The 144,179-nt window shown below is 37.0% G+C and overlaps 2 protein-coding genes and 1 pseudogene across 2 annotated transcripts; 2 read left to right on the top strand and 1 right to left on the bottom strand.

Moving 5' to 3' along the window:
* Nucleotides 1-8,049: 8,049 nt before the first annotated feature.
* Nucleotides 8,050-8,918, top strand: LOC141418059 (probable G-protein coupled receptor 141; annotated as a pseudogene).
* A 45,671-nt stretch (nt 8,919-54,589) lies between these two features.
* On the top strand, nt 54,590-112,776 carry Nme8 (NME/NM23 family member 8). The gene is made up of 15 exons (XM_020177945.2): nt 54,590-54,622; nt 54,701-54,758; nt 54,943-55,049; nt 62,948-63,019; nt 67,055-67,171; nt 67,822-67,888; nt 68,749-68,822; nt 84,494-84,586; nt 86,045-86,238; nt 91,321-91,496; nt 105,799-105,943; nt 106,637-106,744; nt 109,535-109,686; nt 110,717-110,861; nt 112,530-112,776. The coding sequence occupies exons 1-15, from the start codon at nt 54,590-54,592 to the stop codon at nt 112,774-112,776; spliced, it is 1,788 nt and encodes a 595-aa protein (XP_020033534.2).
* Nucleotides 112,777-128,231: 15,455 nt separating this feature from the next.
* On the bottom strand, nt 128,232-141,027 carry Sfrp4 (secreted frizzled related protein 4). The gene is made up of 6 exons (XM_020177948.2): nt 140,433-141,027; nt 138,988-139,068; nt 138,831-138,896; nt 136,841-137,039; nt 134,100-134,163; nt 128,232-130,674 (listed from the first exon to the last, which is right to left on the bottom strand). Exons 1-6 carry the CDS (start codon nt 140,875-140,877, stop codon nt 130,489-130,491), a joined length of 1,041 nt encoding a protein of 346 aa, XP_020033537.1. The 5' UTR covers nt 140,878-141,027; the 3' UTR covers nt 128,232-130,488.
* Nucleotides 141,028-144,179: the final 3,152 nt, after the last annotated feature.

Raw genomic sequence — 144,179 nt, 5'->3', positions numbered from 1 at the left:
TTTGGATTCCTTAATAATTCTTTCTGGCTCTCTTTCGTCCTGTTTCTCCCAGTTCCAAACAAGCATATGTATCCAGACAATGCGTGCTAGTCTCCCAATTTATGCTGTCAGCCCACTGTTAGAAGCAAGATTAGGAACTATTTAATAAATTGTGTTTTCTTTAGCAGATTCATTCAATAGAACCTTCTGATGGAAAACTTGAAGTGTGGTTAATGTGACTGAGGAGGAAAAAGTCAAATGTGACAAATGACTACCATACTCACAGTGCAGAGCATTGTAGCATGAAACACGCCCCTTGTACAAGCCCTGGCTGTGAGTTAGAAATGCAAAATCACAAATCCAACCCCAGAACTGCTGAGTCAAAATCTGCTTCTTAACAAGATCCAAGATGATTCACCAGCACAATAATTTTGGGAGAATATTGCTGTAGAAGGTTTTTTTTTTTTTTTTTTCTTTTGAGACATTGTTTTGCTATGCAGCCCAGGCTGGGCTCAAACTTGATCCTTTTGCCTCAACCTCCTAAGCACTGGGATTACAGGCATACTCTACCACATTTGGCAGGAAAGTTTGTTTTCTTAAAACACTATAATGAGACACATGTTTGCGTGCTAGCACATTTCTGGATGGTATTATGACCTGGAGAAAGCTCTTTCTGTGAATTTTTACATCCTCGTCACGTTAATCAGATATATCGTGATTCATGTCTTGATTGAATTCTTGTGGATGTCAAAATTCAAAGATAATTATCATTTCAGAAAACAGTTGGGTTTAATCTACTGATCTAAGCTACATCTCATTCTTTGGTCTAGCATGTATCATGAGTTAGTAAAATTGTCATGTCTTTTCCTGTGTTCTGAAGAAATAGTATCTTCCTTTCATAAAGGAGTAAAATAAAGAAGAGGAAAACTCCTAAACCACCATGTACAGCAACTTTTTGGTTTTTTATGCTGAAGTCACACTGGAACCCTAAGGCAGAAAAAATGACCGTACACAATATTTAGAGATCTGAAAGTCTACAGATGATCATAGGAGAAATCATCCATGAAAAAAGTTTTCTTATTCTTGATTGACTGTGTCTGTGCTGTAGGATGCTTCTAGTATCCTCAAAGAACAGACAAGAGTTTTTGGAATGTGGGGAAACCTCCAGCTATGGTGTCTTTGAGTTTGTTACCTTGAGCAGGTCAAGAAAGGAGGATGGACAGAGAATCTCAGAGCCAAGTCCTCTGTGTGCCCTCTCTTCAGGCTGCCTCTTTGGGCTCTGTTCCTTCCCTGATGCACTTGGATTTGACAGTCTCTTTTAGATCACTGACAGTTCTCACATTCACCTCTGGCACCAGAAAACTTGTAAGACTAAAGTTAAAAAATGATTAAATAGTTATCTCCAAAACAAAGATTATTCTACAGCCACTCTTAAAAGACATGTATAGTTATAAAGTCATCTAAATTATCAAATTATTTCAAAAATATATGCTAGCATTTTTCTGACCACTTGGAAATAACAATAAATAGCACAGTTAGGGTCCTGTGAAATGTATCTTTAGGAAAATGGTAAACAAATCACCAATTGCTAATTCTCAAATTTTTGACACTGACCAAGACTCTGAAATTTTGGAGGGTAAGAAACGAGGCAGATATTTCAGTAGAAGAGAAGCCAGAAAATAAAGTCACAACAAAAGATTGATAATAAAAACATCTGGTGGAAAATCATACACAAGAATTGAAAAAGCAATGTGATTATACCTGAGTAGTTTCCTAACACAGTAGGAGTCAGAGGAGGTTTCCGGAGGAGGTGACATCAATATTGAGAATTGAATGACAAGGGACAGGCTGACATGCAGATGTGAGAAGAGGACTCCAGGCAGAGAGTCCCACAAGTACAAAGGACAATATGCAGAAAGACCAGGTGTATTCTAGGAGCATTGAGAAATCTAAGGGATGGAGCATGGCCTGGTGTGAGTTAAGCTCATCCTTTTTCTGACTTTAATAGAGCATTTTCCTAAAGGTCTAATTACAATCTCTCTTGCTCTGTTTGCAATACTTATTCTTTTTTCAGGTGTACAGAACATACTTCCAGGACTAGGTATGCATTCAACCTTTAGTGTCCATGGGAGATCGGTTTGGGGACAAATCCTTAGATATCAAAATTCATGGATGCTTAGTATTTAACGCTGTTATATAAAATAGGGCAATATTTGCATATAACCTCACACTTCCTCCTGTACACTTTAAATCAATTTTAATGTCTAGTGCAGTGTAAATGCTGTGTAAACAGTTGTATTGTTTAGGGAATAACGACAAGAAAAAATGTCTACAGACAAATTTTTTTCCAAATATTTTCCATCTGATGCTAAATCTGCCCATGTGGACCCCCAGATATGGATAGCAGGCTGTACATTTACACACATTTAAACATTAATATCTGTGACTCTCAGCTATCCAAGATTTTTGTGCATCAACTATGGCTTTATTATTTGAGACCATATATACTAAAAAAACCAATGCCAGAAAGTATGTTTGCTTATTTTTTTAAAAAAATGTTAACTTCTGATGCTCAGATATGGTATACTGGCCACCTTCCTCTGCTGGAAGAATGAGAGGGACAAAGTAGTCTTCCTGGGCTGCATCTTTCATTGAAAAGTAGAGAGGAGAGAGAGGATAATCTGTTTGGATTCTTCTCATTCCAAATCTGACATCTCCATGGAAGAAAATCCTGTTGTATGTATGAGAGAGTGAGACAGAGTGAGACACACATATACCCCACTGAGAGCAATGAGCCACTAAAGAGACTAAAAATGCAGGTTCCAGTCAGAGGAGAGGTCAAAGTCATATGTTCTGTATTCAGTATCTAAGTTGGCTTAGCCTCTGAGAATTTTAGGTCAAACAGGGAACCAAGCTTAGAATTTCAAAGGTCTTGTTTTATGACTTCTGGAGTACAAATAAGTTTGAAAATTAGCAGTTGCTAGTTTCATTACTACTTTTCTTTCTTTTTTTTTTTTTTTTTTTTTGGTAGGACTGGTGTTTGAAATCAAGGCTGCACACTTGGATTATAGGAGCTCTATTACCTGAGCCACACTTCCAGTCCATTTTACTCTGGTTATTTTGGAGATAGAGTCACTCAAGTTATTTGCCCACACTGATTCAAATTGTGATCCTCCCAATCTCAGCATTCTAAATAGCTAGGATTACAGGCATGAGCCACTGGTTCTCAGCTTGTTACCACTTTTCTGATATTTCACAGTAAGCAACTGAACAACTTTAAAGAAGATAAGCAACTTCCATCCTATTCTTTCAGGGCAGAGATGGCTCACCAATGGTACTCTCAAAAAGCACATTTCATAGAAGAGAACTGGGCAACATACATCTCTATCAGTGTTTGCTTCTAACCTGCCCCTGCCAAGGTCAAATTGCCTTTGTCTTCTGAAAACTGACTTGGGTTAACCATCATTGGGGAACTATATTTAAAGAATAATATTAGCCAGGTGCCCGTAGCTCATGCATTTATGTAATCCTAGCCAGTTGGGAAGCTGAGATGGTGAAGGAGCATAGTTAAAGGCTAGCCTGGGACAATAGTTCATGAGACCCTAGCTCCAAAATAACCAGAGCAAAATGGGCTGGAAGTGAGGCTCAAGTAGTAGATTGCCTGCTTTGCAAGCCTTAAGCCCTGAGTTCAAACCTCAGTGCCAACAAAAAGAAAAAGGAAAAGAATAATCTTGATTCTGCAGGATTTTAAAAATACTTGTATTGAAAAGTTTGGTTCCATTCCAAAGAGAAGAGTCCAGAGAAGGTGGAAACTTAAGCCATAGACCACTGACATGTCTATCAGAAGATATCTCAAGTTCCTCACAAAAAGTGCATCATGGTGTAATGGGAATGAAAATTTGGAAGTGGTACCAAGCTTTTCATCCTTATCTGTTCTCTAACTGGTTCAATGGCTATGTGATAATTCCCTATGCTCTCTGAATGGTAGTGGTTTCATCTGTTAAATAACATTTTACTCTGCTGGAGTAAATTATTTCTAAGCAATTATATTAAGGATTTGCTATTTTTGAAAGGATTGGCCTTCCTCCAAGGAGGAAAAGCTTAACTTTGACAATAGTTGGAAAAAGTATGGAATATATGCATTCTCCTAACCATGTTGCAAATATGACTAGCACACATTTTAGTAGAGATCTTTGTCATCAGTGTGAATAATTAATAAATGTGTTGTTCATGTCTTAGAATTACAGTTAAGTTTTATTTTTATGATCCAGTGTTGGTCACATCTAACTTATTTCTCTATTTGTCCTTCATCAGACAAGCAACCCCTAAATATAGCATGGTTTCTATGGGAACGTACTTTATCCTGCAGATTCCGGGAACACATTTTATCTGAAAAATAAGGACTGTCAGATAATATGTCCAAATCTGAGCCTATAACCCAGATTTTGTATTTTTGAATTAATTTGATTTAAGGAGAGATGTTTAAAATTGGTTGAAAAATTGTTTCCATATGAATTTTTTCCAGTTGAGTTGAGTTGGTACAAATGTGACTTTCATATTAAGAGTTGAAATTTTATCTTTCACCAAGAGTTTTTCTTGAAATGATTAAGCATATGGTTCCTTTACATTTAGATTCTGTTGTTTTATATCTTTGTGTCCATAAGCACTGTTGGACAGTCATGCAGCAGATGGCACAAGTGGGGAAGATCCTCACTCCCTTCCCAAGCAAATGAGAATTTTATCAGTTTGTACTTAAATGTAGATCAAAGTGAGCTTACATTACAGGCAATAAAGTTCTAATCATTTTTAATTTCTATAGCTGAACAATAAGATGATTCTGACTGGGTTTGCCTACAACTGTTGAAGGTGTGTTGGTCCCTTGCATCTTTGTGTTGTACTAAGTCCAATCCTTCCTTAAAAATTATGCTTCTCCAGAACCCTCTCTTGGGACCCCTCCCAAGGTCTGGGAGCTCTACTCTTTGCTACTTTTCTATCTCAATAAACTTTCCCACTTTACGCAAAAAAAATTCTGCTTCGATGTCTTAAGCCAGTTAAACATGACTGAAATTAGGACAGAATGTAAGACACTTCATGTAATAAAATAAAAGATTTTGGGGGGCTGGTGGAGTGACTCAAGTGGTAAAGCTCCTGGCTAGCAAGCATGAAGCCCTGAGTTCAAATCCCAATACCACTGGAAAAAAAATAAGAATGAAAGACTTTTGAGAAAAATAAACCTTTTATGGAGGCTACATAACCAGAAGGTCAAGCTACAAAAGAACCACATCTCCAAATGACAGATACGATGAGAGAAGGGAACCTTTAGCAATCAAAAGTGAGAGACATAATTATTTTGAGCTCACACTGAGAATATGAGTTAAACAGAAAGTACTTCCCCACACCATTCTTATTCTAAATGAGGAACATTTGGGGCAATACATAAATACTTGAGAAACAATACTGGAAAAAGACCTTTAAGCTTGTCATTTCAATAAGAAAAACTTCTGCAAATCAGTCATCAATAGTGAAAATGAAAGTCTTCCCTCATAGGAACAATTCTGAATATGTTTCACCAATAGCCATTGAAATAGACATCTGTGTTGTGGTGCAGATGACTTATCTGGGATCTCCATTTTGGCTGTCTAACTTTGTGAGCCTTCAGTATAAAGTTCTAGCAATTTCCTCAGTTTATCACTCATTCCTTAGGTTGGTTCAACTGTAATGGCTTGAAGTCTTGTTTCTAGCAAATTGCTCTTACAGCCTATCTTAATGTAGATCAACAAATGACCATGGTGCTTTTTGTTTTCCACCAGAAGCAAATCATATGAGGAAAAGAGCAAGTAAGTACTCTTTGGTAGTCATTTGTTTTTCTAGGTAGTATACACAACTAGAAATACCAGTAATGGGTTTCAATGAGCAAGAAATTCCTAGAATCACAGACTTTTAGAGAGTAATGTTAGAAATGTTAGTATTGTGGTTGCCATGTAAGGTCTTGATGAAAAAAAAAGTAATTATCTAATTTCTCCCTTCCCCATGAACATATCCTTATGAATGTAAATATTTGTAGGATGATTCTGAGAGGCAGCTGGAAGAACAGGATCTTGTGTGTTATGTTTGTGAGATATCTTTGTGTATTTTATTAAGGGATAAATGACATTGACACTTTGATGACATATAATATGCCAGAGAGTCTGTTAGATTCATTATATATGCAATCTAACTTTTCACAAAAATCTAGATATTATCATTTCATTTTTAATACCTGAAGAGAGAACCATAAATATCTGTCCCATTATTGATCAGATAGTGAGTGGCACTTCTACCTGTCTATTTCCAAATCTCTTCACTCTGCCTTAGGATATGTGTCCAGCTAAACTGTGGGACTCACATAGAACTTAGGCTTTCATGGCTTTAAAATAATTTCAGACTTAAATCTTGTCTGCTTAGACTTGAGGATAATTAAAATTTAAACTAATTCAGTATCATATTTATTGCCCCTAAAATCATATTAGGCTATTGTTTTAATAAGAAAGCTTTAAAACATTATATATTTTATATGTATGTACTTTATTAAAATGCATATTTTAACCAATAAAAGATAGATTGTTATTCAAGTTGTACTTGTGTTTTTATGTTTCAATAAAATCTTATTGAAGATAGTAACTGTGCTAATTTCAACATAACTTTTTGCAGAATTTTAGTTATTCGTTCCAAGAACATTCGAGAGTAGCAGAAAAACTCCAAGATATTTAGATTTGTGATGTGGAATATCTTCTTGCTCAGATGCAAGTGATTAAACTTTGTCTCTAGTCAGAAGGGAAGGATAAATATAAAAATACGACCCAGACCCTTGCAGAGAAAGAAATTTGAACTACTGACACCCAGAACACATACTGTCAGGACAAAGATCTAGTGAATTTGTTGTTTTTTAAATAGTCAGAAACTGATCAAATTATAGCTACAATAACAGTTTTGTGTAACTAACTATGTATCTGCCCCTACTTAGAGTAAAGAACAAGAGGTAAAAATGTCTTCTTGTTGTTTAATCTTAAGAATCATAACATTTTATATGGCTTTTTTCAATTATAAAGCTATCTCAAAACACTAGCTCATTGAATTTTTTAATAACTCTTTAATGCAGGCAATATAACCTTTCTCATTTCACAACCAAAAGCCCATGAAGCCAAAGTCCCTCAGCATCTAAATGGCAGAATTGGCACTTATTTGCAGGATGGCAGATTGCCAGTGCTGTCGTACTGCTTACTACAAAATCACTTCCCCTCAAACTTTCACGCCTGGAAAACTTAAATAACAACTAAGCAGACCCATCTTCAAACGCCATCACTTCTCCGGAATCTAACTGAGCATTGCAGGGGAAGATTCCAGTGTAAGAAGAAAGAGGTAGAAGAAATATATTCATTTTAATCTGCTTCCTGCTCAAAGGCTGCTCATAGAAAAACCTATAAAATGTTCTATATACCTTACAATAATTACACACGATTTCTGTGGTTTTCTGTACACTGTCTCAAATTAATTTGTCTGACAACAGGAAGGGTGACCTTCATAAATCTGAGCTGATTGTGTGGGCTAAGTGTATACTAATCTTGACTTTATTTAAATTTTATGATTTTGCACACCAAGATTTTTGCATCGGTTTTGATTTTAAAAGTATTACATTAAAATATTATTTATTTTGATTGCTGAAATTTTGGCCCTTCCTTAAATTTTGACAGAAGTGAACTTGTCTCCCCCCTCATCCAGATATATGTGTATAAACGTATCTGTTGTAGAATATTAGGATGCACAGTTCTGAACTTTACATTTAAACTTACTTTTTTAAATTTAATGTCGCTTAGTTCTGTCTCTTCAGTATGTTTGAATTATTGGGTAGAATCACCAATAATATTTTTTTGGCATATGGTTTCAGTTTTGTAAATAGTCATCTAGTATTGCAAAATACGATACTTTTAATGCTCTCTGATTATGTAGTTTCAATACAGCCACCATAATTATTTGTAAAACTTTTGATTTAGTGGTTTATGTCTACTAACCTCTTTGGGGCAAAAGGTGGAGATGATCAATACAACCACCCTGTCAAACATCTCAAGCATGGACCACTGTGACGCCTATTGCAGGACGGTTCTGATAATGCTCTATAGTGTTGTCTTCCTTGGGGGCACTGCCGGAATAGTTATGATGTCATGCACGATGTCCTAAAGGAATAGCCACTCAGTGATTGCCATGATCAACCTCAATGTCATTGCACTGCACTCCATCCTCCCGGTCAGCCTTCCATTCCACCTCAGCTACTACCTCTCAGACACCTGGAAGCTTGGATCCTTTACCTGCCGGGTGGTTAGCAGCATCACATATGGTCATATGTACTTCACCTTTATTTTCTATGTGACCATTGTCACTCTCCGATTGCTCATCTATTTTAAGAAACTCCATATGCAACAGTTACAAAAGCATCATGCAGTAGTTTCAAGAATTATTATTTGGATGGTTGGTGGCCTCATTTTTTGGCCAATCTTTTTTTTACAATATGGCACAGATCCAAGTTACTCAAAACAGCAGAGATGCTTTGAGTTCTACAGAGATTCAACCACAAGGAAATCATCACCATGAACTATTCTCTCATTGTCATTATCATAGCAACAGTTGTGAGCCTCTTCCTGACGCAGACGGTTGTCATCTTCAACTGATAAAGGCCCTTCGGCCTGGCATGTGAGGCCATCTAGAGTCTACAGTCTAAATCAAGAGCTTCTTTTTCCTCCTAGTGGTAGTTTTCTGTTTCATAACCCATCATGCATTGCGGATATACTTTATTTAAAATTATTCAGGGAAAAAAATTCTAACTTAGCACTTTATAATGAAATTTGTGTTGCTTTGATGACTGTTGCTTGGATATGCTGTGTTTCATAGGAGGAGTTATCCATTAAGTCTTCTGTTATCACTTACTTTGTAACAGATTTTCCTACTGTCATGACCAAGTCATTTCGGTTTTGAAATTTTTTGAATTCTCTGTTCTTCATCATTAAATCATTAGATTGCATTTAATTACAACTGATTTTCTACAAAAAAACAATGAAGATGGACTGATTGTTCCTCTCTCCTTAGAGAATGATTGACAGTTCAATGTCTGCTTTAGATTACATTCAATCTCAGTCCTGCACCAGTGACCAGGTGTTTCCTTCCTCCTTTTCACTCGTTTTGTTTTTTTTTTTTAGTACAGGAGTTTGAATTTAGAGCTTTGTGCTCAAACACTCTACCACTTGATCCACACACCCAGCCCTTTTTGCTTTAGTTATTTTTCAGAGAAAGTCTTGAACTTTGGACTAGTGCCATCATCAGACTGTGACCCTTCTACCTCTGCCTCCATGTAGCTGAGATTGAAAACATGATCCACCATACCCTGTTCATTTTTTTTAGATAAGTTCTCACTAGCTTTTTTGCCCAGACTGGCCTTGAACCTTGATCTTCCTATATCCACCTCTTGTATAGCTGGGCTTACAGGCTTGCACCACCATGCCTTGCCTTTCCATCTTTTTTTTTCTCATGCAGTACTTACTTGAGCCAAGCAGAGATACTGGTTTTCTCCTAGATTCTCCAGACATTTGCTCTTATTGAGCTCTGATTCTAGAATGTTCTTCCTCTCCATTTTTGTCCTCCAAGATGCAGAAAGCCTATAGATAGTAACTCTATAGATAAAATGGGCTGCAGAAAGGTCTTAATTTATTCAACATGAAATAGACTTACTGATTGCCAGTAAGGCTACAGCTGCTGACATTAGTATTTGGAAGGAAGCATTAGCTTAGACAGAGAGACCAAGAGTTAGAAGAAACTTCTAGGAGAGACTGACCATTGGTGTGGCTCAATCTGATGGAACTCAGGAAACAGAGGTTACTTTCCAGAACCACCTCCCAAACATCGGTTCACTAAGCAGGAAAAGAAACTGGAAAAGGTGACAAGAAACTGGACATAATCCAAGCACACCAACAGATAATTAGAGCCCAAACCTTTGAAAATTTGGGAATGTTTGTATGATTTTTCAAGGCACCCTCTACAGCCAAGTAGTGTTACATAATGAAAATTAATGTTGGTGTCAGCTAAGCTCAATAAAAACAACAAGACAATGAACTTAGATTCTATTTATATGCTGCAGAAATTGACATGTACTTTGACTTTGTAATAATGCTACCTTTGAGACTATATTTAATGAACCATATAACCATGCAATGCCCTAATGGCTAACAAGTGATCATAGTTTGTACAAAGGAGTATGTGCAAAGTTTATACAAAGGAGTATAATCTTGGGGGAACAACCTGGAGATCTGGGATCAAACTGGAGCTCCAGGTCAAATATTTGCAGTTTGATTCACATTCTGTACACTACAGTGTTCTGGTGAGGCAGAACAATATAACAACATGTCTTAAATATTGGTAGAGGGCCTGGCATATGGGATTCAGAATATTACTTTGCTTTCCTAATTCAATGGCATATTTTTTGTAAAACAAATTTAATAAAGGTGAAAATCCCACAAAATGTTGATTTTAGAGATTTGAAATGCTGTTGACTAATGCTGATCACATTACTTTATCTATTACATCTATCATTGGAAGACAGGATGAAGTGCTTACCTTGCCTCCTCCCCTGACAAGCCTGAGCTGCATAATAAATCTCCTTTCTCTGCCCTTCACCACTACTCATCTCCTTATTTGGCATATTAGGGCAAGTGGCTGGCCCTGACATTTTGGAACCCCTGGAGTTGGGCCTCTGGCCTAGAACTCTGGTTACAACTTTCATGAGCCACAGCTAGGCAAAAATATGCCCTGTAGGCATTAGCTACTCACAATTATGTCCCTGCACAGAGAGGAAAGATTGAATTGTCCCACGCAATCACTGGAATCACTTTTATTCCAGAGACTTTTTCTTATCTTTCCACTTGGGTTGGCAGTGGCTGATTTTTATTATCATATGGTGAGCCAGAGAAATGAATATGAGGACTTTACAGGGCCTGAAATCTGACCCTTGGTGAGTTCTCCCTGACAAGTACACCTTAGGCCTTTGCTCTTGCTTTTCCTTGTTGTCCTGAGGCTCTTTCTGAGCATTTGGGTTCATCTGAGCTAATTTGGGCTTTTGCCATTTGCTTGGCAGAGAAATTTAGATCCCTGGTGTTTGGAGGCTCTTCTGAGCATTCGGGATCATTTGTAATAATTTAAGCTTCTGCTATTTGTCAGACAGGAAAATTTGGATTCTGTAGCATTGTATTGGTAACTAGCAGGGAAGAGATGGAAGCTATGCCTAGAAACCAAAGTGAGATATCTGTTCCGATTTGTGTAAGAACAAAAAGCACTAAGTCTGTCTTGTTGCCCACTATGGATGCTTGTAGCTGACTAGTCTATCTACAATTTTAAACCTATGACCAAGAAAAAGACAAAAGGATGGTTTATCTAAGAGTGCACTCTGAATTAACACAATCATTTTTAATGTGTCATTTTATGTGTTAATCTATTGGCCAGCATTTCTGAGGATTAACTTGATGGAGGCTAAAATTCTGATGGTTGCACCATAGTCCTGTTAGAAATTTACTCTTGCTTCAGTCACCAAGACAAGCAGCTAACAAAATGAATCCAAAAAACACATCACAGGCAAAACTTTGTCTGCCTCTGGAATTCCTAGAAATAACTGAGTAGCTACTTGCTGCCACTTAATTTTTGCAGTTTTTGAAACCCATGCACAGTTAAGCTGAAATTCTTGACATGCTTAATTTATTTTTTATTTATTTATTTATTTTTCTTTTATTATTCATATGTGCATACAAGGCTTGGGTCATTTCTCCCCCCTGCCCCCACCCCCTTTAATATAAAGGATTGTTCCAAAATGGAAAAAGGACAGGGACAAAACCCAGAAGGTTTAGGTTGTTGCAAAGCATATGGATAAATCTGTAAATGTACATAAAAAATGGAGGGTATAAAAAGTGCACATATGTGATTAAAGTGGGTATAATTAAAAGTTACCAAAGAATATTCTAAGGTCAAAATTTAATGCACTGATATAAAACCAAAACCTTATTCTCTATGTCTAGAGCAAGAGGCTATCTGAAAAATATTTTTCTCCTCTTAATAACATTTGCCAAATACTGGCTTAAAGGACAATGATTGTGTGTTTTACCAAGGTAATTGCTTGTATTTTCTGCAGATTTTGTCAGGCTTTTGACTACTTAGGTCTTTGAGTCTCAATCAGAGTTCATTTTAGTATCTCTGTGTCAGTCTGTTGAATGACTTTTTTTTAACTGTAGCTAAACAAACTACTCTTATTTTAGTACATTTGACTCTTTATATGCTGTGACTAGAAATTTGTAGAGCTGTGTATCTAAACTTCATCTAAACATTGTGCAAAAGTTTGCAATTAAAGGGTTACTGGGTGCAAAATGACCGGCAAGTGTTTTCTTTTATAGAATATGCATTGCCTCTAAACCTTCAATATATAAAAATAGTCAACGAAACTTTCAGCATTTCTGCTGTTTGTAATCAGTACCATTCAGATGGAAAAAAAACCCCTCTGTCATTTGAGCACTCCTGCTCTTTAAAACCTGGTCTATATCTGTCTTGAATAAGTGAGTCTTATTGTATATACAAGATAGTTTGTTCATCAGGAAATAAGACCATTTGGGGTCATTAAAACTATCTCCTAATCTTGTAAGAGGCCTAAAGCTTTGATTTTTGTCAGTTCTGTATACATATTGTCTAATGAGCCAAAGATTCTAAACCTTGCCTCAAAACTAGAAATTAAATTAATACATGACGACTTCTGTGTAGCTGTGCTAATTGATGATGACTTCTTTGAATGTTAGGTGCATTTATAGTCCTCAAATATATAAGCCTTCTAAGATGTTGTAAAGCTTAATAGAACACTTTACCAAGCTGGTATCCTCTAAACAAAATTGTTAGTGCTGCTAGCCTTTTGCAGGCTTGTGTCCATGTGTTCCTAATTGTAACATGACCATCATATTTAAGCAAAGGTAATTACACATGGCAAACACTGTGCCATTTGAATAATTAAAAGGATCATTGGTCCCCTAAAGAGTACATCTGTAAACTCATGCAGTGTATCTTATTTTTAAATTTTCATTATTTATTTATTTTTGACAGTAATGGGGTTTGAACTCAGGGTCTTGTGCTTGCTAGGCTGGCACTTTACCACTTGAGCCATGCCCCCAGCTCTTTTTTTTTTTGTTTGTTATATTTTGGATTGAATCTAACATTTTTTTCCCCTGGGGTCAGCTTCAGGTCACAATCCTACTGATGTCTCTGGGATCACGGACATGATCCATTATGCACAGCTTCTGTGTTGAGATGGGGTCTCAATAACTTTTTGCTTGGGCTGTTCTTGAACCTTGATTTTCTTAATCTGTTACTCCTGAGTGGCAAGTATTACAGATGTTAGCCACATTACTCTTCTTTTTCTTTTTTTTTTTTGCGAGTACTGGGATTTGAATTCAGGGCCTCACACTTCCTAGGCAGGTGCTCTGCCACTTGTGGCTCACTATATTTAAAAGACAAAATTAAATGGGAATTTATGTATAAATGTAACCTATTATTTATAAGCCATATATGTATAAACTATGTCATTCTTTACACTGATAATTTAAATCTATCGTTAAGAAGATAAGGCGAGCTTGATAGTCCTGATTTAATGTGCCAGTCATAATTATGATCTAAAATGCTATATTAAATGGAAATAATGACTCTTGCCAATTACTAACCTTTTTTCACAATTCTAACCATGATTGTTCTAAATCATTTGTCATGGCTTGGATCCTTCTCTAAAGCATTAAGAGTTGAACTCATGGAAAATGACTCTAGCAAGTGCTTATTTGCTAAACAAATTAGTTTTTCTTTATATATGTGCTTTTATTGGTTTTGTTTTATACTTTCCTTGCAAAACTTTGTAACTGTTGTCTGTTGATATTTTGCAGAAGTACAACTTCTAGCAAAACTACTGAAGCAGTATTTTGAGATGCTAACAACACCCACAAAACAGAGTTAAACTTAACAATCAATTCCAGGTAAAAGCTCACCTGGAATTAAGAAAAGAGCCTCTTAGTGAGCACCTCTTAGCTGCTTAAATTTGGCCAAAGGCCAAAGGCATCTTATAAGCAATGACTCCTAGATGTCTGTCACTTCTCCTGTGATGGGGGATCACATTAGACCAACCGGAACACAGCTCAGCCCATCAGTGTAGGGCAATTAAAACCAAACCACAAGGTGAGTGTGATGGTCCATGCCTGTAATCCCAGCTACTTCTGAGTATCAAGGTTCAAGTCCAGCCCAGGCAAAAAGTTAGCAAGTCCTCATCTTAAATAACAAGTTCAGCATGGTGGTATACACCTCTGATCCCAGCTCCTGGGAGGCATAGGTGGATTATGGTCCAAGGCTAGCACCAGGCAAAAAGAGAAAATACTGTCCAAAACATAACTAAGACCAAAAAGGGCTGGGGGTGTGGCTCACGTGGTAGAGCACCTTCCTAGCAAGCATGAGGCCCAGAGTCCAAAGTTCAGTACTACAAAAACAAAAACAGAGACTTTAATGTTTTCAGTGAGAATTATTTAGTGGGGAAATTGTCAGAATCCAAATGAATCGGGTGTGGCTATCCTATAACCCCAATGCTCTCAGGAGGCTAAAACCTGAGTTCAGGGACAGCCTGAGGTATATAACAAGATTCTGTCTCAAACACCAAAAACCAAACCAAACAAAAAATCAACAAAAATAGAATCATTTGTGCCTTCCCTTCTAAAACTAACTAAAGTTGAGTAGTTATGGAGAAAAGGTTCTTACCCATGGTAAGCACTAAAGTCCTTCCAGACACCTGCAACAGAAAGCAAACTTATTCCTGCCACAAAGGCCTTTTATTTAAGTAGAAACAAAAAGGACTATTTCTGCTGACTCCCAAGGTGTTTTTAGCAGTCCTTATTTGTGGAGTTGTTTGAAAGGAAGATACCTATGCAATTAATTTAATCAGGTATCTTTTGACTTTGATTCCCTCTTTCCTTATACTTTATAATGTGTGGTGCTTCTAGTTTATGGCTTAAATAGCTGAATCTTTTGACTTATACACTTCAGCTATCACAATTTGTTCCTTCTCTTGTATTAGTTTATCCTTGACCAAAAAACTACCAGGCAAGGTTGACAATACCCTAATTTCCTTAAGATTGAGGAATGTTCAAACATAGGCAGTGAATTATAACAGGTATTTAGAAGCTGATTTTGCTAAAAAAAAAAAAAAAAAGCACTTTATTTGAGCCTATAAGTTAACTGGAAGCAGCATAAATAACTTAACGTCCCAGACTCTGTTTTATATCTATCTCTGCTCTGAGCAGTCACCTCACAGCCACCTTGGAATTCAGGAAGACAGGACTGATTAAAAACATCCTAGCAAGCATGGCTAGTCTTCCCTTCCCCTCATCAGTGACTTTCTTATCACGACCAGGCTCTGCCTGACCAATCCTGAGCTGACCAACCAGATCACACCTCTGACCACCTGTGACTGAGTCTGTTTAATAATTATGCATACATCTCTGCTCCTGCCTCAGTTCAACCTGTATTTAAACCTGAAGCTTATGTTTGTACCCCAAAGATGGGTTGAAATGCTGACTTTGCGTCTTCATGTGACATGCCCATGTTGACTAATAAATCTCCTTTCCCTGCTCCTCATTTATTTGGCATACTAGGACAAGAAGCCAGACCTGACATGCTAGAAGCCCGGGAGTTGGACCTCTGGCCTAGAATTCCAATTACAGGCTTCCATGTCACCTAAAAACTTATATTAAGTAACTTAGTATTCTTTAAAAAATCCATTAAATCAATAAGTAAATGAATTTCTTATTCCTACATTTGTCTATAAGAACTTGTCAATATTATTAATGTCATCATTAATCATATCTTAAAATATTATAGAACAATTTTATGATTCTGTTGTTCCAAAACAAGATAAACAGCAGTGTACTTAAATCGCATTTTATCAATCTTTTTAGGGGACTTGGTATATCTTAAGTACTGTTGTTGATTTAGCAGGGACTCAATGTACTAATTCTATATTATGGTCCATGTGTTTGTTTTTGACGAGACAGGCAACCCCTTCTAGAGCCTTGGATTATACTCTTGTCTCCTAATATTCAAATCCTTGTGTAATCTCTTCTTCCCCCACTTATGAATAGAATAGGGCAGAGCAATGTATGCCATTTCCAATGTTTTATTATAAAGTCTGTGACGTTCATCCTGGACATTTTTCTCTCTTTCTTGACCTCTCTTGGATTGTTTCACTCTAGAGGAAGTAATGTCATGAGATAGGCCTGTGTGGAGAAAGTCATATGGCAGAGAACTGAGACCTCTGAGTAGTCATGACAGTGAGCTCACTGGTGAATTCTCTCCTGGGACATGAGTATAGTCCCAGGTGACACCTTGACTACTGTTCAGTCAGTAGTCAATGTGCTATGTTTTGCAGCAATTAAAATCTCTTGGGGTAAATGAACTATTTACATTTATAGAATGCTTCCACATAAAGCACTGTGCCTAATATTTACAACCCACTTATGGGTCTCTCTGCTTGCTCCAATAATAACGAACATATCTCTGCCTGTGCTCAGAGTCAATAAGACCTGTGTCTTTAATTGTATTAGAAGCTTTTCTTCTACCTTTGAGGAGTCAGGGTATGGATACATGATACTACATGGAGACACATTGAAGAGCTTAGGGTATAGGTTGCCAAGGAGACTGGCTGGGAGTGGGTAGGAACTGATAGTCTTGATGATGTACAGACCACTGGATCTGCACGTCTGGTTCTTAAACCATCACTGGCGTCACCTGGGGTATGGAACTTAGTCTGTTTTGTGGTGTTATAATTGAATGCCACAGACTGGGCAACTTAAAAAGAAATTTATTTACCATGCTTCTGGAGGCTAGGGAATGCAATATGAAGGTGCTAGCATCTGGTCAGGGTCTTCGTGCTCCATCATTCCATAGCAAAGGCAAAAGGTCAAGATAAGGCATTAGAGGCAGAGCAAGAGAGAGCCAAACTCACTTTCATAACCCCACACAAGAAAACTAACCCCCCTCATCATAATTGCATTAATGAATTCATGAAGGCAAAGCCCTTATGACCTTATCACCTTTTATTAATTTCCAACGCCCAACTTAATTGCATTAGAAACTAAGTTTCCAACATGTGAAATTTGACACTTTCAAATTCAAGCACCTGTTAAAATGCAAATTCTCAAGGCCTACCTGAGATACACTGATTGAGAAATTCTAGGTGTGGGGCTCCATGATATGTAGTTTAGCAAGTCCTCTTGGTAGATTCTGAAATACTGTAAAAGCTGAGAACCACCACACTAAGTTAGATTGATAGATTGGCCCTGCTTCCAGGGAAAAGCAGAAGCTATTTTTCCCTATTAGTCATTATTGGTAGAATTTGTGACTATTCCAACCAATAGAACACAGGGATAGCAACTATCAATTCCTAGGCACAAGTCTTAAGGGACTGCCAACTTTTGCTTTCTGTCTTGTGATGGATGACCAATGGCTCTTAGAGCCTGAACTATCATGGAAGAAATCTGACTTTCATGCTGGTGGTAAGATGCCAGAGACAACATGGAGAGCAGGGGGAGATGAGCCCAGATTTAAGACCAGTATTCCAGCCAACACACCAGGTATGTGAATAAAGCCAATGAACTGATTGGCCACATGAATATCACCAACTGACCTCAGTCCATATTACATGGTACAGAAAACTTGTTTGAACTATAGATCCATACAATTAGTGGGTATAGCAAAATGGGATATTGTTATATAGCAATTGGTATTTGCTACATTCTGAATTTAAAATTTTCTAGCACCCACAAAAAATAAAAAGAGGTACATTTGATTTTAATACTATAATTTATTTCATTCTATCAAAAACAGTATCATTTAAAGAATAGTGAATATAAAGATTATTAATGGGGCCAGGTACCTGTGCTCATGCCTATAATCCCAGCTACTTGGGAGGCTGAGATCAGGAGGATCATAGTTCAAGGCCAGCCTAGTCAAATAGTTCATGAGACCCCCCCAGCTCCAAAATAGCTAGACCAAATGGATCAGATGTGTGGCTCAAGTGATAGAACACCTGTTTTGTAAGTGTAAAGCCTTGAGTTCAAACCCAAGTAGCACTAACAAAAAATATTGATGAGGTCTTTTACATTCCTTTTTTTCATACTAAGATCTACAAAATCTGGATGTATTTATTACTTAAAGCACATTATAATTCTGAGTAGCCATATTTCAATATAGCTCATGGCTCATATATTGGACAACACAGGTATAAGTCATCCAGAGATCCTGTAGAAACAAGACTCAGGACCCTTTCCTTACGGAATCTTTCTGACATCCCGTTTCTCCCCATGTAGAATGGAAACAGAACCTAGTTCAGAGAGTTGATATGAAAATGACATTGTATTATATAAGGTTCATATAGTAGTGCTCCAGCATGTAGCGTAGACCCCCATTAGTGGGGTGTTTCTGTTTTTGCTGTTTTTGTTGGAGATATTGGGAAGATGACAGCTGGGTAATCACAAGTCTTGTGATGTTTCTGGGGTGGTTTAGCTTGGATTTTTCCAATAGAGCCTAATTCTTTTCTCCTTCCTCCTTGTCTTTGCATTCCACTTACATCCCTGATCTCAGCTGTCAATGACTTAAGTGTTATCCGCAATCATTGGTTCTTCTTTGGAGAAAATACTCAAGTTGCATCTTCTTGAGTAATCATTCCTTTAATCTTTGACACAATCTCTGTTGCTTCCACACCAGGATTCCCCCTCACTTCTGTGTGCATTTGATTCCCAGATATCACATGGCATTCAATTAAAATAAGAGCAAATACTTTAAAATTATGTGAGACAGTTACTCTAATTTTTGGCTAAAGAAAAATGTCATATATGTTTTTATTAGCCAACATGTAATTGCTCCAGACTGCATGGCTAAGAACCAGAAAGTTTTCCTCCTGTGACTCCATACACTGGACTGTCAGTGGTATCCACTACATAGATATGCCTTGCCTTGCCTCTTCTGCTCAAGCTCATAATTGTTAATTTCTTCTTCTGCATAATTGCACAAGATTTCTGATATTTACATCTCTGATTCTAACAATGTTTGTGGTCCTTACAATGCATTTTTGAGTTCTAAGAAGGGACTGAATGAGTGGTCTTCTCCCAAATTCAAGCAGCACTTCCATGACTGAGCCCCAAAGTAGTTCTGCTTGAGCCAAGAGTCTCACTGGCTCTTTCTTTCCCAGTTTTGTAGCATTTGGCCTTCATTCCATGTATAGGAACTTGTCAAATCTCTTGCTAAGCAGTTTTGAATGTTTGATGATTCCATTTCTAACAATATTTGGTCCATTTACCCAATATTTTTACTGCACTCTTCTCTGTGCTGCCGTGCTCTGAGTAGGAGGCTGGTCCTTATGTACTGTCTTATGAGTTTCCTTCCTTGCCTCTTGTTGGATTTTGTCACTGAAGGTACTGTCAGGAGTTGAAATCTAGATGGAGGGATGAGGTGGATGCTTTTATTCTCTCCTTTCCCTCCCTGCTTTGCCATTACAGTTCAGGTGCTGCCTGTATCCTTTCTAGACTACATCTCCTGCTGGTGGCTTTGCTCTCTCTGGATTCTGTTAATATCATGTCCTCCTTTTGTCTCTTCCAACCTATGATAGTCTCTGGATGCATCATATCCTTTGATGACTTTCCCACTGCTGCCCACATTCCTGGAAAGACCACCTTCATTAAGTTCATCAATCTGTATTACATTTTATGCTGCAGTTTATCCATTTTGCCCACATTGTATTTCTAGAAGAGAAACTGAGTGATATTCCATAAAAGCTCAAACCCATTTATCGAGACAGAGGAGGAAGAGAAACAGTCCCATCCTTTCCACTTATCTGGCCTACTGTAATTCATGCTTCCTCTTCCACTTCTCATAAAGGAATGGATACCAATGTATTCAAACAAATAACATGGTGAGCAGAAGAGGCAGAGTTGCCTGTAGTAACATACTCTCCATTGTAGATGAAGGCAAGCACAGCTTTTTATACCTACCCTAAAGTGCACTCACCACCTCTTCCCCGTTCACTCGAGTGCAAGACCATGAGGCTTTACTTTCAACCAAAACAATTTCATGTGAGTGCATTGAAGAATCTAGCAGAGGGCTCTGAGTTGGTTCCACCATCTCCTTACTCACATTTCAGCTTCTTTCTCTTTAATAAACAACAATGTGGTAGCAAGTTTCTCTTTGCCAATATTTGATCAAAAAAATAGCATCCATTCTGAGATCCACTTAAACTTCTCTTTCCTCAAACTCCCAAATCTGTTTTGAACACTGATATTTCCACATAGTTTATTTGGTGGGTGCCATTTACTTCTCTGCACTTTTTTGTAAAAAAAAATGAACATTAAATTACACTCTCATAAAAAATGATTCCAACCCATTTTGGATTTGGGAAGGATTGAAAAAATTCTGCCAATAATTACAAATGTAGATGTGCTTGAAACTGACTTTAGAGTTTCTGTTTCCACATGATTTTCCACTGAATCTATCAGTCTCAGTAATATCACATAGCTTACTTGAAAGGAAGAAAAACTGAAAGAGGAGAAAAGATGGCAGTACCTAAAGTACATAGTGCAATACATCAATACCATGCACCTGTTGCATGGAGAATGGGGATATGCAAAATCATGTTTTGGTATACATAAAGAGTAGTGGTAGAAATTTAATAATGAAATAATGTGATACCCACTGCACTCGAAGACTTCCAGAAATGACAAAATTCCTTCTCAGAAGTTCTGTCTCTTCAGGATAAAACAGCTCTTGCTTTAGGAAATTATCTTGATAAGGAGTTGTGATTTAGAGTGTAGGATGAATACCTCATTGAGTCTAGATGAGGGAGTTTGAAGTAGTAGGAATTTGAGTACTGTCTCTGGTGGTTTCAAAAGGGATTTGAGGACTCAGAGAGAAGAGCTGGAGACATGTGTAGTAGGCACTTCTCTTAAATAGACCTAAGGGAAATGATAACTGTGAGGCAGAAATTATCAGTGACTTGTGGGATGTCAAGTGTTTATTTGATGTCCTGTATTTTATTCATTTTTATTGATAATTTATTTAAAGCAGTTTTAGGTTCACAGAAAAATTGAGATGGTATGGAATGTTTCCATACATAGTACCTCTTATCCCCAACATTCATGCCCTCCCCCTACTATCTACGTTCTCCACAAGAGTGGTACATTTATTAGAATCATTGAACCTACATTGACTCATCTTTGTCGCCCAAAGTCCATAGATTGCATTAGAGTTCAATCTTGGGTTTTAATAATGATATGTATCCACCATTATGGCCTCATATGGAATAATGTCACAGCTCTAAAAATCCTCTGCTTGCTCCAACTATTCATCTTTCCGTCCTCCTAACCATTGTCAATTACTGATTTTTTTTTTAACCATCTCCATAGTTCTGCCTTTTCCAGAATGTCACATAGTTGGAATCATACAGTGTGGAGCCTTTTCAGATAGACTTCTTTCACTTAGTAATATGCACATAAGTTTCCTCCATGTGTTTTCATGGCTTGATATCATATCTTTATACTATTAAATAATATTCTGTTGTCTGAATATTCATGTACCTACTGAAGAACATTTTGGTTGCTTCCAAGTTTTAGGACTCCTGAATTAAGGCATAAACCTCCATACATATGAAAATATAAGTTTTTATCCTAATTTGGGTAAATATCAATGAGGGAGATTACTGAATTGTACAGTAGAACTAGGTTTTATTTTGTAAGAAAGTGCCTTTAACGTGGCTGTATCATTTTGCTTCCCTACCCTGAATAGGAGTTGTCAGGGTTCTGAAGTTAAACCTCAAGGAAGTTCTTGTGGCTCCCTAAGACAAGGTTGTCCTGAGTTTCTAGCTCTTTGACTTGTCAACAATAAATTTCCAGCCATTGGTCACATGGTTTCCTATGGAGATTTCCTATGGAGATTCCTATAAGTTTCTCTGTATCTGTCTGCCTTCTGTTTAATTTTGTGAGTAGTTTGCTCTGTGACATCACTGTTTTATAGGTCTAAAAAGAGTTGCTAATTTTTTTGTTTGGTTTGCTTTTTACTTATTGTTAGGACAGTGTGGTAACTTCCACACTCCTTACCGGGGAACCAGAAAACAGAAGACTTTGTGCATTTTATATTGATAGCTGTCTCTTCTGTGCTGTGTTGTCCTTGCCAGTTCATTAATGTTAAACTTTGCCATAGAACTTTTTGCACAATAGCCATGTCATGGCATGTTGTATGGTTAACATAAGGCAACAATCAAAGCATGATCTCATGAATTGCACAGATTATTGCCATACAATAACCTTTTGGTTTTTTTTTTCTTCACGGTGCAAAAGAGGAGCATATAGTGAGTTCGTTCCAACTTCTTTTAAAGTCCAGTTGTCAAAGTCTAGGTGCTCAATGTGGATGACCAGGCCTCTGTGTGTGTGAAGACCAATTGAAGTTTGAGGAAGAACTTTCTATAGGAGGTTCTTTAAAAAGACAGTTTGACCAATTAGAGGAGACATGCAAAGACAAATACAGCTCTACCTTCTTCAGTGGATGCCTTTGCTCACAGATAGGACTTCTGAGAATAGTTTAAAGACTGGCAGAGAGTAATCTTGCCTCAGTATAAGCTCCCAACATATCTATCAGTAATGGGTTTATGTATTTTGTTGTTCAGTAGTTGAGGTTAATGATTCATATATATGTTTTGATAAGGTAGATGGAATATTTTTGAGAAGAGGAGGATTAGACTCCTTGTTCTTATCACAGCAAAATGTGCTGCTCATATAGCAAATTATATGTCTGGAATCATCTCCAAGTTACATATCACTTGAGTTATTGGTGGTTTGGGTGAATGGATTTGTAATGGCGAAAAGTGGCATGGAGAGATAGCAGGAACCATAGGACACATAATGTGAGTTCTGCTGGTTCTAGAGTTTACAGTAAAAGGCATCCAGGAAATTACTAATTTTAGAGAATTTTTGGAAATATTTGAGAAGATGCAGAATCATCATAGACTATATAGAGAAAATGACGTCATGTTATTTATGTGAAATAAAGTGTGATTTCAGAATGCCAGAGCACTTGGATATCACCAGATTACACATTAAACATGAGATGGCAATGATGAAGAAAATAGTGATGATATACCCCTAAAGGAAAAATATTGGTTGAAAGGTTGTAAGAATTTATTCCATAACTTTTCTTTTTCACTCTAGTTGGAATACATTATAGCAATTCAATCTTTTGTATCTGGGTCACTGTTTTCTTATTTTTATCAAACACTTTCTCACTGCCAAATCCCCTTTTTTCCTCTTACCCCCCTTTCTTTTCCTGTTCAATCTCTAGCTTACAACATGCTGTCACTCTAGCAGCGGTAGTCTGGACTTTAATCTAGCAGCGGTAAAGTCCAGACTCAGGGCAGCTACCATCCCAAGAAGACGGTGGGAAAGCATCCTTTCTTAGCTTATTTGACTAATGTCTTCTTTATGACAGTCTCCATCCCCATTCCCACATACTCTCTGTGGCTTCCTTAAATCTCTGCACAAATCCTCTAAGTTTTTCACTTTGAATTCTTTTCATTCCAAAACCTCAAGCAAATAATGAAATTAAAATAAAATGGTCATTACTCTTACTTCTAGTTCCTTGTGGAAAACATTTGTAGAAAACTCTTATCATTGCCCTGGTCAAACTGTTTTATAATTGTTTGTCTAAGTGCAATTCTTTCTTATACATTCTGACTCCAATGCCACAAATAGTTGAGAATAAGGAGTGAGTCTTATCTAATTGTAAGCATTTAACTCTGTCTAAAAACCAAGCCATTTTTTAAGCAAACAAGAGATGATACCACATGCTACAGGCTTGGTACTATGAAATCTGAAGGTCTGTCTTCAACATCTTTCATGTGTTCATGAGCTCTGTGTCTGGGATGGAACTGAAAGACAACAGAAATAGCCTCATAACTTGGGCCAGTGACAGTTTGTGTCAGTATCCTTCACTCTGGATTGTGATAATTACAACTAATATTTTCCAGTGAATATCAGAGTCTAGCTCGAAGAAGTTGTTTGTAATAGCCATCTTACTAAGTATGAAGAGGTATCTCATTCTGGTTTTTATTGAATTTCCCTAATGAGTAGTGATGTTGAGTATCTTTTCTTAATTGCTGTGGTAAAAAGAAGTATGCTTATCTTGTTCTTGAAACCAAGTGGAAAGCTTTCAGTCTCTCACATTAGATATGGTGCTATCTACAAACTTTATTTGAATGTTCTTTGTCATGTTGAGGGCATTCTCTTCTATTCCTAAAACCTTATTTCAGTGTTTTTTTTTTTAATCATGAAAAGTATTGGGTTTTGTCAAATGACTTCTGTTTCAATTGAGTTTATCATATGGAATTTTTTTCTTCAATGTGGTGTATTTCATTGATTGATTTTCTTATGTTGAACCACCTCTGCATTCCTGGTCATGATGAAATCCCACTTTGGGTTTCAGTGGTAGGGCTGCTTGCCTAGTAAGACAGAGGCCCTGAATTTGATCCTCAGCAATGTCAAAAAGAAACACTAACAACAGAATAATCAAAACAGAAAAGTACTCTCTCATTTTAGAACTGGGTATATGGTGCAAGTGGTAGAGTGTCTGAGGTCATTCTCCAATACTGAAAAAAAAAAAAAAAGAGAGCAAGTCCCTCTTGGTCATGATGAATAGTCACTTCATTATAGTGTTTGGTTTTGCTAGTATTTTGTTGGGGGTTTTTCCATTAATTCACATAGGATATATTGTGCAAAATTTTCTTTTACTGTTGTTATCTGATTTTGGTGTTAAGGAAATCCTTGGCTTAAAGTTAAAGTGTTCCCTCCACTTTTATATTCTAAAATTTTTGAGGGTTTTTTTTTTTTTTTTGGTGGGGCTGGGGTTTGAACTCAGGACTTCACGTTTGTTAGGCAGGAGCTCTACCACTTGAGCCATTCCACCAGCCCCTCACTTTTGTATTCTAAAAAGGCTTGAGAAAGAGTGACATAGACATAAATTCTTCATACTTTCTTTATTTTAGGAGTGTTTGGATTTAGAACTCAGGGCCTCATACTTGTTTGCAGATGCTCTACCACTTGAGCCATCCCTTCTACTCATTTTTGCTTTAGTTAATTTTTAGATACAGTCTTGTGTTTTTGCCAGTGTTATTCTCAGATACTTTCCTCCTACCTATACCTTCTGACCAGCTGATACTATAGGTGTGAACCATCATGACCTGCTTTAATTTTTCCTTAAGTGCTTAATAGAATTCATCACAGACACCATTTAATTACAAACTTTTTATTGCAAGGTTTTTGATTACTGGTTTCACATTTTACTTGCTCTAAGTCTATTAAGATTTTCTTTTTTATTATGAGTCACTGAAAGTAATTTATATATTTCTAGGAATTTGAGAATTTCATTTAGGTTTTCCAATTTATTGGAAACCCATTGATCATAGCATCTGCTTATAATTCTTAATATTCCTGCAATGTCAGCAGTATTTTCCAATTTTATTCTTCTTTTACTGATTTGTGTTTTTCCTCTTATTTTCTTTGTCAGGATAGGTAAAGATTTATCAATTTTTAAAAATGTTTTATTATGACCAGTTTTGGGGTATAGTACTGATAGTATATTTCTGTTATCTAGTTTATGTCCACTGTAATCTTATTGTTTCCTTTATTCTATTAGTGTTGTTTAGTTTGTTCTTCATATATCATTCCTCAAGATCTGAAGTTAGACTATTGACATTAGATCTTTCTAAATGTGCTTTTAGTTGTAAATATCCCTTTGCTCAATGTCTTTGATACATAGATGTAACTTTTCAGTTTTGAAAAGTTAATTTTCCTCTTTGCTACTGATTTTGGATAGTTTCTTTTGTTAAAACTTCATCTGCACTAATCATTATTTTTGCAATATATGATCTATCATTAATCTCAACCTGTGTTTTTCATCTCAGTACTCATCTCTAGAATTTCAATTTGTTTATTTTTTTATATCTTTGATGTTTATTAAGTCTTTGAAAATATGGAAAAATTATGATTACTATTTTAATATCAGTATCAGTTAGCTTTCGACTACTGTAACAAACATCTGATACATGACTAGTTGTCCTCATTGCTTTGGGATTGTGGCGAGGCAATACATCATGGTAGAAACTTGTGTCAAAGCAAAACTGCTCATCTTATGGCCAGGAAATGAGTGATGAAGAAGAGGCTGGGGTCCCACTATCCCTTTCAAGGGCAATTCTCCAATAACCTTCCACTAGCCCCCACCTCTTTAAAGTTCCACCACCTTCCAGTGGCACCACAGGCTGGAGGCCAATCTTTAACAACTTTCCCTGCTTCTTCACATATCTTTTAATTTGCAATTGGATGACATTCATTGGGAGTTTGAGCTGGTTGGATGTTGGACATTCTGTATTTTTATATTATTGTGCTTTCTTCTGGGATGAATTTTGATCTTTTCAAGTACTGTTTTTAAGTTTTGTTAGGTTGGGCCACAGTGGTATTCAATCTAGGATTATTTATTCCTCCTATTCAAGCAAGATCTGTTTGAGCACTATTTCTATTTTTCTATAAATTACACTCTTCAATTTGTCTGGTGGGAACATGAACTATTCCCAAACATTTTTGAGCACTAGGATCAGTTCCTGCCAATCTTCTCACTCATCTTCTTTTGCCAGTACTTAGCAGAATATTTGAGCTTCAGGGAGAAGGACTGGGGCTCTGTAAACTCCTGAAGTTCTCTTTGATTTGCTCTCTTCTTTCTGGATTTCTGTTATTTTGCTCTGCAAACTCTAATATTTCTAGATTTTCATCTTGTCCTCCTCAAGGAAACATTCTTTCTAGTTTTGCCTAGGATTTTTCTCCTTAGATTGCAAACTGGAAAGCTTGACAAGACAGTAAGTTAAGGCAATCCCAGGGTTCACCTCATTCAGTTTTTATCACTCACTGATCACTGTCCTTTGCTTATTTCCATTCACTGTCTTGAAAACCACTGTTGTACTTGGTCATTTTAGTCTTGTTGTTTTGGGTAGGAGAGCAGTCCAATCTTTATTACTACATCTTGGCTAGGACCACAGGAATTTAATATATAACAACATGCCGAAGGTATTCACGACCTTCTTTGACATCCTGTGGACTGAGCAATTTGTCTTAGATGACATAATGATGTTAAGATGACCCCAATATAGATAATGCAATCGAATTTTGTTTGTCTCATTTAGTAATCAATCAATGAATCATTAGTATAAAAGGATATCAGCATCCATCATCTGAAAAAGTTTCAGCCATGTAATTCTTCTCCCTTTACCTTGCCTGTGCTTGTTTTCCCAGCACTCTTTCTTTCCCATCTCAATTCTAGTTTCATTTAGTGGTAATAGAAATTTTGGTGAAGAAATACTTTTGCAAGTTTTAGAAAAACTAAGGAAAATATTTAAAGTTATATCTCTGCATGAAAATAACAGTTTTTGAATATTCAACAAGGTTAGAGATTTTCCTCAGAGTTTTACATAATGTAAATCACTAAACCTTCACAAAATCCATTAAATAAATTTTATTACAATCCTTAGCAAAGATCTTGGAACCCTAGAAGGTAAGGAAACTTTCTCAAGGTCACAAAGACCATCAGTATTGAATATTACCTCATCAGGATTTCATGGAAAACATGTCTGGTGAAGGACCAATTAGCTAGAAAAAGCCGTAAGGTAATGGGGTCTTAAAATCAGTGACAGAGATTGGGCCCAGCTGTAACTTCAACAAGGCCAAGTGGGGATGTATAGCCTAGGAGCACTGCGGAGGGGGGGTGCGGAGAGGGCGTCATCAGATAGAAAATAACTATGAGAAAACATCACAGGTAAGGGGGATTCTTGCCAGACTGACTGACTTATCAGAATGCTTTCTGAAGGCACACCAGGGTGATAAGGCACTTAATGTGGTAAGTGTCAAGGATAGAAGATTTTGACTGAGCAGATTTAGATTCTACAAGGTCACTGGATTCTACAAGGACAGAGAAGGAAGGTCAAGGTTAGTCCTCATTAAGCAGAGGGCTCAGAAGAGCCTGGTTGAAGTTTGGCCAAATGAAGATAACTCTGGTAAAATACATTAGATATGTTATATAAAAACATATATAGCATAATAGAATATATAAATATATAAACATCATATAATAAAAAAGGCAGGAGCATGAAAGGACAAAGTTCTCAATAGCACAGAAATGTGAAGTTTTACTTTCACTGAAGTCTGAAATAATTTTACTTGAACAATGACTGTGAATGAGATGTGTTACTTTTATCCTTGATTGATTATATAAGCATATTCTTCATCTTTTGTCATTTTCTCTTGCATTTTATATATTAGTTTCAAGTATCTGGGAATTTAGAAAGACTGGATTAAAAACACAGCCTGTGGATACAGATCTTTATTTTTTTTTTCAGATCTTTAAATGGTAACATTTTTATACAACAGGGATCTTCTAACATGCCTATAATAGAACTAATCTGCATAAAGATGTTAAAAAAGTCATTGAAAGTGCAAACTACTTAAACAAATAAAATGGAGGAAAACAAGATACAGAAGTACTGGTTTTTGGCTCCTTTGGTGGGAGAGGTCCTTCTTTCATCTGAACTTACTCTCTACCTGTGCCCTCCTATCTGCTATTCTGTTAAACTCTGCTCTCCAGACTGTTAAAATCAGCATTCAAATACAGCATAGACTTCTTCTGCCTCATTAAAAACAGACAAGGCCTTCACCACCCACATCCTTTGGCAATGTTCCCTTTTTTTCCTCCAATCCTTTACCCTTTAGTTTCTGGAAGAGCTGTTGGTTCTCAATGTCACCACTTTCTACCTTTACATACTCTCTCCCGAAGTGAATTTCTGGGAGCACTCCCCCAAAAGCACTGTTGTGATGTCAACTCTGACATCTTTGTTGTTCAGGCCACATGAGGAACATTTTATTTGGTCATAATTTGTTTCCCTTGGCCAGTCTGTAGCACTTGACAGTTACTGACTAGTTCTGCCTTAACATTGCCTTGTTCTTCGATTTCTTACATCACTCTTTCTTGGTTCTTCTTTTGCACATTCTCTATCTGTTGTTAAATGTTGATGTTCCTAGTCTACCCTCTGGATCAATCCTCACTTTCTCAAGCTACATATTTTCTTTTGCTATATCCTCCACTGCTATATGTCCCTTATAGTCTGATTATATGCAAATCTGTATCTCCAGTATAGACGTTTCCTGGATATCTCAGTTTTATAGCCAGTAGTCTCCAATGTGTTATTTGCAAACTAATTTGTGAAGTTAGAGAAAGAAAAAGTTAGATATTTTATTTCCTTGCCTGCAACATGAGAAAGGTATTATTCTTTATTAATTTTTACTATGTACCTCATCAACAAAGTCCTCAATGACTCTTTTTTTATTCTTCCATTTCTGGGATACAGAAAACGTACTTTGTCTACAACTCTTCAGCTACCATGTATACCAAAGTATCAGGAAGTTCTGTTGAGTGTCTCTTCTAGGGAGCTGGTCACACATGCATGCTCCAGCTAGCTGCCAGCCTTGACCATAAAATTCGTTCTTCCTCTTCATCCTTGGTTTTGGCAAAACCAAATGGTACAAATCCTAAGTCCAATTATCATTCCTAAATAATGATAATAGAGTTGTATGTCCTCTCTTAAACTACCCATGAACAAATAGTTGTAGATTATCAATTATTCTCTTTAGTTAGTATATTCCATATTGTTCATCAAGAGTCACTATGATATTCTAGACTGCTTGGGAAATAAATATTCAGATCAGATGATAGGAACTTACTCTATACATATGTCATGATATATGCAAGCTATTAATTTCATTTAAAAATGCATAATGTTAATATAGTCAACGTTTTTTTGCATAGGATAGAATAGTTTATTCCATTTTTAGTTGATACAGCTGAATACCTAAGACCAAGCAATTAATAAAGAATAGAGGTTCATTTAGCTAATGATTCTAGAGGCTGGACAGTCTAAAAGCATGGTGCTGACATCTGGTGAGGGGCTTCTTGCTGGAACAAAATATGGCAAAAGGCATTGTGTTGTGAGATAGAGCAAGTGTTGCAGCTTGAGTTCCTCTTCCTCTTCTTATAAAGCCACTAATGCCATCAGGGGGGTCCCATCCTCAGGACCTCATGTACATTTAAAGATGACGTCTGTCTACATCTATATCTATAGACTTCATCCCCAAATACCATTGGCATATGACTTTGAGAGCTCTAAGCTCAACCTGAGTCTAGAAGGCGATACACACCCTGACCATAGCAGAGCCTGACTACAAAATTATTTCTACACAGAGTTTTATTGTTTGTTTCTGAGCAAGGCTTATTTTTAGTTTGCAAAAAGAAAGAGTTTTAAATTTGAGGACTATATGATTGTCTGTATTTTGCTATCTAAGTGGTATATTTGCAAAAATTACCATTATCATCATTATCTGTCCCTTCAAAATTGTAGTGATGTTGTAAAACACTGAAAAAATTACTGTTTTTTGAAAAAAAAACTCATGGTAAAGAAATATACCTGCACAATGTCTTAGAGATGCTTTCTACAAACACCATGATTTTATTTATCTATGTATTTATTTGTTTATCTTTTATTTTTTACTAGAATATATGGTTTGTACAAAGGAGTTCCCATATATAGATATACAGTGTACCTTGATAAACTTCACCGCTTCTCACCCTCCCCTTTCTTAAAACAATTTCAAAGCTCTATTTTCATATGTGGATATAAAGTGTATTCATCTCCCTTCATCCTCTCCTTTTGCCCTTCCACCTTCTGCTTGTCCCAACCCCCAAACAGGACCCATTTTACATCTTGCTACTCGTTTTTCAAGAGTGGATTCTGCATATGAGAGAGAACATGTGGTATTTATTTTTCTCAGTCTGGCTTATTTCACTTAACAAGGTGATCTCTAGTTCCACATATTTTCTTGCAAATGACATAATTTCACTCTTCTTTATGTTCATTCTTCTTTGTAGCTGAATAATACTCCATCACGTATACGTACCACATTTTCTTTATCCATTCTTTGGTTGACGGGCACCTAGACTGATTCTATGTTTTGGCTATTTGTGAATAGTGGGGCTATAAATATGGGAGTACAGATGTCTTGACCGTATGTTGACTTATATTACTTTGGATATATGCCCAAGAGTGGTATAGTAGGAGATACCATGAATTTTAATAGTGAAAGAGGCATGGCATATGCTATAGTTTGAATGTATCTTCCCAAGTTCAGGTATTGGAAAGTCAGTCCCGAGGCAGTGGTGCTGAGAGGTGGGCCCTTTAAGAGGTGATTAGGTCATGAGGTCTCTGCCCTGGCAGGTGGGTTAACGCTGTTGTCACAGGACTGGTTCCTGGCAAAAGGATGAGTCCGCCCCCTTCCTTCGTAGGCATGTGAGCTTGTGCGTGCACAAGCTGTCTCTCTCTCTTGCTGTCTACCATGCGATGTTGCCACAAGAAAGCCCCTGGTCTCATCCCTTGATATTGGGCTTTCAGCCTTTAGAACTGTAGGAAATAAATGTCTTTTCAATCACTTAGTCTGTGACGTTCTGCTTCAGCAGCACAAATCAGAGTTAAACAACATGTGAACGATCTCAAATTTAAAATATGTAAAAAAAACTTACTATCATAAGTTTTATTGTGTTTAAAATTTTTCAAAAGGAAGAAGGGAATGGTAAAGAGTAAATAATATTGAAATATGTCACATCTTTGTAGGAACAAGACAATGAAATATGTCAAAAACTATTGAACAACTTGGGGCAGGAGAAAAGAGTAAGGAAGAGCATAATAGAGCTGGTTAGACTGATTAAAGAACAACATATTTACAAGTAAAACAAGGCAAAACCCTGCTGAACAATGAACAGACACTGAACAATGAAGGACAGGAATATAAAATAGGTCATGTTAAGGTGAGGGTGATAGCAGGAGGGGAGGGTAAGTGACGAGGGTGAATATGGTTGAGGTACTTTCTATACATGTATGAATATGGAATATTGAAACCTGTTGAAGTCCTTTTAAGAAGAGGATTGGGGGAAGTTGGAGAATAATGGAGGGAAGGAGCTAAACCAGGGAGCAATATATGTATATATAGAAATATCACAATGAAACCTCCTGTATAACTGTCATGTACTAATAAAAAAGTTTACAAATTTTTTCAAAAGAGTTCCATATTTTTACGTCATTTGTTAAGTGCAAACACTCCTGATAATTTTATTGGAAAACCAATTGAAATTTTTCTAGGATGATGAAAAATTACAGAATTTTTGTAACAAATCTTCATATAACTTCTTGACAATACTGGATATCTCAATTATTATGATAGAGTAAGTGTTTTGTTTTGAACAACTTTTTCTCGTGAGGAAATATTTCCAGCATTGAACTGAATTAAAGAAATAAAACTAGACATTTGGTTTGAATGAGTCTATCACACAGATTAGAACAAGACTTCAAAAGTTAAATATATTCCATCACATTTATCACTAACAATTAATAATATTAATATTTTGAAGAATGAATAAAGTTATGGACTAGTAGTTAATAAATAAGATAAAATAAAGTATATTATTTATTTTATCAGATCATAACCTAGTTTACCATTTCTGTTTTTGCTTAAGCTGTATAATGTGGAGAATTTATCAGAAATGGGAAATGCATATAACTTATTAACAGCTAATGTGAGGTGCACGCTTAATCAAATGTACTAATGTACACATACACATCATCTTACCATACTTCACTTTATTGTGCTTCAAGGCATTTTTTACAAACTGAAGGTTTGGAATAACCCTAAACTTAACATCGATGCTATTTTTCTAATAGCTCAGATGATCATTAACATTTTTTAGCAATAAAGTATTTTTAATTAAAGTGTAATATTGTTTTAAAGATATTACACTTAATAAACTAAAATATTGTATAAGCATAACTTTTATATGCTTTGGGAAACAAAAACATTCTTGTAACTTGCTTTATTGCAGTGGTCTGAAGCCTGAAACAGAACCCACAATGTCTCAAAGTATACTGGGAACGTGTTATCAAGTGCTTCCCGGCACCATATGCTTTTTTCTGCTGCTTTTTGCTATTTCAAATCATGCCATCATTCTTATGTAGGTTGCCCCTTGCCTCTGTTTTACCATCCGCTTCCTTCTCCTCCATTCCATTCTCCAGAGTGGGATTTCTAAAGTAACATAGTGATCTGGTCACTTTGCTCTGTGGAATCCTTCAGTGGTTTCCTTTGCTTTCAGGACATATCCCAACTCTTTCGTATGAACTCCCAGTCTCCTACAGACTTCTCCTCTGTTGGCCCTGCCTTATCCTTCCTACCTTGTACTCTGCTGCCATTCCACTGTGCACTTTGCAAATTTCCTATTGTCACCTGGCCTCTCTCACCACAGGGTGTCAACCAACGTTTCCTCTTCAGGGGAACCAGACTCAAGGCCTCCTCACTTTTCAGAAGTCATTTAAACACCAGTTCTTTCAGGAAACCTCCTTTAAGCCTCTGTCTCCCAAGCATTTCTTGTCAACACCAATCTCAGGTCTCACTGTGTCTTATTTGGTTCATATTTTCCTAGATAATTAATCAGTGGTAAAAATCTTTGAGGTCAGACAACCGCCCGGCAGAGGTGTGTTCACTGGGAAGGATTTTGATGGTATTTTGTAGGTGATATATAATTTTTAAAAATTTTTTATTTTATTCATATGTGCATACAATGTTTGGGTCATTACTCCCCCCTTCCCCACACCCCATCCCTTACCCCCCTCCCTGCTCCCTCCCTTATACCCCCATACACCTCAATACCAGGCAGAAACTATTTTGCCCTTATCTCTAATTTTGTTGAAGAGAGAGTATAAGCAATAATAGGAAGGACCAAGGATTTTTCCTAGTTGAGATAAGGATAGCTATACAGGGAGTTGACATGCATTGATTTCCTATACATGTGTGTTATCTTCTAAGTTAATTCTTCTTGAACTAACCTTTTCTCTAGTTCCTGGTCCCCTTCTCCGATTGGCCTTGGTTGCTTTAAAGTATCTGCTTTAGGACTGGAGGTGTGGCTCAAGTGGTAGAGCACCTGCTTTGTAAGTGCAGAGCCCTGAGTTCAAACCCCAGCCTCACCAATCAAAAAAAAAAAAGCAGTCATAAAGTATCTGCTTTAGTTTCTCTGCGTTGAGGGCAACAAATGCTATCTAGTTTTTTGGGTTTCTTACCTATCCTCATACCCTCCTTGTGTGTTCTTGCTTTATCATGTGATCAAAGTCTAATCCTCTTGTTGTGTTTGCCCTTGATCTAATGTCCACATATGAGGGAGAACATACGATTTTTGGTCTTTTGGGCCAGACTAACCTCACTCAGAATGATGTTCTCCAATTCCATCCATTTACTAGGGAATGATAACATTTCGTTCTTCTTCATGGCTGTATAAAATTCCATTATGTATAAATATCACATTTTCTTAATCCATTCGTCAGTGGTGGGGCATCTTGGCTGTTTCCATAACTTGGCTATTGTGAATAGTGCTGCAGTAAACATGTGTGTGCAGGTGCCTCTGGAGTAACCTGTGTCACAGTCTTTTGGGTATATCCCCAAGAGTGGTATTGCTGGATCATATGGTAGATCAAAGTTTAGATTTTTAATAAGTCTCCAAATTTTTTTCCAGAGTGGTTGTACTAGTTTACATTCCCACCAACAGTGTAAGAGGGTTCCTTTTTCCCGCATCCTCACCAACACCTGTTGTTAGTGGTGTTGCTAATGATGGCTATTCTAATAGGGGTGAGGTGGAATCTTGTGTGGTTTTAACTTGCATTTCCTTTATTGCTAGAGATGGTGAGCATTTTTTCATGTGTTTTTTGGTCATTTGAATTTCTTCTTTTGAGAAAGTTCTGTTTAGTTCACTTATCCGTTTCTTTATTGGTACATTAATTTTGAAATAATTTAGTTTTTAAAGTTCTCTATATACTCTGGTTATCAGTCCTTTGTTTGATGTATAGCAGGCAAATATTTTCTCCCACTCTGTGGGTGGTCTCTTTAGTTTAGAGACCATTTCTTTTGTTGAGTAGAAGCTTTTTAGTTTTATGAGGTCCCATTTACCTATGCTATCTCTTAGTTGCTGAGCTGCTGGAGTTCCATTGAGAAAGTTCTTGCCTATACTTATTAATTCCAAAGTATTTCTTACTCTTTCCTGTACCAACTTTAGAGATTGCGGTCTGATATTAGGATCCTTGATCCATTTTGAGTTAATATTTGTATAGGGTGATATACATGGATCTAGTTTCAGTTTTTTGCAGACTGCTAACCAGTTTTCCCAGCAGTTTTTGTTGAAGAGGCTCTTTTCTCCATCGTATATTTTTAGCGCTTTTGTCAAAGACAAGTTGGTTATAGTTGTGTGGCTTCATATCTGGGTCCTCTATTCTGTTCCACTGGTCTTCATGTCTGTTTTTGTGCCAGTACCATGCTGTTTTTATTGTTATTGCTTTGTAATATAGTTTGAAGTCGGGTATCGTGATACCTCCAGCTTTGTTCTTTTGACTGAGTATTGCCTTGGCTATTCGTGGCCTCTTGTATTTTCCTATAAATTTAACGGTAGATTTTTCAATCTCTTTAATGAATGTCATTGGGATTTTGATGGGAATTGCATTAAACATGTAGATTACTTTTGGGAGTATAGACATTTTTACTATGTTGAGTCTACCAATCCATGAGCATGGGAGATCTCTCCACTTTCTATAGTCTTCCTCACTCTCTTTCTTCAGAAGTTTATAGTTTTTCTTGTAGAGGTCATTCACATCCTTTGTTAGGTTTACACCTAGGTATTTCATTTTTTTTGAGGCTATTGTAAATGGAATTGTTCTCATACATTCTTTACCAGTTTGCTTGTTGTTAGTGTATAGAAATGCTAATGATTTTTCTATGTTGATTTTATATCCTGCTACCTTGCTATAGCTATTGATGATGTCTAGAAGCTTCTGAGTAGAGTTTTTTGGGTCTTTAAGGTATAGGATCATGTCGCCTGCAAATAGGGATATTTTGACAGTTTCTTTACCTATTTGTATTCCTTTTATTCCTTCTTCTTGCCTAATTGCTCTGGCTAGGAATTCCAGTACTATGTTGAATAGGAGTGGAGATAGTGGGCATCCTTGTCTCACTCCTGATTTAGAGGGAATGGTTTCAGTTTTTCTCTGTTAACTACAATGCTGGCTGTAGGTTTGTCATATATAGCTTTTATAATGTTGAGGTACTTTCCTTATATGCCTAGCTTTCTTAGAGCTTTTAAAATGAAATGATGTTGGATCTTATCAAAGGCTTTTTCTGCATCTATTGAGATAATCAAGTGGTTTTTGTCTTTGCTTCTGTTAATGTGGTTTATTATGTTTATTGATTTTCATATGTTGAACCACCCCTGCATCCCTGGGATGAAGCCTACTTGGTCGTGGTGAATAATCTTTTTGATGTGTTGCTGAATTCGGTTTGCCATTATTTTGTTGAGGATTTTTGCATCAATGTTCATTAAGGAGATTGGCCTATAGTTCTCCTTTTTGGAGGTGTCTTTGCCTGGTTTTGGGATAAGTGTAATACTGGCTTCATAAAATGTGTTAGGCAGTTTTCCTTCCCTTTCTATTTCGTGGAACAGTTTAAGGAGGGTTGGTGTCAGTTCTTCTTTAAAAATCTGATAGAATTCAGCAGAGAATCCATCAGGTCCTGGACTTTTCTTTTTGGGGAAACTCTTGATTGCTGCTTCAATTTCATTTTATGTTACAGATCTGTTCTGGTGATTATTATGCTCTTGGTTCAGTTTTGGATGATCGTATGTATCTTAGAAATCTGTTCGTTTCTTTAAGATTTTTGAATTTATTTGAATATAGGTTCTCAAAGTAGTCTCTGATGATTTCCTGGACTTCCATGGTGTTTGTTGTTATCTCCCCTTTTGCATTCCTGAGTCCACTAATTTGGGTTTTTTCTCTCCTCATTTTAGTCAGGTTTGCCAGGGGTCTATCGATCTTGTTTATTTTTTCAAAGAACCAACTTTTTTTCATTAATTCTCTGTATGGTTTTTTTGGTTTCTATTTCATTGATTTCAGCTCTTATTTTTATTATTTTTCTCTTTCTATTTGTTTTGGGACTTGCTTGTTCTTGTTTTTCTAGGAGTTTGAGATGTATCATTAGGTCATTGATTTGGGATCTTTCAGTCTTTTTAATATATTCACTCATGGCTATAAACTTTCCTCTAAGGGCTGCCTTTGCTGTGTCCCAGCAAAGGTTATGGTTTCTTTTTAATTGACTTCCGGGAACTTTTTGATTTCCTTTTTTATTTCATAATGACCTATTGTTCATTAAGTAATGAGTTACTCAGTTTCCAGATGTTTGCATGTTTTTTTGTCTTTATTTTTGTTATTGAGTTCTAGTTTGATTCCATTGTGATCAGATAGAATGCATGGTATAATTTCTATTTTCTTATATTTGCTGAGGCATGCTTTGTGCCCTAGGATATGATCTATTTTGGAGAAGGTTCCCTGGGCTGCTGAGAAGAATGTATATTGTATAGAAATTGGATGAAATGTTCTGTAGACATCAACTAGGTCCATTTGATCTATTGTATATTTTAGATCTAGGATTTCTGGAACTTGAGGACAACATACAAACTTAAACTGCCTCATCCCACTGAGGGAGGAGCTGACCAAGCAGCTGCTGCTGAAAGAAGAAAAAAAACATTACCCACAAGCCGATCACTTGGCAAGAATACAACATAGCTTCTGCTTAAATACCAACAACAGGACTGGATGCTGGAGAGTAACACCAGAACTTTAAACTAAGACTGAAATTCTATTGTTCCTAAACCTGGAGTTTTTTTCTTTGTTTGTTTGTTTGTTTGTATGTTTTGTCTCTTGTTTGTTTGTTCATCTCTCCCCATTGATTTCTTTGGTTTTCTTTTTGTTGTTGTTAGTTTTATTACTGTGAATTAGTTAATACTAAATTACACCCAGACCAGGGACAGAAATAGCACACACACACACTTAGCTTAAAACCCAAGACAGCCACAAAACAGGTGACTGAAACCAACTATCCTATCAAGAACATAGTTGCACAGTGCCAAGTGGAGCAAAAGGAAGGACAAAAAAAGGAATGGAAACCATTCTCCCCCAAAAAACAATTTAACACAGGATTCAGAAGAAAATGAAGAGAAAGGATACCTAGTTCCAGACTCCAACTAAACAAAGATAAATGATGCCAAGGAACCCAATTATGTCCACAAGAACAACCTCAAAGAAGAAATCTTGCAAGTAATCACTGAGATTTCATGGAGATGTTACCCAAAATGTACAAGAGGCATTCAAGAAATTTCAGTACACCAAAAATAAAAATACAAGAAGATACAGAAACAAATAAATGAACAAAAGGATCCATAAATAAACACCAAAGTGAAACATAGAACACTATAAATAAATAAATGAATTAAAGATGAAAATAGACAATATTAAAGAGGAAGTGACCCATGACATGGAAAATCTCAGAAAAAAAAATGAAAAAGAAACACAAAACACAATGGAAGGCCACTCCAGAAGGACTAGAACAAGTGGAAGACAGAATCTCAGAACTTTAACATAAAATGGAAATTAAAGGAAACACTGAGGAGCTATTAGTCAAACAACTCAAGATCTGTGAAAGGAATATGCAAGAACTCACTGACTCCAACAAAACACCAAACCTGAGAATCATGGGCATTGAAGAAGGGAAGAGGTGCAAGCAAAAGAGTTCATAACATATTCAATAAAATAATAACAGAAATTATCCCAAATCTAGAAAAAGTTATACCCATTTAGGTACAGGAAGCCTCCAGGACACCAAACAGACTTGCCATATTATCATTAAAACAACAAGCACAGAGAATAGAGAAAGAATATTGAAGGCTGTAAGAAAGAAAAAACAAATAACATACAAAGGTAAACCCATCAAAATCACAACAGATTTCTCAACAGAAACTTTAAAAGCAAGAAGGGCATAGTGTGAGGTATTCCAGGCACTGAATGAAAATAACTTCAACCCTAGGATACTCTACCCAGCAAAACTATCATTCAAAATAGATGGAGCAATAAAAGTCTTCCATGATAAGCAGAAACTAAAACAATATATGACCACCAAGCCACCACTACAAAAGATTCTTCAAGGAATTCTGCACACAGAAAATGAAAGCACACAAAACCATGAGAGGACAGGCAGTACCAAATGACAGGAGAAGAAAAGACAAGAAAGTAGAGAGTAACATTGATTCAGCTACACACAATCAAACCCCTAAACAACAAACACAACTAAATGGCAGGAATCACCACATACTTATCAACATTAACACTGGATGTTAACAGACTTAATCCCCTCATCAAAAGACACCATTTGGCAAACCAGATTAAAAAGGAAGATCCAACAATCTGTTGGTTACAGGAGACCTATCTCATCTATAGAAACAATCACTGGCTTAGGGTGAAAGGTTGGAAGAAGATTTACCAAGCCAATGGCCCCGAAAATAGGAAAGAGTAGCAATACTTATCTCAGACAAAGTAGACTTCAAACTTACAATGATCTAACAAGATAAAGAAGGACACTCCATACTAATAAAAGGAGAAATACACCAAAAGGAAACAACAATTATCAACCTATATGCACCCAACATCAGTGCCCCCAATTTCATCAACCATACTCTGAAAGACCTAAAAGCATATATAGACTCCAACACAGTGGTAGAGGGAGACTTTAATACCCCCCATCACCAACAAATAGGTCATCCAAACAAAAAATCAATAAAGAAATTCTAGAACTAAATCACACCATAGATCAAATGAACCTAACTGATGTCTACAAAATATTTCATTCATCTTCTGCACAATATATATTCTTCTCAGCAGTCCATGGAACTTTCTTCAAAATTGATCATATCTTAGGGCACAAAGCAAGCCTCAGCAAATATAAGAATATAGAAAAATCTCATGCATTCTATCTGATCACAATGCATTAAAACTAGAACTCAACAACAAAAACAAGAGCAGAAAATATGAAAACAACTGGAAGCTGAACAACACATTGGTCAATGATCAGTGGGTCACTGATGAAATAAAAGAGGAAATTAAAAGGCTCCTGGAAGTTAATGAAACTGAAAACATGACCTACCAGAAACCTATGGGACACAGCAAAGGCAGTCCTAAGAGGAAAGTTTATAGCCATGAGTTCATATATTAAAAGGACAGAAAGATCTCAAATAAATGACCTAATGCTACATCTCAAACTCCTAGAAAAACAAGAACAAGCAAAACCCAAAACAAACAGAAGGAGAGAAATAGTAAAAATAAGGGGTAAAATTAATGAAATAGAAACAAACAAAACATACAAAGAATCAATGAAACAAAAAGCTGTTCTTTGAAAAAATAAACAAGATTGACAGACTCCAGGCAAATCTGACTAAAATAAGGAGAGAAAAAACCCAAACCAGTAAAATCAGAAATGGAAAAGGGGTGATAACAACAAACATCATGGAAATCCAGGGAATCATCAGAGACTACTTTGAGAATCTATATTCCAATAAATTTGAAAATCTTGAATAAATGAACAAATTTCTAGATACTTATGACCATCCAGAATTGAACCAAGAGGATATTAATCACCTGAATAGATCTATAACATAAAATTAAATTGAAGCAGCAATAGTCTCCCAAAAAAGAAAAGTCCAGAACCTGATGGACTCTGCTGAATTCTATCAGAACTTTAAAGAACTAATACCAACTCTCCTTAAGCTTTTCCATGAAATAGAAAGGGTGAGAACACTGCATAACTCATTCTATGAAGCCAGTATTATTCTCATCCCAAAACCAGACAAAGACACCCCCAAAAAGGAGAGCTATAGGTCAATCTCCTTAATGAATATTGATGCAAAAATCCTCAATAAAATTATGGCAAACTGAATCCAACAACATATCAGAAAGATCATTCACCATGACCAAGTAGGCTTCATCCCAGGGATGCAGGGGTGGTTCAACATATGCAAATCTAAAAATGTAATACAGCACATTAATAGAAGCAAAGACAAAAACCACTTGATCATCTCAATAGATGCAGAAAAAGCCACTTCATGATAAAAGCTCTAAGAAAACTAGGAACAGAAGGAAAGTACCTCAACATTGTAAAGGCTATATACGACAAACCTATAGTGAACATCACACATAATGGAGAAAAACTGAAACCATTTCCCCTAAAATCAGGAATGAGACAAGGGTGCCCACTATCCCCACTCCTATTCAACATAGTCCTGGAATTCCTAGCCAGAGCCATTAGGCAAGAAGAAGAAATAAAAGGAATACAAATAGGTAAAGAAACTGTCAAAATATCCCTATTTGAAGATGATATCATCCTATACCTTAAAGACCAAAAAAACTACCCCAAAACTCCTAGACACCATAAACACCTACAGCAAGGTGGCAGGATACAAAATCAACTTACAAAAATCAGAACCCTTTCTATACACAAACAACAAACAAATTGAGAAAGAATATATGGAAATAATTCCATTTACAATAGCCTTAAAAAAAATTCAAATACCTGGGAGTAAACTTAACAAAGGATGTGAGTTACCTCTACAAGGAGAACTATAAACTCTTGAAGAAAGAGATTGAAGAAGACTACTACAGAAGGTGGAAAGATCTTCTGTGCTTATGGATTGGTAGAATCAACATAGTAAAAATGGCTATACTACCAAAAGCAATCTACATGTTTAAAGCAATTCCCATCAAAATCCCAAAGACATTCATCACAGAGATTGAAAAATCTACCCTAAAGTTCATTTGGAAACACAAGAGTCTGCAAATAGCCAAGGCAACACTCAGCAAAAAGAGCAATGCTGGAGGTATCACAATACCTGACTTCAAACTATATTGTAAAGCAATAGCAATAAAAACAGCATGGTTCTGGCACAAAAACAGACATGAAGATCAATGGAACAGAATAGAGGACCTGGATATGAACCCACACAGCTATGCCCACCTTATTTTTGACAAAGGTGCCAAAAATATACGATGGAGAAAAGACAGCCTCTTCAACAAATGTTGCTGGGAAAAGTGGTTCCCTGCCTGCAAAAAACTGAAACTAGATCCATGTTTATCACCCTGTACTAGTATCAACTCAAGATGGATCAAGGACCTTAATATCAGACCTGAAACTCTGAAGTTAGTACAGAAAATAGCAGGGAATACTCTGGAAGCAATAGGTATAGGAAAGGAATTCCTCAGAAGAATTCCATCAGCCCAGCAACTAAGAGAAAGCATGGACAAATGGGACTTCATAAAATTAAAAAGCTTCTGCACAACAAAAGAAATGGTCTCTAAACTGAAGAGACCACCCACAGTGTGGGAGAAAATATTTGTCAGCTATACATCAGACAAAGGACTGATAACCAGAATATACAGGAAGCTCAAAAAACTAAACTCCCCCAAAATCAATGAACCAATAAAGAAATGGGCAACTGAACTAAACAGAACTTTTTCAAAAGAAGAAATTCAAATGGCCAAAAAACATATGAAAAAATGCTCACCATCTCTGGCCATAAAGGAAATGCAAATCAAAACCACACTAAGATTCCACCTCACCCCTGTTAGAATAGCCGTCATCAAAAACACCACCAACAGCAGGTGTTGGCAAGGATGTGGGGAAAAAGGAACCCTCATACACTGCTGGTGGGAATGCAAGATAGTGCAATCACTCTGGAAAACAATATGGAGGCTTCTTAAAAAACTAAACATAGATCTGCCATACAATCCAGCAATCCCATTCTTCGGGATATACCCAAAGGAATGCAGCTCAGTTTACTCCAGAGGCACCTGCACACCCATGTTTATTGTAGCACTATTCACAGTAGACAAGTTATGGAAACAGCCCTGATGCCCCAGTACTGATGGATGAATTAAGAAAATGTGGTATTTATACATGATGGAATACTACTCAGCCATGAAGAATGAAATCTTATCATTCTCAAGTAAATGGATAGAACTGGATAATATCCAAGGTTTGCCAGGGTCAGAAGACCAAAAACCATTTGTTCTCCCTCATATGTGCATTTTAGATCCAGGGCAAATGCAGTAGGGTTGTTGGACTTGGGTCACAAGCTAAGGGAAAAGCACATAAAGGAGGATTGGGGATAGGTAGGAAACCCAAAACTTGAAAGTATTTGATGTCCCCACTGTAGAGGAGCTAATACAGTAAACTTAAAACAACATAGGTCAGTATGGAAGGTGACCAGGAAGTAGTGAAGAGGTCAGGTAGAGATGAATCAATTCGGGTTGTAATATACATGTGCATAGAAGCAATGTTAGGACTCTCTCTGTCTAGCTATCCTTATCTCAACTAGCAAAACCACTTTGTTTTTCTTATTATTGTTTATGTTTTCACTTCAACAAAATTGGAGAAGAGGGCAGATCAGGTTCTGCCTGGAAGCGAGGGGGGTGGGGAGAAGAGGGAGGGAGCAGGGGGACAGGGAGGAGAAATGCCCCAAACAATGTATACACATATGTAAAAATGAATAAAGAAAAAAAAATCCGGATGTGAGGGCGATCTGGCTGCGACATCTGTCACCCCATTGATCGCCAGGGTTGATTCGGCTGATCTGGCTGGCTAGGCGGGTGTCCCCTTCCTCCCTCACCGCTCCATGTGCGTCCCTCCCGAAGCTGCGCGCTCGGTCGAAGAGGACGACCATCCCCGATAGAGGAGGACCGTTCTTCGGTCAAGGGTATACGAGTAGCTGCGCTCCCCTGCTAGAACCTCCAAACAAGCTCTCAAGAAAAAAAAATCCTAGCAGCCTGACAGTACAGTGATAAACCTGTGGTGCTCAAGCCAATCCCTACCTCTGACCTCCTCCAGTTTCACAGTAGATGTCACTAATTAAGCATGACAGTTCTCCTCTTCAGCTTCCCATCTTTTTTCGCAGAGCCTCCAAAATTCCAACGCAAGGAATATCCTTTGCTTTTTGCATTGGAAACTCCTGAGATTCCAGCAGGAGTTTGGAAGTATTGTTGCACAAGCACATAAACTATGAGAAGCAGGAACAGCCTCTCCAATACTAGTCCTGCACAAGCATAAAGCCACTCCTTAATCTTACCACCCCTCCACCACGGTCTCCAAGCATCCTAGATTGTATGTTGTGTTTTCACCCAAATTTTCTATTTTGTGATTTTTTTTACCTTAACCAAATTTTCTTCTTTCCTGAATTGCTTTCCAATTGCATCTTAACTTCAATCACATAGTAGTCAACAAGAAAAATTCTCTTGCGCATCAAAATTTTAACTCTCACCCAAAGTGAATGTAGAATTTGATTTGAGTCAGGATCACAAAATAAGAATCAGTTTAGAGGTTCATCTTGACAGATATTTCTAGAAGGATCTGCCAAGCAGAGCAGGGAAATGAGACCAGACAGAATAATGCTAAAAGTAGGAAGGAGGAGAAGGAAGAGAAAAGTGTGATGGTTTTCATATGATCCACGGTAATTAATAACTCAACAAAATCCATTTTTAAATGTGCAACAATTATCATGCTTTCCCTCCAAATGAAAGCTTTTGGTTTTCATTTTACATTTCTAAGTCTAGAATGACACCTAGGTTTAGGATAAACTTCACCAACCAAAGAAACTAATCTGAGAAAAACATTCACAGCCTTGTCCTGGGGTGGAGGTGATAATAACAGCAGTGGCAGCAAAATGCATGAGGTGACAAGGTGGTAGCAGGTCACTGTGGTAGCATCGTTAAGCTACCAGCTCTCTTTAATACGATATACTACTAAGTTGGGCTTTTTTTTTAAACCATTGCATGTTGTCATTCTTGTTTCCTCTGGTATGTTTTTAAAATATCCTTAGTCCTTGCAGCCCTTCTTAACAGCTCAACTGGACTTTTGCAAGAGAATTAAACCCAAATATTTGTTTAGGTTCCCTAAAAAACTTTGTAAAGCTAATATTTAGAAAGTGCCAAAGCTATTAAATTTGGTTCTTGTGATTTCAGCTCTGATGCTTTAAGAATAGGTACACTTAGATCAGGGTCCATAAACATCTTGGAGATAATGAGCCTTATTACTATCCTGATTCAATTTTATTTCTGACTTCTTGTTAGCACAGTGTTTTTGTATCCTTTCTCCCCAGTTCTCAAATTATGCAACTGGACTGCACAACTCAGCATTTAATTACATTGTCAAAAACACTGGTTTGTTTAAAATTGTCTTTGCTCTAGTTGTTTCAATGGCTCATGTCTCATCTTCCTAAGTAGGTTATAAAACTGTAGGATGGAATTGCTAAGCACAGGTTCATTTTGTTGTTTGCCATTTCTAAAAGTTCACACAGTTAAAATAGCCAGTCGTTACCTCTACTGAGCACCCTGAGAAATAATGAGGTCCAACTGTTCCTTGAGCTCAGAGAATGCCTTGTTTGTCATACAACCATGGTTCTTTAAGCATCATGTACATATGCCTCTGGCAAATATTAATTAATAACTTAAAATAATCCATGATGCATTTCAGAATATGCAAATATTATTTCTGAGGCCATACACTGAGGCATACACTGCTTAAGAGTTCTAATGAACAGGAACAGACTTTTGATTTTATAGATGTGGTAATTGATGCCCAGAATTGATAGCCCAAGTAGTAGAGATTTAATGAGAAGACATATGAAAATTAAAGGAAAATATTGCTTTTCCTCAGATTCAGAATTTCAAAAGAAAAAATATAACTTCCACATGTGGTATAAGCTTGGAAACAGACCCTCTCCATTACTCACTGACAAACATACATTAACCTTCCCCACCCCACCTTAGACACACGTGTGCCCTTTCTCCCCTTCTACCTACTTCCATTCCAGTTAGGAAACAAAGAGGCACTTAATGTACAGTGCATCACCTCTCCCAAGAGTACTTACATTTTCTAACTGTAGTTTTTCTATTTTCTTAGAGATGACCAGTGCTCTTCATGTGATGTTCTTCTATCCTTCCTGGTCACACTGGAAAGGAGAAGTGTACACTGGGAAGTGCATAATGCCAGCCCATGCAGGTCATGTCACTTATTCTGGCCCATAGCCCATGACTAGAAGTGACACATTTAGTTTTCATGCCAAGGGTATTTAGTATGCTGGGATTCTCCCTCCACATTTTCTCTTCTTTTCTCCCTTAGAAATCACAAGACAGAAGGAGCCTGGGTTCTTGCATCACTGACTGGATGACAGCCCTACCTAACCTGTACTGGCTTTGTGTGAGGGACAAACCTTCAATGTGCTTCATCATTGAAATATGACATTCTATTTGTTACCTCAACATGTTCTAGTCTATCCTAACTAATGAATTTCTACAGAGAAACACATGATTATCAGAGCAAATACAAATGAGAGGCAAAATCAATATTTTTCTCTTTAATATATCCTCACACACATTTTCTGTAACATACATGTAAAATTCAGAATCTATCATATCTGTCACCATTTCCCTTACTTGCATATAACATGAAACACTAATAATATTGGTTGATAAAGTATAGAGATTTATTTTGCTCAGGTTAAAGGCACTGTGGATATAGGCAGTTTAAGAATTATAGATTGGGATTCCAAGATGGTGACTAGAGAGAGGAAGCAGAAAGCATGCTTCCTAACATCAAATCTTGGAGAGATGATGGAGATACACCTTACAGGAAAAACCACTAAGAAAAGGCAAAACTCTGACTCCTCCACACTCCCAGCCCAGGCATAGCATTCCCACTCCACATTAAATGGAGAAACCAGAGGGCAGGGCTCTTCACTGGCCCACTGTTGGCCTTTGTGCTCTTCCACCCATTTGTTTACTGATCGTTCATGAGGAGATCAGCTTCTTGCCCCTTCCCCCTTCTCTGGTGCATTTTTGGTGTTCCCGCTCCCTCTGCTGTGTGCTAGTTTTCAGCTCATTGCTTATTGTTCAGGTTTTTTTTGTTTGTGTGTGGAGATGGGGGGGGGGTCAGTCTGCCCAGGGGGCTATGCTGGTTTATCCCAGGGTTGGCTGGGGGAATATGTGACATTTGGTGCTCATCTGTTTGGTCTGCCACCAAGCAGATTTGGAGATGGCAGCCCTCCTGTTTTCTCAGTATAATGTGGTGTTGAGAAGTTTTCTATGGGCTAGGGGATCAGGGCGTCAAGGTTTTGATTCTCCTTGGTGTTTTATCCACCAAGTGTGGCTCCAGCATCTCAGCAAAGTTTTTGATTCATGGAGCTCACACTGTCTGCTTCTGCACCCTAGTCACCAGCTTGAATCTTCTAGGATGTTCTTTACACTATGAACTGAGACCCCTCAAGACTCGGAACAACTATGCCTGGCCTGATGTGCTCAGGAGGCTAGGGCAGGAGGATTGCAAGTTTGAGACCAACTTGAACTACATAGTGAGACCCTGTATCAAAACACCAAAACAAACAAAAAACCGTGAGCAACTGGGCTCAGGACGACTTGGGTAGGTGTGAATCCTAGGTGCAACTTCTAAACATGGGTGTGATTTTATTACTGAGGTGTAAGTTGATAAGCAACAAGAAACAAGTGATAGGCTGAGACTGGGATCAGAGTCCAGAGTTTTTGTATCATTAGTGTTCCCCATTGGAACTAATCTCCAAATAAGCAACTGACAGGAAGGAAAGGCTTGATACTATCAGAGATGTGATTTCTTCCTGGGTTGCTTCTAACTGCCACCTCAGCAGTCCGTACTGCCACCTGGTGGATGTCTTGAGAAATTGTACTTAAGCTTTTTTAATTATAAATTTCAAATAGAATACACAATAAGCGTTGTTATGGGCTGCTTTTATAAATATGTGCGAATGAAAAAGTCATATAAAGGCTTCATGAAGAATATGTTAAAAAGAGTTTGGGTTTAGATTTCACTGAGTAAATTAAATATCAATAGCAAGAGAGAAAATCCTCAGAGCTCTTAAGAATTTTAGCATTTTAGGAATTAGGGTCTTTTAAAAAATAGAACCCATGAACTTTTTGCTAGAAAATTAACTTCCATTTTTCATAATAATTGGGAAATGTTTTCTTTTTCTAGTATTTAAGATCGAATTTGATGCAGGCCAGGTCAGAGCTCTGACTCTGAGTTATAACTACCAGTGCAGGGAATTTTATATCTTTAAAAATTCTGAAAAGAAAATTCTGTAGCTATTAAAAGGTTTTGTCTCAGAAGTAAAATAAATGAAGTAGGAGGAAAGAAGTAAATCCATGAGTCTTCCTTTGACACTTTTGGTCTTTATAATATCATTCTTACAAACATGGAACTATTATCCTTACTTGAAGATGTTAACAAAGTTATTTAGAACTTCTTCCAGGTCAGTCTCAGGCAAAAAGCAAAACTGAGGATTAACTCCTAGTCCTTAGACTCCAAAGCCTGTGCCCTTTCCCTTCAAAGTTGGAGGAGAAAATATCTCTAGAAGAACATTGAATTATCTAGTAAGTAAAGGCAGGGTAGTACCACAGTGTTTCTGAAAACTGCCTATTAACTTAGAAAAAGAGGCAATATTGGAAAAAATAAGTGTGATTCCATGTTAAAGTAGAAGGAAACCAGATAAAATGAAAATTAGTCTGCATTTGCAATATAGTTGAGGAATATTTGGAAAAGAACCCAAAGGTAATTAAAGAAAATCAACTGTACAAATATCAAGAAAAGGATTTATTTTTGTAGGTAAGTTTTTTTTTAACTGATTTTTGTAAAATTTCACGTAGCAGAGATTACAGGTATGTCCCACCATGCTTGGTTACATTTTTAACTTACATTTTATCACTCCTGGCATGTGGAAGACACTTAATAAGGACTGAGTGAATAAATGAATGAATAAGTAGATGCATATATTTCTAAAGAAATATTGTAAGGTTTCATAATATATGGCTTTGACTGTTTACAATAGGTATCACATTACTCATACCACTCTCCCACCTGCTTTTTTCATTCAAAAATATTACTTGATGTTGTTTCCATGTCAGTATTATATATTTATGCAGTATGTAACAATATGTTGGTGTAATATACAATAATATGGGTATACATGTTTTAAGGGTTCCTCCTTGTTTTTTTGTTTGCTTGTTTGGTAGTACTCAGTCTTGAACTCAGGGCTTCATGCTTGCTAGGCATGAGCTCCTTCTTGAGCCACTCTGCCAGCCCCAAGGGTTCCTCCAGTTAATGAACATGTAACTGTTTTCCATAGTTATACTTTGATAAACAATGCTGGAATAAACATTTTCTTCCATGCTTCTTTGAGCATACAGGTCAGTGTGATTTTCAAGTAAAAATCAAGAAACAGAATTATTCTTTCTACATATTATCACAGCAGCAGAATATGAAAATCACTTTTGCCATTCAATGCTATGGAATTCCTCAATTTCTATGAATTTAATTACTAAGAATAATATTTTGTGTTGCTTTAATTAGAATTTCTATGATTTCTAGAAAGCCTGAGTGCATTTAGTTAGTTTTCTTAGATATATTAAATTTCTATTTCTGTAAAGATCTTGTGAATTCTGTCTATTGGGTGTTGGTTATTTGTTACTTGGCAGTAAGAAGTCTATGCATATTCTGAACATCAGCTGTTTGTCAGATAACTACTTTTAAATATTTCTCCTAGTCTGCCACTTATCAACAAAAGCAATAAATGCTCAAAACTTGTCATTTCCTCAGTACTTTGCCACACCTACTATTTTCGGTGTTCTTGAGATTTTTTACACACATCTTGTCTATAGTTGAAAATATCCCATAAGGATATGCTAGTGCTCATCCTTTCCATTCAGCAATACCATGCTGTCAACTTGAAATTGACCTTCATGGGAGTACTTACACCAGGGAAATCAACAAATGCTACAGTCAAGGTCTTCACTTACTATTTTATGGATTGTTGTTGCAGATTAAAATTAAGAGCATGTTGCATTTGTTGCTGCTATATTTTAAATAGCGCCCAACAATTGAAAGATATTTTTCCAGTATTTGCAAACTATCCTCTGATTCAGTAGGAAGTCATCACATCATTAATAAATGGGTGAAATTTCGGCATACATATTCATCATTTCACTTTTCCATGCTCACCAACATAAATGAAATAAAATGAAAATGCTAATCAATATTCCTATTGGGACAACACACATTCATAATGACAGAGCAATTTCTTTGCAATCATAAACAAGCATTTATTCGTATCCTAAATCTGGCATGTTTTGAGTGAATTGCAATCATAAATTGACTATGGATACAAGAGTTTGGCAAAAGTCAATGAAAGCATTCTGTAAAAATCAAGAGGCAGTATCAAATTTGTAGCAAGTTACTGTCTATTTTATGTTCGTTTGCCACATCATTTGTATCAATTAAATTAGTAACACTTTATTATATACTTATCTTCCCCAAAGAATTGTTTGTTAACATTTTTCAGCACACCAATGGTTCTGACTCTAAGGATATTTACAAGCTAGTTCTTCCCACACTTACTTTTCTTAGTAAGAATTATGATCTTCAATAAATATATTGATGAGTAGAAAATAATACTCCAATTGCCTTACAAACCAGTGCCTGGACAGGAAAGAAAAAGAATTTTAGGTTTATTGCAAGTCTCTGAGTCTCTGAGCCAGGAAGCAGCCAGGCATGTTCAACCCTTCCTGATTAACTTCAAGCCAGCAGCACTGCTCAGATTTTGACAGTGTACAGAATTATTTGCCAGTCTAAACTGTTAACCTTGTAGTTCTCAATAGGTTGTGGTAGTAATGGGTTGTTCAGTCTGAGTTTTTAATATTATGACTTTCCATTATTCTCAGTGCCTTAACTTTTCATTCAATGGGGAAAGGGAATACACACTTCAGTACTATTTTCTGGGGATTTTAAAGTTGGATTTACAATCAACATTTTATCTCATAGAAATAATTCACAAAGAGTTGAGTACAATTCTTTCAGGTAGAAGGTTAGTATACTTCCATCCCTAGCAGAAATGTCCCTAATTCATTTATTTCTCTCACAATTTTCTCAATTATCTGGACAAGATTGCTTAAATTTAAAAATGGGAGCTTTGTTAAAGAGCTCATTAAAAGGCCAAGAATGTTTTCTATTTCCAAATGCTCTAACTTAATAACTAAGTGCATGTTTATGTACAAATGGTGAATCCAAGTGCCAGAGGACTTCAAGAGGAGCAAAGTAAAGAATTTCTGCAACCCATTTCTTCTCTGGGGCTTTATATATGCTTAGAGGTTCTGGGAATAAACAAATGAAATAATTGGCACTGATAAACCTTTATCTCAAAAAAATTGGACACTATGCAGTGTGTATGCCAGCAAAATAAAATGGCAGGTGGACAGGAGAGACACTTTTAGTGAATTAGAAAAATAATGTCAAACAAACGAGAGCAAATTTTTCATAGGCTATTTTTCATAGGCATGTATAACTCTTACTCTCCTGTAATAAAATGTAAACACATTTTTACAACCGACATTTTCAATGTTCATTTGTCCCTGACATCAGTTCTTGGAAGACCCACATCAAAACTCCTCAGTTTATGTTCCAATGCCTCCACATTCAAGCTTTGTTTGCTATTATATAGCAATGCTGTTTTTTAAAAAAACTAATTTCACATATTGTCCTGTCAATTGGTTATTGGTAAATGTGTTATTCAACTTTCTATCACTGTATTGAAATACCTGAAATAACTAACTTATAAAGACAAATGATTTAATTTGCCTCACAACTTCAGAGGTTCCAGTCCAAGATCGGGTGGACCCATTGCTTTGGGCCACTGCTGGATGGCAATGGGAGGAACCATGTGGTAGAGCAGATTGCTCACCTTGTGGCCAGGAAGCAATAAAGAAAAAAGGACTGGAGGTATGGCTCAAGTGGTAGAGCACCTGCTTTGCAAGTAGGAAGCCCTGAGTTGAAACCCCAGTCCCACCAAAACAATAGATAAATAAACAAATAAATGAATAAAAGGAGAGAGAGAGAGAGAGAGAGAGAGAGAGAGAGAGAGGTGGAATCCCACCAACCTCCAATGACCTAAGGACTTGTCACTAAGATCCACTTCTTAAAGGTTCCATCTCCACCCAATCATGCTATTCTAAGTACCATGGCTTAAACATGTGGATCTTGGAGAGAACATGTGCCATCCAAACAACAGCAGCAAATGCTTGCTTGCATTTAAAAATAGATCAAATCTTCTTTTTGTATCAGTAATGTTTTTCCCTGAAATAGTTCCATGCACATTTGTGGTACCTATTGAGTTCTTCCTGTAGCTACCTACACAATAGAATCTTTTTGCGGGGGGAAAGGAAAATTTCATTAAAAATATTTGCAGATGCTGCGCAGGGATTGAGACACGGGATGCAACTACAGGACAAGGGAACAGAACAAATTCGGAGACCAGACCCTTATCTCTGAAGTGAGTACCATTACCTATAAAAGGATATTTGAAGAGGATTGTATTCTATTAAGACAGGACATCCTAACATTGCCACCTATTGCCTTAAAAGGAACATTACATGTTTCTTACAACTGCTATTTCACCAGAGTAAGGCTGTTAGTATACTGACCCTTGGTAATTATTTGGTTTAACACAATAGTTGATATACAAAAGATTCCTGAAGAGGGAAGTTTGTTAAATGCAGAGGGTAGAATTCTTATGACAAGAACAGGAGAGGATATTTTTTTAAAGTTACTTCACAGAACAGAAAGTCAAATAGTAACTTTCGGGGTCTAGAGATAGGAGAAGTAGGGTGTTGTTAATGAAAGCAGAGTTTGAATTTTGAGAGATGAAAAAATTTTACAGATTGGTTGCACAGCAATGTGAACATACTTAATATTAATGAATGGAATATTTAGAAATGATTAAAATTGTTATTTTTATTATGTTCTTTATAACAATATTTTACTTTAAAAAACATTCTTGGTATAAGTTCTACAAATGATATAATCCATGAAATAAAAAAAGACACTCTTGACAAGATCATAAAAGACAAAGACCATCCAGAAAACTGTCCCAGACTGGAGAAGAAATCACAATTAAATGCAATGAGAAGCTCTCAACTGGATCCTGGACTAGAGCAGAGGACATTGGTGAGGAAACTTTAGATGGTTTAAGGTCCTTAGAGTAGTTAAGTGCTGTATCAATATATCCTGGTTTCCACGATAATTAGGTTATAGCTAGGAAATATGCTAACATTAGGGGAAGCTGAGGGAAGGATGTGTGGGAAATCTTTGTGTCATTTTTGCAATATATTGTAAATCTAAAATTCTAAATAATTAAAAAAGAAGAGGAGGACCAGGACTCCACCTTTTAAGGGGGAGGAAATTAGAGGGACAGAGGAGGGTAGGCAAGGGGAAGGGAGAGAAGGAGGCCAGGAGGAAGAACCACCACCAGGGTAGATGCAAGAGACAGTTGGAGAGTCAGGCTGGAGCTGGAATTCAGAGCACCTTTTGCTTTACTTTGAAGAGTATGCTATATGTTTTGTTTTGTTTTGTTTTGTAAAGTATGACCAGAGTCAAAGTCAAGGAGAGAGATGAGTCAGTCCTCACTTGGGAAGTGCACCCTGCCAGCCAGGGTGAGTCTAGCAGGTAAGAGCCTGCAGGTGAAGGAGGGAGGGGTCTTGTGGAGGTGTAAACCCTTGATTGTTCTTTCCATGTAGCAGCAGAAGAGGTGGAGGACATCAGGAGCCGACTGCTCTTGAACCCACAGCCCCACTTCTCAATGGCTGAGCCTCGAGACTCTGCCCATGGGAGGGGGCCAGGGCTCGCGGCCGCAAAACGTTGGGAGAAGTGGCCCCTCCCCTTGCTTTAGGGGGACCAGCGTGGGAAGGAAGCGCAGCAGGAGGCCAGCCACCCTCCGCCCGACCCTGTCCAGAGCCACAGGTACCTGACCTTCATTGAATGGCCACAGACCTCTGCATTCCTCTCCTGTAAATGCCCCAGTCTGTCTTAGCGGAGGATCCATTTTGTTGGCACATCCAACACCTGTGCTGGGATGTAGTATTGTCTGTAGCCATTCCTTTGTTTTACCTTAGCGTCTGCTAACCTCCCAGACCTTGGTAACCTGATAGGAGGTGTTTGCCCACTGATTTAACATTTATGTTGTGCTCCAGGGAAGACTAGTGATTTTGTTCTAAAATTTAAATATCCTTGGAGAGGGCCCATCTGACGAGGAACCAGTGAACAGATTCATGGACAATTAGTGTGCACATGGAAATGTAGGAACCCCGCCCCCATAGCACTACAGAAAAACACAGTGCTCATGTTCTTACCTTGCTTCAGAATTGTTGAGAGAGTAAGAGTATGGTGGCTGCCTCTCTCAATAGCAAAGGCGAGATTATATAGATCAATATTTAGTAAAGAGAAATTTCTACAGTACATTAAGATACTGTTTGAATGTATAAAGAGAGTATTATTTAAATTTCTTCCTTGCGTTTTGTAGTTTTCTTCCTTTTTTCTGTGAGAGTAGAAAAATGGCCAGCAAAAAGCGAGAAGCCCAGCTGCAGGTGCGTATGACATGTCAACAGGTCTTTTTCTGGTGCAGTGGCATTTGAAGAACTTTTACAGCTCCTTGCTTTTTGCAGACAGTTGTCAACACTCAAGGCCTGTGGGATGAGATGTTGCAGAACAAAGGCTTAACAGGTACTGGGGTTCCCCTGTTGTCTGGTCATCGGGGGTTTGTCCCAGATATCTCATGGCATCCTACAAAATCCAGCTTCCCACTTTGAGCCTGAAATCCTGCCATCTTTGCCATGGCCCCTAATCCAGCCTGAGGATGTACTGATGATATTCTAGATCCTTTGACTCTATTCTTTCATAAATCTAGTGATTGATGTTTACCAAGCCTGGTGTGGACCTTGCAAAGCAATGCAGCCTTTATTTAGAAAATTGAAAAATGAACTGAATGAAGATGAAATTCTGCATTTTGTTGTGGTAAGGATTTCATTTTCATTAAACTATAGTTGTTAAACTTGAAATGTAACTAGACTAACTAAGGAAGTGAATTTTTTATTTTAATTAAAAGTGGATATTCAATTGAATTATTATAAAACTTTCAAAATTTGGGAAAACTTGGCTATGGGAATCTAATTGTTGGTGATAAAGATTAATTATTAGCTGATTAACATTATTAATTAAAGGTCAATAACTAACATATGCTCTAAGTATAAAATGTACACTAAATTTTAAGATATATTATGTAAAAGAATATGACGTATACCGTTAATAATTTTTTTACATGGATTACATATTGAAATGATTATATTTTGGATACTGGGTTAAGGAAAATGTACTATTAAATTCTTTTCACTATTTCTTTTTGTTTTTTAAATGTGGCTACTAAAGAATTTAAAAGTATATATATGGTTCTCATATTTCTGTTAGATAGAAGCATAACTGAAACAGCCAGACCCTGGATGCAGAAGCAGAGGTCTTTACTCTAAAATGCATAGACTGTAAGGGTAATGCACCTTCAACCACTGCTCAATTGTGCTGGGTGAGGCCTTCCCCTCCCCTACCCAATCCAGATCTTGGAATGAGTTTGCTTATTGACCTTAACTTGTCATTGATGGTTCATCTTCTTCTTCAGACACATTCTTTATAGGACTTAATTTCCTTAATTTAAAGCTATGAATAAGTGATAAATCCCACTGAAGTCTATTAAAATTAGCTGTGGAGATTGAGTGAGGAAGTGAAAGAGCAACAGGGGCTTAATTTGGACAAAGTATTTTATCTTCATGTATGAAACATCATGGTGGAAAACCTCTGTACAATTAACATATGCTAATGTGAATAAAACATTGCAGAGGACCAACCAAAAAAACGAAAGTTATGAATAAGCATTCTAAAGCCTTGAAACTCCCTCTTACCATTTGTTTTTTGTTTAGGAGTTAACTATTGATAGTTGTTAAATTATTTTGCCCTGAGTGAAAGGATTGACTACTGTCTTCTGAAATGTTTTGTTTCTTTAATTAAAAATATTTAAATTTATAAAGATGTTATTTTGGAGCACTTTGAGGTTCAAAACAAAATTGGCACAATGAACAGGGAGTTCCTAAATACCCCTTACATCCATACGTCCTACACACCCAGTCTTCCCAATTATTAAAATTTGGCATAAGGGGGACTCATTTGTTACAATCAGTGAACCTGTATTGATAAATCATGATCTCTCAAAGTCCATGATTTGTGTTAGAGCTCACTCTTGATGTACATTGTACTTTTTTTTTTTTTTGGTTGTATTGGGGTTTGAACTCAGGGCTTCATGCTTGCTAGGCAGGTGCTCTACCTGGAGCCACACCTCCAGCCCTTTTTACTCTGGTTATTTTGCAGCTAGGGTCTCACTTTTTTGGCTCGGTCAGACTGGAGCATGATGCTCCTATTTTATGCTTCCTGCTCTAGCTCATAGCCAAGAAGACAGGCTCAGACCACCGTGCCCAGCTATTGGTTGAGATGGGATCTCGCAGACTTTTTGCCCATGCTGGCCTCCAGTGCAATCCTCCAGATGTCAGCCTCCCGCACTCTGTGGGTTTTAGCACATATTTAATGACATGTATCCCACACTATGGCCTCATACAGAATAATTCCATGGCTCTAAAATCCTGTGACTTTACCTATCCATCCCTCCCTCTCTCTAACTCCTGATAATCACACATCCTTTTTACTGTTTCCATAGTTCTACCTTTTCCAGATTATCACATAGTTGGAATCACACAGTTTATAGCCTTTCCAGAATGCCTTCTTCCACTTAGCAATATGCATTTAAATTCCTCTTTGTATTTTCATGGTTCGATAGAATTTATTTTTAGTACTGAATAATAGTCCACTGTCTGGATGTTTATCTACTCACTGAAGAACACTATGGTTGCTTCCAAGTTTTGACAATTTTGTCTAAAGCTTCTATAAACATTCCCTTGCAGGTGTTTGTGTGGACCTGTTTTCAAACTAATTTGGATAAATATTAAGGAGGCTCATATGGTAGAACTAAGTTTCATTTTGTAAGAAACTGCCAAACTACCTTCCAACATGGCTCTACTTTTTATATTCTCACCAACAATAAGTGGGGATTCTCTTACTCCACAGCGTTACCAGCATTTGGTGATGTAAGGTTCTGGAATTTGGCCATTCTAGTAGGTGTGTAGTGGTATCTCCTTTTAACGTTCATTTTCCTGATGACATGTGACACGGAACATCTTGTCATCTGCTTATTTGCCATCTGTATACATTTGGTGAAGTCTTTGTCAATGTCTTTGGTCCATTTTTGAATTGGGTTATTTCCTCATTTTTTACTTTTAAACATTCCTTGTATATTTTGAATAATAGTACCTTATCAGATATGTCTCTTGCAATTGCTTTCTCCTGCTGTTTTTTTTTTTTTTCATGTTCTGGAATTTTCAGTTTTTTACAAGGCAATATTTAGTAACAACCTTCTTCACTTAAGAATCAGAACCACCTTAAGGAAGGTGGGATATGACTTTAGATTTGGTTCTTAGCAGGGAGGAAAAACAAAGTTAGAGATCATAAAGTACAGTATAATGTGGATTGCCACATACAGTCTACAAGGAGTTGATGTAAGAAGTTAAAAGGTGATATCAGAAGTGTGTAATAGTTGGCAAATGGATCACAGAGAATCATGGATCAGATAATTCTTGTAGGAGTCTAATACTTTCATGCCATTGGCATGTAATGGGTTTTGCGTCCTTTTTTTTTTTTCCTATTTAAAAAATAACATAAAAATCTTGTGCATCCTGGTGGCTGGAATTAGGGAAGATTTTCCAAAAGTGGTAGCAGAACAAATTCACAGGTTAGGGGGTCAAAGGAAGCTTCAGGTGTCCAATAGGAAATCAGGGCCAATAGGGAGAGACTGGCAACAAGGCAGGTCCCCTAACTCACCTGTCAGCCTACCCGGAAGGTCATCTCTTAGCCTCCAGGGATGGCAGCTGGGGTCATGGAAAAGTAAGGAAAGGGGTCTTTAAACAAGCACAAAGTGGAGTTTGGTGTTGGGCTCACCAAGATCTAGTCATTAAATCCCTGTTGTACAGAGTCTGAGTAGGAAACAACCAGGGGTGTGTATGCACCACATGTGAGGTGAAGGCTGAGTAATAGGGGCGGAAGAAGAAATAGACAATACAGTTTGCTTCATTCCCACTTCCACACAGCTCAGCAACTCTGAAAGAGAAGGTTGGTCATAGTGGATGCTGTGTGATGACACAGGTCTTCTAACAGTGTCGCCAAAAGCCTCAGGCTGTGTCCACCTAGCAGTACTTGGGACAACCAGATTCCTCAGCCTATTCCACGGGAATTAGTTCCATTAATGTATCTGACCAACGGGAAGTGCTAGCACTGTACAGTTTTTCCAAAATATGCCCTCTTCACAATACTAGCGCTTGTTGAATTTGATAGCATGTGTGTGGTGTCCCCAAATAGTTTATCTTTTGTTATGTTTGTACTTACTCAACAACGGTACATTCACATACATGGATACTATTTTCAGGAAGTGATCTGCCCCAAATCTGCAAGGAAACAACAAAAAGAAGACAACCCCCCCCCAAAAAAATCCCTCTCCAAACCTCCACTGTGAGCAGCAATAGGGGGTGCCTTCTGCTGGACATACTGTTTTTCAGCAGCTAATCAAGAAATTAGAAATCGGGACCCTTTCTGAATTAAATCCAAAACTGAAGCATGTGAGGTTGATTACCTGATTAAAAAAGCATGCTGTGATGTACACATTTTTGTATTTTTTAAATTATTGTAGCAACCATTTGTAAAACATTCCAAATAATTCCACAGCTCTGAAGCAGCAATCCAATTTCCTCTGTCACTTTTGGTCCAATGTGTATTAACCTCCAGAGAAAGAAAACAGGTACAGGCCTGCCTTACTGAGAGCTGAATAGAGTCCAGGGGAAGACTTCACCATGGGAAAGCTTATTGCTCTGTACGAAGTACCAGCCAAACCAGAAAGGTGATTCTAGGAAGTGTTAGCCAAAAACTAAACCCAAATACCATGATGGTCACATTTTCAGCTTTAAGGTATCTTTGGACAAGTTTATTTTTATGTAACCAGAATATATACGGAACTTAAAAAACTAAATTCTCCCAAAACTAATGAACCAATAAAGAAATGGGCAAGTGAACTAATCAGAACTTTCTCAAAAGAAGAAATTCAGATGGCCAAAAAACACATAAAAAAATGCTCACCATCTCTAGCAATAAAGGAAATGCAAATTAAAACCACACTAAGATTCCACCTCACCCCTGTTAGAATAGCCATCATCAGCAACACCACCAACAACAGGTGTTGGCGAGGATGCGGGGAAAAAGGAACCCTTTTACACTGTTGGTGGGAATGTAAACTAGTACAACCACTCTGGAAAAAAATTTGGAGGCTACTTAAAAAGCTAAACATTGATCTACCATTTGATCCAGCAATACCACTCTTGGGGATACCCAAAAGACTGTGACACAGGTTACTCCAGAGGCACCTGCACACCCATGTTTATTGTGGCACTATTCACAATAGCCAAGTTATGGAAACAGCCAAGATGCCCCACTACTGATGAATGGATTAAGAAAATGTGGTATCTATACACAAGGGAATTTTATGCAGCCATGAAGAAGAATGAAATGTTATCATTCACAGGTAAATGGATAGAATTGGAGAACATCATTCTGAGTGAGGTTAGCCTGGCCCAAAAGACAAAAAATCGTATGTTCTCCCTCATATGTGGACATTAGATCAAGGGCAAACACAACAAGGGGATTGGACTTTGAGCACATGATAAAAGCGAGAGCACACAAGGGAGGGGTGAGGATAGGTAAGACACCTAAAAAATTAGCTAGCATTTGTTGCCCTTAATGCAGAGAAACTAAAGCAGATACCTTAAAAGCAACTGAGGCCAATAGGAAAAGGGGACCAGGAACTAGAGAAAAGGTTAGATCAAAAAGAATTAACCTAGAAGGTAACACACACGCACAGGAAATTAATGTGAGTCAACTCCCTGTATAGCTATCCTTATCTCAACCAGGAACACTTGTTCCTTCCTATTATTGCTTATACTCTCTCTACAACAAAATTAGAAATAAGGGCAAAATAGTTTCTGCTGGGTATTGGGGGGGGGGAGAGGGAGGGGGTGGAGTGGGTGGTAAGGGAGGGAGTGGGGGCAGGGGGAAGAAATGGCCCAAGCCTTGTATGCACATATGAATAATAAAATAATAAAAAAAAGTTTATTTTTATGTTCTACTTTTTTCATCAGAAGTGACCAAATTAAGATGGTGAAGCCTCTAGAGATCATTGCCCCCCCCCTTTTTTTTCATGGCTGGGGATCAAACCAACGGCCTCTTTCATGTTAGGCAAGTGTTCTATTATTGAGTCACATCCTAAGACCAATTTTTTGTCTATAACCTTCCCACCTGCTCACAGAATAGATCATATGTGTTGAGGTGACCACTTATTTGCTCTCCTGCCTCCTTGAAGGAAGAAAGAAAATTATGTTTTTGCCACTAATTTAGCCATATGAAACTCATCTGTCACTCTTTGTGGATCTGAAGCTGCTGTCTCTGAAAGTGTCATCTTGTGCTTTGTATTAGTACTGGAGAGATCTCCAATAGCTTATGTACAAAACTTTAAATTTTTTCTATTATTTTGAAGTTGCTTCTTGGGGGTTGGGAAACCCTGGCCACTCCACTTGGCCTTCAGAGTTCTCCACAGTCTGAGACCTGGCAGCTGCTCTTCTGAAATTTCTTTCCCTACTCAGCCCACTCTTAAGTGGGGTTTCTGGAGTTCTGTTAGGTGTACATCCTGAAGCTTCTTGGCTTAAAATGTACCCTCCCTTTTTGTGGTCTCTTTGGGCCAGTTGGGAAAAAAGAAACTCGTGGTGTAACTGCATTGCTACTGAATGTTAGCAAGTGTCTTTTTGAAATAAGGAACTAGTTGTCCCCCCCCCCAAAAAAAAATCACCTTATGTTGGATAGTTATTATAATTTTTTTCTGCTGTGCCCTTTTTAAAAGAATAACATTAAAAATTGTATATGTATATACAGTTGTCCATAGGAATCCTGGGTAGATTTGATGCTGAAGTTCCTTATATAAAATGAGGTAATATTTGCATATAACATATACACTTTAAATCATCTCTATCTTACTTGTAACCACTAATAAGATGTAAATGCAATGTAAATAGTTGTTACATTGCATTATTTGGAGAATAATGATAAGGAAAACAGTTTGTACATGTTCAGGACAGAAGCAATTTTTTCTCTAATCTTTTTCAGCTCAAGTTGGTTGCATCTGTGGATCTAGATCCCATGGAAATGGAAAGCTGACTGTATATATACTTTTTATATATGAATATAAATATATAAAAATATATATTGATATACTATATATGCATTTATGACAAAGCATGAAATATACATGTAAAAATCAATGGATATTACTTACCGTAATAATTAAATTATTTAGTTCTTAATATTTTACTATAATGCATATATTGTAATGATGATACCCAGACCACTTCTAAATATCATGTTGCCTCCTTTAATATTATAGATTAGTTCCTTTCTGCTCCCTTGTTTTTTCTTTTTAAAGCAGTAGAAACTTTTGTTTAAAAGAAAATTATATAGAGCCCAATATGATTAAAAAAAAAAAAAGGATTACAGCATAGTCTTCTTGCTTAAATGGGCTAAGGGTTCCTTGCTTGGCTAAGATATAAGTATGGTGACATCCCTGGCTAAACAACTCCCAGAAATCTCAATTGGAAAACTGTTGCCTTAGATCACACAATCCAACTGAATGAACTGAATGATTGCCCTAGAATTCAAGTGCAAAACCCAAATCCCCAATGTGATGGTCTTTGGAGGTGGGGTCTTTGGAAGTTGATTAGGATAGGACTGATGCCCTTACTAAAAATGAAAGGCATGAGGTCTCTTTCAAGGGAGGATCTGCTCAGGAAGGAGGCCTTCACAAAGAACCTGACCAGCTGACACCCTGATCTCCTGTGACTTCTGACTTCTAAAACAAATGTTTGCTGTCAAGATGCCCAATCTGTGGCAATTTGTCATAGCAGCTGTAACTATACCCATTCCTCCTGAAGACCTACCAAGTGATCTCAATTCCATGGGTGGACCAGCAGATGCTGAAAATGAATGAAGGCACTATTTTTTTTTTTAAATAATCAATTGGGGGCAACTTGAAATTTGTGAGAAAATTTTAAGAAAATTCCAAAGATAAAGATAATCCAAGACTTTTAAGATTTGACTGCCAATCATTCCAGAAGCATTACAATGAGCTCCTTTTGGTATGGAGCTGTGGCTGATGCAGGGGAAGGCTGAGACTCAAGGATGGATATGGAAAATGTCGCATTTGCACACAGGGCTCTCCTTCTAACAAGGTAGATGGGATGGGCCCAGCAATGCTTGTAGTACAGTACTAAAAGTGCAACAGGTGCTTTGAGACAGGGGCAGTCAAGTTCAATGTGGAACAAGGAGTGATTTGCAGCAGGAGGGAGAAAGAGAGAGTCCTTGGGGGGAAGAATCCTCGGGTGGGGTTGGAAAAGGAATGCAAGGACCAGCTAATGAGGAAGGGAAAGACACGTTAGTTTAGGTGAAGGCTGGACAGCATCAGGGAAACAGTGAAAGGAAAAAATGGTGTTAAATGACGCAGGGCTGGAGTTGTCAGTATATGCAATTCGTCCTTAATATAACTATCACACTCCAGGAAAGTATTATAGTAAATATAAAAATTGTATGTATCTCTGCATTGTTTGAACATTGGGTATGAAATGACTTGGATATAGTTTCCTTATTATTATATAAAACATTTCCATTTTTTCCAGGCAGAAGCTGACAACATTGTGACTTTGCAGTCATTTAGAGATAAATGCGAACCTGTTTTTCTCTTTAGTCTTGTAAGCATAACACTTTTTTGTCTCTATGATATTATCAGATTACAGTTTGTAGTTGAGGAACAAGTAGCATTGTAAAATTATTATGAGACTGTTTGCTGATGAGAGTAATAACACATTGTTTACACCATCCTGCTTATCGATAGGTAGGTAGATAGATAGATAGATAGTCAGATAGATAAGATATAACCTCTAGGAGCATGTAATGGATTGAGGAGTTTTTATTTCACATGGTGACATGATTAGAGAAAAGAAAAATAAGATTATGTTTACCTTTACTAAGGAACTCTTTGGAGTTTTGTACAATCAAGTATTTACAGGAGTATAAAATTAGAAAATTCTCAGGTATGTTGCAGGAGAAAATTGGTTATAGATATTATATATACCCATGTAAAAAAGCATCTGTATGATAATTGTTTTGTAATGCATTTTATTTTTATCTCCATATTTACAAATGTATAGCAATAACACCAAATGTATATTCATCAAGATGTTACAGTAGTTTTCTATGGAGGAAAGTTGCATTAATTTTTGTCCTTTATACTTTTCTGTGTTTTTCCCCATATTTCATGATGAAAAGATTACTTTAATAATCAGAAACAAAATAAGCACTATTTTCTAAAAGCAGAGTGTACAGTTAAGTGCTAAATTATGTGACATAGAGTACATTTGCTACAGAGTGACAGAATTGGTATAGTCAAGGCTTCACAGAGAAGATATGTAGGACTTGGGCTATCTTCTAGTTTGGGATACTTATTTATCGATTTAGTAATAATTATTTAAAAACAATTCTTGGATATAAATTTTTGCTTCCGTTAAATAATATACTTGCTACTCTTTCAAGGATTGGAATTACTGAGTTAATTGAATGAGGACATGTATCATAGTTCATGTTCTAAGTTGAAAATGTAGGATTTGATGATTTAAATGAAGGATCAACCTTTTCTGTAAATGGCCAGGTAGTAAATGTTTTCAGCTTTTAAAGAAATATGATCTTCATTCTGAGTCATTTTTCATAACACTTGGCCTAGAGGCAGTTTAGGGAACCAGCATGGGGAAAGAAATTGTCTTGGTAAACTCCTAGATAATGAGGCAACTCTAACAGCAGGTTGCAATTGGGAGCCTAGGACTAAGGAAGAAGGACTGGGCAGGTGGAGTCTGGAGCTCTGGGTTGGCCACCACCCTGCCATGTGAGTCAGACCTATCCAGGACTCCCGCACACTCTCCTGAAGGGGACCATCAGTCTACATTCTCTGCTCTCTGTAGTAAATGCCCGAGATATAAGTAAAACCAGCCACGTGTTGGTCATTCTTCTAACACTCATTCTTTTTCTGACCCACTTTTCCACGATCTCTTGTCATGTCTCTGAGCTTTTGCTCTCCTTCCTTGACTCACCTTAAATTTGGCTCCTTCCTTAGGACATTATTTTCTCTGCAGTCCAGAAGTGGTGACTTTTTTTTTTTTCCAAATGTATTTCTCAGGGCCAGGAGTAAAACAGATATTTCAATACTTTCTTTTCTTGCTTTCTAAAGATCCATTACATTTAGCTAAATCTCCTCCTCCACCTCAGTCCTACCATTTACTGACCTTCAGATCCTTTCTGTTGATGACTGAAGACTTTATCACTTGACTTAGTCTTATTCTCAAACACAAGTACAGCCGTCACTCTGGGGACTTCAGTATCCACATTAGCAACCCACTCAGTATCCTGGCCTTTCATTTCTTGATCTCCTTTCAGCTTATAAACTTTTCTTCCAATATACCTAATCTAATCATTCCTGTATTCATTCCTTGGACATCTTCAATCACTGATTGTTCCATGTTAATTTAAGAATCTCACTCTCTAACCATAAAAACATCACCAAGCTTATTGTTTGTTTATCTAAATATTCCCGTGGTAGCCCTTTGCTATTGGTCAGCTTCTTAGCTGACAATAAATTCATTCTATCAAGTTTCAGCAAGAAGAGCTTTTTTTAAGGGAATCATTGAAAGATTCATTTTGATGAGAAATAGGGTTTCTAATTTCACTTAAATATTTTTCAACTGAATCTTCATTGGCCTTTGAATATTATTAAAAAATAACACTCTTTTTGAAAACATTTTTATTAGCATAAATTAGTTGTGCACAGGGGTTCGTTGTCACAATGCTTACAATTTACCTCGGTTAGATTCATCCCCTCTATCATTCTCCCTTTCTCTCCTCCCTACTAAAAAGAGTTTCAACAAGTTTCATGTTCTGTTTCATGCAAGTACAAAAGCTACATAAATAACACTCTTTTGATGCCATGATACCATGCCTATCTCTATTTCTCTTCTTTGCCTCCCTGCAAAATTATTCCAAGAGTTTCAATACTTGTATTTACTCCATTTCTTTCGATCCCATCTACTCCTCAACCCTTTCAGATTGACTTATGATTATTACACCAAAATTGCTGCTGCTTATGTATTCAGTTACCATCCTATTGATGAATATAATTGGAATTTTTAGGTGTTCATCACTTCGTATTATTCAAATGTATTTCAGTGATGACTATGCCTTCTGTTTTGAAACATTTGCTCCTTTTGGCTTTTATAAAGTAGTTTTCCTTTCATTCTTCTGGATACTGCTCCCTACATCTCTTTAACAGGTGCACCCTTCTATATTGATGTTATATGTTAATACTCTCTTTAGAAAATTTTTCCATACATACTTGCAGTTATCACCATGATAATTATCAATATGTTAAGTTTTCATCTTTAGATAAATCCTGTACTTTGAACTTCTGACTTGACTACCCAACTGGTGTCTTGACATTTCTGCTTAGTTTTCTCAGAGGTATTTCACAATAAATTCATCTAATACCACACTCTCCTCTTCCTAAAAGTGGTATTCTCCTAGTCTTATTTGATAATTTGTGTCATAATTCATAATACATTCAGTTTTCAAGGGAAAATAAGAAGAGTTATCTTAGTGAATTTTCACCCAATCCAAAGCACACTTGGACCAATTGAGTGTCTCTCGCACCCATCTACTTCTTTCCATTTTTTGCATTTCTACCACCTCTGAGATGGAGAAATGTTTAGAATAACTCCGGAATTATATACACACATCTTTTCTTGCTCCTCTTCTAAACTTTACTCCACACAGTAGGTAAAATACCCTTTATAAACAACAATTCTAGCTGTGGATATAGCCTTTGTTTAAACATCCCAGAGGTTTCAAACTGCACTTAAAAGGCTGTGGCTTTCATGGCTCCTAGGACTCCGTATGGTCTGGCTTCCTAAGGTGTTAGGATCCAGGCACACCATGCTGACCCTCAGCAGGCTTCGTGCTTGCTATGTTTCCTTCTAGCCGTAAACCCTTGCAATTGCTATTCCTTTTGCATAGTATGCCCTTCTTCTTTCACCTAGTTATCTCTTACTTATCCTTTAAGAAACACTTCTTGATATTGAGAAAAACCTTCCCTGACCTCTAGGCACACATTCTTACAGATGCTGTGAGTGCTCTTTGTACCTCTCTTAGTGGTACCCATCATGGTTGAGATTTCACACATGGTTTGGTGTTTGTTTGTTGTTGCAACTTAATTAGGTTAGGTACCAAGCTTTTCTTCCCATACCATCATGCCTGGCTCCATGCCAGTAAACAGATGCTTTGTAAAGATGAGATAAGAAATGGACAAAAGAATATGTGGTTTCAGAAACAGCTAGGAGGGTAATGTTGGGAGTCCTGGCCAGAATCTCTCAAATTTAAAGCAGAGGAGAGTCATGTGACTGTTCCTGTAGGGTGATTACTCACTGCAAGGTGGTAAAGGTGCTAGGGGATGTTGCCATGCCTTGAGCTCTAGGAAAACAGACAAATTAGAGGTAGAACTCAAATATCTTGGTTTACAAACTTTCACTCCATTAGTACTTTAATTTAAAATGGCTAATTACTTTGGCTAAAGAGGATTGACAAAGATGAGGGACAGGGAAAAATAATCAGCAACTTAATCCAGATTAAGTGTTAATTCTTGACTTATTCTGAAAAATGAAACTTTCATATTTTCCTTTTCCTTATAGAATGGCCAAATTATTGAAAAGATCCAGGGTGCAAATGCACCCCTTGTTAATAAAAAAGTTATTAGCTTGGTCAAGGAAGAGAGAAAAATTATGGAAGGTGAAATGGTTCGTCCTCAGGTAACACTGTGGATTTACAACTATTTTTAATTTTAAAATTGTATTACATTTTTGTTGTTTTCCTAAAACATCTGTTTTAGCCAGTTTTTTATCATTGTGATAAAATACTTGAGATAACTGATTTATAAGGAGGAAAGGTATATTTTGGCTCATGGTTTCAGAGGTTTTAGTCCATGGTCTACAGCTCTGTTGCTTTTGGGCTGTGACAAGGCAGATCATCATGGCAGGAATCTCACAGTGGAACAAGTTAATCATCTCATGGAGCCTAGGAAGAGAAAAAAAGAAGGGAGGAAGAGATCATTGTCCCACCATCTCCTTGAAGGGCACACCCCAATGACCTAACTCCTCCACTTCTTCTTCCAACTGGGCTGCTCTCCCATTAGCAGCACCTCCCATTAGGGCTGGGACCAAGCCTTGAAGACTTGACCTGTGGGGAACACTTTCCCAAACCACAGCACCTCATAACTAAATGAGTGTTTAAAATTTGTAACCTGTTTTGGAAGCATTTTGGCAAGCTGTGTAAATCACAGCCACTTTTCTACTTCCCCCTATGCCTTGGGCTATAAATATTTACTAGAAACAAAATTTCTAAGTACTCTTTCACTATGGTATTCGAACAACGGTATTTTGCTTCTATTTCTCTTGCCTAGTATAGTGAAATTCCACTCATAGATGTATCTTCAGAAGATACTGGAGAAGGAAATTATGAAAATACTGGTAAGTAAATTTGCCTTATAATAATGATAAGGGTTTTCTGTACACAGGGGGTTATTACAGCAATACGAAGCTGGTAACAGTCTCAATGTTAGTCAACATAGGACTGTTCCGTAGATGATGACTCATATGTTGCATGACTAGCTATTAAAAGGCACTCTCTTTTGCTCTCCCTAACTCAAACCTTTGGTCTTTGGTTCTGGAGCCTTTCAAAAGTTATGCAAGACTATAGCCTCCTGTCTCCTACCACTAAAATGGATAGTAGATTCTGGTTTTCATCCTTCATCAACTTTCAAAAACTTGTGAAAATAATTTCTTCTTTGATGACAATGATTTTGGTTTATTTTGCAGTTAACAATTCCATGCCTTCACTGAATTTCTCTGTGTGTTTCTGTTTGTGTGTCTGTATATATGTATTTGTTCTCTGGAAACATGAAAGGCAAACAGCCACACTCAGTGAGCTACTTTGCATGATGAATTCATAGATGGTAATTTTGCCCATTTGTGATCATCATTACTTGCAGAGTGCATGGTTGAAGTTTCACTCACTGGCAATACTGAGCTGGTAGAACCACAAGTGTGATTCTAATGCATGAGAATTACATCAAAATTGCATCACAACTGCCTAATTGCTCATTGCCTCCTTCTTAAAAACTCTTGTGAATGTTTCCCTTGTATTTATGTATAAGAAATGTGTTTTGCTTCTAAGTAGAAACTCTTGGAAGTTGAGGTCCCAAAATAAGAAACAAAGCTATCAGTGCTCATAGATACTCCAGATATTAAGAATTCATATTTGTAATTGCCACAACCTTCATTATCCTGACTTTGAATCAAGAAAATGAAATTTTCTTTTTCCCCTTCAGTGGAATCTTATAGTATTGCTATTATCAAAGCTGATGCTGTGAACAGGAGAAAAGGCCCAGAAATTAAAAAAAAGGTAGGCAATATTTACCAGCAATAGTTTAAATTAACCACAAAATAGCACCTTAATTGTTAATTCATGTACAAACTTATCATTTAGAATAAAATAGAAGCCAGCTAACTGTCTATACTAGGTACCTCTGAAGGATTTGAGCATTGTCTCCCTCCCTCCCTTCCTCCCTCCCTTCCTCCCTTCCTTCCTTTCTTCTTTCCTTCCTCCCTCCCTCCTTCCTTCACTCCCTCTTTTCTTCCTTTTTCTTTTGCAGTACTGGTGGTTGAACTCAGAGTCTCATGGCTCCTAGGCAGGCACTGTAACACATGAGCCACTCTGCCAGCCATTTTTGCGTTGGTTATTTTTTAGCATTTATTAGTTGTACAGGGGGTTTCATTGGGACATTTCTATATATATTTACAAATTACCTTGGTTAGGTTCCCTCCCACCATCATTCTCCCTCATTCCCCTTCCCCCATTTAAAATGATTTCAGCAGGGTTTCATTTTCATACAAGCATATAAAGTTTGTGGACCATATTCACCCTCCTTTACCCTCTCCATTCACCCTCCTCCTACTAGTACCTATCCCCTAAACAGGATCTGTTTTACATTCCTTTCTTTAATTTTTAAGTGTATATTCATTGTTCAAAGGGGTTTCAACATGGCATTTCACCCATTAATGCATTATACTTTTATCAGATTGACCCCCTCTATTACTCTTCCTTACAATTTTATGGTTACATATTATTTAACAGCTGTCAGTGCATTTCATTATGCCTTCTTCCTACATAGATGCAATGATTATATTTCAATATTATTCACATTCTAGCATTCTTTTGTCTTCTCCTTCCTCCCCCAGTACTCTCAAACAGTCCTAATATTGCAAACATGTTATATATATATATATATATATATATATGTTTGTATTTATATATATATTAATCTTTTAAATCTGTCTTCCACATATGAGAGAAAACATGCAAACTTTTCCTTTCTGAACCTGGATTACTTTGCCTAACACATTGATCCCTACTTCCATCCATTTCCTTGTAAATGATATAATTTCATTTCTCTTTATGGCTGAATAATATTCCATTGCATTCCACATTTTCTTAATTCATTCATCAGTTATGAATAGTGTTGCAGTAAACTTGGCAGTGCAATCATTTTATTTGTATCCTGACTTACATTGCTTTGGATATATGCCCAGGAATGGTATCACTGGATCCTTTGGTATTTCTATTTTTAGCTTTTTGAGGAATATCTATGCTGCTTTCCATAGTGGTTATACTAATTTACTTTCCACCAACAGTGTATCAGCATTCCATTGTCCCCACATCCAACATTTGTTGTTTGTGTTCTTGATGATAGTCATTCTTACTGAAGTGAGGTAAAATCTTAATGTAGTTTTGATTTGCATTTCTTTTTCCGTCAGAAATGTTGAGCCTTTCTCCGTGTATGGTTCATTTGTACTTCTTCCTTAGAAAAATACCTCTTCAGTTCATTTGTCTATTTCTTCTTTGGGTTGTTGATTCTTTGGGAGTTTAGTTTTTCTGAGTTCTCTGTAAATTCTGCTTATTTATTCTTTATCAGATATATAGCTTGTAAAGATTTTTCTCCCATTCTGTAGGCTGTATCTTCACCCTGGTGACTGTTTTCTTTGCTATGCAAAAGCTTTGTAGTTTCATGTAGTCCCATTTGTCAATCATTTCTCTTAATTGCTGAGCTATTTGTGTTCTATTCAAGAAGTTATTGCCTATGTTTTATGTTCCAGTATTTTCCCTATTCCTTCCTTGTAGTTTCAAAATTTCAGAACTTACATTAAGATCTTTGAACAACTTTGCATTTATATTAATACAGGGTGAAAGACAGGGATCTAGTTTCAGTCTTTTACACACAGATGTCCAGTTTTCCCAGCAACATTTGTTGAAGAGGCTGTCTTTTGTCCATTGTATATTTCGGGCTCAGATGATTATAGCTCCATAGATTTATGTCTGGGTCCTCTATTCTGTTCCATTGGTCTTCACATATGTTTTTGTGCCAGTGCCATGTCTTTATTGCTGTGACTCTGTAGTATAGTTTGAAGTCAGGTATTGTGATACTTCTAGTATTTTTTTTTTGTCAAGATCACTTTGACTACTTGAGGTCTTTTGTGCTTTTGTATGAACATTAGGATTGATTTTTCTAACTCTGTGAAGAATGTCATTGGAATTTTCATGGGAATTGAATGGAACATATTGATTGCCTTTGGTAGCATAGACATTTTCATGATATTGATTTGATTAATCCATGAGCATAGGAGATTTTTCCATCTTTTGATATCTTCTTTGATTTTTCTCTTCAATGATTTATAGTTTTCATTGTAGAGGTATTACACTTTCTTTCTTAAATTTATTCCTAGGCATCTTATTTTCTTGAAGGTACTGTAAATGGATTGTTTTCCTGATTTATTTCTCAGTCTGTTTATTATTGGTATATAGAAAAGCTACTGATTTTTGTATATTGATTTTGTATCCTGCTACTTTGCTGACAGTGTTTATGATGTCTGAGAGGTTTTGGTGGAGTTTTAAGAACATTTTAGATCTAACTACATGTCATCTGTAAATAAGGGTTATTTGTCTTCTTTTCCTATTTGAATACCTTTTATTTTTTCCTAGGAAGAAATTGCTCTATGATTTCCTAAACTGTACTGAATAAAAGTGGGGAGAGTGGACACTCTTGCCTTGTTCCTGCCTTTAGAAGAAATATTTTCAGTTTTTCCCCATTCAATATGATGTTGGCTGTAGCCTCATTTTATATAGCCTTTATTATGTAGGCATATCCCTTCTATTTCTAGTTTCTTCAGAGCTTTTATTATGAAAGTACATTGAATTTGCCAAAGGCTTTTTCTGAGTCTATTGAGATAATCATTCTGCATCCCTGGAGTAAAACACACTTGATCATAGTGCCTGATATTTTTGATATGTTGTTGAATTCAGTTTGCCAGTATTTTATTGAGAATTTTTGTTTCTACATTCATTAATGAGATTAGCCTGTAATATTCCTTTTTTTTTTTGTTGTTTTTGTTGTTCCTTGTGGCCTTGTTCAGTTTTGGGATGAGCGTAATACTGGCTTCATAGAATGAGTTTGGTAGTATTCATTCCCTTTCTATTTCATGGAAAAGTTTGAAGAGTGTGGATATTAGTTCTTTTTCAAAAGTTTGGTAGAATTCAGCAGTGAATCCATTAGGGCCTGGGCTTTTGTTTTTTGGGAGACTTTACTGCTGCTTCAATTTTATCATGTGTTTAGATCTATTTAGGTGGTGTATATCATGTTGGCTAAATTTTGGTTGAGCATATGCATCAACAAATTTATCCATTTCTTCTAGATTTTCCAATTTATTTGAGTGTAGGTTTTTGAACCATTCTCTAATGATTCTCTAGATTTCATTTGTTTTAGTTGTGATATCCCCATTTGCATCTATAATTTTATTTATTTGAGTCTTTTCTCTCCTTCTTTTAGTCAGGTTGGCTAAGGGCTTATCAACCTTATTTATCTCCTTAAAGAACTAACTTTTTGTTTCATTGATTCTTTGTATAATTTTTTTGTCTCAATTTCATTGATTTTGGTATTTTTTTATTATCTTTCTCCTGCTGGTTTTGAGTTTAACTGGCTCATGATTTTCTAGGAGTTTGAGGTGTAGCATTAGATCATTTATTTCATATTGCTCATAGCTATAAACTTTCCCCTTAGCCTTATACCAAAAGATCTAGTAGGTTGTGTTTTCATTTTCATTAGTTCCAGGAACTTTTTTATTTCCTTCCTTATTTCATTGATGACTGACTGGTTATGCAGCAATGTGTTGCTCAGTCTCATGTATTTGAATATTTCTGCAGTTTCTTTTGTTGTATAGTCTAGTTTTATCCTGTTGTGATTAGATAGGATACTGGGAGTTATTTCAGTTTTCTTATATTCATTAAGACTTTCCTTGTGTCCTAAAATTTGATCTATTTTGGAGAAAGTTCTATGGGCTACTGAGAAGAATGTGTATTGTGCTGCTGATAGATGAAATATGCTGTAGATGTACATTTGGACTATGGCATCATTTAATTCTGAAGTTTCTTTGTTGATTTTTTTTGTCTAGATGACCTACTTCTTTATTGGTGATAGTGGAGTATTGACGTCTCCCACTATCATTGTTTTGCAGTGGGGTCTATCTATTTTATGGCTGTAGCATGCATCTCTTCTTCTTCAATACTGATGATTCATAGGTTTGATCTCTTAATGAAGTCACAGAGTTCTTGCATATTCCATTCAGATTTCATTCTTTTTTCTATAAATTTACCTATTTTTCTATTGTATCTAATTTCTCTTCAAGCCCTGAAATTCTGTCTTCCACTTATTCCAGTCTGCCTGAGAGGCTTTTAACTGAATTTTTAAGTTTTACTTAAAGAGCCTTTTATTTCCATAGCTTCAATTTGTTTTTGAGTTTCTTTTTTAAGGCTTTTTATATCTTTATTGAATTCTCCTTTAATGTCTTATATTCTCTTCCTTATTTAATTATCTATTTGAATTCCTCGTGAACTCATTCAGAAGTTTGTTTATATCCTCTTCGAGTTCATTTAGCTGTTTCTTTGCATCCTCATAGAATTAAGTTATTCATATTCTCTTATGATTTCATTGGCTCATTTTCATGTCTTCTTTCATCTCATTAATCATTCTTATCATCATTTTTGGAGCTCATAAATTGAGATTTCACCCCCTTCACTATCCATCAAATACTTTGTTATATGATTATTGACCTATTGAGGAGTCATATTTCCTTACCTTTTCAAATTTCTTATGCCTCTATTTTGAGATTTTCTCATCTGTAGTCAATTTGTTGGCTTGCAGTTTCAGGTGTAGTCATCTAAAATCTTCCCCTTGAGTTAATTTCTATGTTCTGGCAGGACTGGTTATTGGCAGGATTGTGTATCATTTCTGACCGTTGGCCTGGGAATATAACAATCAGCAATAATAAATTCACCAATTCTCAAACCAGATATTTACATAAAGTAGAATATCTTTGGTGGTATTATCTATATACCCAATTACATTATGTTTGAAGGGGACTAGCATTCTTATATAGGGGATTAGAAAAATAAAACTTGTTTGCATAGGAGTTAAAACTTAGGCAGTAAAAATAAAGAGGGTGAGGGAGGAAATACAGAAGAAGAAAGAAGGGGAAAGAGGTATGAAGTGTGAGGGCAGCAGATAAAAAAGACTCAAGACTCTAGTGTGTAGAGATACAGTTCAACTATTGTGGAGAAGGGTGTTGTTGTCAGGGAGTGCAGAAGGATAGAAAGTTTGAGAGTAACATAAGAAGGAAGTAGAATAAACCACTAGTTGTATGGTTTATAAACAAGAGAAAAGAAAAACAAGGTGATACTGGGGATTGGACTCAGGGCTTTGTGCTTGCAGGCTCTTTACCACTTAAGCCATATTCTAGTCCTTTTGCAGATACCGTATCTTACTTTTTTCTGGCCTGGCCTCTGACCTGGACCCTTCTACTTCCACCTCCCCAATAGCTGGGACCACAGGCATGTGGTTGAGAAAAGGTCTTGCTACCTTTTGTTTCTTTTGGCTTTAAGCCAGGACCCTCTAGTGACCACTTCCTGAGTAGATAAGATTATAGCATGTACCACCATGCCCAACAATGATGTTCCTTCTCAATAAATAACAGTTTATTAAAGCATTCAGTGTTTCACTTTAGAGCAAAAGTAAGTCTTTCACATATGTTATATACAAATAAAACTTTATAAATATTAATTTTTTTTCATATATATATTAATACATGTGAAAATTCTAATTGAGAGGTCAGCAAACTTTTTCTGCAAAGGATTGATTAATTAGTAAGCATTTTCATTTTTGCTCTGAAGATCTCTTACAGCAGCAATAAGTAATAAGAGAACAAGTGTGAGTGTGCTCCTATCAACTTTACTTACAAAAACAGGCAAGAGGCCAGATTTTAACTGCAGCCCATGGTTTGCTGACCCCTGAACAATGACTTTGTGTTGAAGCAGCCAAATCATATTGAAATTTGAAGGAATGTTGCATGTGCAATAGAAGAGGCCAAATAGGTAACTAAGTCAGGAGGGATTGATTATTGCTTGATGAATTCTCATCATGCATACCTTTTTAGCTGTAGCAGCATTAGCACTGATTAAATCCCAATAAACAGATGGTCCATAGTTCACAGGGCACATACTATTTGTTCCAATTGTATGCTGATTTAATTAATATCACTGAGAATAATCCTCTTTCTCCAGATTCTGGTTTATCTGTAGGGGATGGAGGGGCACCAAATTGTACCCCATTCCTTCATACATTGCTTATTCTTTATCAAGTGTTTCAAAATAATACCACATGGTAATGTCTTACTCTTTCCCATAGAGTATGTTTTAATAACCAGAATGTTGATAGTTTTCAAAAATTTATAGTTCTCTTAGTTAAGGCAGTACAATTAATCATCTATTCTTCTTAATTTGGGGGAGTATGACATGATAAACAGCATTTCAGACTTGTAATGTTTATCTACTAAATAAATACCTCGCCTCTCTTGGATAAATTACTGTAATACATATTTGGGCAGAAAAAATAATAAATATTTTGAATAAAAGCAAAATGAACACACTTAATTTTAAACTACAGTGAAGGAGAAATTATCAGTCTTAAATGTTGCTTGAATCATATTTTCTGTTGTCATTGGCTATGAAACTTGCCAGAGATATTATCTGGAGTTTTAGAAGTTGTGTAAATTAGAATGTCAGTTAAAAAGGGGGGTGTCACTAAGATGAATGTAATTGAAATGATATTATTGATATTGTTTAATGTAATTACCGAGTTGCTTTGATCCAGGGTTCCACTCTTTTTTATTTATTTATTTATTTTTGCAATACTGGGGCTTCAAGTCAGGGCCTACACCTTAAGCCACTCTGCCAGCCTATTTTTGCAAAGGGATTTTTTTAAGATAAGGTCCCAAGAACTATTTGCCAGGGTGGCTTCAAACCGCAATCCCCTGAGTAGATAGGATTACAGGCATGAACCACTGGTGCCCAGCCAGGGTTCCACTCTTATTTTATAATTTAGTACTTCATCAGGTGGGTTTGCCATCTGTACTTCAAAATTTCTCTTTGAGTGGCAGGCAAACTGAATTTTGTCATTAAATTAAATCTTCATTAAAATAGATAAAACATGGATAATTCCAAAGTTCTATCCTTCCTAACAATTTGGTTGCTAAGAGAAAGTTAAATTAAAAAATAGTAAGATTTGCTAGATTATGAGTTATAGCCTTCAAAAATTAAAAATTAAGGAGATGGCATACTAGTGGCATCCACTGATTGCTAGCATCTTTAGGGTATGTAGCCAGAACAGCTGGAGAGCATCTACCATTTGAGATGGGTGACTGCAGGAAGGCACTGAAGTTTCAGTAGCAAACACGGAACCTTATAAAATAGAACATTTGGGGAGTGAAACAGAGGGAGAGAAAGATTGCTTCAGTCTGCAGTGCAGAGCATACAGCTGCAGAGGGCAGGAACTGAAGCAAAAGAAAGAAAGTGGGAGAACCTCAGAAAACACACAATGCAGTTTCATTTATGAACAGACAAAATCTTATTTACACAAAACAAAATCCAGAAAATTTAGACAGTGGAATTAAGGGAGAGAAAGAGGGCCTTTTGGTGACTTGCCTGAGTCACCAAGGAGTGCTCAGCACTGAGCGGATTTGTAGTCTTGCCAGACAGGGGTCCTGGAGTCTGCATAGCATACTGGCACTGGGAAGACTCCACTTCTCAACTTTCAGCTGCAGTACATGGAGCAAAGCCATTTGTAGAAGCTACTAACTCTACAGCTTTAGGAGTCAAAGGTCTCTGCATTGCCTTGTGTCTGGGAACTCCCAGCAAGGGTACTAATCCAGTGAGTTCTGACCTGGAGAGCTGGTGTAGCTACAAGGGAAAGACTTTGAGTCAGAGACATGGAAAACTCCATGTAGTGGGAAATGAGTCAGAGACACAGTGGGGAGTGGAAGTTGCTTCCCATTTGGAGCTGTCAAGTAGGGAAGCTAGCTCTGAGAGTAACAGGAGTGGGGAAACAAGAAGCAATAAGTGACTAAGTGTGGGAGCTAAGTTACAAAAATCAGAGACCCAGAGGGTATAGTGCAAGAGCATTTCACCTAGGCACAGATGACTGCATCTCCACAGGGCTTCCCTACCTCAAACCCAGACATTTCAAGGCACTAGAGACTAGGACCTGCCAAAGAAAAAGACAGTCCAGAATATTCACAGATAGCTTTGTCCACAAACCACTTCCTCTAGTTGCTAGGCAAACACCATGGAGGAAATAAAAGGAAGCCAAATAGCACACAGACTGCTCTTTCTAGGTAGGACATGGCCACAGTAGCTACAGAAAAAAGTGGTATTCAGCATAGGTTGAGATCTTTCTTTGCTGTCCACACAACTGACCTCCTTATATGGAAACCTGTCATTTTTTAAAAAATATATATAAATTTTATTCACTCCTTTTTTTAACTTATTTGTTTTTCCATAGAGACTTTCTTGACAAGACCACCTGTTTAAATATTTATGTATAATTTTTAAATTCTATTTGTAAACAATTTCTTTTTTTCATTTTCTTTGTTTTTATATTTCTTTCTCATCTCCTTTTAATATCTAACTTCTTTTGTCTTGTCCTATTTTCTTTTTCAAGATGGGCTCTCACTCTAAGCTAAGACCTAACCTGGCTTGGGGTTTCCACACCTCAGCATCCCAAGTTCCAGAATTGTTGGTGTGACACCACACTAAGGTTTTAATATTAAACTTTTAATCATCTCTTATTTTGCTCTTCCCTTTTTGCAGTATTTCTTTGCTTCTTTTTCTTCTAATCTTTTTGGAGTTGTACTAAGAATTGTTTTTAGTAGGTTATTACTTACTGTATTTCCATAGCTGGTTTGTCTATCAGCTGTGGCTGCTACTGCAGTTAGTTTTCTTCTTTCTCAGTGGTGCTGGAGATCAAGCCCAGACCCTATGGGGGTGAATATTTGGTCACTGAGCCACACCCCTATCCCAGTTTTGAAGAACTGCACCTCAATCCTGCCACAACCTGGCCCTTCCCAAATCTTCTCAGATACCTCAGCAGAGATAATACAGGAGATTAAATTTTTCAGTCAATAATTTTACCTCATATATACAAATTCCAATGCAGTAATATAAACAATGTGAAAAAACAAGGAAACATAATTCCTCCAAAGTTAACAACTTCACAGTCACTGATTCTAATGATAGCAAAGTTGATGAAATTTTATACAAAGAATTCAAAAGAATTGTTATAAAAATAATCAATGAATCCAAAGAGGACACAAATAAATACATGAATGTACTCAATACCAGTGGTGTGGCTCATGCTTACAATCCTGGCTGTTAGGGAGGCAGAGATTTGGAGAATCATGGTTTGAGATCAGCCCAGGCAAAAAGTTCAGGAGATCCCCATCTCAACCAGTAGCTGGGCATAGTGATGTATACCTGTCATCTCAGCCATGTGGGAAGCTTAGCTTAGAACTGGTGTATAGGCCAGCCTGTACAAGAACATGAGGCCCCATGTGAAGAATAATTAAAGCAAAAGCACTGGCAGACTGATTCAAATGATAGAGCACCTGCCTAGTAAGCCTGAGGCCCTGTGTTCAGCTTCCAGAACAACACCATACCCCCCCAAAAGATAATATATACAGTTGAGTGACATAGGGAAGCCAATGCAGAATATGAAAAAGGAATAAAATAAAGGCATAGAGATTCTGAAAAAATAAAATTGAAATTTTGGAATTGAAAAGCTCAGTATTTTAGATCAAAACTCAGTTGAAAGCCTCACAAATAAAATAGGTCAAGTGGAAGACAGAACATCAGGGTTTGAAGAAAAGGTCAATGAATAACAATAAGCAGGCAATAATAAAGAAAAAAAATAAGAAAGTATGACACAAGAACTCTTGGACAATATTGAAAGACCAAACTGATGTATCATGGCCACAGAAAGAAAAGAGATATAAGGTATTGGCATAGAAAATATATTCAGTAAAATAATAGCAGAAATGTCCCAAATCTTGAGAAAGAGGTGGACATCCAGATATAGGATGCACAACACAGATATGATCAGTAAAGAACCTTCCCATATCAAGTTAAAACACCAAGTGTACACAACAGAGAATAGTGAAAGCTGCAAGAGAGAAGTGCCAAGTCAGAAAAAAAGGCAAATATCTCAGAAAAACAGATTTCTCAGCAGAAATTCTAAAAGTATGGAGGACATTGAATGATATACTTCAATCCTGAAAGAAAATAACTGCCAACCTAGATTAGTGTATCCCCAAAACTGCCTTTCAAAATTGAAGGAGAAATGAATACATCTGACAATAAACAAAAACTAAAGGAATTCATGGTCACTAAGCCAGTATTACAGAAGATACTTAAAGAATTCCTACCCAAAGAAGAGGAATCAAAATCATGAGAATATAGGAAAGAATAAATCTCACTAGAAGAGTAAATAAACAAATGAAGATTAGGAAAAAAAATTACAAAAACAACAAAATAACAGGAATTAACAAATGTCTTTTAATAACAACTATGAATGTTAGTGGTCTTAATTTTCCAAATATAAAAGACACAGACTGGTGGATTGGATTTAAGAAAAGACCCAATGGTTTGCTTCCTACAAGAAACACACTCTACTGGCAACAAAACAAAAGAAAAAACAAAACCACAGATTTAAAGTAGAAGGAGGGAACAAGATATTCTAAGTAATTGGAACCCCAAAGCTAACAGGAGTAGCTATTCTCTCTTATACCTGATGTAGTAAACTTCAGAACAAAATTTGTCAGAGACAAAGAAGGTCACTGCATATTTATAAAGGGAACAATCCATCACCAAGATATAACAACTATAAACATATATGCAACTTAATGTTAGCACAACCAGTTTCATCAAACAAACACTACAGATTATAATGGCTTAGATAGACCCCAATACAATAATAGTGGGCAACATTAATACAGCACTCTCATCAATAGATAAGTCAGCAAGACGAAGAATCAACATGGAAAACTCAGAGTTAAAAAGCAATATATATATATATGTATATATATACATATATATATATATCAAATTACTTAATACACACACACACACACACACACACACACATTATTCCACCCAACAGAACACTCCTTCTTTTCATCAGTCTACAGCTCTCAAAAATATATTTTCAGACATAAAGCAAATCTTAACAATTATAAGAAAATTGAAATAAGAAAATTGAAATAATTTTCTTGTATTTTAGCAGATCATAATGAAATAAAACTAGAAATTAACAGCAAGGGAAGCTAAAGAGAATATTTCAACACATGGAGATGGAAATTATACTTTTGAATGATTAGTGGGTCATTGAAAAAATAAGGAGAGGGATTAAAAAAACCTAGAATCAAATGAAAATGAAAACACAATATGCCAAAACCTGTGTGATATAGTGAAATTGGTCCTAAGAGACAATTTTATAGCTATAAAAGCTTGCATTAAAATTATCAGGGCAAATATGATGGCTTAAGCCTGTTGTCCTTTTTACTTGGGAGAAAGAGATTGGGAGGGTCACAATTCAAGTCCAGCCTGGGCCAAAAGTTCACAAGACTCCATCTCAACCAATGACTGGGCACATTGCCTTGCACCTGTCACTGCAACCACATTGGAAAGCACAAATAGGAGGATTGCAGTGTATGCAAACCCAGGTATAAAGACCCTATCTCAAAAATAACAATGCAAAAAGAGTTGGCAGAGTATCTTAAGTGGTAGAGACCCTGCTTGGCAAAAAAATGGGGCCCTGAGTTCAATCCCCAGTACTGCCCCCCAAAAATCATACTGATCTCAAATAACCTAATAATCTCAAGGTCTTAGAAAAGCAAGTATAGCTTAACCCCCAGATTAGGAGAAGGAAAGAAATAACAAAGATCAGAGCTGATATTAATGAAAAAGAAACTAAAACTACTATACAAAAGATTGATGAAACAAAGAGTTGGTTCTTTTAAAGAATAGACAAAATTGTCAAACCCTTAGACAAATTCACCAAAAGAAAGGAAGAGAAGATATAAACTAACAAAATTAGAGACAAAATGAATTATTGCAACAGATAAAATACTAATAATCTATTACTCAACACAAACAAATAGATAAATGTGATATAGCACACAATTAGAATCTTGAACAAAAATCACATGATTATTTCAATAGATGCAGAAAAAGCCTTTAACAAAACTCAGCATCTCCTCATTATAAAAGCCTTAAAGAAACTAGGAAAGAAACGATCATACCCAAACATAATGAAGGCTATATGTGACAGACCTATAGCCATCATTTTGTACTGAAGGATGAAAAACTAGAAGCATTTCCTCTGAAATCACAAATGAGACAGAAATTTTCCACTACTACCACTTTTACTCAATATAGTGCTTGAAATCTTAGCCAAAGCAATAAGGCAAAATAGAGAAATAGAAGGGATATGACTAGAAAGGAAGAAGTCCAATTATCTCTACTTGTAGATGATCTGATTCTATATTTAAAAGACTCTAAAGGGTCTACCAGAAAGACTCTTAGATCTGATAAACACTTTCAGCAAAGTAGCAGGATATAAAATCAGCATACAAAAATCAGTAGCTTTTCTATAAACAAACAGCAAATTCATTGACAATGAAACCAGGAATATAACCTCATTTATAATTATCCTCACCAAAGTAAAAATACCTGGGAATGAACCTAAACAAAGATTTGAAAGACCTGTATAGTGAAAATTATAAAACATTGAAAAAGAAATTATAGAAGACATTAGAAGGTGGAAAGACATCCCATGTTCAAAGATCAGCAGAATTAATATTGTGAAAATGGTCATATATCTGAAAGCCATCTATAGATCCAATACAATACCCATCAAAATTCCAATAAATTTCTCAATAAAATTGAATAATTCAATTCTAAAATTCATATGCAAGCACAAAATTGCTACAGCAATTTTGAGTAAAATACAGCAATGATGGAGTTATCACAATACCCAAACTTAAATTATATGATATCTCCATCATAACAAAAACAGTATGGCACTGACATAGAAACAGACGTGTTGACCAGTGGAATCTAACAGTGGACCCAGAAATAAACCCACACAGCTACAGCCATCTGATTGCTGCTGAAGCATACAAAATATACAACTGGGCAAAAGACTATCTCTTTTTAAAGTTGTGTTGGGAAAACTGGATATTTACGCATGTAAGGCTGATTCTAGAACCCTACCTCTTCCTCTGTACAAAGATCAACTCCAAGTGGATCATTGACCCTCATGTCAGACCTGAAATTCTGAAACCAGTACAGAAAGATACAGAGAAAACACCTCAAGATATAGGAATAAGCCAGGACTTTCTATATGAGACTATAGTAGCTCAGGAAATAAGAGCAAGAATTAACAAATGGGATTGAATCAAGGTAAAATGCTTCTTCACATCAAGGGAAAAAATTATCAGAGTGAAGAGATAGTCTAGGTACTAGAAGAAAATGTTTGTCAGATGTTTATCTGATAGGATCAATATTCAGAACTTATAAAGAACTCAAGAGAAACTACCAAGAGAGCTAATAATGTGATCAGGAAATGGACAAATGCATGGAACAGGCAATTTTTAAATGAAGATATATAAATGACCAATGAATACATGAGAAAATATTCGATAAACTTTATCCATCAGAGAAATGCAAATCAGTACTGCATTAAGATTCCAACTCACTCCAGTCAGAATACCAAAAACAAAAAATAAGTAATGCTGGCAAGGATGTGGGGGGAACAGAATCCTTACACACTGCTGGCGGGGATGTCAATTGCAAGCTACCATGAAAATTTGTATGGAGGTTCCTCAAAAAACTAAAAGTAGAACTATCATATGATTCATCTGTACTACTACTGGCTGTACACCTGAAGGAATCAAAGGCAGTGTACAATAGAGACACCTGCACATCCATGTTTACTGTGGCACCGTTCACAATAGCCAAGTCATGGAATCAGCCTAGAACCTCATCAATGGATGGATGGATAAAGAAGATGTGGATGGATTATTAATTGACTATTATGCAATGGATTATTGTTTGATCATTAAAAGGAATGGAATCATGCCTTTTGTAGGAAAATTTTAAACAAATTAGAGATCATAATGCAAAGCAAAATAAGCCAGACTCAGAAAGAGAAATACCACATATTTTCTCTCATACATGAAAAAAAAAAACCCATGAAAGTAGAAGTACTATTAGGGAATAGTACAAGGACTAGTGGGAAGGTGGAGAAGTGAGAAATATAGTCAAAGTACATTGATGAAAATGTCATTATGAAACATTCTATTTTTTACAATTAATACACACTATTTTTAAAAAGAAAAAAATTGAGCTGAGAATAGTGGCTTACACCTATAATCCACGCTATTTAGGAGGCAGAAATTGGGAGGATCGTGGTTTGAGGCAAGTCCAGGCAAAAAGTTAAAGAGACCCCCCATCTCAACAAAAAAGCTGAGTGTGGTGGTGCTTGCCTTTCATCCCAGCTATGTGGGAGGTAAAAGTATGAGGATCATAGTCCAGACCAGCCTGGGAAAAAAATGGTGAGACCCTACCTGAAAAGTAACTAAAGCAAAAGAGCATGACTCAAGTGGTAGAGCACCTGCCTAGAAAGTGTGAGACCCTGAGTTCAAACCCCAGTACCACCAAAACCAGTAAAATGTTGGCTAGGTGTGCTAGTACACTTTGTAAACCCAGCTACTCAGGAGGCGGAGACAGGAGGATCACAGTTTGAGGTTGGCATGGGCAAGAAGTTAGCAGGAACTTATTTCAAAAAACATGGTGGGTGTGATGGTACATGTCTATAATCTCAGCTAATTGGGAGGTGGAGGTAGGAGGAGTATGGTTCAAGACCATATCTGAAAAACAAACTAAAGCAAAAGGGCCGAAGGCATGGCTCAAAGAGAGCACTTGCCTAACAAGCACAAGGGCCTGAGTGCAAACCCTAGTACTGCCAGAAAACACTTAAAAGTACAAATATAAAGGAAAAATTAAAGAACTAAAAAGAAATTAAAATAATTTTGGTAACAATTTGTGCTTCTGAATTCATGTTTTCCTGAGTGACCCAGAAAGTTGTGATTTCTTTCCTTGGAATTATGTTTATCCACACTTTAAGGCCCTCAGTGTAACAGAAATACTTTGACAACTTGGGTATCTAGGGGACCTTAAAAGAAACTTCTCTGAGTATTTCTAAGCCACTTCAAAACCAGTGACCTAGAGATTTTTTTTTTTTTTTTTGGCAATATTGGGGATTAAATCCAGGTCCTTGTACTTGCTAGGCAGGCCCTTGGCCACTTGAACCACATCCAGTCTTTTTGTTGTTGTTGTTAAGTTTTTGCTAACTTTGCCCCACCTAGCCTCAAATTTTGATCCTCATACCTCTGCCTACCAAGTAGCTGGCAATACGAATGTATGCCGCCACACCCAGCTTCCCTGTGGGTTTTGCTGAGGTCTTTACATGAAACGCCTTCAAACTGTAATTTATTCAGCTCTGAAAACAAGCATCCTTGACTTATTTTACATGTGATCCTACTTCACGTCTGGATCTGACCTGACTCTAAATGAAGATTACCAGTGCAGGATTTGTCATAGAAGCAGAGGATAGAAGGATGCTCACTGAAGAGCAAGTGAGAGACTTCTACAGTTCAATGGAAGACCAGGTAAGAAGGCCTAAGAACAGTCATTATGCTTACAAGTATATTCAGATACAATTATTCCTTTAAGCTTCCGATCTTCATTGCAGAGCAGCAAATGGGTGAGCCTGGACAGTTACTTAAGCTTCAGGTGTTCCTGATGGTGTTCATAACTTGGTGATGACAAAGGTGGCTGCTGTAGGGAAATCTCCTGTATGGAGAAAGACCCTCAGGCAAAACCGAATGGTGGGAGTTGTGTTTTACTGAAGACCTCTTTTGTTGTGTCCTCTGGAAGAGAATAGCTTGTCTTTTCTTATAAATTTTGACCCTGTGCTGAAGGCTCTCCTGGTCATGAGCTACACCGGAAGGTTGTAATCCATTCTTTGCCTGAGGTCCTTTTGCTCCTAGACTGTATGTGTGTAAGATCTGTTTTGCCTAGTAGAACTTGATAAAGGAGGTGGTAAGTGTTAAAAGTGTGCGGGCTTGGGGTTCAGGAGACCTAGTTTCTAAAAACCTGCTGTCCAATTTGGTGGTCAGTAGATACATGTGACCATTTGAATTTAAATTTATTAAGATTAAATAGCATTAAAAATTCAGAATCTAGTGCTCTCGTCACATCTCCATAGCTCAATAGCCACAGGTAGCCACTGTGCTGGAGAGTGCGGAAAATTCTACCGGACAGTGCTTTGTAGAACTGGCTGCATCATTCAGGCTATCTCTTTTGACCCCAAATTCCACTCATATAAAATAAAAGTTTGGACTAGTTGTATCAGCAACAACTGTGACCTTTGGGGAAAATCGAACTCATGAACTTTACCCAAAAGCTATTGTTTAGTCGCTTTCCATGGCAGGGACAAAATACCTAAGAAAAATCAACTTAAAAGGAGAAAAGACTGACTTTGCTCATGGTTTCAGAGATTTCAGTCCAGGGTTGCTCAGCTCCATCTCTTTGGGCCTGTGGCGAGGCAGAACATCATGACAGAGAGTGTGTGGTGGAGCAAAACTGTCCACCTCCTGGTGACCAGGATGCAGGAAAAGGGACAGAGTGGAGGAACCAGAGTCCCAATAGCCCCTTCGAGGGCATATCTCCAGTGACCTCACTTCCTTCCAGTAGGCCCTACTTTCTGCATAGCCCACAAGCCTTAAGCCCATGGTCTTTGGAGGGCATTTCAGATCCAAACCCTAATAGTTACTGAATCAACCCCTTTAGGATTGAGCTCCAAAGGTTGTGTTTTGCCAGGTCCCACCGATGAACACATCCTAGTGTTTGAAAGTAGCTGCTTGACTCTCTTTAAGATCAATTCCTGCTAGCCATGCATCTCTATCCCCCAAAATTGTCTTTGCAAACAGGAGGGTCTGTAAGGACTACTTCCTTTTGTTCAGTGATCACGAAGACAAAGTTTTCATTGGACTTGTGCAATAGCTGCCATTTTAGTCCAACCAAGTCAGGAGGCTGAAGAATATAGTTGTCATTTTATTTTGTAGCTTGACTTTGAAGAATTTGTGTCTACTATGACAACTGGCCTTAGCTATGTGCTAGTTATATCTAAAGGGAAAGAACGGCAGGATTCCTTTGAGGAAACTGAATATCAGCCTGAGATGGAGCCTAAAGAAGCTTCTGAGTATGAAGATATGACCAAAGCTGAGTTTACACCTGAAGTGAGGATGAAACGGGTCAGGTAACTAACAGCAGGGGCTTACCATTTACAGTGTGTCACTAAATAATGAAGTGCAATGTCTGAATATCTCAAACCTAAGCACAAATGGTTTTATGTTGCAGACCACAAGTATTTCTTCCAGTCAACCTAAATATTGTATATTCAGAAAAGTTGGGATTGTTCTGAAAATTTCTGCCAAGAATGTTAGAAAGGAACTTGTTTCCCTGCTTGCCTTTCTGAACATGGGCACAACAGTCTGGCCTCATGACCTGGGGCCTGAGGGGTATACAGGAGCCAGGCATAATCCTCTACTTGTCTCCCTCCATCATCCCACATTCTCTTCCTGTCTTTCCTATGCTCTTTCACTTAAGATAGTGGGTGATAACAAATTTCTGATAACAAAACAGTTGTATATGAACATTTTTTTTTTTGGGTGGGACTGGGGTTTAAACTCAAAGCTTTGTGCTTGTAAGTCAGGTACTCTACCACTTGAGCCACACCTCCAGTCCATTTTGCTCTGGTTATTTTGGAGATAGGGTCTTGTGAACTATTTGCCCAGCCTAGCCTCAAACTATGATCCTCCTGATCTCAGACTCCCAAGTATCTAGGATTATAAGCGTGAGCCACCAGTGTCCAGCTGGTGGCTTGTCTTGAATAGCTACATCTGCTGGTTCCTAGCGATGCCATATTTAGTTAGCAGGAGTTTCTACAATTTGTTTTGTTACTGCAGTGTTGGGGATTGAACCCACGACATTGTATGTGCTAGGCAAACACTTTACCACTGAGCTATGCCCCCAGTCCCCAAGCAGGAGATTATAATTTCAGTAGTTCCAAGTTTTAAGCAGGATAGAGGAACTCATAAGGAAATGAAATACTGACAGAGGATTTTGTGGCGGGGGTGGGGGGTGACTTTGAGGATTCAAAAGAAGAAGGAGAAGGAGAAAATGGAGAAGTGTCCTGTGAAGCACCCAATGCAATTGGTATGAGAAGTCAGTTGTTCCTGGGTGCCACGGCTAAGGGAACACATCTTCCCTCCATGCAATGTTGAGAAGCCATTGTCTCCAGGTGCTTATCAGCCACACACAACATAACCAATATCAGGGCTTTAATTGGCAGAATGGGGGTGGGATGGGACATGGGACATGTGAGGCTTCAGTGTTTGCTTTTTATACATTGGGAATCCACTTGTGTTTGGCTGGTGTTTCTTCTGAGCAATGGCCACAAGCGAGCCGCCCAGGTGGTGTGGAGCAGTCTGTCTGCTGCCTGCTGCTGTATCATTTTCTCTGCAGGGATGGCCTAGCAGTGCTGTTGCTGCAGTCTGCCATCTTTCAAGCTGATCCAGAGCCTAAAGCTCTAAGGACAAAAACTCTCAAGAATAATTTACACATTTGTGTTCACGCTCACTTTTTATTGCCACCTCTCCCCACCTCAAGTCTCACACTCTCCTCCCTGGATGGTGGGGATGCTGGGAGGGGCAGACGGGAAGCTAAAGGCAGAGCAGTTAGGCTGGTAAGAGTGTTGGGTGGCTTCTTCTATGAATATAAACTGTGTCCAGGGCAGCAGAGCCCTGAGGCTTGGTTGGTTATTCCTACAGGGACACACTTGACATTGTGTGAACCCATTCGCGGGAATGCTTCCTTCATGCCAGTGTTAACCTGCCTACCTCCTCCTGGGAAGAGCAGCGAAGAGTCAGGAAAACTCAACACTGGCACCTACATTTTTCATTCACATTCCAGATTTCTTCATAGTGGCTACTTGTTACATGATTTATATCACCCATATGCATGTCTGTCTCTTTAATCAGCCTATGTATTAAGAAGTCAGAGGACAGAAGGCAGAGATGGGGAGGATCACAGTTGGCAAAAAACTAGTGAGACCCCCCTCATCTCAACATGTAAGCTGGGTGGGCATGATGGTGCATGCCAGTAATCTCAACTATGTAGGAGGTGTAGGAAAGAGGATTGCAGTTGAGGCCAGTGTAGGCAAAAAAGGGTAAGACACTATCTAAAAAATAATCAAGCACAATAAGGGCTGGGAACATGGCTCAAATGGTAGACTGCCTGCCTAATAAGACCCTGAGTAAGAACCCTAGTACTCCCAAAGGAAGGAGGGGGAAGTCAGAGGTCAATGTCATTTATTTGCCTTCCAGTTCTACAGATGACAGTGTGGGTCCGTTAGCTGCATTGCTGGGTATTATCAGTGCTTACTGAGGTCTTCACTCATCTGCTCGCTCATTCTGCTATGCATCCATGCATTCATGCAGCATATATTAAAATTCTACTACATGCCATGTCTTGGAAATGCAAAGGAAGAATTAAATGATCTCTGGGGTTCCTTTCAGCTTTAAATCTTTACAGCTGAGTGCAGAGGACATTTCCCGCCTCCCATAATGTACAGATGCTTCTCAACACAAGATAGGATTGTGTCCCAATAGACTCATCAGAAGTTAAAATATCACAAATGGAAGATGCATTTAATCCACCTACCTTATCAAACACCACAGCTCAGCCACAGCAGACTGTTGTTTTCCCTTTGATCATGTGGCTGACTGAGAGTAATGGCTCACTGTTGTCTAGCATGGAGAGAGGATCATGCCACATATCACTGGCTGGGGAAAAGGTCACAATTCAAAATAAGAAGTACTATTTCTAACAAATGTATACTGATTTTGCACCATTGGAAAGTCAGAAAATCACAGGCCAAACCATCTTAAGTTGGGATCATCTCCATGTGTCCCCAGAATTCTATTCCTGGTGACTTCTCTATTTGTCGTGTCTATAGAGAGCTAGATTTTCTTTTGTGTAATTCTTATTTAAATTAAAGATAATAGCTCCAAAAGTGTTTCTAGGATCCGGTGAGTGTGCTTTTGTACGCTGAACTTTCTGGCCTCTCCAGAATCAAAGGGAACCTGCTCCAGTCAGCAGCTGGCTGCAGGTAAGGCCTGGAGCTCTGCTTAGGCCCCTAGCTGAAGAGAAGATGGAATGTGGAGTGTTCTGCACTGAGGGCGGCAATGCCTGAGGTCAGACTCAGGAGACAGGAGCCTGGAAACAAGCTGGCTCTGATAAGAACAAACAGAGTATCTCACAAGGGCAAGGCTGACAGAAGGATATTTCTGTGCTCTAAAAGGCCATGATGGAGTTGCAAAAGTTTCCGGAATTCCTGTCCTTGAAGTTCCCTCAGGGCACAGGCAGCCTTCTGTGTTCTCTCTGCAGCACAGGATCATAACCCAGAGGCCATTTTACAATAGGGCTTACACCACTTAACACACCAAAAGCTACAATGAAATCCCCTGTGACCAGCAAAGGGAAATGACCACCCAACAAAGGGAACTGAGTAGTCAGTGAAAAAGAGCTGCTATTGACAGAATGACTCCTTAACTGAAATAATAATGATAATATCATAACAGTGTTTGAGATCCTGGTGCTATATATACACAAAACTGCCTGTCCAATTTGAATTATAAAAATCATGATTTGAGCTATAAATTCACTGGAAAATGAGAAGGTCTGATAGTCACTTGAAATTGGAATTAATGACTTGGAAAGCAGATGTAAGAAATAGCTCAAAGTACAGAAAGAAAAATAACCTAGACATCATGAGAGCACAAGTAGCAATCTGGAGAATATCCTGGGGATCAATGTGCTAATAAGAGACATTCCATATAGAGAAGAAAGAAAGATGGATAAACTATAATTCAACAAATAACAGGAAAATATTTCCCCTGCAATGAAGAAACACGAGAGTTCAAACCACAATACTGCCACAAAAAAATTTGCCAATGATAGTCTCAAAATTGAACTTTATTGTATAGTATTGCTTAATAGTCAAAGATATGTAAAAGTCCCCTTGCAGCATAAATTTCAGAAATGACAATAATGATAATAGCTTTGTTGTTTGGGCTTGATTCTTACATATGCAGTACAATATAGAGGATGTTTTCTTCTTTCTTCCCTCCCTTCCTTTCTTCCCCCCTCCCTTCTCCCTCTCTCTCTCCCTTCTTTCTCTTATTATCTCTTGCCTTCTTGCTTTCAGTGCCATGGATCAGACCCAGGCCTTTGCACATAAAAGACAAATGCATTGAGCTACCTCCTTAGTCTATGTAGAAGATATTTTAAATTACAAATAGTAATAAAAAAAGGTGCAACCTTAAAGAGTACATGTAGAAGTGCATATAAATATAATTTAAATTCAACACTGACTGCACAAATTGTTGAGAATGCTGATAAAAAATGATTTTTAAGGAATATTTTATTACTACCATTGTTTAGAATTATGGTATATGGTGATCATACCAAGCAACCTGACTTAGTTAATTTTATTATTGGTTTACATTTTCCCTTGCACATTAGCTCCACACTTAGCAGCAACTCAGAATGAGCTGCTTTAAAAAAAGGACTAGCAGCTGGGCACTGGTAGCTCACACCTGTAATCCTAGCTACTCAGGAGGCAGAGATCAGGAGGATCACAGTTTGAAGCCAACCTGGACGAGACCCTATTTCAAAAAAACCTTTCACAAAAAAGTGACCAGTAGAGTGGCTGAAGGTGTAGGTCCTAACTGATTTCAAACCCCACCTCTGAAAAAAAAGAAAAAGAGGAACAGCCAACTGGAATGGAACCCATCACCAGGATACTGAGATAAAAGCTGAGACCCCTGCATTCAAGCTAGTCACCTGGTAGAGCAAAGAAAGTTGCTCAGGAAGGTGGTTAGGGCATATCATCTCTACTCCTTTTACAGAAAATACTAGAAGATTCACCAAATAAGAAGATAAAAAGGAAGCAAATCAATTGTTGCTAGTAACCCTTGGAAACTGCGCATCTACAAACACGTTCATACACAGTTCAAGGCAAATAGTTTGAGAGACTCATCTCCAAAATAACCAAAGCAAAATGGACTGCAGGTGTGGTTCAAGCAGTACAGCACTGGCTTTGCAAGTGCTAAAGCCCTGAGTTCAAACGCCACAGCCAGCAAAAAAAAAAAAAAAAACTTCTTATTTGTATTACTAAACTCAAAGTAATTTGTGAACATATTATCAGTTAATTTGTTGGTATGGATATTAAACTTTATTTTGTGACAATCTTAAGTTATATTTTGCATTTCTATAGTTTGCGAGAATATCTGGAGCAGCAAGAAATATCTCAGTTTTGCAACGTGGAAGAGAATTCAGCTAATGTTACCAAGTTCATGAATATCTTTTTCCCTGATTTTAAAATAATGAAAAGTCTGAAGCTGGAAAGGACACTGGCATTACTGCGGCCAGATCTCTTGCAGGAAAGGAAGGGTAGGAAATAAAGCACTTTGTAGATAGAATTGAATATTAATTTAATAATTTATCTATAATAATTAATAAAACTTTTTTTTGTAGTTGAAGAGTTTACAAAGCATTTTCTAAACTGTGACTCTGTTAAGAGTCATTTTTACCATTGCAGGAATTACTAATGTCTTAATTCAGAGCTCTGGGCAACCCTAATTAATAGTGTGACTTGGATAAGGTATTTCACCAGACTATTCATTTGTAAAATTCAGAAGATTAGAATGAAAAAGAAAGTACAAGTAGAGTGCCTGGCACTTTAAATGCTATTTTGTTTGTTTGGTTGGTCGATTGGTTGGGTTTTGTTCGGGAATGGAACCCAGTGCCTCACAGGTGCAAGGTTGTTTTAAACCCACATTCACATGGTAGAGTTAATACCACAGAGTAAGAACAGAGGCTTTATATTAACCCTTCTTTTGTTAATATCTAGTGTTCAGAAACACAATTGATACCTGTCTGTGGATCTTTTATTTTCTGACTTGCTGAATTCAGTTTTAGGAGTTTTGACGTCGTATCTTTGGGAGTATCCTTAGAACAGGGTTTCATAAGCGGGATCTACTTACAGCTGGAGTCAGGTAATTCTCGGTTGAGGTGTGGTGGGGAGCTATGTCATGTACTGTGCTGTAAGAGGCTGAATGGCATCCTTGGCCTCTGTTCTCCCGAGGCCAGTAGCATTCCTCCCACTCCCAGTTGTGGAAACCAAAAATGTCTCTAGACTTTGCCAAATCTTCCTTGCTGGAATTTACCAGTGAAATTATCTGGGCCTGGGATATTCTTTGTCTGGAAGGTTTTGTTTTGTGTCTGTTTTTGTCTTTTTGCCTTTTAAATCTCTTTTTACTGTGTACATATTATCTTTAAATGAATAACCTTATTTTTAGAAAAGTTTTAGATTTATAGAAAATTAACCTCATACAGAGTTCCCACATATTCATCCATGTGTTCCCATCCCGTGTCTCCTACCACTAACATCTTGTATTTTTGTGATATAGTTACAATTAATGAACTGATATTTCAGTATTATTAACCAAAGGTCACAGTTCACATTAAGGTTCACTCTTTGTTTTGCACATTCTAAGGATTGATACAAAATATCATGTATCCCTATTACAGAATCATACAGAATGAATCATTGCCCTGAAAGTCACCTACGGATCCCTACCCCACCCCCACCCCCAAGCCTCTGGAAACCACCAATCTTTTTGCTATCTCTACAGTTTGTGTTTCCAGAAAGACATACGATTGGAGTCATATAGTTTTTTCAGACTGACTTCTTTCACTTAGAAATGTGCGTTTAAGATTCCTCCATGTCTTTTTGTAGCTTGATAGCTCATTGCTTTATTTTGATGAATAATATTCCATTGTATGGATATAACCAAGTTTATTTATCAGATTACCTATCAAAGAATACTTTGCCTGCTTCCAGTTTTTTACGATTTTGAATAAAACTGCCGTAGACATTCACAATGGGCTTTTCTGTGTAGACATGCGCTTTCAACTTAAGTGGGTAAATATCTAAGATCATGTGGATCATGTGCAAAATTGTGTTTAGCTTTCTAAGAAACTATCAAAATGCATTTCAGTGCAGCAATGACTCAGAGTTGCTGTGGCTCTGCATCCCTGCCAGCCTTTGGTATTGTCAGTGTTTGGACACTGACTGAACTAGGAGTATGCAATGATCTCTCATTGTTGTTTTAATTTACAATTCCCCAAAAGACACAAGGCTGAATGTCTTTTCATGTGCTTACTAGCTATGTCCATACCTTCTTTTTTAATTTAAATGATGTCTTTAATGAAAAAATACTTTCCAAAATAAATAAGAAATTTAGTTCTAAGAATGGGACGCTTACATTTTTGCAAATTTCTCTGGCAGCCTTTTCAGAAAACTATAGATAGTCTTTGAGACTATACCCACACTTGACAAATAATAGCCCATAAATTAGTTACAATGGGAAAAATTCAAAACCATTGTTCTATTTTTCACTTTTTTTTATAACACATGCTATTAAAACATTTTCATCCAAAAATATTGGTTCATTGAGTTTGCAGATCTTCCAAATGTTAACATTATTTCATTAAGCAATAGTAAATAATTATATCCATTTCTATTGTTATAGATTTCTTTTAAGAATTGAGATGTTAAGCTTCCAGTATTTCTAAAATTTTTAATTTTTGCTTGAAACTTCTAATTTTATCATTGTCAACATATTTTCATTGAAGTAACAAGCTTATTTCATTGTTTCCAAATTTTTAAAAACACCTTTATTTTATTTTTGATTTAATACATTAGTTTAATACATTAATAATATGAGGGTGTTTCATTGTATAATTCCATAGATGCATACAGTGTACCTTGAACAAGTTCACCCCCTTCTTTATATTCCTATCCTCCTCTTACTCCCCCTCCCCTTTCAGTGTTTGGTGGGTTTCATTATGCTATCTCCATAAATATATATGCAGAGTGTACTTTCACCCTCTTCACCCCTTGTATCCTTTCCTTCCCTCCACCCTCTCTCACTGATGCCTCCCAGACAGTCTTCCATATGCATTCATGTCCTAATATTATTATTATCATCAAAATTATTTTAGGTCTAGGTTCTACAAACAAGTGAGAACATGAGATATTATTGGACCTTTTAAGCTTGGCTTATCTCACCCAGCATGATGATCTTCAGTTCCATCTATTTTTCTGCCAATGACATCATTGCATTTCTCTATGTGGCTGAGTTACATTCTTTGAGATATAGATAGATAGATAGATAGATTTAGATATAGATATAGATATACACCTCCATACTGATTTCCGTAGTGTTTACACTATTTTACATCTCCTCACATCCTCACCAGAATTTCTTGTTTGTTTTCTTGATCATTGCCAATCTGACTGCATGAGATGGAATCCAGTATAATTTTTTTTTTGCATTTCCTTTATGGCTAAAGATGTTGAACACTGCTTCATGTATTTATTAGCCATTTACATTTCTTTTTCCGAGGACTGTAAATTCATTTGCCCATTTATTAACTGGATTATTTGTTCTGCTGTTTAGTTTTTTGTGTCCTTTGTATATTCTGGACATTATTCCTTTATCTGTTGACTAGCTAGAGAAGGTTTTCTCCCATCCTGTGGGCTGACTCTTGACTCTGTTAACTGTTTTTCTTTCTTTCTTTTTTTTTTGATGTGGAGAAACTTTAAAATTTTTGTTCTTATTTCTTGGACAATAGCTATGTCTCTTTAGATCTTTTGAAATAGCTGGAAGAGATGATATTGAATGTATTTACACAAAGTATGATGAGAGTTTGGGGAGATGGATGTGATAATTGCCATAATTTAATTACTTCACATAGTCTTTTCCCATATCCAAGTTGAGTTGTTTGTTTTCTTATTGAGTTGTAAATTACTTTGGATATTTTGAAAAGCTTCAAAATCAATATTCAAAATATGTTGATACTTTTTTAGCAAAAAACTTATAGACTATCTATACATCATGGGATTTAATATTTTTTGAGAATTTCTGTATCTATGTTCATGATAGCAATAAGTCAGTAGCATTCCTTTCCTTTTTTGGCAATACTGGGGTTTGACCTCAGGGCCTTACACTTGCAAGGTAAGTGTTCTACCACTTGAGCCATACCTCTTAGCATTCATTTCTTATAATGCCTGCATTTGATTTGGTATATGATTAATAGAGGTTTTGTGATATGAGATAGGAAGAGTTTCCTTTGCTTCTTTCATCTGGTATCAATTAGAAAGAACTGGTAGAATTTCTTCCTTAACTGTTTTGTAGAATTCATCAATGAAACTATCTGGGTATGTATGGTACTTTATTTCTTGGAAAGTTATTTATAATTAAATCCACTTTTGCTCATAGATATAGGCCTATTCATATCATCTAGATTTTATTATGTGAATTTTAGTATTATTTTCCTTCAAGGAATTGGTCCATTTTAAATAAGTTAGCAAATTTACAAGCACAGAGTTTTTCTTAACTTTTCAAACTGTCAGTTTAATCCCAGTGGGTTCTGTAGTGATAGAGTGATGACTCTGCTTTCATTTATCATTGCAGTAATTTGGGTCTCCTTTTTCTTTTTCCTTTTTGGTTAGTATGTTTCATAACTTTAAAAAAAATCTTTGTAAGGAACTGTCGAATGAAGACTATGCCATGTGTGGAAAAGAACAATTTATTACAGACTGCTGGGCTGACCCTCAGGTTCAGGGTGCATCAGGTTGGCTGAAATGGGTAGTGGGCTTTATAGGAGGGGCCAAGCCATGGGGGAGGGAGAGAGTCTCTGGTCTCCGATTATCTGTGATCACCAGATGGAACAGGTCGATATGCCTGACTAGTTGAGTAACTGGAAGTTCCTGAGTTTTGTAAGCAGAGAAACAGGGAAACAATTAGGGAAGTTTGGCAAGTGGTCATAGATCAAGGGGTCTGGTTTCGGTGCTAGCCTTGGGACCTTCCACCTGCCCCAAGAATGCCAGGGACCTAACAATCTTTATGAGGAACAGTTTGCTCAATTTCATTGATTTCTGCACTAAGTTTTGTTATTGTTTCACTGTTCTTCCTAAACTGTAACCTTAGACTATTGACTTTTTCTATCGCATACATTTAATGTTATCAATACAATAAATATTCATTAGCATGACCATAAATTTTGATAATCTGTGTTTGTATTTTCATCTAGTTTAAAGTATGTTTTAATTTTTTTGAGAGTTCTTCTTTGACCTGTATGATATTTAGAATGTATTGCTTAATTTCCAAATATGTTGGAATTTTCCAGTTACCTTTGTTACTCATATCCATTTTAATCTCTTTGGGGCTTCACAGCATACTTTGTATGATTTCTGTTCCTTTAAAATTGTTAAGATGTGTTTTGTGATCAAGAATGTCTTCTATCTTGGTGAATGCTCCATATGAACTTGAGAAGAACATTTATTTTCCTATTGTTGGATGAAGTAGTCTATGAATGTCACTTGTATCAACTTGACTGATGGCTGTATCTTCCTTTTTTTTTTTTTTTTGCTTTCTTGATCAGCATTTACTGATAGAAGAGTTCGTTGAAGTCTTCAACTATAATATTGAGTTGATCTATTTCTCTTGCAATTTATCACTGTTTACCTCATATATTTGTTGCTCTTTTGTTAGGTACATATTATGGACAATTAAGCCTTGAGAAATTGACCATTTTATCATTATTTCTGATAATTTTCTTTGCTTTGATTAATATGGCTACTCAGCTTTCTTTTAATTAGTGTTAGCATGTATATTGCTCTATTTCCCTTTACTTTTACCTGTGTCTTTATATTTAAAGTGAGTTCCCTCTATATACAAATATATATTTATTATTGTGTCTTTTTACTTTACCAAGTGACATAATAAGTCCATGTACACATGTACAGCATTTGTAGACATAATTGCATCAGTATGTTCTATGTGTGTAATTCTTTTCTATTCATTGCAATTATTCTTGGCTTCTTTTCCTTTAAAATTTTTCTTCCCTCTTACTGCCTTCTCAGTTTTAATTGATTAAAACATACACAATATTTAATTATAATATAAACATATATTTGGTTGTACTGGGGTTTGAACTTAGGGCCTCATGCTTGGTAGGCAAGCATTCTATCACTTGAGCTATATCTCAGTCCTTTTTGCTTTATAAATTTATTTATCAAATAGTCTTGTGCTTTTTGCCTGGAGCCCCCTTGGAATGTGATACTCTTACCTCCACTTCTCAAGTATCTAGGATTACAAGCTTGAACCAATATACCTGGCCCTCTTAGCATATTTTTATGAACTGCCCTCCCACACCAAGTTCATATACTGAGTCTTTAACTCCCAATGTGAATTTATTTGGTGATTGGGCCTTGAAGGAATTAATTAAAGTTAAAGGAAGTCATAAGGGTGAGTCTATGTAGGAAATAAGTATGTCAGGATTTTCTCCAAGAAAATGTTGTCATTATAAGAAGAGGCATCAAAACTCACCTTCTATATCCACACTTTACAAAAAAGTCATGTGTAGGTATAACAAAAATATAGTAGCTCTCTCTGAGTCAGGAACAGATGCCTCAACAAAACCCCATCATTTTCGCACCTTGATAATATACTTCTAAGCCACCCTGGTTCACCATACCCTTCCTGAAACCTCTGAAACTATGAGCCTAAACAAATCATTTTTTTCCTTGAATTTATCCTTGTCGGATATTCTATCAGAGTGACAAATGCTTGACTAACATAGAAAATTGGTACCAGCCATAGAGTCATGGCTTTTTAAATCTGATATAATCCCACTTGTCAATTCTTGCTTTTGTTTCCTGAGCAATTGGAGTCCTACTCAGAAAGGCATTATGTATGCCTATGTTTACCTTCAGTAGTTTTAAATTTTTAGGATTTACAATAGATCTTTGATCTACTTTGAATTGATTTTTGTATATAGTGAGTGATAGGGGTCTAGTTTCAGTCATCTATGTGGGGATATCCAGTTTTCCCAATACCATTTGTTAAAGCAGCTGTCTTGTTTCTAAGGTATGTTTTTGGAGCCTTTGTCAAAAATCAGAGGGTTATAGTTGTGTGGGGTAATTTGTGGATCTTCTTTTCTATTCCATTGATCTGTTTCTGTTACTGTGCCAGTACCATGCTATTTTTGTTACTAGGGCTCTATAGTGTAATTTGAAGTCAGGTACTGTGATACCTCCAGCATTGTTCATTTGTTTAGGATTGCATTGGTATTCAGGGTCTTTTATGTTTCCATATGTATTTTATAATTGTTTAAATCCTTACAGATTGCATTGAATCTATAAGTTGCTTTCAATAGTGTAACTATTTTTATAAAATTAATTGGGATGATCTATGAACATGAGAGGTCTTTCCATCTTCTATTGTCTTCATTTGATTCTTCAGTGTTTTATAGTCTTTGTTATAGAGGTCTTTCAACTCCTTAGGTTTATTTCTATGCCTTTAATTTTTGGAAGCTATTGTGAATGGAAATGTCTCTTTTTTTATTGATGTGCTGGGGGTACTTTGTGGCATTTGCAAAAGTTCTTACAATATATCAATATATAATAGTTGAATTCACCCCCTCTGTCATTCTTTATCTCCTCTCCCTCCCATTTCTAGAATAATTCAACAGGTCTCATTTGTCCATTTGCATAAATGTGTACATGGTATTTGTACCATATTCACCCTCCTACACCTTTTCCCCACATCCTTCCCTACCCACTGATATCAGCCACCTAGGCAGAACATGTTCTGCCCTCTTATTTTCCAATTTTATAAAAACAATGACATTTTTGTTTGTTTAAGATAGCTATACAGGGTGTTTCATTGTGATATTTCCATGTATGTATGTGTTATAACCTGAATTAGTTCATCTCCTCTACTTTTCTCTTTTATATTTTAGTCCCATTCTTATGATGATTTCAACAGGTTTAAAATTCTATATTCATTCCTGTCTGAGAAGTATATCAACCATATTCATCTTCTTAACTTCCTTCCTTTACCCTCTCTCTCCCATCAGTGTCCTCCCCTCAGTGTGACTTGTTTTTCATAATATTGTTGCATTTGTATTGGGTCTATATTTCACATATGAAGGAAAACTTGTGACCTTTGACTTTCTGAGCCTGGCTAACTTCACTTAAGATGATGTTCTTCATTTCCATTCATTTATCTGCAAACAACAAAATTTCATTCTTCTTTATGGTTGAATAAAATTCCATTGTATAAAAATACCAAATAAGATCAACCCTAAAGTTCATTTGGAAGCACAAAAGACTGTGAATACCAAGGGAATGCTCTCTTGATTTATTTCATAGCCTGTTGATTACTAGTGTATAGAAAAGCTACTGATTTTTGTATGTTGATTTTGTATCCTGGTATTTTGCCATAATTTTTTATCAGTTCTAAGAATTTACTGGTGTTGTCTTTAGAGTCTTTTAAGTATAAATCACATCATCTACAAGTAGGGATGATTTGACTTCCTCCTTTCCTATTTATATCCCTTTTATTTCTTTACCTTACCTTATTGCCTTGGCTAAGAATTCAAGCACTATGTTGAATAAGAGTGAGGAGATAACTAATAGTTGTCTTGTTAGTGTTTTTAGAGGAAATGGTTTCAGTTTTTCCCCATTTAACATGATGTTTGGCTATATATAGCCTTTACTAGGTTGAGGTATCTTCCTTCTATTCCTAGTTTGTTCAGGGATTTTTATCCTGAAGGGATGTTGAATTTTATCCAAGGTTTTTTTAAGCATTTATTGAGGTAATCATGTGCGGTTTATCCTTTATTCTGTTTATGTACTGTATTATGTTACTGACTTGTATATGTTGAACCATCCTTGCATCCCTGTAGTAACACCAAATGGATTATGGTGTCTGATCATTTTAGTGTGTTTTTGTACATGGCTTGAAGGTATTTTATTTAGATTTTTTGTGTCTTTGTTCATCAAAGAAATTGGTTAATAATTTTACTTTTTGCCATGTCCTTCTATGGCTTGGTGTCTATCAGTGTAAAATGGGCTTCATAGAATGAGTTTGGTAGCATTCCTTCCCTTCTATCTTATGGATAGCTTGAGGATCATAAATGTTAGTTCTTTAAAGGTCTGGTAGATTTCAGCCATGAATCTGTCCAGCACTGTGCTTTTCTTTTTTGGGAGATTCTTTATTACTGCTTCAATTATATTGCTCATAATAGATTAGTATATGTGGTTTATATCTTCTTGGTTCACTTTTGGTTAGAACATATGCATGTACAAACTTCTCCATTTCTTCTGGGTTTTCTGGTTTACCAGAGTAGGTTTTTTTCAAAGTATTGTCTACTGATCCTCTGAATTTCATTGATATTTGTTATGATAGCCCCTTTCTCATCTCTAATTTTATTAGTTAATTAATTAGTTAATTAATCTTTTGATTAATTTGGCTAAGAGTTTGTCAATCTTGTTTATCTTTTCAAAGAACTAACTTTTGATTCATTGATGGTTTGTAGTGTTCTTTCATTCTCCATTTTGCTAATTTTTGTCCTGGTCTTATTATTTCTTCACATCTATTGCTTTTGGGGTTGGCTTATTCTTGATTATCTAAGAGTTTAGGTGCATTCTTAGGTTATTTATTTTAGCTCTCTCATTTTTTATTGTAGACACTCATTGCCATTAACTTTCCTCTTAGAACTGCTTTTGTGATATCTTAAAGATTCTGGTAAGTTGTGTTTTCATTTTCACTTCATTTTAGGGTTTTTTTTTTAAAAATTTATTTCATGATCCACTGGTCATTAAAAAGTGAATTGTTCAGTCTCATGTGTTTAAATATTTTCTGCAGTTTGACTTGTTACTGGTTTCTAGTTTATTCTATTGTGCTCTGATAAAGTTCAGGAAGTTATATTATTTCTTATAATTGTCAAGACTTGCTTTATTTCCTAAAATATGATCTATTTTGGAGAAAGTTCCATGGACTGCTGAGAAGAATTTGCATTCTGTGGCTGTTGGACAGAATATTTTGTACATGCCTGTCATGTCTATTTGTTGTAGAATGTTCATTACTTCTGAAGTTTCCTTGTTGATTTTTTTTCCTGAATGACAGTGGGGTACAAAAGTCACTTTCTATTGTCATGTTGGGATCTTTTTGTGCTTTTATGTCCTGTAGTATATGAAACTGCATGCACTGACACTTAGTGTGTATGAGTTTACAATTGTTCCATCATTTTGGTAAGAGTGTTTCCTTCATCAATATGAAATGACTTTCTTTGTCCTTGACTAATTTTTTTGTTTTAAGTTATCTTTTTCAGATAGCCACTCCTAATTGCTTTTGGGCTCCATTTGCTTGCTTGGACAGTCTTTTTCCATCCTTTCACCTTAAGCCTATGATTGTCTTTGACAATGAGATGAATTTCTTGCAGGCAATAAATATTTGGGTCTTGGTTTTTAATCCAATCTATAGTTTGTGTCTTTTAATTAGAGAATCAAGGGGAGAATTAGAGGGGGTGGGAGGGAGGGGGAAGGGGCAGAGTGGGTGGTAAGGGAGGGGGTGGGGGCAGGGAGGAGAAATGACCCAAGCCTTGTATGCACATATGAATAATTAAAAAAAAAGACCATTAATATTCAGTTATTTTTGCAAAGTATTTAGTAATTTCTGCCATTTTGTTGTTTTTGTAGTGTTTGTTTCTTTCCCACTCCTCATTTGCTTATCTAACCATTTAGTGAAATTGATTCTTTCTCTTATTTTTATTGTTTTATGGTATTTAGCTTCCTCTTTTGTGTGTAGGATTCTGTTAAGTATCTTCTAAAGCATTGATTCAGTGGTCATGAATTGCTTTAGTTTTTGTTTATCATGGAAGGTTTTTATTTTTCCTTCAATTACGAAGGATAGCTGTGCTAGATATAGTAATCTAGGTTGAGAGCTACTGTCTTTCAGGGTTTGAAATACTTCAAATGAGCTACACCTCCTGGCCCTATGGTATTTTTCATTTATATCATTTCTTTTTGACTTTCTTAGTTTCCATCTCTCTGCTTATATTACTCATGCATTTTTTCATGTTATCCTTTTTTTTCCCATTAGAGTCCTTAACATATTAGTCATAACTATTTTAAATTCTCTGACATGGTAATTCCAAAATCTGTGTACTGCCCCTTCTCTCAGTTTTGTGCCTAGCTTCTCAGAATCCATTATCTTTTAGTCTCTTTTTCCAATCAATGAATGTGGGCTACATTCATTAACTTAAAAAAAGAAAATTTATTCTGACCAGTTATGTCTTTTAGTTGCCATGTTCATGCCATTTATATTGAATGTCACTACTGACAAATTTTGGAGTTATCTTCTCTGTTTCCTCTTTTCTGCTTTCCTTTGGAATTTACATGATCTTTTAAAATACCCATTTTAATTTATTTATTGGCTTTTAACTATATGTAGTTCATATATTTCTTTTAGTGGTTGCTGTATGGGTAATATACAATACAACTTTAAAATGACTTAGAGTATATTTTACCACTTCAAATGAAATGTAGTAACCTGAAAACCATGCAAGTCCTTTTAACTTTTCTTCTCATCTATAGTAGTTCACATACATAGTGCTTGTACATATATTGAATAGTCCACCAAACTGTATTGTAATTTTTGCTTTTAACATTGAATAATATTTTACAGAGGAAATTCTTTCCATACTCACCCACGTATTTACTCTTTGTTTCGGAAGTTCCAAGTTTCCTTGGATATCATTTCTCCTCTGAAGAACTTTAACATTTCTGTTAGGGCAGGTTGCCAGCGACAGTTTTCTTGTACCTAAGAATGTCTTTACTTCACCTTTCTTCCTGAAGGGCATTTTGCTGATAAGAGAATTCTAGGTTGACAGCTCACTTCTTTCAGCAATTTGAAAATGCTTGTGCTATTGCCTCACTAGTTCTCTAAAGAAATCCAGAAATTCAAAAGCATTGTTTCTGTACATGTAATGTGTTGTTTAGGGGAAGTGGAGGTTCTTGCTTCCTTTAACATTTTTAAACTTTTTTTTTTAGTTTTCAGCAGTTATAGTATAATGTGCTATAGCATAGTTTTTTTGAGTTTATCTTCAATTTTAGTGATTAGTGAACATCTTTGGTTTGTAGTTGAATGTATCTCACCAAATTTGAGGGCTTTTCTGCCACTATTTGTATGAACTCTTTTTTTCTGTGTCAAATTTTTCTTTGCTCCATCTGGAATTAAAAAAAATTTGAATTAGATTTTTTAGGTGTCTGTCTATACTCACAGAATAATTTCTTAACCTTCATTCTCTCTTGAATCTCCTCTGATTGTGTTTCCACCAGAACTATCCTAGTCAAGTCTACCAGTGACCTCTAGACTGTTAAATTCAGGTTTAAATACCCATTCATCTCTTTTCTGCTCTTAACAGTATTCAGTATAGTTTCTGTGTTTCTGTATTGGTCACCTTGATTTGGGTTGCAACTGACATCTGGACTGTCTTATTCCCTAGACTCTTATTCCTAGCACTTTCTATTTTTTCTGAATGAAGCAAATCCATGTTCAATCAAGTTCCAAAAATCTCACCTTCTACCCTTAACATTTTGTTAAAATATTTTCCCAAACTATTACAGTTTTTATATGAAGAATTTGGGTGATAGTTAATATAAAAACATAATGCTTTTGTGATGCTCAGATCTTACAGATACTTAAAGATGATGTGAAAGTAATAAAGGGGAAAAACTTGAAACAATCATATATCACTTACCCTCTGGTCTGTTGCTCTATTCTAGTGTCAATTTTTGATCATTTCAGATATACATGTTTACTGCTTACTGGTAAATGACACTCTTTTTTGAAGAAAAAATTTGACTACTGATATTTTATTGTTCTAGATCCCCTCAAAAAATTCCAAAGCAAAGTTCATATGGATTATTTAACTTAGGTAAAATTAATGTGTTCATCATATTCTCATTTTTTTCAAAATATAATGAGCTTCTATTTATTTAATCTATTATATCTTTCACTTCAGTTGATAGCTTTCTTTTTACAGTTCTTATTAACTGATTTTTAATTAGATGTAATAATAGATACAAACTGCTTTGTTCCAGAGTGTGCACTCAGTAAATATCAGTTAATGGTTGTTGCCATTTTAGAACCCAGATATTTCTTTTAAGGCTTCTTCCTTGTTTTTCTTCCTCCCTCCCTCTCTCCTTCTTTCCTTTGTTTTTTGGTGCTATAGGGGTTTGAACTCAGGGCTCTGTGCTTGCTAGACAGGTGCTCTACTGTTTGAGTCACATCACCAGCCATTTTACTTTGGTTATTTTGCATAGGCCTGCCTGGAGCACGATCCTTCTATTTTACCCTTCCTACTTAACTGGAATGACAGATGTGCACCACCATGTCTAACTTTTCTCTGTTGGGATGGGGGTCTCATGAACTTTGTTTGCCTGGACTGGACTCCTTATTTTTCTTGTTGTTAATTTTGAATGGCATCTTTCACCTGTTTGCTTAGTTTTTGTATTAAAAAAGATAGTGACGTCTGTATTTTTTATACTGACTTTTATCAAATGATAAAAGTCAGCATTCTGACTGATATATTATCTATTACCTAATGGACAGTGAATAAAGGTAATAAACTAGAACTAAGCAAACAATTGTGAGGGAGGAGTAAAACAAGCAAGGTATCCAGCACATTAATACAATCTAGGCAGTAATTTTCTTCAAAAATACCTTACAAATAAGAAAAAGAAAAGCAATTATATATATATATATATATATATATATATGGTTCTTGAAATTTGAAAGTAGAATCATCATTTTTAGAGGAAACTGAAGTATTTCTATGTTTATTTTTGCATTACTAAATTAGAAAAATACTTCTCATATGGAGTACCTATTGACAACAGTTTAAAAATGACATCTAATCATCAAACAAGTGGCATATGGTAGCTTTTGTCATGACCTGTACCAAAGATGAAGAGAATTGCTGAGGGACCGTTAACTGCATATAGCTAATGAAATTAGCCTTACTGGTAGAGTAGATGGATTAATTGTCCTTGAGAATGTATTCCCCAATTTGCACATTCTAAATTAGGTGATCATAAAAGAGTTATCAACCAGGCACAATGCTGTCTGGGCTCTGAGTCAACATTTGTACTTTTGGTTTATCTTTCTTTGTTGTAAGATGCTCTCCACAGCCCCCAGCATTTTCACAGCAGGAAGCAGAGGTGGTGTAGGGCAGAGAGGTTGTTCTGGGTTTCTCTCTCAGAAGCATCCCAGCATACTACTTTTACATGACATTGACCATGTCTGCATCACATTGCCCTGCTATTCATAAGGACAGATGCAAAGTATTTTATCTTCTAGGCTTCAGCAGTGGGATGCAGATAAGAAAGAAGGAGACTGGGAAATACTTTTGGATAGACAGCCGGCTTGTTCTTTCCAAATGGACAAATTAAAAAAGGACTGTTGAATATAAAAATTATAAAGACTTTTATGTTTAAGTTGGTTGATTACTTAGATTACTATCTGCATATACATGTACATACACACACACATGTGCACATACACCAAAAGAAAATACTTATCAAGGTACCAGTGTGTATGTGTGTACAATTCATATGTGATGAAAAATTGGAAATACATTATAATTTGGTATGTTAAGAATGATCATTCACTTTAAATCCTAAGAAGCTAGTTTTGTAAATGTTTGCATTTCATATGATAATTGAACATATTAGATGGCCTCCTGATACTATATTATGTGTTGTGTATATAGCTGTATATAGCCAGTGGCCTACCAGTTCGGAACTTACTATGTGGTGACTATTTTTATTTAGATGATATTTTGAAAATAATTAAAGATGAAGGATTTAAAATACTGATGCAGAGAGAAATAGTATTATCAGAAGACCAAGCAAAAACAGTATGCAAGGAATTTGAAAATGAAGACTATTTTGAGAAACTTATACAAAATATGACCAGGTAAAGCAGAATGCAGGTTTAAAAACCACTGTGCAATTTTGAAAAAAAAATTATTTACACCTTTTCTTAACCTTTCTTTTTTATTCAAGTTTGCAAATCTCTAAGTCGATAATAGGTTTCAAGTCTACTTCTTTGTCAGTCATACTCCTGTCTTGATTGTCTGCTCAACTGTCTGTCTTTTTAGTCTTTCTGGGATGTTATTGGAGCAATAGGAAAATCTAAGAACTTGCTAGAGTCCAGTTGAACTGAACAGCAGAAATCCAAAGTGTGCAACATCACCGAGTCCACACAGAGAACTGACTACTCTTTGGTTAGTGGGACTTGGCTTTTGGTTAGGGATTTGATAATCCTACAGACCACTAGTCTTAGGAAAGGAATGGGATACTAGAAATTTGTCAGGTTTCTAGAAGAGTAACTGAAAAAGCAGCCGAGGCACATAAATCAAATGGAGCATGGGAACCATGAGGGAGTTACTTTACAAGGACCAAGACCCTCTCTTCCCTTCCTTTCTCTGCTTCCAACCTCAAATAAATATGCTCTTGAAGGGCTATCAATGGAAATTAATTTTAGACACTTCATGGATTACTTTGACATGTTTTTAGTCAATTTAACAGCCTACACATATGTTATCTATCTATATGTTGTTATCTACTGAGCCATACTTTTATTGACTACTTTTTTCTTTTCTAACAGTGGTCCATCTCTTGCCCTTGTTTTATTGAGAGAGAATGGTTTGAAATACTGGAAAGAGTTACTGGGGCCAAAAACTATTGAAGAATCCATTGAACATTTTCCAGACAGGTAGGATTCATATCATGGGTCCCTAGCTCTTCCCACAGGATGCATTTTAATTTATTTATAGGTGTTGAGTCCTTTTCTCAGGAAAACTGCTTTTCCTGGGGAAGTGGTAGATTGTTTATGATAGAGGTTCTGTCCAATACTAGCTTGAAGATGCCCATGGTTTTGCAAGAAAAGGTTGTGGGATGCTTACATGGGGCTGGGGATGAAAAAGTGAATGCCCATCCAATGGGCTGCCTGTTGGGGGAAGTATCTACTCTACCCACTGTTTAGGAAAAATTCCTTTAGTAAAGGTTACAATCACAGGTGCAGTTTGTAGGCGTTTTAACTGAATGTAAGAGTTTAGAGACAATGACGACTAACTGAACTATATACTCTATAATTTGGTGGTAACATTTACGGAGTTGCTTTGTCAATGAATCTTAGAAGCAGTTCATTGTTTAGCACAGTACCTGGCACAAAGGAGATAGCCTCTCAATATTTTTTTATCTTAGTTGTTGGGTTGATAACATCTGGAGGATGGAAATGTTGTCCCCTGCCACTCCACACTTGACGTGTAATTGAAGGAAAACAACAGAGTTGCAGTTTGCTTGAATTCTTCATGCTGACTTCAGGGTAGGATTCAATTCAGGGCAAGAAAGGCCTTTTTTGCCAGTGTGCAAGAATAAAGATCCTCCACAAGGCACGGCAAACTTGACCTACATATTAACACAATAAATAAGAGTATATATGAAACAACACTTACATAAAACTTGAAGTGCTTTCTTTTGGTAGTAGGATATACTTGAATCTTACTTGTCCTATATGGACACATTTGGTCATATTCATTTATCTCTTTTCTCCTGTGCTCCTGTAAAGGATAATATAGGTCAAACATTTTTCAAATAGTGTGATCAGAGTGCCACAGAGCCTTTTACTAAAATGCATAGGATGCAATGCACAGCTTCAGAGGCAGGAATTCCTATCAACACAAAGCCTATACACGGAGGCAAACCAGTCCAGACATCTAGTTCCAAGGGTAGAGGTTGTATCCCAGGACAGACACATTTTCTCTAGGCAAAGGCACTCAGTGATTGTTCCTTTTCTAACTCACTATTATGGTGAGAAATCCAGAAGTTCTTGACTATTATTTTTGTTTGGTCTCCCTTTCCTGTTTCCTTGACTATTCTCAGCTCTAACAGGCTACTTTGGAAATAACTTTCAACAGAATTCTGATGCTCTCCTACATTTCGCTAACGGATTTCCTCTGTATTACTTTGTCTGATACATAGTCACATGCATAAAAGAGAAACACAACAACCCCTTCTTCTTACCTCTGATTCCCTCTATCCCATCTCTCCCCATTCCTACACATTCTCTTTCAAATAATCATGGTTGGATGTGAGGGCGATCTGGCTGCGACATCTGTCACCCCATTGATTGCCAGGGTTGATTCGGCTGATCTGGCTGGCTAGGCGGGTGTCCCCTTCCTCCCTCACCGCTCCATGTGCGTCCCTCCCGAAGCTGCGCGCTCGGTCGAAGAGGACGACCATCCCCGATAGAGGAGGACCGTTCTTCGGTCAAGGGTATACGAGTAGCTGCGCTCCCCTGCTAGAACCTCCAAACAAGCTCTCAAATAATCATGGTTAATGCCCAACAGAGGGGCTGGTTGTAGTGCTCTCAATTCAATATAATCAGTGCTACTACTGGCTTAGACTTTTTTGCCATTCATTGTGCAAATTCCCTACTCAGGCTCCAAGGGACATGAAAGGGAAGTATCTACAAATTCAAGGTGTGGGAAAAGCCAACAGCTGATTAGTAAGGTGAAGTGGGATGGGGCAAAAAGAAAATCTGAATGGGTCACTGAAACCAGAAAGGCAATAAGGTCTTGAAGAAAGCCAAGTTTCCAAGGATGTAAATAAGATGTACATTCTTCTGAGCAGGAATAAACATTATTCAGCATAGCTGGATTTTTTGGGTTGACTGCCCAGGACTGAATTTAAAGGACAGAAGTCAAAATGGGCAGAGACCATCTCCTCTACTGAAATATGCATTGGTGAATAAAGAAACAGATAAAAATGACAACTGGCAAAACACCCAGGCACAACAATTGATTTATAAGATCCATAATTTTCTACGGGAAAGGAAGTAGAAGCAGAATGGTTTGACCCAATACAGATTGTTCACCTCTGCCTCTTTCCACAAAACCACCCTGTGTGCTTTTCTTTTATTGCTGTGCTTGCTCATTGAATGGGTTCCATTATGGTATCTCCTAGATTCAGTGTTCACAGTTTCTTGTCTTTGGTAGAGAGTCACATATCATCTAGCACTTGATAATATTGAATGGTGAAGGCAGGGGAAGAGCTATTTAATGAAAGCTCAATTGTACCATATTGTTTCAAATACAACATTTGATTGCATCCTCAAAATCACCTCTGAAGCAGATTTTGTTCAACTAACTGAAGAGAATTTTAATCATTGCCCAATAACATATAACTAGCAAATAGTACAGTCAGGATTCTAGTCTGGGGTTTTTGACTAAGCAGAGTATCCATTCCTTCTTTTGGTTATCTGTCAGTATCCATTATCCCAATGATCCAAATGTTCACATCCTTTATTCCTAATGACTTCTACCTCCTTGAAAGGTAGTTGCATATCCCAAGCCACTGTGTAATTACTTCCCTTTGCATAGTACTAGATCTAGAATGAGTTTCTGTTTCTTGAAATTTTTTGAGCAATCTATATAAAATGTTATATTAGGTGGTTCTATTGTGTTGTAATAGTTTTTTTTCTAACTTGACTTGTTTTTCAAAGTTTATGTGCACAGTTTGCAAAGGAAAGTTTGCCTGTCAGCCAGTTATATGGAAGTGATTCAACAGAGATTGCTGAAAGGGATATAGAGCTTTTCTTTCCTCCTCAGAACACTTTAGCAATAATTAAGCCTCATGTAACACTCGAACAAAGAGGTAAATATTTTAAACTAAGAGCAAATTATACATTTTCCTCTAAAATTTTGTGAAAAATTTGAAATTATAGAAAAATTAAAAGAAAATACAACAGATATGTGTATCCTTTCATTTAGATCCAGTAGTTCACTTTGGTATGTTTACATGTGTGCTTTATTGCAATCTTTCTGTCTGTCTCTCCCTCTCATTCTTAACTCTTTGTCTTTCTTGTAATCAGAATGATATTGAGATATTGAGTGTAGCTCAGTAGTAGACCATGAGCTTAGTGTGTGTGAGCCCTTAGTTCAATCACTACAAAAAACAAGACATTGAATTTTGCTAAAGTCCATTTCAGAGTTGATGTGAATTATGGTTTTTCTCTCCATCAACATATTTATATGGAAAATCATATTAGATTATCATTAATAGTGAGCTATCTTTCCATTCTTGTATAAACTAGTCATGATGCATTTTAAAATATGCTTTTGGGTTTTATTTGCTCATATTTCATTTAGGATTTCTTCCCTCCTTCTCTTCCTCCCTTCCCTCCCTTCTTTCTTTCCTTTCTACCATAAGCTCTCAAGATCTCAATTGGTCCACCTTTGCCTCCAGAATGAAGTTCTCAGAATTTAGACTGTGGGTGAGATCTTGATAAGATTTGCTTTGTTTAATTCCTTCAGTGGTGCTTTGCCTCTTCAGAGAGAGGAGTTCGTCTGAGCTCTTCCCTTCAATACAGTTCTAGCAAGAAATTTTTGGGCATTTGGAGCATAAAGGTGAAAATATGTCTTCATTCTTAGTGTGCTAGCAGATCTTTTCTGTTTCCCTTTGATAGTTCTGAGTGTGTCAGGTTAGCCTCTGGAAAGGTAGATCTTGGATTGAATATCCACATTAACATCCTAAAGTTCTCAGTGTCAGTCTAATTTAGTTTAGCACAGTTCTGGTTTTTAAACCACAGTATGCAAGTAAAATGATTTTCCTCTGTTATTTCAATCTACTTGAACATGGTACAAAAGTGGAACAATCGCAATTACTGAATGTTTGTTTTCTCTAGAGGAGATCATGAAACTCATTAAGGATGGGGGATTCGAAGTAAGCATGATGAAGGAGATGCTCCTAACTCCAGAGGAAGCAAACAAAATTTATTTTAAAATATCAGCAAAAGAGTTTTATAAAGACATATTGGAAGTATTATCTGAGTAAGTTTCTGATATGTAGCTGTTTGAATTATAAAAGTAGTAAATTTTCATTTTAGACATTGTGGGAAAATCAGAAATTAATTAAAGCTTTCCATTTAATCTCACTCATGAAAATGCACCCTATTGACATTTGGGATTTATTTATTTTTCTAGTCCTTTCTTTTTTTGCTTGTGTTCCTCTTCTTCTTCCCTTCCTTCCTTCTTTCCCCTCTGTTTCTTTAGGTCTTCACATTAGATGTAGAAGCTGTCAAGGTTGAAAGTCCTGAATTGTGAGTAGTGAATTTGTGCCTGGAACTTCCTCATCTATAAAATAGGAAGAGAAATAGGACCTACTTCACAGGTTTGTTCTAAGTGCTAAGTAATTGATACACCAAAAGCACTTGGAAGAGTGTGTGTCATATATTAAGTGCTCAAGAAATGCTAGCTATCTTTATTAATATCTCTTTTTCTTTTACATGTCTACATACCCTATCAACTCTTAATGTATACATAATAGATGTATGTAGCTATGTAAATATTATAACACCAAATATGCCGCTTTGAAACTTTCTTTTTCCACATTATGAATCTGTTCCAGGCAACATATACCTTTATAGGCATTGCATAAGAAACATTTGTTGTTTACTTAATTCCAAGCCTCCTGCCATCTATTTGCACTTTATCTCATTTGACCCTTAGAATAACAATGTGAGTACTTGTTACCAGAATTTCCACTTGGTTATGAAGGAAGAGAGGCCCAGGGCTGGAATTTGTCCACAAGCACAAAACTGGTGTTTGGCTGGGCTCTGAACCCAGGGAATCTATGCTCTTAAGTGCTGCTTTTCAGAATTCCATTTCTACAGAGTTCATAATTATTTTGAACATCCATACCTATTCACTTTGAGTTAAAATTTTTGGGCATAATACACACACATTGATTAAGACATCTGTTTACATGTGCATCATCCCTTTGTGACCCCTGACCATGTGTTAATGAGTCTAGAATGGCAATATAGAGTTAAAACAAAAGACTGGCCAGTATATAAGCAGTAGCTAAATACAAGCAAGAAGCAGAAGCCAAGGGATGTTGAGTAACTGCATCAAGACAGCTTAGAAAACTAAATTTTAAACTCTGCTGTAGGTAGCATTCCCTGGGAAGCAGAGTTTAGGAATCAGACTATTTATTGCAGGTACTTACAGAAGGGAAGAGAAAGAAACAGGATGGAATGGAGGGAGAAGTCAAGGCCTAACCCCAGCCTCTGCTGACTACAGCTGGACTGGCCCATCTGAGTTGTTCTGTGTTAGGCTTAGATGGCCAAGACTCCAAACCCTTGCACTGGCCAGTCACTGGATGTTATCCACCTTGTGAATGAGGTTGGCCTGATTAAGGTGGCTTTGTAGTGGAAGCAATCCCCCAGGGGGCCAGAAGCTGATGAGCCGGTCCTTGAAGCCACAAGTCCTGGGTCCATGATAATGTCTATATGGTCTCCAAAATACCAAGGGTGAGAATCCATTGACATATATTCTCCAGAAATAAACTAGAGCACTCATCTAGCACACACACAATCACATTCATTTGACAATGAATGAAGGGTTTCCCAGATGGACCAGATAAATCCTGTCTTTCATTATGTGTGTAGTCTGGGCTGTTGCAAGTAGCCTGCCTTCTTAAAGCATTGTTATTTGCAGGGGCCCCTCTCTGGTCATGGTGCTGACCAAGTGGAATGCTGTTGCAGAGTGGAGACTAATGATGGGCCCAGTAGACCCAGAAGAAGCAAAAGTACTGTTGCCAGACTCCATTCGAGCCAAATTTGGAAAAAATATTTTGAAAAATGCTATTCATGGAGCATCTAATATCCAAGATGCAATAGAGAGCATTGATAAAGTATTTGAAGCAGATGTTCCTGAGAATCCAGAGTACAATGAGAGTATGTAATATGAAATATATACGTCTGTAATTATTATTTTCTTTTCTTTGCTTATTGCAGATACTGAGCCTAGAGCAAGCCTGTTCTGGAAAGATCAGAACCTTTCCCACATTCTCTAGCATGCTAGCATCCTCAAAGCCAATCCTTGCCATTCCAGTGACTTGGCAATTACAGTTACACATAGCTAGGCCTACATTCAGGCTGCAGTGGGAGGAGCGAAGCCCCCCTGAGTTTGTAAGCTTTGTTCTCCTGCTGTTTGTGTCCTCTGCCGTGACACAAAGAATCTCCTGCAGTCCCTGTCCTTGACTCCCCTCCAATGTCTCATTCAGCAGCCTGTATTTGGGAAGATAGAACATACTTGCTACTTATGTGATACAATAGAATATTAAAAATGGAGAAAATATTTTTCCATTGGTGAAGAAGTACTTTTGGGTAGAGGTAGTTACCTAATGTGTATATATGTTAAGTCTCCTTGTTTATCTGAGAGTATGCAGCAGAGATGGAGTGGGAGGTAGAAGACTTTCCCAATAAAACCTGCTTTCTTCTTTATTTTTAAGGAGCAGAATCATAAAGTCCACCATATAGCTCTGGCAGCTGACATGTCAATGACTGTATGTCCTCTTGCTGTGTGGAGTGCTGTCCTGATTTTCATAGTCCAAATTGAGACTCAGTCTTCACAGAAAACTGAGAAAGTGAAATGCAGAAAGCACTCCACACCCAATAAGTTTCCTCAGGAAGATGAGAGCATATTGTTCCCTTAATATTGTCACTTAGGTTATTTTTTATCCAGCATTAGAACATGAATCAAATTGTATCTGTAGAAAACATCAGTGAGTTCTGTGGAGGTATATCTTCTTCCATAAGTGTGACTCACAGAGCAAGGCATGATAGGAAAGCCCACGAACATTCATGTTAGAAAATGTGTATTGTATAGCTGACATGATTTGTGAGCTCTTGGTTAATACAAAACTGGTTGAATGAAGCTTGTTGTCTCTAAGAAAATGTAATTCTAATGGAATGACAAGTGATGAATGATTAGTGGGGCTGGGGGTTCTCAGTCAAGCTACGTTGTGTTTGTAACTTCTGTTAGCAATGAGTCTCTCTCTTAACACTTCATATCCCTCCTTTTTATGGCAGGGGAAGCATTATCATTCATTGAGTGGATCTTTAGTTAGTGCAAAATTCTTTGATGAGTTCTGTTTCATGGGCAGAAGCTGGAGAAGGCAAAGAATGAAACAGATATTGAAAAATGGATAGGATTTTCAAAGTCAGAGATAAGGAGGCAAGAAAGAGAATTCAGTTTTAAAAGTTTCTAAACTGTCCACATATACATAAAACTCTTGTTTTACTTGGCTCTGTCTTATCACTCTGAGTGCTAGTGTTAGCCAAGAGTCATTTGTCCAGTTCTTCCTACATACCAAATACAGTTGTAGAGCTGGATATACACTGTCCCTGGGCTAAAGAAACGGGAGATAGAAAATGAGCACATCACCTAGGATAACTGAGGTAAGCATGAGTGCTTTGGGCAGATACATATAGGAGGTGGAGACAGAAGGAATGATATATAACTTTCCAGGCAGGAGTCATGGCAGTAATCACAGTGAAAGATTAGAGTAAGTTGGGCAATTTGGGAACAGTGAGTTTAGCATAGGTGGAATGATCAGATAATTCTTAGAAGACAATGGTCATCCTGAGGACTTTATGATTGACTACCACCCTACCTGAGGGGTTGGAAAAGATAAAGCTTCCTGACTTCAGTAACTGAGAAAATGATCTAACCATTCCCAGTCAGAGAATTCAGAAAAGAGAAGCAGGTTGAAGGAAATACCATGAGTTATGTTTTGGTCATGTTGGGCAGAAGATATATGAGCTGAAAATAAGTCAGATTTCCAGAGCAGTGGTGTTAAGACTCCAATGTAGTGATGTAATACAATGTACAATGTAGTGATGATAGACTAGGCAGCTCCAAGCTCCCAGTGATCAGAAGAAATACCCAGAAACTGTCAGAAACATTGAAGAAATAACTGGAAATTGTCAGAATTCTGGGAAATAAAGATTTACTGAAACCAGTAAAGATTGCTGAATCAAAGTAAGAACAACTTAAAATAGCATGAAAGCTTTGTGGAATTTTTACTTGATCTTATTCTACCACATTCTAAAATGGGAGCCTGCATTCCCTGTGTGACACCCTAACCTTGGTTCAAAATAGATAGAAAGGGTCTGTCTTGCTCACAAATTATTGTATTGATCTATTTTGACTTTCTGAACAAGGCATTCATGTCTATTTCATCTAACCTGACATCACTCAGGTGGAAAAGCAATGAGTATTGCTTGAAAATATTATATAGTGATAGAGAAATCCATGATTGTCTTGGGTCAAAGATTATAGTCAAGATGTATAAATGCCACCTGAAGTCAGGGAAGAAAAGTTATGGAGAAGTGTTTCAGAAATTAAAGCATTCAAAAGCAGTAGTACACACTGGGGAGTTTAGAAAGCTATGCACATACCCAGACAAGTTGTGTGTTCAGAAAAGACCTAAAAAGACACTAAACTTTTCCACCAGTTGACCTACAGAATCAATACAAGTAGAAAGTGAGGACAGAAGCAGAATTGTAAGTGACTTAAGTATTAAAGAAGTGTTTCAGCACAGAAACTATCAGTATATTTGGTGAGATGTTTTGTTGCTGTTGTTTTAAGCTGCTTTGAAGGAACTGTTAAAAAAAAATAAAACTTTCCAAACACAAAGTAAATCTTCAATAATTAAGAAAGCAACCCTTGGGAAAGGGAGAAAAATCTGATTTTAAAACCAAGTTTGTATTTTTCAAATTAGATTGCTATAAATTAAAAAATATTAATTGTAGATCCTAAGGTTACCACTAAGAAAATAACTGAAATAATTTCACAAAAGAAAAGAAAAGAATGGAGAAGGGAATCAAAATGTTATATTATCAAAAAATCAACTAAATTCCAAAATAGGCAGTAAGAGGAATAGAGGAAGAAAAAACACATAGGAGTTACAGAAAACAAATAGGTGACTAACAAAAGTTAGTCCCTCCTAATCAGTAATTAGGTCGAATATAAATGCAGCAAATTGTCCAATTTAAAGGTAGAGATTGGCAGAATGGATTAAAACACATGATTCATCTATGTGCCATCACAAAAGACTCATTTTAGATCCAAAGATACAAAAGGGTTGAAAGTAAAAAGCTGGAAAAGTAGGAAAAAGAAGGAAAGTAGTTCGAAATTATGGTTGTATTATTATCACAGAAATATGTTTTAAGACTAAAAGGTAACTATCCAATTCATAAAATCCATGATATAGCAGTTTTAAACACATATGCACATAACAGTAGGAAAAAAAAGGACTGTTCTACAATAATTGTTGGAGTCTTCAGTACCCTTATTTCAGTAATGTATAAAATAAAACAGACAAAGAAATAGAAAATGAGCGACAGTGTAGACCAATTAGACCCTAAAGAAATGTATGGGACACTTGATCTATCAAAGATAGAATACACATTCTTCTCAAGGACACATGGCACATTCTCTGGTATGTTAGGCCATTAAAAAAAAAAAAAAAAACTAAAGAAATTAAAAAATATTAAAGTCACATTAAGTATGAAACTAAAAATAACAGAAGGACACTAGAAAGCCCAAAAGGATGTGAAAATTAAGCAATGTACTCTAGTAACCAATGGATTAAAGAAATAATCACTAGAAAATACCTTAAGATAGATGAAAATGAAAACCCAACAGACCAAAACGTTAAGGGAACATAGTTCTAAAATGGAAATTTAGAGCTACAATGATTCTATTAAGAAAGAACAATCTCAAGTCAATAAACTAAAAGTATACTTTAAGGAACTAGGAAAAAAATAGAGCAAATTTAACCCAGACTTAGCAGGATGAAGGGAATAATGAAGTTTAATGTGGATATAGTGAAATAGAGGCTGGAAAAACAGAGAAAAGTCAGTGAAACAAAACTATGGTTCTTTAAAAAAGATCAAGAAAATTGCCAGGTGCCAAAGGCTCATGTCCTGTAATCCTAACTACTCAGGAGGCATAGCTTTTCTCAGTTTATCATTTCCTACTAAACTCCTTATCTCAACCCAATGCTATCCTCTCCTATAGTAAATTTCTTTTCAATTGCAAAATTTTAGCAGTTGCAGAGCCCTTTTCAATTGTAAATCCTCTGCCCTAGTAAGACAGGAAGCCTTGAGGCAATTCTGCTCTGTCCTCAATTACCTCTCAGATTAAAGCCCTTTGCTTAAAACATGAATATTGATCACAGCTCATACATGTAATTAAAATACTTGAGAGTCAGTATAAATGCCTGTGCAGAGTACCCCATGTTGTATGACAAGACCTTGTCAATCAAATCTGTCAATCACCCTAGCCCATCCTGAAAAGACCGCCCAGATTTTTCCTGACCTAGCCCTTTCCATTTATAAGGACCCTTTCAACAAAGACCAGGCACCAGAGACACCAGTGCTTCTATCGCTGGGTAGGGGGCACCACTGCTTTCTCTATAGTGACTTCCCTTTACTTTCAATAAACTTTACTACATTTCTAAGTCTTGCCCGGGTTCTTCTCATGTGGAATGCAAAGTGCCTAGGAGTCTTCTGTCCAGAGCCCTTAGAGACTGTCCATCCAGTAACAAAAGGATAGGGGTATGGCTCAAGTAGTAGAGTGCTTGACTATCATATGTGAGGCCCTAGGCTTAATCGCTGCTACCACAAAAAACAAAACAAAACAAAATGAACAAGCAAAAAAAGTCTACAAAAGCAACAAAACAGAATAGAAAAGAATAGAATAGAACAGAAATAGGCCCATGGAGTTACAGCCATCGACTTTTTTGATGAAGGAGCCAAAAACATACATTAGAGAAAAGACAGTCACTTCAACAAAAGGTATTGGGAAAACTGGATGTCCACATTTAGAAGACTGAAACTAAACTTCTGTCTCTCACCCTGTACAAAAATCAATTCAAGATGGATCAAAGATCGTAATGTAACACATGAAACTTTGAAAATACTGCAGAAGAAAAGGGGGGGAACACTTGAAGATATACAGGTATAGGCAATTTTCTAAATAATAATTGTTCAGGAAATAGGCAAGAATTGATAAATGATTACATCAAATTAAAAGTCTTCTGCACATCAAAGTAAACAATTATTAGAATAGACAGCCCACAGAATAGAAGAAAATCTTTACTAGTTTTTCATTGAATAAATGATTAATAGAATATACCAAAGTAATTCAATTAATAAATGAGCAAGTGAACTAAACAGACAGTTCTCAGAAAAAGTATAGATGGCTAGTAAATACATACATAAATACAATCTTAGCCATAGAGAAATGCAAATCAAACTACACTGAGATTCCTTCTCACTCTAGCCAGGAGAGCAATCATCAAGAAAACAAACAACAACAAATGCTGGCAAGGATGTGGGAAAAAAGAGCACTTATTTATAGTTGGGGAGAATATAAACTAGTATAATCACTATAGAAATCAGTATGAAGGTTGATCAAAAAACTAAAAATAGACCTACCTTATGACCTTGCTATACCACGTATGGGCATGTATCCAAAGAAATGTAAATCAGCATACAAAAGAAAGGCCTAGACACCCATGTTTATTGCAGCTCTGTTCATAATAGTCAAGCTTTGAAATCAGCATAGGTACCAAACAACCAAAGAAGGGATAAAGAGAATGGTAGATATACACAATTTAGTATTATTTAGCCATAATGAAGAATGAAATTATGTTCTTTGCAGGAAAATGGATGAACCTGGAGATCATCATGTTGAATGATATAAGCCAAGCTCAAAAAGCCATATATCACATGTTTTTTGCCTATAATGAAATCTAGACCTAATATGATGATGATGATGGGGAGCAATCAGCAAAAGACAGGGGGGGATGAAAGGTTACTGAAGGTGAAGAAGACTGAAGTATATTACATATGTGTTTGTGTATACATACATATTTATGAAGATTTCATTATGAAACCCACTAAATACTGGTTGAAACATGAGGAAGTTAAGGGAGGATAGTAGAGGGGGTGAACTTGTTCAAAGAAGGCATCTATGGAAATATCACAATGAAACCCTCCTGTATAATTAACAAAAATAAACAAATATATTTAAAAAAGAAGAACTCCTGAAAAAAATTGAAGAGGAAAGAGCACTTCTTAACTCATTCATGAGGCCAGCATTAGTCTAAAACAATCACTAGACAAAGAGCACTACAAAACTACTACAGAACAATATAACTACTGAATGTTGATATCAAAATTCACAACAACAAAAATACCAGCAAACTGAATGCAACAGCATATAAAAAGGACCATATACCATGAGCAAGTTATTTTTATCCAAGGAATACAAGGATGGTCCAATATTTGATAACCAATCAATGTAATACACCACATCAATAGAATGAAGGAAAAAAACAGATATGAACTCAGCTGATGCGGAAAAAAGCATTCCACAAAATCCAATGCCATATCATGATAAAATACCCAGTAAACTAAAAATATTAATGCCTCAACATGATAAATGCCCTTATGAAAACCCTGCAGCTAACATCACATGCAATGCTGAAAGATTGACAGCTTTCACTCTAAGATCAGAATCAATACATAGTACTTACTTTTGCCACTTCTTCTTAGCAGAGTATTAAAAGTTTTAATAGAGTAATTAGGAAAAAAGAAGAAACAACAGCATCTTACTAGAAAAGGAAAAACTAAAACTATTGGCAGATGATATGATCTTACCATACCCACAAACACACACAGCCAGTTAAGAGTTAATTCCACAAAGGTGTAGGTACAAAATCAACACACAAAAGTCACTTATGTTTCTATAAAGTAGTGATGAAAAATGTGAAGAGGAGTTTAAGAAAATAATTTATTTACCATATCATCAAAAAGAATAACATATTTATGAATAAGTTTAATCAAAGAGGTAGAAGAGTTGTACATTTAAAAACACAAAACAATGCTGGAAGAAACATAAGTAGGACATCAGTAAGTGCTCATAGAAAATAGTAGGAAAACCTATTATTGTTAGGTTGGCAGTACTACAAAAAGTGATCTGTTAGATTCAAAGCAATTCCTAACAAAATCCCAGTGACATATTTTTTTTCAGAAATGGAAAAAAAAAACTTTTTCAAAATGCATATAGAATTTCAAAGGACGAAGAATAACCAAAAGATTCTTGAGCTAGAAGAACAAAGTTGGAGTATTACCACTTCTGGATTTCAGAACTTACTGTAAAGTTATAGTAATCAAAATAAAAATGGTTTGTGTTGTCATAAGGACAAGCACATAACCCAATAGAGTAGAACTAAGAGACCATAAATAAACTCTCACCTCCATGATCAGTTGACATTTGACATGGGTATAAAATTATTCAATGAGAAGAGAATAGTCTCTTCAATAAATAATGCTGGGAGACTAGATATTCTCACTCAAAATAATGAGCTTGGACCCTTACAACATATACAAAAATTAACTCAATATGGATGAAGAATGTAAACTCAAGAAGCAAAACTATAAAAACATGGGGGGAAATCTGAAGGATGCTGCTGTTACACAGGTAACAAAAGAAAAAGTAGATAAATCAGACTTCATTAAAATTGAAAACCTTGTGCATCTATGGACACTATGAAAAGAGTAAAATCAATCCACAATGGGAGAGAATATTGTAAATCATATGTCTGATAAGGGTTTAATACCAAAATATATAAAGAATTCCTTCTATTCAACAGTAAAAGGCAAATAAATCCAATTAGGGACTTGAATAGACATTTTTCTAAGGAATAGATGCAAATGGCCAAGCCATGTTCGAAAAGATCCTAATACCATTAGGGAAATGCAAATCAAAACAGAATCAAGATAACACTTTACATTCAGTTAGGATAGCTGTAAGTTTAAAAAGCAAAAGTTTGTGAAGATAAATGGGTGCCCTTGAAAACTGCTGTTGGAAATGTAAGATAGTGCAGATGCTGCAGAAAATGGGTTGGCAGGTACTTGAAAATTTAAATACAGATTACCATTTAACCCAGCAATTCCACTCCTAGTTCTTTTCCCAAGAGCTCTGACAACAGGACTGAAACATATACTTCAGTAATCTTAGAAAAGTTATTCACAGTAGCCAAAATGTAGAAACAACCAAAGTGTTCATCAACAGAAGGGTGGATAAACAAAATGTGATATATGCATGCGATGAAATACTACTTAGCAATAAAAGGAATAGAATACTGAGTTGTACTTCAGCATGGATGAACTTTGAGAACGTTCTGGTAAAGGAAATAAGTCAGACACAAAAGGACAAATATTGTATAATTCCAGGCATAGGAGGTACCTAGAGCTGGCATTCATAGAGACACAAGTAGACTACTGTTCACTTTCTGAAGGGAGAGGAAATTTGGAAGCTTTTGCTTAGTGAATATAGAGTTTCTGTTTCAGATGATGAAAAATTGTGGAAATAGATTATGGTGATAGTTGAAAACAATGTGATGTAACTAATAACATTGATTTGTATACTTAAATGGTTTCAATGGCAAATTTTATTATATAACACATAATATTACATATAATACAAATAATTATATATTAAATATATTCTATAAATGCATCTACATTAAATATATCTAATTAAATATATTATAAATATAGATTATTAAGTATAATTTAATGAATATTAAATGTATACTATAATGTTATGAAATATATTGTATAATATGTATAATATAATATAACATTTTTTATATATATTCACATATACATATAGCCAGATAGTCATGATGAAAATATTTAAAAAAGAAAAGAAGGAATAATAGTCCTTAGATAAGAATTTCTTATAACAGAGTTCCAAAAACCCCTCTTAAAATTATCAAGAAGTTTGTCTTATGCCATATTGAAAGGAAAATTCATGTAATACTGACAAAAGCCCTTAAATATAAGTTTTTAATAAAGTTCATGAGCTAGCAGATCAAGAAAATTTTCTTTAAAACAAAATATGAGAATAATAGCAATAAATTCCTAAAACTGCACTGAGCAGTGGGACTCCAAAGACAGAGTCTCTGCACTCTGAGGACTGGGCCCCTGAGCTGGAGGTACTTCCCCAGTCCATGCCCATCCTTCCCATTCCAGCGTGAGTCCAGTAAAGAGCCACAGGATCCATCTTCTCGTGTTTCTCAGCTCCTTCCAATGCTCTTCCTTATCTTTGGTTTAAACAGCAATTTGTAGTAAATTTTTGAACGGGTGGGGTAAAATGCTATGGTTACTCACAAGTTCATATTTGAACGCTATCGCAAAAGTCTGATCATTAACTGGTTGCTTTGTAACTCCTCACTGATCGTTTACTTGGTGAATCTAGTGTAGGCAAGAAAAGGGCCCACCACTCACACCCTGTGATTATACCACATGGCAGGGATTTATGTCCAAGAATTCAGTATAGAAACTCCCAACCATTTTAAAATTAGCACAGAGCATTTTCATTTATTGTATCACATGTATTCTTTCTTTTCTAGAAGTTTGAGAAGATAATGCATGAGTTCACATCGACATGTAACCATGTGGTATGGCTTTCTGGGAGGAATAATAAGAAAGACTTCTTCAAAGGAAAATTCATCTCAAGATGAGGAAATGCATGACTACACACTAAGTAACAATAAAAATTATAACAAGACAAATCTTGATATTTCTTTTTACACTATCTTTTAGAAAGGACTTAAGGTGATTTATATCAAAGCACACAGAAAGATGCAGCAAAATAATTGGGGATGAACATGGAATCGGGAGAATGTAGTGTAGATCACTTGAAGCTTGGAGGGTAGTTATATGTAAAATGAATACTGCAAAGCCCCAATGTTTAGAAGCTGTCAAAATTTGACTAAACTTTCCAGCAGAAAACTCTGAGAAGGTCGCATAGAGATGTGGATTTACATAATTTGCAATCTCACTACTGGATAACGCAGGCCAAGAACCTAGCTCTTTGACAGTAAGATGATGAAAAAATCTCCAAGGATAAGAGGCAATAATCGGCCAAAGTCTCACTATTTTTCATTTCCTGTCTCAAGATGTAATATGAATGCTTCTGGTAGTGATACACTCTTAAGCTCATCTCCAAGTTATGGACGACTTCCAGCACTTTAGCTGTGACATCCTCCTTCCCATCCTACTCAAGAACATAATAGAGTGAGTGAGAATGACTTTGTTGTGTGATTAATTTTAATTTCTGAATCCAAATATTTATAAAATTATGATACAAACTCTGACCAGCTACTGTTTAGTAACAGATTATTCACCTCAAAACTCGAGTGTTCAATCCAACACTGAGTAGCACACCTGTGAACATGGTTAAATTATACAAAATCTGTTTACATGTGAATTTTGTATTATTCAGAGAAATAAGTAGAGTAAAAATCTTGTATTGCTCACTTCCTTCACCTTTCCTATGCCTTCAGATTGTGTACCAGTATCCATCATTTGCACGGCCTGATTGTGTTTGGGTGTTCATCGTATGATTGTGATATGTAGCACACTAATATGGTCTTGGGAACAGTACAAAACTCCAAAAAGTTTTGATACCCTTAAAAGCTGTATCACATTTCCCCAGCAGATGGCAGGCTGCACTCAGCTGTGTGTATTTGTGACTACCTGTACGAAGATTTTATATGCAAGGCATAGAGTTAGGGATATTTTGGGGGGTCAGGTGGGTGGTGGTGGTGACGCTAATAGCCAGAAAGTGAATATATCTCCAAAGAGATATAATCAAATAAACATCAACTTGGGTCAGTCTACATCTTGAGGGGATTAAATTTAGTGGGTGGGACACAGCAGTGTGAGGGAGGCCTATGAGACAGGAGTTGGTAGTACCTAGAAATACCTTGTTGCCCTTTAGACAGAAGGATTAGAAAAAGCTGGAGATTCTGCAGAGCCCTAGCTGAGTGGACTGATCTTGAATTTCTGTTTTACTTGAGGCAGAAAAGGCAATGAGTTGTGTACATGTGAATTCTGTATTATTGTGTACTTGAGCCATTGTGAGGACTGAAGCAAGCAAGCACTGTAAAATAGAAGGGCACATCTTGGAGCTCTGGGCTGAGATTGTCTGCATGGTGGTGGGGTTGGGGGGCCAAACAGAGACAGGTTCATAACGTAGGTAATGGAATGCTTATGTAGGAAGCACCTCTTTCCCAACACCAGACACAGCTGGGGATGAGTATAGCTTTACAAATTCCCAGGGCAGAACTGTCCCCATCGTTTAGCCCCAGCTTGGTTGTGCACCTTGACTCTAAAGCCAGAGACTTTATGTTTGCAGTAACAAAATGCTTGAAATAATCAACTTAAAAAGAGGAATGGTTTATTTTGGCTCAGGGATTCAGAGGTTTCAGTCCATGGTCTGTGGTCCCATTGCTTTTTTGGGTTTGTACATTGTGGTGAGAAGTGCATGGCAGAACAAGCAGCTCACCTCATGGCTGGGAAGTGAGAGAAGATGAGGGGCTAGGGTCCCCAAACCACCTTTGAGGACACATTCCCAATGACCTTACTTTACACAAGTGGAAACCAGCTCCTGAAGAATCTACCACTTCCCAACAGCACCACCCTGGGGACCATACCTGTAATACATGGGCCTTTGCTGGGAGCATTTAAGATATAAACTTTAGCAGCCCTTCCAGTCTCCTGATAAGACAGGGCAACTGAAGCATTTTTGGTTGGAGTCTAATACTCTCCAGCATCCTTTCTTTGGATCTTTTTCTTGTAGGAAAGATATCTACCCTGCAGAAAACAAGATAGATTTTGTAAAATACACTATTCTTTATTTTAAGGCCCCCTCTCAATGCCTTTGCTGCTCTCTGTAGTGGATCTCCTGACACTGATTCAGCCTGAACTCTGTCTGAACTTGTTCATTTGTTGGAAGCTACTTTGGATGACCTCCAAAGCCAGATTTTTTTTTTAATGCTTTCAGTAACACATAAAGTTGACTCAGCAATTGTCCATGTGACATTCAGCTGTTGAAATACATCAGTGACATAATAAACATATGCAATGATCAGTAGGTTAAAAATGTTGATGAATTTAAAAAAATCTATCAGAATGATTCAACAATGGTATTTTAGATTTCCCTTGGTGCCATGATGGAATTTTACTCATAATATCATGTTTTGCTTAACCACATTTTTATACCTCATTGTATTATTAAAGTTCTTACCATTTTGAGAGATTTATTAATAGATCTCTGAATATGAGTCCTCTCTGTTAGCTTAATTTAATTGCTAATATAATATGTTCTCTTCCCATTTCAAAGTATATCAGTGAAGTGATCCAAACATGTCATTGTAAATACCAGTTCTCATCTAGATATCATAGCTGTCTGTTCTAGAATTATCTAGTTATAAAACTGACTTCATTTAGTGATGCCACCACTAAACTATTAGACTTATGTTTGTGCTATCTAAACCTGTAAAGCTAAAGTTACAATCATAGACTTTGTTACTGCCATTAATTACTTCTTAAAATTATTTTCTGCATTTTAGCAGAAAGAGATGTCTTTTAGAGAAAAGAGCAAATAAATACTGTAAGATCTGTACTTCTGCTCAGCATATTCTTTCTCCAATAATTTTTAAAATAGAAAAACCTAAAAAAAAGCATGAAGGTATAAAAATCTTTAAGGTTTAGGGGTTAAAATAGTGTATTGATGCTAACTACAGAAATCAACAGAGACACATTTTATTGACCCAACAAAAATTTTAGTAAAATTTTAATATTTCTATGGTTGCCACAATGGTGGTCATGAGAATTTGAATCATAGGCCATAGCTCACAAAAAAGGTTTCAGCTGTTGCTCACCGAAATCCATTGCCTCTTCTGCACCATGACTGTAGTACCACGAGGTGCTCATAGTCAGTGACAGTGCAATGGGATACTTTAGTAGAACTGTCCTTGGGAGGTAAGGGCCCCTTAATGGCTCATGGTTCCTCATGGCCTTGCCCAACCATGTTCAGATATTGCTGCAACTTGGAATGTTTCCATCCAGTTGTCTCCTCCCTGTGTGTTTTACTCAGAGTGGACATGCATTGTTTTCTGAAAGCTCTCCAAGCTCTACCAACTTCCTCCCCATCTCTCACAGGCATTTCCTCTAATGGAATCCTTGCGCATTTGATTCTGTTTAAGCACCTGCTTCTCCATGCATATGAACAAGAGTTTTTAAGTCTGCATGTCTATGTGATGTTAAGCAACTCTATATTCCATATCTCTCTAATAGTATTTTTGTGCTAACTTGCAATGTGTGCAAAACAATGTATGTACTACAGGCCTTTTTGAGCAATGAACGTGTAAACTCTTGTGATGTGCTTTCTTGGATTACATGTCATCATCAATGGCATACTGTTAATATTTGTGCTAATGAAAGTATGGATCTTAGAATAGCTAAAGTGAAATCATATTTCTAAACCACAGGCTGATAATGTACTGTGATTATTTGGGTTAGGATTATCTCTATGATAAGCGAGGGTCTGGTGATTTATCAAGTATTATAATGAAGGTCAAGGATAACTAGGAGTGTGAAAACGTAAGCTTGAATTAGGGCTATCATAAACTCGAAGAGTGATTAACACCAATATGACAAGAATAATTAAAGCCATCAAGGGGTTAATGTGCTGAAAGCATTTATAACTTGTATTCCGTTGTGTCTAATATTTTTAGTATTGAGAATTCAATAATAGTGGAAAATTAAATAATATTCTCCCTAACATGTCTATATTTAATAGTCCATTCTCACAAGTTATTGGCAAAATAGACTCAGCATTCATGTTATGCACCTTTGAAAAATAAACATGCAGTTGAATTTCTTTGTATGGGAAGATTTTGAAATTACATTATTAAATGTATACACAGAACATGAAAAAAGTCAGGAAAGATTTACACCAAAATACTTTGATATTTGGGGTAGCTACTTTGACATTTTAAGCATTTCTGTTTCCTTTCTCTTTTTGATTATCTCTGTTCAAATAATGAAAATGGAGGGGAATATTTCATTGCTATCCTAGAGTCAGGCATATGCTTTGGGTCACTGATATGAAATTAGAAACCCTATCCTAGCTGTTACACTGGTCTGCAGGACCAAATGACTAAGTCAACAATTAACAGAAGTTTTTGGTTGGCATGCCACTAACAATAACATAATGAGACTTTATTATTATAAAATACTTCTCAAAAGTATTTTTACACTAGGAAAAATGGTATTAGCATGTATTAGACTCTAACCAGAAGCAGGAATTGTTCTTTTATTGCTCTTTGTAGTGTAATAAATGAGCACCCTTCTAATAACCCAGGTGTATATTGCCAAATAATAAGTAGATTATGGCCTAGAAAATTAAAATTTAGGAACTCTGGGGGCCCAGGTCTTTCACAGACAAGCCCTCACACAACCTTTTCTCTGCAAGGCAGATGATGACTTCTCAGTCCTCTTCAAATTTTTCATTTCATTTCAAACAATCATTTTTGGCTTTTAAAATGGTGATAACAGAAGGTTGAGACTTGTGGCAAAAATGTGTCATTCTTTTCACCCAAGAACTGGTTTCCCCAAACACAAAAACCTGTCAGCTATTGCAACTGTGGATGTGCAATGGACAATCTTATGGGCATCCAAGGACAGAAACCAAAAGTGTGGTCAGACTGGAAAACGTGATTTAAGAGCTAAAGCTATTTATGTAAGTTTTCCTGTACCTTAATAGCTTGGGCAGAGAGGAAATCTAGTCCTATTTGTTACACTGTGCTTTTTCAGATTTTCCAGTTAACCAATTATATTGTTAAATTTGATTTATTACAAAACTGAGGTTGCATAGGTTTTTCCCTGTAGTTAAGCAGTTTGTCTTTATCTCTCTCTCTCTCTCTCTCTCTCTCTCTCTCTCTCTCTCTCTCTCTACCTACCTATCATCTATAATCCATTTACCTATTGGCTATATATGTGTGTGTCTATATAGACATGTGTCTACACACACACACACACACACACACACACACACACACACACACATCCCCTTTTAGAAACCCAGTCCCTCATTTCTGCAGCTACCTGGAGTGTTGAAATTATTCAGACGGTTGGAGCTGATGGTTCACAATTGAAGGGAAGGAGTTCATTCGAGGGGTCCTCTAATTGCAATAATTTATAAAATTATTGGGAGATGGGGAGTTTGAAAGTCAGAACTTTCATACATCTATCATTCAAGTATTCTGGAGCACAACTGACATATGACCAGAAAATTTTCTTGTTGAGGATAATCCTTGGCCCAGCAATGCTACTTAAACTTAACCTAAGGAATTAGTTAAGGATGTGCACAGATATTGGCTATCACTGATGTTTATTACACTACATTCAGTATGAGCCAACCTAACTGCTTGATGAAATAAAAGTTTGTTAGTGATGCAAAACATGGAACAGAACACAGCCATTACAAATGAAGTGTCATCAACTTTATTCACACGAAAATGAATCTTTATATTAAAGGGCCAAGAGAAGAAGGCAGGTTATGAAACAGAATGTGTACCAGGCTCCAATTTTTACTTTTGTCAAATCATCATATAAATGTGGAAGAAATACCTGGAGAATTATATTCTAAAACTTAATAGTTACCACCCCTGTGTAGTGGAAAATGGTATTAAGTAGGGATTTAATTCCATCTTTAAAAACAGAACTTATAAATTTCCATTTGTAAATTGAATGCATATACATGTTTACTGCATTATCAAAAGATCAACAAAAAATTTTAAAGACATACCTCCAGTTAACCACACTTATGAAACTTGCTGACAATGTTGCAAACACCCCCAACTCTCAAATAGTTACCATTTGTAGAAACAGAATTTCGCTTTTGCTATCTGTATTTAGCTCTACTCACATGTATTTAAGTGAAGAAAATATTTGAGAAAATCCAATTTTTGCCATTCACAAAAGGCGACCTCCATACTTGTCACACCACCTCAATGTAGGCTGGCACTCATTTTCAACTTTTCCATACTACTACTCAGATTCATAAAGAAGCCTAACTTAAGTTTTTGTGTTATAATCACTATATAATTTCAGATAATTATTCAATTCAAACATTCCTTTGTTTTGTAAAATCATCCCCAAACTTTTATTACATTTATTTTTATACTTAAAATACTTTTTACATAAGTATTTTTCCTTGTTTTCTATAGAATGGACAGCTCCATTTCTAATTCCTCTCTTCCACAGAATCCCTCCTGTCTTAATGAGGTCAGATAGACTACCAGTGGATTGTAATAGCTTTTTCAGGGATGCTTATGCAAAACAGCAAATAGGCTTTCCTTACGGGCCAAATAGGTTAAGCATTAATACAGCAAGGTCACACACTGAGTATTTTATCAGTATCCTTATGTAGTATTCCTTTAACTCTACCATTCTGGGTAGCAACACAGGCAAAGCTAAGCTTTCAGGAGGCAGCAGGTGCACACACCAGATTAGCTATTTCTCCTATACACCTCACTTCTGTGTCCCAATAAATATAAAGATGAAATGAAATCATCTTCTTAAATATCAGTGTGACTGTAACCTACATTGTTCTAGGGACAATGGTAAATCTAAAAGAGAAACGGGTCTTACACTTTCAGGTTGTTCTGCTATTTCCACATATAGTGGCTACATCAGTGGTTTTGCTCTGCATCATTTGGTGGTGTGTGGTGAATATGTCATAGCAGGCTGAGAGTCATCCTGGCAGACGTAACCCAGCCCCCAAAGCACTGCTGTGAGCACCTGCAAGTGCAAAGAGAAAATTCTCTCCTGCTTGGCAGACACAATACTAACATGTGTGAGGAAGTGAGATGAGCATCTCACCTCTCTTGTTGTGGGTTTAGGATACTTGGAGGGTTGGCATCCTACTTGGCATTTCAATCATAATGGGACAAAACAAACTCACTGCTTCAGGTGCTACTTAGACGAGATTGATGAGAAGCATCACAAGCATAAGATCCCCACTGTGACATAGTAGCCAGAAAACAAGAACCCAGGCATTGTCTGTCTGCCTCTATTTTTAAAAAAAAATTATTTGCCATTATTATTTAAGTTTTTAGAGTTTCTAGCTAAAAACAGAACTGGTAAGTCTTCTTATAAACACACACTACAATTATCAACATCCTGCTTCTGTAGATTTTTTAGAAATCCTTATTCGTCAGAAAAATCCTTCTGCAAACAGACAATAAACACATGGAAATCTTTTCAACATTCATTTCTCTTGTTTTCCTCAGAGGCATTATATTTTCAATCACATTTTAAAATATACTAACGTTCTAACAGAAGTGAAATGGAAATAAAATATATTTGTCAAAACATTAAGTGTTTTGTTTCAAATACAGCATTGATTTTACAATGCATGTATTTAGTCAAACTGTAAGAACAGAAGCACATCTTCCCTACATGGAGGTCACACAGAGAATGCATGCAGGCCTGCAAAAGACTTTCTCACCAGCTTTATTTATTACACCTTCCATACCAACCAGCAAACCACTCACATGGTTTGTGTGGCTTAGGAAGAAAAAGTGAAGCATATCATTAAGAAAATTATTGCAAGATGTGTCTATGAAGAATGCTGCAGTCACGTGCTGCAAGGAGCATGTGGCCTTATGTGGACTGTCCTAGGTGATGCCTGGTCTCCTCCGGCAAGGAAGTCTCCATTTTGGAAAGCAATTAGCTCACACTTTTTTTGGATTTGTTTTCTTTTGGGCACTTCTAGCTTTAATATTCTTTTTTGGGATGGCTGGTTTGGGAACAGGTGGCTTTCCCTTTGGTTTGGGGGGATTGCTACGACTGGTACGTCCAGCTGTTCCCTTCTTGTCCTCAATTGTTCTCTGCTGTTCTCGCAGCCTCTCTTCCCACTGCTGGGAGGCAATTTGTAAACATGACTGTCAAGTACATCACCCCCCTTTATGCTGTAAAACTAATATCAGAATTTATCAGTACAATTTTTATATCAGTGCAATTTTGACTGCAATATCACAACCACCAAAATTATAATAACTACCCTATGTTTAGCACCAACATGTTGATTGATTTGGAAAGTGTCCAATATGTGATGGAGTCTTAATAAGCATTCACTTCTTTGAAATTCACAAAAGCTATTCTAGGTGGGCACCGTTGTCACAAACAGTAAACAAGCACACTGAGGTTATTTACAGATGGCCACACAGCTGGGAAAGGTCTGACCTGGGATTCAAATTCACCCAATCTTTCCAGAGCCAAAGCCACTCACGTGTGCACTTTTGAACATTCCTATACAGCCAAGCCTTCTCAAAAGGCTTTGCCATGGCTAAAACCACTAATTTACCCAGCATCTCTGGAAAATTAGGGGGGTCTTGCTGAAACAGGTAGGGACCACTGCAAGGGGGACAAAAGGAAAATAAATGCTGGGTCTGTATTACTCATTAAAAGCAAACTTCGACAGCTTTGTCATAGAACACTAGATTAGACAAAAGGCCAGAGTGTTCATAGATTCAGAGTCCCTTATGACTAAACCAAGTTGAAACTATTGGGGTTCAAGATGGATATACAAATGACAAACAAAGACAAGGGGAACTGGTACAAAGGAAATATGGTGGTTCCATAAAATGCCCTCAGTAAGCCTACAGAATCCACTCTGACATCAATCTGTTAGAAGAAAAATCACAACATTTGCTCTTACTTGACTTAAAAGTCACTGATTTTGGAGGTCACACCACTGAGTTTGCTGAAGGTAATGCCTCCGACATGGGGGTCGTGATAACAGTTTTCTAGTTTACTTTGCAGAAACTTGAGGGCCACTTTTGCTAAAACACCAGCTCTTTACCTACTAGTAAAGTGCCCATTCTAGTACTGAACTCCACATAGTCTATGCTTTTTATCCTTACACAAACTTACCTATGATATAGGTTAATTTATAAATTAGGCACAGTAAAGGATTATTGACAGTAATAAAATAAAACAATTATAATACTATACTATAATAACATTTATGTGAATGTGGTCTCTATTTCAAAATATACCATTATCCTGCACTGTAGTTTTTGGCTGTGATTGACTGCAGGTAATGAACCAGGTATCAAACAGTAGAGTAGGAACCTGAGGATAAATAGGGATTGTGCTATCCACTAAAGTGCTAGCTTCCAGACCATGAGAAATGAGTCATTCTGGATATAATCAAGTTACCCTGAGACTATTTAAATTTTTCTTTAAATGGCTCATGTAATTTAACATTTCCTTAAGATAGCTCATGTGAGAAACAACTGAAAATCAGTGCACTTGAATAGACACTGCTTTATACTATCACACACATGTCCCTTCTTAATGACAGCATATTTTATTCAATAAAAATTTTGAGGCCAGGTGCAGGTGGCTCCTGTCTATTATCTCAGTTACTCTAGAGGCAGACGTCTGGAAGGTTCAGGTTCAAGACCAGTCTAGGCAAAACGTTGGTGCGATCACGTTTTAACAAATACACTGGGCATGTTGATACATATCTGATTATAATCCCAGCTAAGTGAGAAGATCAATAAGAGAATTCAAGTTGGAAGATCACAGTCAAGGCTGGCTTATGGCAAAAACTCAAGACCTAGCCAGGTGCTGGTGGCTCACACCTGTAATTCTAGCTAATCAGAACGCAGAAATCAGGAGGATTGTTTGAGGCCAGCATGGGGAAATAGTTTTGAGAGACCCTATCTTGAAAATACCCAACACAAAACAGGGCTGGTGGAATAGCTCGAGGGCTAGAGTACCTGTCTAGCAAGTGTGAGGCCCTGAGTTCAAACCACAGTACGGTAAAAACAACAACAACAACAACAACAAAAACCCCTGAAGATTCTATCCAAAAAAATAACTAAAGCAAAAAAGGGACTGGGGGCATAGCTCAAATGGAAGAGCACCTGTCTGGTAAGCATGAGTCCTTGAGTTCAAACCCTAGTACTACCAAAAAAACAACAAAAAAAAAACCAAATCAAACCAACCAAACAAACAAACAAAAAAAACTGAGCAGGAGGTCAGACACAGTTCAAAGCAGTACATATGCAATGAAAAGGAAAATACTGTCTTGGTCCTCCTAAGGGCATAATTCTAGTCTGTTCTAAAATAATAAAATCATTGCTATATGTTGCTCTGATATGGAGATTATTTTCAAATTTTTAATGAAGTATGGAAGATTTACCACCAGCTGAATGGGCTGCTCAGATCTGATTCTTGAAAGATTTCTTTTCTCTCAGCAACCTCAGGTCCTTCTCCACTGATGCATCTAATCCACTGTCGTTTTAAAAACCAGATCAGTAATTGTGCTAGAACTTCCTGTCTAATAACAGACATGAGCATCTGTGAGTCACTAGTCATGAGTGGTAGCTCAGATTTCACAAAGTAGCCTTCTGCTCTGTTATTCAGACACTCGTGGAGTCTGCAGGTACTATTGTAACTCTGTTCTCTAGAAATCAACTCAAAATGCATCCTTGCCTTACCCAAGAATCTTTATTCCTGTAAACTGAGAGAACATAGGCAGGAGCAGTCCGTTTTGTGAACCTGAAAATGTAAATTCTCCAGAATATGTTTAAACTTATTTTCAGGAAAGAGAATGTTTTTAAAACATTTAAATCAGTTACCTGCTGTTTTTTATCTCTGGTATGAGTTCTAATTTGGGGGCAAAAAAACCTACTCTAACTCCTGTAATTGACTTACCTGTCTGATGTTACTACTAAAATGGATCTGGCCATGAAGTAATTTTGGCATATGATCTTTAAAAAAATTTTTTTTTACAAAAGTTTGTTATTAATTCAAATATAGGGAAAGATTCTGGTATGTACAGTGACGGTATGAGTTTTAGAATTTGGTATTTATAATCCTACAAATATATGTTGGTTTTAATCCAGTAGATACTAATTCTGCTTAAGTATCTGTTACTGTTCACTAAAGCAATTAAATTGCAATACAATAAATAAAAATCCTAATTTAATCTGGAAATAACCAGTACACTAGAATCGAACACAAAGTTGGATGACAGATTTCTGATAAAAACTCCAAGTAAGAATAGCTGTATTTTTGAGGGGGGTGGGAGGAAGTTGTATTGGGGTTTGAGCTCAGGGCTTCATGCTTGCTAGGCAGGTGCTCTATCACTCAAGTCACTCTGCCAGCTAGAATAGCTATACTTCTTAACTTCCTATTTGAAAGACAAATACTGGTTTAGTTCTGGTTCCTGTGTGAGCAAGGAGATAAGAGATTGTGAAGAATTCCCAAATCCTACAGAGTTCCTTCAAATGCATTCGTGTCCATGTTCAGTATTGCTATTGATACTTACTATGGATCTTTTACTAAGTTGATCTCTCCACTTTTCAACTAAGCAATTCTCAAGAAGCATCATCCTGTAAAACAGCAATTTATTGCAGTAAGCAGTTTTTCATTATGGAAATAAATACAGAAAGTTACTTAAAAATTCTTCAATAGCCCTTATCTCAGTAATTCACCATTTATTTATTTTTTTAATTATTCATTTATTTTTTATTATATTTCCTCTCATTCTTCTTTGCCCCTATATGCACACTTTAGATCACATTGTATATTTAGATCACACTGTACATTTCCTTTCATCATATTCATTTTCTAGTATAATTAACAAAACCCCAAAATTAACTTTAAATAATCTAATAATGCAACTACGGACATCCATTTAGCCATTGCTCTGTAGGGAATTCACGCCTTGCTCAGCTCTCATTACCGATAGTATGCTGACTGTTGTTGTATGGGGTAATGTGCATTGGCTCCCTGTTTTAAAATAACTGAATCAAAAGGGTATTTTCAACACAGAGTGCCAAGTTGTTTTCCGAATGGTTGTAGTTTTACCCAATTTACTAACGTTAAGAATTATGTAAAAATGGAGTCTTCTGATCATTCGTTTTTGGGAATTGAGAAGGTAATCTTAAATGCTTATTTACAAGTTATTTTTTATTGCGTGTGCTTGTATGGGTTTATGCACACATGTTCCTATATTGTACGAACTGTTTAGAGTTCATATCCATTGCAAAGGATTTTTGTTGGTTTTTATTTGCCTTTCTACTTTTATTTGCGATTTTTATGTACACAGTATTATGTGGCCAAATATGGGTATTGATATTTTTCCCCTGGAATTTCTTGTGTTACTTTTATGATTACAAAACACTTTGCTTTTCAAATATCACATATTTAATCACCTAATATTATCCTCTGTGATTAATTTTTTAAATAATTTAATCAGTTTAGTCTATTTAAAATTTATTTTATAGTACAGTATAAAGTGAAAAAAATACTATTTTTCCAAATGAGAATATTTGCAAAATTTGTTAAAAAATATATTTTCTTCATATTGCCTTATTTCCTTCATAATAAAACTTCTTTTACACATTGGAATTGTGTCAAGAGTGTTCCTCTATTTTACTTATCTACTCTTGCACCCCTTGGTTTTGACAAGTGGAGCTTTGTACCAGTTTTAGATCTCTTCCCATCACTCTTCTTTTCAGAATCTCCTTTACATGCTCTTACCATTTCCCCCCCAAAATAATGAAGATCATTTGTGAAGACATAAATACTAATCATGCAAAAATATGTATTAGGGTGGACTTCTAGTCCATTCATCTGTCCTAACAGAAATTGGGCTTGAGGTTTTGCATTTTCCCCAACTGTATCTAGCACTGTAGTAGACAGAAATAGCAGGCAAGACAGACACAAGATATAAGAAGAAGGAAGTCTTGAAAGCCAGAAACACAAAGTAGCATATTGGATGCATACAAGTATGGATGGAATACAGAACAAGAAATTACTCAAGTGAGGTCAGTCTCAAAAGATGTTTCTGCTTTTTTGTTTTATTTTATATTTTTTGGCTGTACTGGGATTTGAACTCACGGCTACAGGATTGCTAAGCAGGTGCTCTATAGCTTCGGCCATACCTCCAGCCCTTTTTGCTTTGGTAATTTTGGAGGTAGGGTCTCACTTTTTGCTCAGGCTAGCCTGGACCCCAACTCTCCTATTTTAAGCTTCTCTCAGCCACGGGGATGACAGGTGCACCCAATCAGAACTTTTTGCCCAGGCTGGCCTTGAATCACAATCCTTCTGATCTCAGCTTTCTAAGTAGGTAGGATTATGGATATGAGCTACTGGTGGCCAGCTTGTTTCTGTTTTCTTTTTGGAAGAATGAGGCCTTGGACTGCACTTAGAAGAAACACATAGCACAAACGGCAGAGAATTAACTTTTTATATAAAAATAGTGATTTTTCTGGAGAAGTATATTGCGGCAAGTTTTGGAACCTGTCTTGGAACCTGAGCTAAAGAGTTCAAATTCATATTGTAAGAAATCTACTGTACATATAAATAAAAGAAAAAATAATAAAAAAAGAAATGTACTGATGTATGGAAAGAAGAGTGGGAAAGGGAGGTGGGAAAGACAAGCATTCCCAGCTACAGATGTGTGTATATGTGTGTGTGCATGATACGAATTTGTTTATGCTTTGCCTTGTGATGATTTGAGTTGACAATCACACATTGTTAGATTCAGAAGTCACCTTAAAGTTTGTATGTGTGTGTGTGTGTGTGTGTGCGCCCGCGTGCACACGTGCACGCAGTGTTTTATCAGACAAATATTTTGTAGTATATATTAGCAAAATGTATGGAACCATAATCTTGGATGGCTACTTATTTGACCTCTAAATTATTAAAGAGGACTTTAAAAATTCAGTATTTTTCACAGCAAGATTGGATGATTTAAAAAGAATTATTCTTACTCAAAGTGATTTATTTGCCTGTATGTTTTAAAAATGACTTGATGGATTCTTAAAGATTCTTAAAAATTTTATTGAAATATTCATATGTCTAATTTTCCTTCATTCCATTAACTGGATATTTAAGAGATCTAGTTTAGGAATTAACTGATATTTTGGATACATAATATCCTAATGGAGACATCTATCTAAACTATTTTTTAAAAAATGACTACTAGCACGGTTTTGTTGTTGGTAAAAACATGACTGCTAAATGAGATTCATGTTTTGAGCTGTGTACAGCTCCTCCTACCTTGAGCGCCACTCGTAACACATGATGAGGACATCTTGATGGGGTAGGATGTGTGGACACTGGCAGGAAGAATTCGTTATGAGCGGGACTTGTGTTCGAGGGATGGGTGACAAGGACTTGAAGATCTCTTTGACATCCACCACTGTTGTTACTTCATGGCAGCCGCTCCTCTGCACAGCTTTTATTTTGGCATGAATAACTGCAATTTAAAAATTTATATAAGTGCTGTTGTCCAAACTTTGGGGGAAAAACTAGGGATGTTGTATTGAAGCCAAATCCTGAGCCTCTCTTAAAAAATCACTCCTGTAATTATGGTCATGTCCAACCAGGCCCAGTGTAGGCAAAAAAGCCCACAGTCTTTTTTTCCATTTATGATAATGTTGATAATATGAGATGCTGAACGCCAGGCATCCCATATTATCTACATTATCATAAAAGTTCTGAATTACACAGCAAGATGGAAGAGCAAATAAAAAAGTGGGCCTTAGTCTGGGCAGGGACTGTGGGTCAGAGAAAATTTCATAGAAATATATTCATTTGTTTGTGATGATTTGCAGTATTAAATAGTCTCAGATTTATCATTGTCAAGTCTGTATTCCCTTCAGTCACCCATTTGATGCTTGAATTTCTAGTTTGCAAAGAAAGTTATTAGAGTCCTAACTTTTACCAATTGCAAGGAATCTCTAAGGATTGCTGTCCTTAATCCTGTAATTTCACAGACTGACAAAGCAAGGCCCTGAGTAAACAGAAGTAGAATTGTTATCACAGATGGCTGTTAATGTTACTATCTTTGATCAGGTTTTAAATTCTGGCTTCTTTGGTTTCTTGCTGTTATTACTACCACCTGTGGAAATGCAAACAGCCTAAATATGGATATTTCTTGGATTCAATCGTAGGATATTGTCTCATGGAGGAGCCAAAAGCACTTGCAAAGTAAATCTTATATCATCAAGGTGGATGCCAGGCATGACACTCCAGAGAACAGCTTGACAGAGATACTCTGATTCTCATCTAAAGCTGGATCTTGACAGAAAAAGGACTAAGTGAGTCAAATTAAGACAATATCTACATTGAATAGATTTCAAGGGAAAAAAAAATACTTGAAAAGATAGTGTACTTTTTGTTATTGTTGTTGAATTACTTATAGTGGCACGTATGATTCTTAAATTTGACAAGTAAATATAGGTAATTTTTCCAGATTTCTGTACCACCACAATCCTCCTGCTTTCATGTGTGATAAAGAATCGAAAATTTCTTGCTGGTATAAAGTTTCAATTTGGAATATGAAAACTAAGTCAACAAAAAAACTGAACATTTTCCCCAAAAGTTTTCAATTTTTTCAAGAGAAATAGTTTATGAAATGCAACAAACTATAAAATAGCCCACGTAGACTTTTTGAAAGAACATAGTTTTGGTTAAATTTACTTTCAAATGATGAATGATGATAGTAGAATTACAAATGCTTAAAATATTTAAGATATCATAATTGACCTTTTTCTCTGAAGAAAGGCATGAATGATTTTCCCAACGAAGAAAGAGAGCATTTAAACTATTTTAACACTGCAGCTCTATGCTTTGTGGTTAATATATCTCCTCACAGTTTGTAGCTATTTATAATAAGTAAAAAAGACACATGAGCAGGTCTTAATTTTCTGGGCCTCAGATAATCATCTCCACGGACCCTGCACCAACAGAACCATATGAAGGGAAAAAGGGTTGTGTGGCATTTTCTAAGAAGCACTCTCACCAAGATAAATAGGAGCAAGTTGTCAAACTTTGGTCTATGCAATTGCTCTCACCTGAGTCATTTACTTTTTTTGTTTCATTTGATTAACCCAGGAAAGCAAGAAGCTTTATACCCACATAATTAACCAGAAAAATCATCAGTGGTCTTTTTCACTTCATGACTAGCAGATCTGGGACACAATGGTGATTTTTGGTTTCCTAATGTGCCGACTCTTAAAGTAGATGGCTTTGTCAGATGACTTACCATAGCTGTAGTTTTTGCTCAGGTATGTTGCCAAAGTTGGCTTCACCTTTTTGCACTTGCACCGATCTAAAAGAGGCAAAAGAGAGACAAAAAGTTGGAAAAGGGAACAGAAATCACTCCAGGGAGAAGGAGAGGGAGCCATGGGGAAAGAACTCACCAGGGCTCAGGCGTTTACAGTCAACATCAAGAGGCCTTTCTTGTACCATCATATCTGGTGTGATGTCGATCCACTTGACATCTGAAATACAAACAGGACCATAAGGCTGTGCTCAGTGACTGGCTGTCCTCATCCAACCAGAATAAAGGAACTTCTGAGAATATAAACTTAGACAGTAGTGCAATAGAATAGTACTAAGGAGTAAAAATGGCATGTGATTGTCAGAGATTTTTTCCAAATGCCATTCCTGGGCTTAGGAAAGAGGTCTTTCAGGTTTGTACTTTGCCTATCCAAGTAGGCAACCTGGATAAATCAATTTAGGCAACCTGGATAAATCACACCACTCCTTCCCAAAGCCTTATTGAAATGCTGATTTTCCAAGTCAATACTTTGCCAAGCAAAATAATCAGACTGTTTCCAAATCTTCACTTCACATTTTGCAAAGTATGAACAGTCCACAACTGCATAACCCAAAGTATCATTTATAAGATTTAAGCTATATAAATATATATAATATATATACATATATATATATATACATATATATGGAGGATATATATGTATATACATATATATATATGTATATACATATATATATGTATGTATATATATATATATGTATATACATATATATGGAGGATATATATGTATATACATATATATATGTATATATATGGAGGAGTTTCAATTTGCCTCTTCACTTAACAGATCCTCTTTCACGTTCAGAGCAAAATGCTCTGAGATATAACTTCAGAGAGGACACTAAACACCACCATGATTCTTAAATGCGAAGTAACCAGGCTTAGGGCAAGCCTGTATAAAATAAGGCAATATTCTTAGTTTCATTTCAAGAAGGGCATTTAGACTTGTCTCTTACAACAAAAGCAGCAAAACGACCAAAGAGAAATATGAAGGAAGTGAAGCAGTGATCAGATTAACTAAGATGCCACAGTTCCTGGCTCCTGGTCAATGACCATGAAACACGTCACCCTTTTCCAGGGTGACTGCATTTACAAACCTCACTCCCAGTGGGGCTTGATCATGACTTCTTTTCAGGAAGAACTTCCAGTAGGTAGCACTAAATATAGTATTAGCCCCTATCTGGTGGGACTGGTTTTAAGCATTGATGAGTTGGCTCACACAAACACAGTAATATTTGTTTGCTGCTATTATTTCTGTTTTCAGTGTAAAGAAAAAACATTACCAAAGGCTTCCTTGAAAGCAAAGGCTGCCCCATACCCACTTCCTAGGACCCTTGTGCTACTTGGCGAAACTTCTGTGAAGTAGTCTTTCCCCAAGTCCATCCCACCTCTTCCAAGTCACATTGAAGTGCCGTAGGTGGGGGGCAGGGAGGCTGACCACCAACTGGCAGCCTTAGGTGTGGCTGCCTGGTTCCTATGTGGCAGTGCCAGCCTAACCCCAGGCACCTCCAGGTGCCTCCTTACCCTCCGGGAGGTCCGTGACTATAGCCTCTGGCGAGATGCACACGCCACGGTCATAGACTGGCAGCTCTTCGCAGGCCAGGCTCTCGGGCCAGCTGTGGTTGTACATCTTCATGAGCGGCTCGCAGTCGTCGCGCGCGCGCTGGCACACGGACTTGCAAGGCTTGATGGGGTCGTGCAGGAACTCCAGGGTGCAGATGGGTGCGTACATGGCACAGAGGAAGAAGCGCAGCACCGCGCTGCAGTTCACGTCCACCAGCTCCTCGTACTGCTCGATGGCCAGTATGGCGTTCTCCTGTGTGCTGTGGTGCAGGTGGTTGGGCATCCGCGTGATGTTCCAGGGCATGTGTCTGCACATGGGGATGCGCACAGCCTCGCAGGGCGCGCCGCGCACGCCCAGAGCCAGGCGCAGCCACAGGCACAGCGCCACCAGGACCGAGAGGAGCATGGCACTGCCCTCTGGAGCTGCGACTGCCACAAGTAGAAAGGTTTCTTCTCTTCCTGCCCCGCTGGTCTTTTGCTGTCCCTTCTCCGAGGAGCAAGTCTTTTGGGGCGCAAAAAGGCTTTCCTTCCCAAACTTCAGTCGCCTGCAATAGGGGGCCGCGGGATCTGGTGGCTGATCGCGCTCCTGAGCACAGAGAACCGGCAGTGCCAGCACTCGGCCTCTGGGGAGCAAACTCGCCCAGAGAAGCTCCAGTCTCGGACACCGCAGCACCGAGCGTAGCCCGCCACGGCCATTGCGGGACCCTATTTATCCCGACAGCTCTCCTGACGTGGGCTCCCAACGCTTGCTTGGCAGCTGCAGGCGCGGCGCGGGCTCCCCCTCGGCTGCTCCACCCACGGCCGCTTGGTGCGAAGCGGTGACATCATCTCCGCCGGTCTGCAGCCAAGGGCTGGAATCTTGCATTCTCTCAAAGTCCCTCCTTTTTAGTCTGACTAGTCCTTTTTCTTCGGATTAAGAAAAAGACAGTCTGGCAGTCAGTCGTTTTGGACACGGAATACAAGAGGGTGCAGGAAAGACTTGCGAGACAGAGAGAAACTCTCTGCTCTCTCTGCCTTACAGTTTCTAAGTGCAGACTTGGTAAGAAATGGGAAATGCTTCCTAATTCTGAAACATATTCGCTTTCTCCACTAGGGGGCACGAGACGCGCTGAGTAGTGAGACCATTGTATGGACCGGGGAGAACAGAGTAAACGCTCATACAGGAGGGACTACAATAACATCCGTAGACGTGTGGAGTTTGTTTTTGTTGTTGTGGCTAATAGACTTAGTTCTGGCTCAAGGTTTTCCAGACTGGCACTTGATTTGTGCCAGCTCCAGGTATAATAGCATCTTCTAGTTTGAGAAAGGTCTTCTGCCACCATTCCCCCTTTCTTCTAACTGCCTATTCTCCTCCCCAACATGAGTAGAAACTGGGAGAGAACAAAGATAACTTGGGACCCTACAATCGGAAAGATTTTTTTCCCCTTTATGTCAAGCGATTTCTATCCCAGCAGCTTAAAATCTTGGTCTTTGATATGCTTGGGGACTTTGATGTGCTTGAATTGAATAAGAAACTGTGTGCTGTGGAAAGCAAGTATGTACGCTTTATTTTCTCTTTTATTTGAATTAGGAAGAGGCAGTAAAACCAACTGCTGGCTCCACTATCCACAGAAAAAGGGGGCTTTATTGTTGCAAGTTCACATTAGATTTCAGGCAGTAAAACTTCTGATGAATATTTATTTAGGACATCAGCAGTGGAGAAACATGTTCTCTGAATGTTAATCTCTTAAAACATAATTTAACTTGGAATCTGAACTTGAGGCAGTTTTTTTTTATTGTTTTCTTTCTCTGAAGCTTAGACCCGCAAATTTTTGCTTTGAATCTGATCAAGACTGAGGATTAAAATAGCTGAAAAAAGCAATAAGCCCAGTTGAAATTTATTGGGTCTCTACAATGGGCAAGTGATGGAGGCAGCACTTTAAAAGCATTGCTATTTATTTATTTATTTATTTATTTTAGGGAACTTGAATTAAACCTGGTAAGTTAAAGGGATAAATGAGACAAACATAGTTCAGAGTTCACCCATGGAGTCTGGTGCTATTTAGGGGCACTGTAGAGTATCATAATATTCAGATCAATCTAGAAAAGCATTCTGCTTTCCTATAGAACAGGGTTCAAGCACCAAAGTCACCAAATCAGGCTAGGGAAACATCCAGCAAGAGGGTGGCCCAGATGACATCCTCAACCTTTCCCAGAAGTGAAATTCCAGAAGTCTGAACTCCTGGCTGAGTGAAAAAGATTTTCAACTCAAGTTTCTACCAGGGGAACAGGAGAAAGAGCAGAACCTCTGACATTTTTTCCTATGAGTTGTTTGAGGGAGGGAAACTTAGAGAGGGCTCAGGCTTCTGAAGCCAGTTTGATCCTGCTGCAAATAGGCAACTACCACATCACAAAGTTTCATGGGCTTCCCTGATGTTCTTTGACTGAATGCCCTTTGGAAAATGGTGAGGCGAGGTTAAGGTACAGTCTTGGGGGCATAAGTCAGTGCCAGAACACTTTCCAAGCATGCACCAGGCCTCCAGTTTGTCCCTGGCATTGCGAGAAAAAAACAAAGAGCATCTCTTCCTAAAAGCTGTTTGCTTACCCTGTTAGGCCTACTGGTGGTCTTGGTGGTCTATCTCTTGTGGGAGTATCAGAGAAGGGATTCATCAGCAGATTCACTCAATTGCTCTTCCTTTTCATACCCCTGCTCCCCAGCCAGGGAGGCTGTGATTCTAGAAATACCTGACATGAGCACTCAATCCATTATCCCCTAGCTAGGGTCCTCTCTTAGGGGACTCCCTTTCAGTCTCCCTAAGTGTCTGCTTCTCTACCTATCCTTTTAAATGGCTGGCTTTCTCTAAGTTTCCATCCTTGCCCTCTTCTTACTCTCAACACTCCTTGCTAATCCATATTTTCTCAATCTTGGCACTTTTGTCATTCAGGGCTAGAGAATTCCTTGCCAAAGTCCTCTGGAAGGTGGGGGGCAAAGTTGCCTCAGAAACCATTGCTCTCTGCTTTCAATGACCACCTGTGTGCCCAGGGCTTCCAAATCCAAAGCCCTGCTGATTTCTGGGAGTTTTACCCAGTCTTTTCCTGAATATCCTACAGCCATCTCAAAGTCAGCCATGCCAAACTGCAATTTATCTTCCTTCCTCACTGAGAATAGATCTCCCAGTGACTTAAATCAGAAATCTTTGCCCCTGAATTGAAATCCTTCTCTGTAATTCCTGACTTCATTCCACCTTCTCCATCCCCACAACTACCACCTTAGCTCAGCCAGGATCTCTTGCCTGGATTATAGCAGTTTCCTGCTTTGTTTTCCAGCCTCCTGTCTGTCCCTACCCATTCTCCTCACTGACACCTGAGTGAGGACACACCTGCTGACACCCCTCTTCATCTTTATGCTGACTGATGGCTCCCTCAGTCCTCATTCTGTATATTAGTAATCAAATCCTTAAAGTGATTTTTCTTTTTTTTTTCTTTTATTCATATGTGCATACAATGTTTGGGTCCTTTCTCCCCCCTTCCCCCCCTCCCTTATCTACCCCATCCCTCCCCCTCCACCCCTACCCCCTTGCTACCCAGCAGAAGCTATTTTGCCCTTATCTCTAATTTTGTTGTAGAGAGAGTATAAGCAATAATAGGAAGGACCAAGGGTTTTTGCTAGTTGAGATAAGGACAGGTATACAGGGAGTTAACATGCATTGATTTCCTGTACATGTGTGT

This window comes from Castor canadensis, chromosome 2, assembly GCF_047511655.1.
Source record: "Castor canadensis chromosome 2, mCasCan1.hap1v2, whole genome shotgun sequence".
Lineage (NCBI taxonomy): Eukaryota > Metazoa > Chordata > Mammalia > Rodentia > Castoridae > Castor > Castor canadensis.
Note: the sequence above shows the minus strand (reverse complement) of the source record. Positions and strands in the feature narration are given on the sequence as shown.

Coding starts and splice junctions, on each gene's coding strand:
- Nme8 (XM_020177945.2), top strand. CDS start 54,590: ATGGCCAGCAAAAAGCGAGAAGCCCAGCTGCAG. Junction 55,050..62,947: donor AAATTCTGCATTTTGTTGTG/GTAAGGATTTCA, acceptor CATTTTTTCCAG/GCAGAAGCTGACAACATTGT. Junction 67,172..67,821: donor GTGAAATGGTTCGTCCTCAG/GTAACACTGTGG, acceptor TCTCTTGCCTAG/TATAGTGAAATTCCACTCAT.
- Sfrp4 (XM_020177948.2), bottom strand. CDS start 140,877: ATGCTCCTCTCGGTCCTGGTGGCGCTGTGCCTGTGGCTGCGCCTGGCT. Junction 138,897..138,987: donor CTGTAAACGCCTGAGCCCTG/GTGAGTTCTTTC, acceptor TGCCTCTTTTAG/ATCGGTGCAAGTGCAAAAAG. Junction 134,164..136,840: donor TGTTACGAGTGGCGCTCAAG/GTAGGAGGAGCT, acceptor GCTGTTTTACAG/GATGATGCTTCTTGAGAATT.